Genomic DNA, 129,663 nt, shown 5'->3' on the forward strand with positions numbered 1-129,663 from the left:
GACAGTAAAGACATTTATAATGCTGTTCTTTTGGACTTACTTTTTAACCAAAATCCTAAAAGAAATTCAGCAGTGATAATAGGAAATGTTACCTGAGCACCAAATCAGCATATTAATTAGAATGATTTCTGAAGGTGACACTGAAGACTGGAGTAATGAATGGTTGTGCAAATGCACATAATTCTAAGGGGGAAAAAAGAACTATGAAGCATGAACAATCATAAATAGAATGCTCTCTTTTCAGTCCCCCCTACCTTTTCCCTTATCTCTTTCCCGCTTTTCTTATTCACTCTTTGGACTAGTGTGGAGTATGACTTCCGTCAACAGGAGAGAAGATTCAAGGAACTCCTCCAGAGTCTGTGCCCATCATCCCCAGAGAGGAGAGAAGGATATGAAAGATCTCTTTCTTTACTCACCTCACTCATTCAGAATCACAAATTACACCAGCTAAATGCAAACATTATGACCCAAAGCCAATCTGAGAGTCAAGCCCACAGTCAGCCTCAGATTATTTCTCAGATTCAGTGCATGATTCGGGCTCAGTCTCAAACTCAGCCACAGCCACAGATTCAGTCTCGGCCTCAGGCTCAGCCACAGATTGTGTCTCGGATTCAGCCTCAGATTCAATCTCAGTCACAGATTCCGTTTCAGCCACAGATTCAATCTCAAAATCAGATCATATCTCAGATTCAATCCCAGACTGAGATTCTGCCTCAGATTCTGCCTCCGATTCAGATTATGTCTCAGACTCACCCCCAGAATCAGTGCCTGTTCAAGGCTAAAATCAAAAGGCAGAAATTATGCAGGAAGCTGTTTAGCTGGCTGCCACACAAAGTCCAAAGGAAATGACTACATAATGCCAAGTATCTGATTTTCATGCATGACTCTCAACCCTCTGGTATGTGGAGTCACAACTCCTTTTTCTTCTAATGTAGTCGGAAGTCTGACATATTTTGTGGAATGGAGCAATATTACATGGCATTCTGTGACTGAACTACCCAGGAGGATTTAAATTATGAAACTAGTTTTCCTTGGAAAATGAAATTGTACAACATTTACTTTAAATATTAATTATACTATTTCTCTACGGTTACAATGAACATGATGCTTGCCTTTACTAGTTATGAAGGGTTTTGCACTTAAGATGCTTTTTTAGGACATGTCATTATGAGTATGTAGTTCATCACTTCCTTTTTGATCTTCCAAACAGACAGCTATCATCTGTTTAAGCCAGAGGACTGTGATGGGACTGACATATGGAGCTTCAGTGGCTAAATTTGAGCTAAATAAACCACCGATTCAAGGTTATGCAACAAAGATGGGTGTTTTGCCTCTTTTCTTTCAAATCCAGCCTATATTCCTTCGCACACATGCCCAGACATAAATAGGCAACTTTCACATGAAATAACACAGCATTGTTAATTGACAGTTTTTTATTTAGCCATAGTTTTGTAGGTAGCAATATATGTAATTTGTTGCACCTCTGTGATATGAGCTTCAATTTCAAAGTTTCTAGAAACATTTAAATATTACACTTTATTCACAATTATTAAATCTATGTCTATAAAGACATAACTTATGGCTCTGTTTGACTTTTGACAAAGATCTTATATAAAGTTAGTTTTAGTTTTCTACATATATATATATATATATATATATATATATATATATATATATATATATATATATATATATAAACTGTGATTTTTCTTTTCGTTTTTTTTTTAATTTTTAATTAATTTTTTTAATTCTCTTTCATCTTTATTTGACCCTCTAACTTTAGCACTCACTATTCTAATTCTATTCTTTATGTATATATATATATATATATATGTATGTATATATATATATATATATATATATATATATATATATATATATATATATATATATATATATATATATATATATATATATATATAGCTAACTGAGACTTGTTATAGTACTTGTATATCATTGGTCTTTTGTTGATTTCGATTGCTTCCATTGTCCTCATTTGCAAGTCGCTTTGCATAAAAGCGTCTGCTAAATGACTAAATGTAAATGTAATTGTCCACATAGCATACATTATTACAATCCAAATGTACAGTATATTCAATTGTCTGTCCTGGTACACAATAAGGACAGACAGGCAGTTGGTCTGAAAGCAATGAGCTACACTCCTGGCATTCCCAAAGGAAAGTGGACGCATACTTCAGGTCTCCAAAGCCCTAAATAATCTGTGGCCTTACAGGCTTTCTTAAAAGGCTTTGAGAGTTAAACAATGACATGTTGCAAGAGCGTGGCGAAGCATGAAGAACCTATGATGAATTAAAAGTTTGGCTGCCCGACACACTCATAGCTTTATATGTAGAAGCACCCTCTTAAACACAAATCCACTCCAGAGCTATTCATGCCCTGGTAGCTTCCTTTGATTAATAAGCTGTTGCCAGGGGCAATGCACTATTTTGGACTAGATTCAGCTTCAACTTGGTATTCCCGAAAAACTGAATCTCTGCAGTGTGTGTAATGTGACAGGAGTCCAAAATGTCAGCATCTCTCCACAGCTGCACTCAAGGGGTTGGGTTCTCTCTCCATGCCAAAGAGCAAGTGGACCTCACAGCCAGCCCTGATCCGAGAGAGCAGGCGAGTTCAGTACCTTTAGCTGCTGTAATACACTCCTACAGGCCAGTGGCTCTGGAACAAAACAAACCAGAAAGGGCATCATTACTAAGCAAGTCTGTGTGCGTTTGTCAGCAAGATGAGGTCACTTTTATAATGATGTATGCTAGTTTAATCTTCAGCTTGCATGTATAATATATGGTTTAGATTAAAAAATTAATAATTTATTGTTTACAGTCTACTTTCAGGCTATGTTGTGTTTAAAGGCCATGTACCTGAGTGCTAATGTTTGCTAATGTTCATTATACAAACCCTGAAATATCTGAGACTAAAAACAGTTAAAGTGACAGTAATCAGTATCAGAAACAGCACAAATATGACTTCCAGATAATTTTAAAGGAAGAATACTACAGAATTATGGGCTCTCTATCACCATCTGTGGTTGAAACATAAAATTGCAAGTTACTTGTGGAGGAGCAACCCTTGTTCTTGCAATATACTGCACATGTGATGATATCGAAACAGATCTGACCGGCTACACCAAGGTCACTGAAGAAAGTGGAATTAAGAAGAAACTCCTACAAGACCCATATCCAAAGTAGGTAGCACATCTGCTGTTATAATAGTTGGACCATCTTTTCTTAGTGAACTAGAAGCTGTATTTTTCTTTTTTTTTTCTGTTTGATGTCCAGTAAGTTTCCTGGCATCATAAAACTTAAAAGAAACCTACATTATAAACCCAGTTTGTCACTGGGCCAGTACCCTCAAAGGGACATCTTTGCAACTTCTTTACCTCTAAAAGGTTCATAATAGTACCATAAGAGTACATATCACTACTCGCAGGTTTTGATATGCAGCATTTAGGGTGTAGAGTGTGGGTGTGTTTTTCTCCTATAGGTGCAATTTTTGCACAGTGTTTTTTTCTTCTTTTTTTTTCTGACAGTGAATGCTTTTTTTTTTTTTTTAATAAATTGCAATCTAATAAATTGCAATCTAAAATTAAGCTCCATTGTCATAAAAATCCTACTACAAAAATTCCAACAGTATCCTGCACAAATTTCTTTGGAATTGCTTGAAAATGTAGGTCAAAATTACCCAAGGCTATAGTGGACTGGACTCTACATCTCCATATTTTCCAAATGGGTCAGATGATGTGTTCCTGTTTGTTGGTCTGTTAGTCAGAAGATGTGCAGTGAAGTGTATACACAGGTAAACATGGATCCTTTCTCTCTCATTCACTCACTCTATTTACTGTATCTCAGAAGTCAACAAAGCATTATTATTGGCATGACTGTCAGCATTTACCACAATTATACTGTACACGCTGCCTTACAAAGGTTTGGGGTTGTTTTTGAATGAAGCCTCTTATTCTAACAAAGGCTGCATTTACTTGATCAGAAATATGATACAATACTAATATTGTGAAATGTTATTACATTTTAAAAATTAACTGTTTTCTGTTTTAATATATTTTAGAATTTATTTGCTTAATATATATATATATATATATATATATATATATATATATATATATGAAGCAATATATATATATATATATATATATATATATATATATATATATATATATATATATATATATATATATATATATATATATATATATATATATATATATATATATTAAGCAATATTAAGCAAAATATATATATTTCTTTTTGGAAAATATATTTCATATTAAACTTTTGAAAGGTAGGTTATATATTTATATATTGGCAATATGCCGGGTGAGTAATTAAAGAAATATTGTACAGTATGTGCAGAGGAAATATGAAATCTCCCCTTCTCTCTGTTCAGCCCTATTGTCGTTTTCTGTTCTTTCTCTTCTCCTCTTCTTTGCTTTCATCTCTCTCTCTCTCTCTCTCTCTCTCTCTCTCTCTCTCTCTCTCTCTCTCTCTCTCTCTCTCTCTGTCTCTCTTTCTCTCTCTCTGCTGATCTGAAAAGTAGAACAGCCCCTTCCTATCACTTCTCCTAAAAAAGGAAGCAGACATGCTTCTGTAACTTAGATGGAGGAGGCTTGGAGACAATGTATGACAGGCCACGTTCTCTCTGACCCCTCCCAGGGGAGCTTGTGTTTTTGTGGGGGTGGGACACAAGGGTGCACTAACTCTCTCCTTTCTTCCCCCGGTGGGGTTCTCCAGAGGGGGGTGCAGATCAGTGCAGCATGTGTGTCTGGAGATATAAGGTCAGTATTCCGTAGGATGAGAATATGATATGACAGATTGCAGCGAAGGGCCACAGCTTACACACTTACATCTACATGCACAGATACTGACACGCTAAAAAAAAATGGACACACACACACAGCCAGAAATGGATAAACACAATCACAAACTAATAGCCATCTCAATGAAGGGGCTGATCTGAAATCAGTCAGCTCACTAATTTTGCTGCTCTAAATATCTTGAAATATTCAAGGAAAGGTCCTGACAGGCAGAGGGCATGATGATAGCTTTGTGCTCACGGCTCCAAGCTGTTTCCGGAGAGGTTGTACTTTTGGTGTCAATGTGGCAAAGATGTAAGGATGAACCAACCATCGAAGAGCCAATGAAATCACAGTCCTGTTGTATCACCGTTTTGCCCCTGGACCAGACATTTAACCTCATGCTGCTTCAGGGGAATGTGTCAGACCGGCTTAGGTCGCTTTGGATAAAACCATCTGTTTAAATTTTTAAGTGTGTTTTTGGTTACTAGGTATGGTTACAAAATGAACTTTCCTTGTTTCTGTTCTTAGTCTGGGTTTGAGTTTAATTTAGAGAGAATAAATTCAGTAATACCATGGATAATAATAGGGCATGCTGAACTGGCTTTTGAATGTCTGTTACAAAAGATTTCAAATAAATGCAGTTCTTTTGAACAAAAAATTCTGAATAAAAATTATTCTACAAAAATATCAAGCTTATGCTGTTTTCAACATTGATAATAATAATGAAAGAAGTTTCTTGAGCACCAAATCTGCTAATTATAATGATTTGTTAAGGATCATGTGACACTGAAGACTGGAATAATGATGCTAAAAATGGAGCTTTGTCATCACGGAAATGCATTACATTATTAAAGATATTCAAATAGAAAACCGTTGTAACAATATTTCACATTATTATTGCTTTACTGTATTTTTGATCAAATAAAAGCAGCCTTGGGGAGCCTAAGACTTGCAAAAACTTTTAATAATCTTACAAGCATCAAACTTAAACTTAAAGTAAACGTTAAGTGTGTGTGTGTGTGTGTCTGTGTGTAGCTATATATATATATATATATATATATATATATATATATATATATATATATATATTAGGGTTGTCAGTTTAACACGTTAGATAAGGTATTTTGAAGACTGTTTGTAAAAACCTGTTTTGGTTACCAATGACTTCCACTGCATGAACAAAAAGAAAAAAACAATTCTCAAATGACCTTCTTTAATGTTACATAGTTTATAATTAGGCTGTTGTAACCTAAATGTTTATGTGTAATACATTTTATGCTGAATCAAATAAAATATTTCTTTCTAAAGCTACTATTTGTAATGCTTAATACTTTCTCATTTAACACAAAAATAGCTTTAAATAATCTTTTGGGGGCATTTTCACAGCCAAATGTAATTTGCGATTAATTCATTACACATCATGTAATTAATTAGATTAAAAAAAAATAATAATAATCGACTGACAGCCCTAATATATATATTACCAGCCAAAAAATTTTGAACAGTAAGATTTATAATGTTTTTTTAAAGAAGTCATTTTTTTTTTTTTGAGCAGCAAATCAGAATATTAGAATGATTTCTGAATGATTTAAAAGATATATATTTTTCTACTATATTTTTACATGTATATTTACCAAATGTAATAATATTACTATTTCATTCTGCTTTCTAAAGGCTAAAGATGAATTGTTTTGGAAGCTCTAGTTTATATAAAAAAAGAAAGAAACACATACCCTTCATCCAAGGTGCCTTACAAAACAACAGTTTTCTTTTTTACCTTGTAAAATGGGTTATATAAAAGATAAAAGATGCATTATGTTTTGTTTCTTCTTCACCAAACTGAATTGACAAATGAGGTTCCACAATCACTTTCCCTGTCTTTCAAACATCATTTGGATGGCATTGGTTGAGCAAAGTTGCTGTGTCAGCCTGCACAAACAAATAAGCAATGCAGAAAGAGCCACAGAACCACAGTGTTTACACTTTTGGGGGAAATCAACTTACAAACGGCTTACGTAAATTTGTCTCTGCACATTAAGCCGGAATGGGAGAATGTATTTTAACTTCAAAAAAATTACACACATCACCTCCAAGGAAGAATTCATTTGACAGACACTTTGCTTGCACAGAGAAACTTTAGTTCTCTATAACAAGGAATCAGATACAGAAGAATGTGACTCAATAACAGCTTTAATCATGGCACAGGAGGAAACTCTCTCCTCTCTCACCTTCGTTAAAAGCCTTTCATTTATTTACTCATAATATTTCATCATGATGGAACAACAAACAGCTAGAGACTTGCTATTGAGTTGACAACCTCATTTTGCTGTTTGTTCTCCATCTTAATATCATCTCGATTCAGCTGTTCGTCTTTGCACTCCACTCTTTGAGCAGTACAAGAGGTCGTGGAGGTCTGGAGTTGCTAGGTGACTCTGGACAGGCAGATCAGAGAACAGCCGTGACTGGAGACCCTTGACATCGAGCTTAGTGCAGAGACGTCACTGCTTGTGTTTGGGCTGGTTAATGACAAGCAAAGAGTAGAGGCTCGTTCTGGCCTGTTCGCGCACACACGCATGCTCAGATGAGAATGATATACATAGACAGGATCTAAGCACCAGAAGATATTTTGAATCCCTGTTAATTGGCCCAGAAGAGGCACGGAGCGAAAATAATCCCGCTGACAGGAAACGTCCTTCAAACAAACACAAACCCCTGCAACGTAGATGCTGAAATGTGAATCATTAGATGCGAACACAGTCATTTGCAGAGTGCTATAGGTGTTCAGATGCTGTATGAAGCTGTTTTTTGCTCTTTCACAGTATTGCCAGGTATTTCTCTGCAAACTGATTGAACGTCTTCTTCAGTTTGATGAAAGCTTATATGTTTTCTGTAAATCTAGAAATACAAGCCTGACTGAAACAAGTAACAAAAAGACATTAAAAAGTCTTGCACTATCATTCACCTAAATACTACAGAAATTAACAATTAAGCTCTGCAGATTTGTAAATATTAAATTAAACTTAATACAGGTGCTGGTCATATAATTAGAATATCATTCAATTTGAATCAATTCCATTCAAAAAGTGAAACTTGTATATTATATTCATTCATTACACACAGACTGATATATTTCAAATGTTTATTTCTTTTCATTTTGATGATTATAACTGACAACTAAGGAAAATCCCAAATTCAGTATCTCAGAAAATTAGAATATTAAATAAATTAGAATATTAAATAAAGCGCTAGATAAATGCATAATTTAATTCATTCATTCATAATATCTGCATTGCTGTTGGTTGCAATTTGGTAATTAAACTAAACTTTAAGAACTAACCGTGAAGATTTTTTTTTCCTTTATATATAATATATATATATATATATATATATATATATATATATATATATATATATATATATATATATATATATATATATATATATACACTAATGCATTTTACTATTTCAAGTTGAATAAACTAATATTAGTTAATGTGTTATGAACTAACATGATTTATAGTTAAATATAATATAAATAATATTAATGTAGATTTCAAAGTCATTAAATGCTTTACTAGTTTAGATATCGGTAACGTTTTAAAATAAGGTTCATGCATTAACAATAACTAACATTTGTTACAATATTTATTAATCTTTTTTTATGTATTTCTTTTGCAATTAACATTTAACTAAGATTTATAAGTGGTTTAGAAGCATTTTTTATTGTTTGCTGCAACGTAACTAATATAGTTAACTAACAAATGGAACCCTGTTGTAAAGTGTTAGCATGATACCCAGTGCATTGTAAAATTGCCATTTTTATGATTATTTGGCAAATAATTATTATATTATAAATATCATAAAATATAATATTATTACAGAAGAATATCCTTTTTCTGTATATTGACTTCTTCATAGATTTATTCAAATTTTTCAAGACCATTGTTACTCCCATACTTCTAAATTAGTTGATCTGACTTAATAAAGTGGCAAAGTGGCATAGTCTCTTACTGTCGAGTGTCATCAACACCCGATACAGCTTTCCTTTAGGTTGCACAGTCATTTAAGGCTGGAAAATTATCAGTGTGTTCATGTCTTTAATAAAGGACCACAAATTGTATGTTCTTATCAGTCCACTGCATGCACACTAATTACACCGATAAAACAGGGCAACTAATAACCGTGAGCCTGTCAATCATTAAGGGTCATGTCAAACAACTTATTAACTAATAATTAATAAATTAGAATAATCATTCTTGGAATCCTTATCACTTTGATTAAAAACACACAAAGGGCGTAAGCAGTGCATAAGTGTAAACAGTGTAAATGCAACAGCAGGCCTAAATTGTGCTTTCAGACCGCCTGTGTTTCTGCTGCATAAAAGAGCTGTGGCTCTGTACAGAATTTCAGTATTTCCATTATAAACAGACACGTGTTATAAAATAGTTATTGGAAAGCAGCCATTGACAATTATTACAAACATGATCATCATAAAATCAAATATATACTGTATGAGTAATGGCTCCACATTTAAAATCAAACAGCACAAGAAACAGAAGTTGAACCCCAAACTTTAGCTGCAAACTGCTTTAATCATTCAGTCAGACGTACTGAATAGAAAGTGTTTAAATACCTGTCACATATGTGGAACTTGCATCAATCCTGATGGGGGACTTTTGTCATGCAATGGTTGAGTAGAAGTTCTCTCATTAACCTATTATTTCATAATATATTGCAATAAATAATGCAACTAAAATCTTGCTTACAGTGTTTCTTTCTTTTTTTCTTCTTTCTTTTCTTTTTTTTTTAAGTGGCAAAAATAGGCTTAACTGTACTTGCACCTAAATATGGAAGCAAATTCTCACCATGGGACAATAATAAATAAATAAATATACAAGGTAGTTGACTTTTCTTATTCTTACTTTTTTTTCCTTTGATATCTGAGAAACTCAGAATTGCAAGAATTTGAATCTTGCAAAACTGAGTTTATATCTTGCAATTTTACTTATTTTTTCCCATCAGAATTCTGAGTTTAGGTCTCGCATTTTTCCCTGCCGTGGCATGCATTATTTCCCCTTGTAATCTTTTCTTGTAATCTGAGTTCCGACTCTTTTATTTTCTAAGAATTGTGATTTTGTTCTGAAAATTTGAATTGTGAGATATAAACTTGCAAATTCACAAATATAAAACATTTGCTGAAACATTTCAGTATAAATGTTGCAACCTGTTAACATACTGCCATTTCATGGTGTTCTGGAGTAACAAATCAAGCATTCTATACATATCTCTATCAAGCTCTTATGGTCTCTTTTGTTGTTTCTGGATTAGGTACGACATGATTTCTATGAGAAGGTCAAGTATTATTTATTGTGTTTCACAGACTTCAGCTTCTCTGATGCACATAAAATGGGTACCAACTGCAGCAATGATCACTCCATTAACCATCCTGCTAAATGTTTCCTATAAATCAGTTTGAAGATCAGCAGCTCAATGATAACAGGTTCAAGAAAAGGAGATTATGTATATATCCATGTTTACCTCAGCTGCATATCTGTCTGAAACAGTAGCATGTTGTCCCATGAGAAAAAGAGAACTACTATAAGTGAGTGTGTATAGTGATAAGATAATGGTAATTTCATAAAAGATTGTAAAGTGACAGAGGGAGTGGGAGACACTGGGAGGGGAACTAGAGGGGTGAAAAAAGAAGACAAAAGTAAACAGAAGGCAGAAGCACTAAAAGACACACAAACGCAAAAAGACAAGCATTACCTCGCTGCTACAGTGCTGTGAACACCAGCTCATGCAGGAATCAGGAGTTTCTACTTTGTAACCATGATTCACCTGCAGAATGTGAGTTACATTCTTTCACTGCTCTTTTTGTAAGAATGTTAACTTTTGAGTAATAAATGTATATATAAAAGATGTACATTTGTCAACAGAGGACTGTATGAAATAATATAAGATGATGTGCAGGTCTGGGGCCGGGGCCAGTGTTTTAACTTTAGATCAATTTAATACATCCTAGGAGAGTAAAATTTACATAGTAATTAAGGCCACTTAATATAAAGTTGGACAAAAGTCCAATCTCCAAACTTTTGAGCAGTACTGTATACGAATTGTTTGAATTTATAAAAAAAAAAAAAAAAGAAAGAAAATAGTCCAAACTCCAAACTTTTGAGCATGAGCATGTTGCATAAGCAAACCCAAGCAGTTCTGTTTAATATAAGCAAGTGATAAAATATAGATGTTAGTGTTTGTCCTACATTTTGGAAAATCTGCAGACTGCCACCTGGTCATTTATTTGGGATTCCAAGCAAAGAAGCTAAACACTGACAAAGGTGGCCAGGTGGTACAGTGTGCAGAAAGAATTATTAGTTTTCATCATTGTTTAAAGATAGATTAGTTATCATTATCGTCTGTTCAGGCTTCACGTCAGCCAACTGAGACCGCACACCTATAGACAATGTCCAGCAGTATCATGGCTATAATTTTTGATCACACTTCAGGCAATGAATATCCTGTATGTTTATTTTTTAGTTAAGCTTTGTTTAATAGACGGATTGTTAGTTATTTTGGTGGCTGACAAGATTGACAGCCTAGGGAGTGCAGGCTCTCTGCTGCTAATTGCAGCTCCAAGTGTTTGATTCACTGTTAATTGAGGGGAGAATATTGTCATCAACCTCATACCTTTAGACTATTTATTTATTTGAGCATGATTCACCGAGTGAATATGCAGTGCATGAGCACACATTTCTGTGCATGTGATCATCTCTCAGTAGAGGTTGAAAGCAGGACTTGTACAATGTAATAGATCCAGCTGACCAGTCAATGTTCATGATGTTTAAGAAAGTAAAAGGTCTTTCAGCAGGTCTATTAGGACAAGAGACAAGCATATAACTTGCTTGGAATTTTGTCATGGAAACATATTTCAGCTCATGTTTCTACACTACAGAGAATGCTGAATCAAAGTGCCTTAATTGTGCCGTTGCTATCAGCCGTCTCTCACCTGCATTTATGTTTATGAGCATTCCTTGCAATCTGCCGTTTTTCAGACCTCTACCATAAACGTGTGAAATGAAAATGCTTGTTCTTGTGTAAATATGTTCCTGTGGTAACAAACGAGTGGTTAAAAGAGGGAGAGAGATTACAGTCTTAACTACACGGAGATGCCAAATCAAATATACACAGAAGAAATTACACAGTGCAAATTGATATTGCCTTATCTTTAGTCACACTTTTATTCAATTTGTCTACCTTTGACTAAAAGACATCCTTCCATTACAAATTTCTCCTTCTCCTACAACCATATTTTGTGTTTGCATGATCATGCAATGCTTGTTTGATACATTTCTCACATCCTGTTCAACTGCGTTGTGCTATTAACTTCCCGTTTAAATGAATGTGATGATATTTCTGACATTATTTGATGGATTTTTTGTCACACTCTCGAAAATAAATATACAAAATCTGGTTCAAACAGAAGTTTCTCTTACAGTTTTTTACAGAATTTATACTCACACTGGCCTTGTCAAGCTCCATATTGCAACTCAACTTCAGTTTTGCTATGATAAATAACTATTGCTACCTTGCAAGCTAAATTTGCAAATTTGTTAGTAAGTTTAAAGCTTCAATGTGTAATTTTGCCCTAGCAGCAACAATCAGAATTAAGATTAATTGTGTAATTTTGAATAATTTTTTTTGATCTAATATTTACATTTTTTCTAATCTCACCATTACTCATGAAGACATAAATTCGGTTTGATGGAAGTACTAAGGCACAAACATCCCAGAGCTTTTACATGAATATCAGAATAATATGAAATAGTATGGTCTGTTTATTGTTTCTTTCTTTCTTGTGCAAACATGTAACAAGAATGTTACATGTTACATGTAACAACATGTAACATGTAACATCTTTCTTGCTGTAAAATCTACATGAACACCAATAACACAGTGATAATGTGCTTTTCTCTCTTTGTAAGTATCTATGCGACCCACTGTCATCTCTTACTGTGATTTTATCTCAACTGTGTTCATCAGTGGCAACTAATGCAGCTTTGAATGCAAAATAAAATAAAAATTAATCAACATCCAAGCACCGCTGTGACTTGATTTAAAAAATAATATTAAAAACAAACAAGAAAGAAAAGAAAAAAGAAGCTACAAATGAAAGAGATGGCTTATTCTCTGAGATCTTGTATAACTCAGGCCTTTTTGTCCTTGCAGTAAACAGGGGCCGAAGTTTTGCATTAAATTTGCATTCAATTTAGATTCAGATTTGCATTAATTTTTTTTTGGTGACCTTCCAGAAGACATAATGCCACAGAATATCAGACAAGTGCATTCATTAACATTTCTTTGTGCTAACACATAAGTTTCACATTATGAATGGCAAAGAATAATGCAATCCAGACTCATTGGAAACACGTGCCTGTGGCGACATTTCTTCAAAATGATAACACATTGCTTGCAACACTTTCAAAGTAAAATGTCCAGTGAGTGGAGTTAAAAGTGCATATGAATCTGGCAATGTTTTATTATGTTTTATTGTTGTAAATAACACGGCAGTTTGGAAATTAAATGTCTGGTGTGTGGCACTATAAGGTAATGCTCTATCATGACTAAAAATAATGTAACAGTTACACTTAAGACTACCCTAAACTCATGTTAATTACAAGAGTAAACAAAAAATAGAAATACATTTTTTAGGCAACCATGTAATTTTTAATTTGTGTCTACAAGTTTTGAGCTATTTTATTCCGACTTATACCCAAGCACACCGCAATTGCAATGCTATACCAGGTGAGCTACTAAGCAAGTTTACTACACCAGAAAAGCCTAGATATATATATTTTTAAACCTAAATATATATATATATATTTTTTTTCAAATCATGCACTATGCTAAAAGTGTTCTGAGGTCATAACAGTTTTGTACAAGAACCTGCATGAAAATGAGTCTTTATTAATTGATAATTTGCCCTTTAATCATAATTTCTGTAAAAGGGAATAAAAGTTGTTGGTTTTTATTGTCTCTAGTGGTTATTTCAGACCCCCCCCCCCCCTTTTTTTTTTTCAAATCAGCCTAGGTTGCTAAAACCTCTGATTAATATGTCTAACATCTAATTAGTCAAAAAAGAATGATTGTTTACAAAAATGGTTTCCAAACAATGCTACGGTCTACTATTGATTAGTCAAAACATAGCTTCACCACAAACTTGTGCCATTGGTTGAGTCAATGTTACTATGCAGAAAGAGTGAGGAATTTGAGGATAATCTCAAGCAAATGAGTGCTCTTTCCAGTTTATATTCAGTTGTATTTGCATCTTAAACTAAGATAGTAAGTATTGTAACATTTTAAATATTATACAATTCATATTTCCTAAAGGTTCTAAATTATTTACCCACGTGACTGCTTATCAGATGTTCTTTTCTTGTAGGAATGAACTTGAGCTGATGGCCACAGATGTTAATATTATGGCAGTTTTATAGCACCCAATGTAATGTTTGAGAAAACAGATGACACGTGGAGTCCTGACTGAATTACTCTGGAAATTACTCTGACTACGAGAACAAAATTCTCCAAACTTTCCTGTTTCAGAAGCTAACAATGTTGTTCACTGCCCTGCGCTGGGTGGTACTGGTGGCCTTCATCGCACTGACCATTTGTGGAAATGTGCTGGTTTGTTTGGCTGTGGCCACCAGTCGGCGTCTGCACCAGATTAGTAGCTGTTTTATACTCTCACTGGCTGTGACAGATTTGCTTCTGGGTTTGCTGGTACTTCCGCTAACTGCCATGCTGGAATTACGCAATGGGAGATGGCCCCTTGGGGGTGTTTTTTGCAATATCTACATCTCTCTGGATGTGATGCTTTGCAGTGCTTCAATCCTCACCCTACTGGCCATTAGTGTTGATCGTTACCTTGCCATTTCTAACCCTCTCTGCTATCCCAGGAGGGTCACACCTCGTCGGGTGGGGATCACTCTGACTGTGATCTGGACGTGCTCTCTGGCTGTGTCCTTTGTGTCTATTAACCTAGGCTGGAACACACCTGACTTCAGAGTACAGAACCTGGACTGGGACATGTGGAATGAAGGAGAGGAAGGCAGGACCTGCCGCTATGAATGGAATAATAATTATGTCCTGCTGAAAGCCTTTCTAGTCTTCTACCTCCCTCTACTGGTCATGTGTGGAATGTACCATCGTATATACTGTGTTGCACGTGAACAGGTATGTTTCTCCATTAAGTCAATGACATGACAATGATTGCGAGGTAGGTAAATGAACGAATAAATAAATTAATTAATTAATTATATTTAGAATAAGGTTTATTATTATCTCATCTGTACAACCACTATCTTTTCCCTCAGAAAAAATAAAATAAAAAAGATGCAACGTTCCCTTTCTCACTCTCTCTTCATGTCTCAATTTTAGGTGCGGCGTATACGTGCATCCACTCCTTCCTTTGCGCGGGCTGCAAACACAGTTGCCACTGCACGGGAACACAAAGCCACAGTGACCCTGGCCGCATTGCTGGGTGCCTTTGTCATTTGTTGGTTTCCCTATTTCACCTACTCCACATGCATGGGTATGTGGGCAGAGAGCCATCCAAACAAACTAACCCACTCTGTTGTTCTTTGGTTGGGATACCTCAACTCTGCTCTGAATCCTATTCTTTATCCAGCCTTAAACCGGGATTTCCGTCGGGCATGTGGACAGCTGCTCTGCTGTAGACGCGTGCAATCAGGGGGAACTACTGTTTGTCCACCCCTTTTAAAGATTCATAACTTTTGCACCAATAATAAAAACTCACCTGGACTCAATAACAATATCAGACTCAACAATATACAAATGTAACTTAAAATGCCAAAATGTATCACGGGTCAAAAATACATAATACTTTTCTGATAATGTTCAGGACATGCCATTTCATTAACCTATTGAATCTATGGCTATGTCGTTTTATATGATGCCTGAAAAGTATGTAAGAAGATTCTAAGTAAGAATGTAAATCCATCAGCTTTCAGTTTGAGAATGTCCTTGTTATAATAATGTGATCTATAGAGTATGATCAAATGGTTGCTGCTCATTTAAAGGATCTCTGGTAATGTACATTTTTCATATAACAAGAAAACTGTAAGAATTTGTAAACCACTTTAGGGTTATTATTACATATTACATTTCTTGGAAAAAGAAAGAAGGTAAAGTGGAGAAGCCATGTTTGGACTATTTTAAAAAAGTACATTTTAAAATCAGATAAAAATATTTAATTTGGTGCAGCCCTATTAAAAAAAAAAAAAAAAAAAAAAAAAAAAAAATCCATATTAAACCAACCAACAATGCATAAATTCTGGTTGTTGAGGAGATAAAATAACAAAATCACATTAGGGTCAATATCACTGTAGGGTGCCTTTTGGTGTCCTGTACATAAATAACTGATTTGCCAAGATAGCTTAGCATAAAAATGAATGGGGTGTGTTATATTAGTCTACGTTTTTATATTCATAACAAAAGCATTACTTGGCTCTTTAGACACATATTCTAGATTTTTTTTAGTTTTGTGTCAGAGGATGCATGTTATTTTGCTATGTCCCATGCACTACTAGTAGAATACTGTCAAATCATAAAATGTAAAAAAAAATAGTTCTCCTATTAATATTTTGTTAAATTTGAGTGTTTTGATCATTTGGTAATAAAAACTATATGTTTGTTTAATAAAATAGAAGAGTTTGTCCATGTCCCTTGAATGATTGTCCACCCTGTCTTATTGGGGAATCCGGCCCTTTAAGAAAAGGCCATACCCTTTTAGTGACATCAGGACAGGTTTTTTTGTTTCTTCTGTGCTGGGAATTTCACCTCATGGCTGAGGTGAGTAAGTTGGTGACTTTTCAAATTGACAAATTTTCTTCGTCTGAGTTTGCTTACTTGCTTTGCGTAAGCTTAACATGTCCACAATGTCGGCATAAAATATGCTAGAAGTGATTAGAATACAGTATTTTCAAAATATGTACATTTAAATAAACCAAATTCTCTTCAACAACCAGACTAACTATTTTGCTAGTCACAGTTTGTTGTAAGCTAATATGTTAATTGAAGCGCAACATGGCCACTTAGACTCATGACACATACATGATACATGACAGGGTGGACATAGCATTCATTTTTAGTTAATATTGCTACAAAAATAAAATGAATGAGGGGTGGGGGTATGTCAGTGTGATTAAGATTGTAATTATATTATTTATTATTATTATATTGTTATTACTATTATTATTGTGGGGAAGTCATGGCCTAGTGGTTAGAGAGTTTGACTCCTAACCCTAAGGTTGTGGGTTCGAGTCTCGGGCCGGCAATACCACGACTGAGGAGCCCTTGAGCAAGGCACCAAACCCCCAACTGCTCACCAGGTGCCACAGCATAAATGGCTGCCCACTGCTCTGGGTGTGTGTTCACAGTATGTGTGCACTTTGGATGGGTTAAATGCAGAGCACAAATTCTGAGTATGGGTCACCATACTTGGCTGTATGTCACGTCACTTTTTGTTATTATTATTATTTTGAATAAATGCTTGATTGTTATATTTTGTCATGCTTTGTGTGTTCTGCTTTATGTGTCCACCCCGTCATGTACTGATCCACCCTGTTGTCTTGATATTTTAAAATAATATTTAAAATAATAATTCAATCATATCTCTATAATCCAGTGCGTTCAATAGCTACAGTATGTCTGGGGGCAAAACATGCAAACAAAAAACTGCATCCAAATATCTCAGTTTTCTCCAAATAAGAAATAATACATGTGTGAATTGTATGAGTTTCTTTAAAAACACAGGGTTTACATAAAATCTTTTATGTATTTATAACTTGAAAGCAAACAAGTAACCCTGTTTAGGAAAGGGACATCATACCTTTCAGAAAATATAATTTGCCTCTTAATTTTGCAATGAAAACGTATTAAACAGTAATATATATCTCCATGACAGGGTGGACATATCTTATGGTTTATGCTTCGAATAATGGCCCATAATTATCTAAAAATAAAAATAAAAATGTGTGGGAGCTCAGCTAATATGTTTCTATAGTACTTGAGTGTCTAGTATTTATGACATGACATAAATCGAATGGGAAATTAAAACCCAACTTTTTGAATATTGTGAGGGTTGAAAGGCACCCTGTGGTGATATTGACCTATTAACTCATTGCATACTGTCAAACCAAAACACCTTGAACACATGTGATTTTATTTCTCAACTTTTTGATTTTTTTTCCTCCTCTTGTGGCCTTTTTGTAAACTATGTCTGCATTATACACTTCACTGTTAATCTTGATTTGCACAGAAGTTGTTTGGAGGTTGAAGGCTTCTTCCAAATCGCAGTTGGTGAAAGGATCAAATGGCTTAAATTTGCGACCACTTCGATATTGCCACTCAACTGTACTGCTGGTCAATATCGCCACCCTTTTTCGGTTTTCAATCCTTTCCACTTTGCGGATAATGTCCCGAATACGACTTTCTGCAGTGTAAACAAATGCTGTCAGGCCCTTCAATGTAATGTAGGATTCTTGTTCTTTCTTCTCAATTATGACATTTACTTTGAGTTCCTTTTCCATTTTCCTTAGTATTTTCAATTCCTTTTTGGTGAAATGAGCAATGGCTGGATCACGGATTGTTTTATTAATTTGCTCCTTGTTAATCATGCCGTTGATGATGGGACTGGCCTTACTCAAACACTCTGTTGTCTCACTACATAGCTGAAACACAGCAGGCTCAATTTCTTTAAACAAAATGTTTTCACCTTTTGTTCAAAATAAATAAATAAATAAAAGGTTAAAAGTATAATATAGTCAGACACAAGTATAACATTTTTTCATATTCCTTTCTTTTTTTATTTACTAACCTTTAATCCTGCAAGTCAAGCTTTTCTTTGACTTGGTACTTTTTAGCATGCTTTGATGAAAGTCAGCCAACATACTTGATTGGAATATAATGAACTCCACATTTTTGACATGATCTGTTTTTTTGCTTGAAAATTCAACAACTGCACTGATCATTGCATCTGCAACATCAGCTGGATTAGCTCCACCTTGACCTTAAGGATCAATTAAAAAAATGTAGTGATTTAAATTTCTCACATTGAAACAGGGATTTAAATTATATTAAATATTAATTACAGCAAGATGTCAACAAGCACAACAGGTAACTACACACATGCACTGCTGGTTTAATCATAAAAAAGCATCACCTGTGCCTAGAGCCGGGAAGGCAACAGAGGAAAATTTCCGATTCTCACATAGCATCAGAACAGACAAAACTTTTTGCTGAATATCAGCTGGACTACTAGATCCAACAATGTGTATGATTTCTTTACATGGGAGATTGCCAGATGAGGTCACAATCTCTGTTTCCTGATCATTTGCTTTTCTAGCTGTGGAAAAATACACACACTAATGTTCAAAGGTTTAATAGACCTCTTTTAAAATATGTAACAAAACATTAAAAGTTTGTAAATTAGACAAATGGTTGACACACCCATTTTTAATAATTCCTGTTCTACTTGTAATCCAGCACCATCTAAAATTGCCTTGGATACCCCTAGATAGCAAAGAAACATTGGCAGTTGCAATAGTGTCTCAGTAAAAGCATGATTATAATTATAATTCTCAATTTAACTTAAATTAGTTGAAATGAATATATGAAGTTGGTTTAACCTGATTTTAAAGAAAACTGCTTATTTGAGGAGTTGACAATTGCATCGGTGTTTTCTTTGGTTATGTCCCCTGATGAAACTTTCAGAGTCAGGTGACCTGTTTGCATAGTGTAAACCTTGAAACAGGAACTGGAGACTCTACTCTTTGACTCTAAATATAAAGCAACAAAGATAGATCTCAGTTTTTTTTTTTTTTTTTTTTTTCAATACTGCCAAAACATCTTATAGTTTTAATTATTTGTATTTTTGTGTAGTCGGCATGTGTACCTTGAGATATATCATCCTTCTCCTCTTCCAGCATGTCATCTTCCTGGAGCACTGCCACAAATCCATTTTCCCTCGCAAACAATGAAAGCCTCATTTTACCCTGCTCCATGAAGTACTTCTTTGCTCCTGCCTTTTTAATGATCAATGTGTCTGTGTAGAGACCATCTTCCAAACTTTTAAAGAAAGTCACAGCTGGCTGGACAAATGTACGCTCTCCAGACAGTTTGATCCAGGGTTTCTTTGGGTCAAAACTCACTTTCACCTCATCAGACTTCGTAAAATGCTGCCAGTCTTGGGATTTTCTGTCTTTTATGAATTCAGCCACTGCATGTGATTTGACATGAACATTTTCTTCAATTGTGGTTTCTGATTTGTTTCTTTTTTTCAATCTGTTTAAAATTTTACAAAATATTAATTAGTCAAAACAAGACCAGACAGAAATTTTAGCCCCCCCCCAAAAAAGTTGCAATCTGGCTTTCTCACTGACAAGATGTTTAACCGTAACCATGGCCTCAACAGTGCACTTCAAGCTATCAGATTCATCTGCACAGTATAGCAGACCCAAACTCATGTAATTACCAAAGCAATGTTCCCATACAAGCTTCTAGGCTTCAATCACCAAAAGTGACAGTGTAGCTTTAAAAGATTTGTGCAAATCACCAAATAATTCTCAAACCTAATAGCTCTAGCTTGTGTTCATTGGCACTGAATGAGCAGACCTGGAATGTGTTTCCCAGACAATGACATAACTCACTCCTCAGTACAATGCATCATTTTTAAATTATGGTGTGTATATATATATATATATATATATATATATATATAGCTATATATATATATATATATATATATATATATATATATATACTGTATGTATGTGTGTTTGTGTGTGTGTGTGTATAAAATCCCTGCTGAACTCTTATTTTGAATTAGTTGGTGACATCACTTGTGGGCGGAGTCAGGAACATGCACATATAAGTTCAGTAAAAAGACTGTTCTGCCACTTTATACAATATATATATATATATATATATATATATATATATATATATATATATATATATACACACACTCACCGGCCACTTTATTAGGTACACCTGTTCAATTGCTTGGTAACACAAATTGCTAATCAGCCAATCACATGGCAGCAACTCAATGCATTTAGGCATCTAGATGTGGTGAAGATGACTTGCTGAAGTTCGAACCGAGCATCAGAATGGGGAAGAAAAGGGATTTTAAGTGACTTTGAATGTGGAATGGTTGTTTGTGCCAGACGGGCTGGTCTGAGTATTTCAAAAACTGCTGATCTACCGGGATTTTCACGCACAACCATCTCTAGAGTTTACAGAGAATGGTCCGAAAAAGAGAAAATATCCAGTGGTAGCGGCAGTTGTGTGGACGAAAATGCCTTGTTGTCTGAGGAGAATGGGCAGACTGGTTAGAGATGATAGAAAGGCAACAGTAACTCAAATAACCACTCGTTACAACCAAGGTATGCAGAATACCATCTTTGAATGCACAACACGTTGAACCCTGAAGCAGATGGGCTACAGCAGCAGAAGACCACACCGGGTGCCACTCCTGTCGGCTAAGAACAGGAAACGGAGGCTACAATTCGCACAGGCTCACCAAAAATGGACAACAGAAGATTGGAAAAACGTTGCCTGGCCTGATGAGTATTGATTTCTGCTGCAACATTCAGATGATAGGGTCAGAATTTGGCATAAAGAACATGAAAGCATGGATCCATCCTGCCTTGTCTCAACGGTTCAGGCTGGTGGTGATGGTGTAATGGTGTGGGGGGTATTTTCTTGGCACACTTTGGGCCCCTTAGTACCAATTCAGCATTGTTTAAACACCACAGCCTACCTGAGTATTGTTGCTGACCATGTCCATCCCTTTGTGACTACAGTGTACCCATCTTCTGATGGCTACTTCCAGCAGGATAATGCACCATGCCACAAAGCTCAAATCATCTCAGACTGGCTTCTTGAACATGACAGTGAGTTCACTTTACTCAAATGGCCTCCACAGTCACCAGATCTCAATCCAATAGAGCAGCTTTGGGATGTGGTGGAACGGGAGATTCGCATCATGGATGTGCAGCCGACAAATCTGCAGGAACTGCGTGATGCTATCAAGTCTATATGGACCAAAATCTCTGAGGAATGTTTCCAACACCTTGCTGAATCTATGCCACGAAGAATTAAGGCAGTTCTGAAGGCAAAAGGGGGTCTAACCCAGTACCAGCAAGGTGTACTTAATAAAGTGGCCAGGGAGTGTATATGGTATATATCGCTAATGTATATATTAAGGATGCAACAATATTATCAATATCGTGATATGGCGATAGCAAAACTGTCTCAGTATTATCGCTGTTGCATGACCATATGAAATTATAGGTCCTTTGGGCAAAAAGTGTAGTTTTTAAATATTTAAAAATAACTTTTTATTTTAACATTTTGGGCCACTGTGCTTTGGCACAATATCTGTCAAATTAACTAAAACCGAAAGCATAATATGGCTTAATCCCTTCTGCGAGTCATTAAGAAATTATGGTTCTATTCTATCTAAAGAAATCTGAGATAAATGTATGAATAAATAATGTGCACACTTTTGGAGTAAAAGTTTGTATGTTGTGTAGTGAAGCACTGATCAAAAATAAATGGAGCCAAGTATTATGACAGAGCCCAGCAAGCAAAAGCAATTATTTCACCATCTTTGTTAACTATAGACCTGATATAGTCTGGTTGTGTGTAACCACTGTCACGGGGTGAAGAAACACTCGACAAGAGGTGCATGAATTAAATGCCCCGGAGGGTGGGTTTATTGACAAGTGAAGGGTGCCTGGTGAAGTGTCCTGATCCGTTTTCCGCTGGTTGGTGCTTCCCGTGTGCTCTCCGTGCTCTTCGGTGCCACTCAGGGTGAAAGTGGGTGTCCTGACGTGCTCCCAAGGGTGTGGGCTGTCGGTCACTCGCTGCTTTCTGTGGAAGAAGGAGAGGGGGATTAGTCCAGTGGTGCATTCGGTTCGAGAACCCCTTCTGTGTGAAACATGTGCTCCTTTTAAACGTGCTGGCTGATGGGGAGCAGCTGTGACCGATCAGCCAGTGACGAGGACGTGCAGGTGTTTTACTTTGGTTTCCAGGGCGATGCTGATTCCTCTGGGAGTGCTCGTCACATCCCCCCCCCCCACAAGCGTCGTTCTGGTCCTGCGAAGACATGTAGACAGTAGGGGTGAAATTAGGGGAGGGTGGGGAATGACCCCTGACAGACCTGCATAAGCTGTCCAGATCCGGGAGAGGCCATCGGCGTTCGCGTTGGCAGCCCCAGCTCGATGGCGGACTTCAAAGTGGAAGTCCTGGAGCGCTAGGAACCAGCGAGTCACCCTGGCGTTGGTGTCCTTGGCGCGGGCCATCCACTGTAGGGGCGCGTGGTCGGTTACCAGGGTGAACTTGCGGCCTAGGAGGTAGTACCGGAGCTCCAGGACTGCCCACCTGATGGCCAGGGCTTCCTTCTCCACGGCGACGTACTTCCTCTCGGCGGGGGACAGCTTCCTGCTGATATAGATGATCGGATGCTCCTCACCTTCCTGGATTTGGGAGAGGACCGCTCCTAGTCCGGTGTCGGAAGCATCCGTCTGCAGCAGGAAGGGGCAGCTAAAGTCCGGGGCGCGGAGTACCGGCGAGGACGTGAGTGCTGCTTTCACCTGGGAGAAGGCTTCTTTCCGCCGACGGGGTCCAGCATACTTTCTCCGGCTGCCCCTTCCTGGTCAGGTCTGTCAGGGGGGCGGCTAAAGAGGAGAAGTTGGGGATAAAACAACGGTAGTACCCCGCCAACCCCAAGAAGGCTCGTACCTGGGTCTTTGTCTCGGGTCTTGGTGCGGCGTGGATGGCCTCAACTTTCTTGTCTTGCGGCCGGATGAGTCCTCGGCCGACTTGGTAGCCCAGGTACTTGGCCTCAGAGAGGGCTAGGTGGCATTTGCGGGGGTTGGCGGTAAGTCCAGCCCGCCGGAGCTTCGAAAGCACCCTCCGCAGACGATCCAGATGTTCGTCCCATGCCTCGGAGTGGACCACGACGTCATCCAGGTAGGCGGCCGCGTAAGCTTGGTGAGGCCGCAGGAGGATGTCCATCATCCGCTGGAACGTCGCGGGGGCCCCATGTAGGCCGAAGGGAAGGGTCCGGTACTGCCAGTGGCCACTGGGGGTGGAGAAGGCGGTTTTTCGGCTTGGCGGCCTCGGAGAGCGGTACCTGCCAATAACCTTTGGTGAGGTCTAGGGTGCTGATATACCGGGCCCTTCCCAGCCGGTCCAGCAGTTCGTCCACCCGAGGCATGGGGTACCCGTCGAATTCGGAGACTTCGTTCAGGCGGCGGAAGTCGTTACAAAAGCGGAGGGTGCCATCCGGCTTTGGGACCATCACAATGGGGCTGGACCACGGACTCCGGGATGGTTCTATTACCCCCAACTTCAGCATCTGTTGGACCTCTTCCTCAAGAGTCTGCCGACGAGCCTCCGGGACTCGGTAGGGCCGTTGCCTAACCACGACTCCTGGGGGCGTCCGGATATGATGTTGTATCACGTTGGTCTGCCCGGGCTGAGAGGAGAACACATCCTGGAACTGACTGACCAGGTGCTGCAGCTCCGTCTTCTGGGCAGCCGAAAGGTGGGGGTTGACATCCACAACCACGGGCTCGGTGAGACTCAGGGCTGCTACTTGGTCCCGGGTCCCCACCCATTTCTTTAGGAGGTTGATGTGGTAGAGTTGCTCCGCCTGCCGTCGTCCCGGCTGTCTCAGGCGGTAGGTGACCGGTCCAATACTCTCCACGACCGAGTAGGGTCCCTTCCAGGAGGCCAGAAATTTGCAGGCGGAGCTGGGGACCAGGACCATGACGCGGTCTCCCGGTTGGAACTCCCGTGGTTGGGCTGCCTGGTCGTAATGACGTTGCTGCGCCTGTTGGGCCCTGGTGAGGTGTTCCCGGACTAATGGCATCACTCAGTCGATCCGTTCCCTCATTTGCCGGACATGTTCGATGACGGTATGATGCGGGGCCGGCTGCTGCTCCCACGCTTCCCGGGCCACGTCCAAGAGGCCCCGGGGTTGTCGGCCGAACAGGAGCTCGAAGGGGGGGTGAAGCCAGTTGAGGCCTGGGGAACTTCGCGGATCCCAAAGAGTACGTAGGGGATCATGAGGTCCCAATCCCGCTTGTCCTCCGGCGCCACACGTCTGAGCATTTGCTTGAGGGTTTGGTTAAATCTCTCTACGAGGCCATCAGTTTGGGGGTGATAAACAGTGGTCCTCAACTGCTTCACCCGCAGCAGCCGGCAGAGGTCAGCCATTAGCCGGGACATGAAGGGGGTTCCCTGGTCAGTCAGGATCTCCGAGGGGAGGCCGACTCGTGGCCAGCAGAAACAGCTCCTGGGCGATGGACTTCGCGGTGGCCTTCCGCAGGGGGACTGCTTCTGGGTACCGGGTGGCATAGTCGACGATGACCAGGATGTGCTCGTGCCCTCGGGCAGACTTCGGCAACGGCCCCACTATGTCCATTCCTATCCGCTCGAAGGGCACCTCGATGATAGGCTGCGGGATGAGCGGGCTGGGGGGAGGAGTCCTGGGCGACGTGGCCTGACAGGTCGGGCAGGCTTGGCAAAACCGCTTTACCTCGGCGTCCAGGCCCGGCCAATGGAAGCGGTCGCGGATGCGTTGAGCGGTATTGGCTGCCGCGAGGTGTCCTGCCATGGGGTGGGAATGGGCCAGCTCTAGAATGGTCTCGGTCTTGGCCCGCGGCACAACTAGTAATCTTTTCTCCTCCCCCCTACGCTGGGCGACACAATACAGCAGGCCATTCTCTACAACAAAATGTGGGAGAGGGTGGGGCCGGGGGAGCACGTCCTCTCCATCCACGACTCGCACCTGGCTCCAACAGTGCTTGAGTCGGTCGTCCTCCCGCTGTTCCTTGGCGAAAGAGCCCCCTCCAGCGGCCTGTTGGTAGATATCATAAAAACAGATTAGTGGACCGGGAGGGGGGCCTCACCTTCTCTCCCACTGTCGGAGGCGAGCAGGGCCGGTCGGCGGCGGGGGTCCAGGCGGCCGCCTCGGCCTTCGACGGTTTCCCCTTGGGGCTGGCAGGCTGAGTGGCGGCGGAGGGGCCAGCAGCTTCTCGAAGCCGGGCCAATCCCTTCCGAGCAGTACGGCCACCGACAGGTCCTTCACCAGGCCTACCTCCACCGGCCAGGTGCCCTGGGGGGATGAAATAACCATCTCACGGGCCGGTACTTGGCGAGTGTCTCCGTGCACACAGGTTATCGGTAGGAGGTTTTTTCCGTCCGCTTCGAGGGGCGCATATTCGCGACTGGATGAGGGTGACCGCACTGCCTGAGTCCAATAGGGCCCGGAACCGTCTTCCATCAACCTTCACCTCTGCTTCGGGGGCTCCCGCTGGCACCCGTTGGTGCAGGATGCAGCCTGCCAGCCAGGCTCGCGGAAGCGACGGTGGTTCTGCACTGGGCATGGGCTCGTCTCGCGGTGGGGGAACCGTCGGCCTGCTGACTGGTCGCGCGGTGCCTTCGAGCGGGCGTCGCTCCTGGACCACCCTCCGGGGGAATGGCGGCAGCCGGTCCCCTGCCCCGCTGGGATGGACAGCATCTGCCAGCTCGATCGCCTCCACCAATTCCCGGACGTCACGTGGGTTTCTCATAACGACGGCCTGTCGGTGGGCGCGAGGCAGTGCGCGCAGGAGGCGATCGACCACCACTCGTTCCGCTACCTGCGTTGGGGTGGGATTTCCGTCCAACAGCCAGTGCTGGGCGATGCGGCTGAGTTCGGCCGCCTGGGCATGGGCTGGCACCCGGGGCTTGTATTCCCACTCGTGGAACTGCTGGGCGGCGCTCACTGGAGAGAGACCCAGCCTCGCCAGGATCTCTCGCTTAACTTCGAGGTAGCTGTCGGCACTTGTCAGGGGGAGCGAGAAGTAAGCCCTCTGCGCTTCACCGGTGAGAGGGGTGCCAGCACACGTGCCCACTCGTCCTCTGGCCATCCCTCTCGGTGGGCGGTGTTTTCGAAGACCTGAAGGAAGGCTTCAACATCGTCCTCGGCCGTCATCTTCGGTAGCAGACGGGTAGCTTGTGCCCGAGGCTCAGGTAGCGGAACGCGCTGGGCCGCGGCCCCCCGGACGGCGGCGAGTTCATCCTCCGTCCGGCCCAGGCGAGTGGCGAGGTGTGTTCCGCTATTTGCTGCTAGCGGATGCTTACTTCAGCGAGGCGTTGTAAGACGTCCTCCATCGCGGGGCCGCGCGTGCCGCCTTCCGTGGTGCTGGTGACAGAAACAAGGGGAAAAAAGAAAGGGAAAAAAAATTAAGCGTTGGGGCGGTGATCTTGTCGGTGATTCCTCACTGTAATGCCCGCATTCTCCACCACTGTCACGGGGGTGAAGAAACACTCGACAAGAGGTGCGTGAATTAAATGCCCCGGAGGGTGGGTTTATTGACAAGTGAAGGGTGCCTGGTGAAGTGTCCTGATCCGTTTTCCGCTGGTTGGTGCTTCCCGTGTGCTCTCCGTGCTCTTCGGTGCCACTCAGGGTGAAAGTGGGTGTCCTGACGTGCTCCCAAGGGTGTGGGCTGTCGGTCACTCGCTGCTTTCTGTGGAAGAAGGAGAGGGGGATTAGTCCAGTGGTGCATTCGGTTCGAGAAGCCCCTTCTGTGTGAAACATGTGCTCCTTTTAAACGTGCTGGCTGATGGGGAGCAGCTGTGACCGATCAGCCGGTGACGAGGACGTGCAGGTGTTTTACTTTGGTTTCCAGGGCGACGCTGATTCCTCTGGGAGTGCTCGTCACAACACTTGTTGTGAAAGTTAAGTAGGTGAAGTGTATGTTATTGTGTTTTGTTTTGGTTGTCATCACTAGGAATGTTTGCATGGACAATTTTGCTTCCATCGGAATTAATTCATTCTAATTGAGGAATCCAAACGTAGTGTTTACATGACCACTAAACAAAGTGATCGGGTTGATATGCAAGTTTATATGTTACAAGCTTCTGATCGGATTCACTTTTTTGAATATACAGAGTTTCCCGCTGTTGTCGCATACTGTTTTAAAAGACACACTTGATATGTATTTGCTTCAGGTTCTAATTAGGTATTACCAGCACAACTGTTCTGCTGTGCTGCTTACTTTGTAAAGCTGCTTACTGGTGGGATGCTGCTTACTTTGTAAAGCAGTAAAAGTGCCCCTTCCCGTGCCCAAAACCAGTCATCTGTGGATGATTGTCATAAACAAGGACTGGTGGGATGTTGTGCTGCTCCACTTCACAGACGCTGAGTGAAAGGGGAGTTTTAGAATGATGGGACACTCAGTTATGACACTTTATTCACCAGGAAGAACAGTTCGTTCTGTGGAGCATATGTCAGTTTCAAATAGACGTTATCTTTATTAACAAACTGAATATCTGAAGTCTAAAAAAAAACTCTTAAAGTCCATGTGAACCGGAAAATGCTGCCGGCTTTATTTCAGCGTAAAGATATATTTCTAAGTGAAATGGAATATTGAATAGACAGCAGGTCCTCCTCTCTGTCTCTCACTCATAGCAACCTAATGGTCAGTGGGACGTGATTAAGGATGTTCTGCCCAGAGTCATCAAACTGATGTCATCTGAAAAGGAATGCTATTCTAGAGTAGAAGCAAATGTTCAGATTTTGATTAAAGATTACCAATACAAACAATTTTTTTTTTCAGTGGATTAATTTTTCAACACGGTTTAATTGTTCACCTCAAGAACTACCAATGTACGCTAAGTAAATTTTGATGAGGACTTTAAAACTACATTCTGTGACACAAAAACATTATTATTTATAAAATTATAGTGGATTTGGCCGTCCGCCATGACACTCACTGTGAGAAATAGTTAGAGTGATACAAATGGTAAAACAGTTAGAGTTTCGATATCACTAGAATATCACACTCCTCTCAGCCAATCAGATTCGAGGACCAGAAAGAACGCCTCAGGTTACGTATTTAACCATGGCTCCCTCAGAAGGGAACAAGTAACTGCATCCTCTAGCAGTCACTATGGAGAACGCCTCTGGCGTGACCGGTGTCTGAAGCATAGCTGTACATCTAAACACAACAAAAACATTGGCTGGCGACGGCCTATGACGTCACTACCGGCACAACAACAGTATAAAAGTGCTCCGAGAGAACACGTCATCTGCTTCTTCGTCTTTAGTTTACATCTGAAGCATGGTGAAAAGAGAGTGTCTTGTTCCTTTCTCAGGGAACCATGTTTACATACATAACCTGAGATGTTCCTTCCAAGGGAACTTCAAAATGTGTCTTCCAGTGGTCACTATGGGGAATGGTATACCCACATTGCCATGCTGAGGGGAGTGCATGCCAAGCAGCAAGGCGAACACTATGTACCATCTCAACCAAAGCCAAGGGAGTTGCCCCTAGGATGCCTCAATGGCTGTCAGTGACATTATCCCCTACGGTCAAAAGGCTTCAGCTGTATGCCACAACAAACTTACCTGTTAGGTGCTGGCTCGAGGAAGCCTGAGCCCAAGGCATTAAAATCAAATTTAATTTAAATTAAAAAACTTTAAATTAAAACTTAAAGGCTTGGAATCAGAATCAAATACGGCCAAGTATCAAGGTAGTCACATAAACCCATATCTTAGCCTGTCAGCCAGAGGGCTACCTTCCGCTCTTAAACAAGCTGCTAGAGGATCTACAAGATACTCCAGGAGTTTGGTAGCAAACACCCTGCCTAGAGAGGTGTCATAAAGAATACATAAGCAGAGTTGGGCCCAAGGTGAGAACCGGGGATTGAGCCAACTCAGAGAAAGGGAACAAGGCTAGTATCACGTCACCCTTACCATAAATGTTTTAAGAAAAGTTCGTAAAGGACTAAGCATGCACACTTACCATGAACATGGAATTTAGAGAAGTGCACAGAGAGCTCAGTGTGTGCACTTACCATAAACATGGATTTTAGACTAAGCTTTAAAGTGCAGAGGACTCACAAACCGAGGAGAGCATAAACACTTGACTTGGGAGCAGCGTGCTCACAGTGACACTTTAGAGCAGTCGGGAGTAGTGTGCTCATAGATAACCCTCTGGAATGAGGACAGCACTACCAAGCTCAACCGTACCGGTATCACTAAGGATACTTAAGTAGAGTTGGGCCCCGGGTTCTTTACCTGGGCCAAGTCAAAGAAAAGGGAACAAGGCTAGCACTGTAACCATAAAGGATCCTTACCATAAAGGATTTTAGAAAAGTGTGCCAAATGCCTATTGTGCGCACCTACTAAAAACATGGATTTTAGAAAGGTGCACAGAGTGCTCAGTGTGTGCACTTACCATAAACATGGATTTTAGACTAAGCTTTAAAGGGCAGAGGACTCAGCTCACAAGCCGTGAGGAGAGCTCAAATGACAAAAGACAGTTAGAACCTACTCATAGGAGAAGAGTGGCACAAGACAGGTCAAGAAGCACTGCAGTAGAAAGGAAGACGCAAAAGGTCGTGGGTGCAATTCCAGGAAACACACACCGGTAAATACAAAAAACAAAGTCAGAGCGGGAAAATCTGTCGATTTATTGGAGTTTAATAAAATATGAATTGTGATGGCACACTGCCTCAGGACTTCGATCTTGGAGATGGTGTGCCTTGTGGGTTTTTCACATGCTGCTATAGTGAGTATGTATTAAAAGTGGTGCACGGATGTCCAAATGATGAACTGTCATCCAGCCGTGTGTCGTCTGCAGCTCACTGATGCCAGAGAGAAGCAGAGACTATACTGGGCCACTGTGCGACAAATAACTAATAGCTACAATTGTGGTAACCATGCCATGTGTCACACCAAACAGCTCATTCTAGCCTTCTACGTATGGGTCTGCATAGCTGATGCCCATGCTAACTGCCTGCCATTGCCAGTAATGTATGGAATGGGCAAAAGATCATTGAGATTGGACCATGGATGATTGGAAGAAAGTGGCCTGTTCTGACAAATAAAGATTCCTGGTGCATCACGTTGACACCCAAGCACGGATACACTGATTAACAACAGAGGCTATGGCATGTGATCTATAACATAGATCAGTGGTTGAGGCGAAACATGCTAAACTAACCTGAATCAAAATTCCCAGCTGCAGGCCACACGCACTCCCTTATGTCTGGGATACTTATGGATATTCATGTATGCCTCGCCCACAAAATCTAAAAATCTCAGAAACTGAAAGTCTCAAAACACCGGAATCCCTGGAACTTTACCACATTACTAAACTGATCTGAACATGAGAATATGATTAAAAATAACCTTCATTTTTACTTTAAGAGAAGACTATAACCTGCAAGATTCTGTTCAAATAAAAATAAGTACAGTAATAATCAAGTATAGAAAACAGCTGTCAGCATAGCATCTAAATGTTATATAAAAACTATATTTAATTTGATTTGAAAGTTTAGTGATTTGATAGTGGAAATATATTATATATATATATATATATATATATATATATATATATATATATATATATATATATATATTATCTACAACTTATCCTTAATGTGTGTAAATCAGTGTCAAGTACAAAGAGTGACGAGTTGTAACAGGTTTGGTGGGTTGTATGACATAAGTATGAAAGACAGAATATGAGAAAATAGATGACTTTAATTAAAATGTTACATTCATTTATCTTTTTATAATCAAATTACCTGTTTTTATGCAGTACCAACCAAAACTCCTTTATATTTGTACAGAGAAACTTGAAGTTAATCACCTAAAGGGGATGGTGATAGGGTAGAGTTTTTTTATTATTATTTATTTCTTTTTTTAATCAAAAACATTCTAAAGAAACATTCCAAATGACTTACTGAAATCCTGTCCAACAGGTCTTGGTGTTCAAAAGTAATCTGTGAGGGTGCACCAGTGACACTTCCTCATAAACCTTAGTAGCCTATTCAGAGAGACAAAGTCGAGAGTTGTTTTTAATATTTGTTGGATATTGTTATGGTGTTTGTAGTGAGTTGTTTTCATGATTTCTAGTCGTGTCTTCTTTTGGAAGGCAAAAACAAAGTAGTTTCGCTTTCTCAACGAAACAGCGTCACACACCGCGGCCTTGAGTGAGCAAAGGCCGGATGCCTAGAGTGAGCCATGGTCTAGAGTGAGCCGCGGCCAGCTTGAGTGAGCAGAGGCAAATTAAAAAATTTGCCACTGATGATTCAAACGCGAGTTTTGAGCAGTACAGTAGCGCTTGTTGTTTCTCCGATCACAAATGCAGACATGGTTTTATGTTTATACAGCGCAATTTGCAATGCAATGCAATGGTAAAAAGACAGTATAAGTCATTATAATCAGTAATTATGTCCCCACTGGATGCAACAAATACCTCATTTGTAATGGGTTTTATTGGTTTTGTCTCATCGTGCCGGGACACGGCATCACAGTATGGTAAGGGGCTTAACATTTCTGTCACACACTTGAGGCAATCGGCCAATCACAATACACTGGATAGCTGGCCAATCAGAGCACACCTCACATTTTAGAAGGATGAGCTTTGTAAAAATCGACACGTTTTAGAAAGGTGGGCATAGAGGAAGAACAATAATGTACAGTGTGTGGGAAATAAGGTTTTTTTTGTTTTGTTTTGTTTTGTTTTTTACCTTAAACCACATAAACACATTGCATGACACCAAATACACAAAATAATGTTCTTTTTAGCAACATCATATGACCCCTTTAAACCAGGAGTAGTCATACCTAAAAGTAAGATTACAAAATTTTAAAATGATATGAAGAAAAAATAAGAGTGAGGTATTACAAAGTAGTGATCTGGACAAAAAATGTGTAATTATGATGAGAACCACTGAAGAAATAATTCAGCCTATACACAACCATTAAAAGGTAGACAAAAGAGTGCATCTTTATTATGGCTGAATTCAGATGTCCTTCATTTTATGAAAATGAGAGATCTTGCTTTGAAAAAGTCTTTGTTCACAAAAACACTTTCTTTTCTTTGAGAAATAAGGTAGTTAATGAAATGTGAAAAGCAAAAATTTAATATTTTGAGCAAATGATTGCAGAATCAGGAGGAAATAGCTCATCTCTCTGGACATGTATTCATAAACTGTCCAAACGAGAAGGCAGGCAAATAAACCCACCATTTGAGTTGAATATAAACGGAAAACTTAGTACTGATAACACTGAGATTGCTAATGAATTTAATGAATATTTCATTCAGTCTATGAAAGAACTTGCTATATGTTTTGAGCCAGTACAACGTCCTCAACATGCAATAAAAGATATGCCCTCATCCTTTTACATTTCTGAAGTTGATGAGGACAAGGTACTTAAAATTATTAATCAGTTGAAAAATTCACGGGCTAAGGACATATATGGAATGGATACCACATTTATAATATATATATATATATATGACAGTGACAGTGACGTGACATTCAGCCAAATATGGTGACCCATACTTAGAATTCGTGCTCTGCATTTAACCCATCCGAAGTGCACACACACAGAGCAGTGAACACACACACACCCGGAGCAGTGGGCAACCATTTTATGCTGCGGCGCCCGGGGAGCAGTTGGGGGGTTCGATGCCTTGCTCAAGGGCACCTAAGTCATGGTATTGAAGGTGGAGAGAGAACTGTACATGCACTCCCCCCACCCACAATTCCTGCCGGCCCGAGACTCAAACTCACAACCCTTCGATTGGGAGTCCGACTCTCTAACCATTAGGCCACGACTTCCCGAACCGACTCTCTAACCATTAGGCCACGACTTCCCGAATTTTCTCCACAAATTTTAATTTTAAATTATAGACAAGCACTAATTGGGTGCTTAATGCAAATATATATATATATATATATAATATATATATATATATATATATATTTATATTTGTATATATATATATAGCTACATTTTTGAAGACATTGGTTAATTTGATAAATCTGTCTATTAGAGAGAGTAAATTCCCATCATATTGGAAAACCTCTATTATAAATCCAAACTTTAATGCAGGATCAATTAATGAGGTTCAGAATTATAGACCAATTGCTATACTCACTGTAATATCAAAAATTCTGGAAAAGTTGGTGGCAGAACAACTTATCCACTATCTAGAGAAAGATGATCTACGGAAAATACGGAAGATAGTTACTGGGGAAAAAAGTTCCTGGTACAATTGTTCCGGGTAATTTCGGTGGAAACGCGGCATACTTCACTCTAATCAGTTTGGTTTTAAACAGTGTTGGGCAAGCTACTTGGAAAATGTAGTAAGCTAAGCTAACAGTTACTCTTCATTACATGAAGCTTCACTACACTAAAGCTACAGCCCTGTGAAAGCAAGCTAAGCTATAGCAACACGGCAAAAGTAGTTTACTACATCTAAGCTATTTTTTTTAAAAATAACAATAATAATTTTAATATTGAACCAACATCATACCAAGTCAATGCTCTCTCAGTGATCAATAAAACTGTCAGTCAAGCAGATAGACAGGCATAATAGTTAAGTTTAGTTGTTTATTCAACAACTGTTCCAAACCAATTTGGCAACAAAAATCAGTCTTAACCATCTTCAAGAATCAAGAAATAAAAGGCTTGCACTCTAAAAAACTATTTATTTACTAACTGCTTGTTTTCTTAAAAAAACACTTGCTTCTCTAATCTTTTTGTATTCTATCTTTGTTTTCTTTTTATTTATTATACAATTAACAAAAGCAAAAAAGGCCTCTAAATTAAAAAAACAAAAAAAAACAAAAAAAACCCTTGCTACGTGTACTGCGTTAGGCTAACTGAGACTTTTTATGGTACTTGTATTTCATTGCTCCTTTGTTGATTTTGATTTCTTCCATTGTGCTCATTTGTAAGTTGCTTTGGATAAAAGTGTCTGCTAAATGACTAAATGTAAATGGTAACCCTTCACAATAAGGTTCATTAGTTAACATTAGTTAACTAGTGTAGGTAGTACGAACTAAGAAAGAACAATACTTTCAACATTTACTAATGCATTATTAAAATCAAGCTGTGTTTGTTGTCATTAATTAATGCACTGTGAACTAACATGAACTACAAATGAAAGACTGTATTTTCATTAACAAAGATGAATAAATGCTGTAATAAATGTATTGTTCATTGTACGTTCATGTTAGTTACATTAGCTAACATTAATGAAATCTTACTGTATAGAGATGTATAGGCCTACAAATAACTTAGGCTACATTTATTTGCATCGTTGCATGTGTCATTCATTATATTAATAACGTTTCACCAAAATCAAGTTCAAATACTAAGTTTTTGAATGTTTTCCCCCGTCATTAACGCCACATTCGAAGGCAGTACGGGCATCTACGGGCATCATGAACTTGCAGGTTGTACAGTTTTCTGTCGCTATGTGGGCGCTCAGTTTTTTTCTGTTATTTGGCCAAAGTATCATATTATAAAAGATTAAGCGCTTCTCACAAGCTATCTGACTGGGACTTAACAACAAATGCTAAGACACTCTTCTCCGCTCCTCAAATACAAAACACATTAGCCTTTATAAATATAGTGTTTCTTGAGTAAAGAGAACGCTGTACTTATTGAACGCTGTACTTATTCAATCAACAGTTATTTTATTTACCTTCATACTGCAAACAAACTAAGATCCTCCAAACTGCGCGCCGCACTTAGAATAATGAGGTTTGACTGACAGTTTGAGGAGCCAATGACGTTACGAGGTTTAGTGGCAGTGGCGTCACTTTTACTGGTCCAGGATCAGTGATCCTTAGCAGTTATATTTTTCCAATTTGAGCTTGAGTTTCAGAAATGCTTTGGATAATGTAACGTCAGCTTTTGTTGACGCTACCACGCTACTTGATCAGAAAAAGAGCTTAGCTACTGAAAAGCTATTTGATTAAGAAAGCAGCGACGCTACCACCACGCTACTAATAAATGTAGTTAAACTACTAGCGTCACTACTTGTAGCGACGCTACTGCCCATCACTGGTTTTAAACCCAAGTATTCAACAGAAATGGCAAACTGTTATTTCACATAATTTATTAAGGGAGCTTTAGATAGTGGTAGCTGCAGTATTTTTTGACCACAAAAAGGCATTTGACCCTGTAAATCATAAAATACTCATACATAAAATGAATATGGTCTATAAGGTCTTTAAAAAAAGATCTTGTAAAGTCTTAAATGACCTTTAAAATTTCCTGGCTGCAGATACCCCATTCTGGAAAAAAAAAAAAAAAAAAAAAAAAAATCAATTCATGGTGTTAGGTAGGCCTATATAATTGTCCGGACAACGAATAATGATGAGGGTTCATCACTGGACCTCAAGCAATTTTAGTTGAACACACCCACCGACTGCGTAACCGCCACTGACCAATGGAAGCTCAAAGGTGTTTAGGAGCCAAACGAACTCCCCCAGAAAGTTCGCTTTGGTCAGCTGTTTCGAACTGCCGAAATGAACTCAAAACGAACTTCGTTTCGGGCTGTTTTTGTTCGAAATGACGTCATATCAGTTTGTTCTTCGATTTCGTTTGAAGTATATCGGGGCCTGGAGACCCCTACTTTGGTTATCACACTGGGAGGGTCACACCTCGTCGAGTGGCAATCACTCTGACTGCGATCTGGACGTGCTCTCTGGCTGTGTCCTTTGTGTCTATTGACCTTGGCTGGAACACACCTGACTTCAGAGTACAGAACCTGGACTGGGACATGTGGAATGAAGGAGAGGAAGGCAGGACCTGCCGCTATGAATGGAATAATAATCATGTGCTGCTGAAAAACCTTTCTAATCTTCCACCTCCCTCTGCTGGTCATGTGTGGAATGTACCATCGTATATTCTGTGTTGCACGTGAACAGATACGTTTCTCCACTTAGGACAAAGACATGAAAATGATTGTGTAATGGGTGGCTGGGTGAATGAATTAATTAATTAAAAATTAGAAAAGTCAGGAATATATTTATAAATATTGATGATATATTATGATAACGATGACGACAAAAAATGCACACACACACACACACACACACACACATATATGTATATATATAAAATCCCTTTTTGAATTATTTTATTTTATTTTCATTTATTCATTGCATCCCTCAGCTGCTCTGCTATAGACCAAGCAATCAGGGGGAACTGCCCTGTGTTCACCCCTATTAAAAGGAGACATATTATGACCCTTTTTACAGTATGTAATATAAGTCTCTGGTGTCCCCAGAATGTGTCTGTGAAGTTTCAGCTCAAAATACCCCACATATAATGTATTATATCATTTTGAAAATGCCTATTTTGAGTGGCAGCAGAAACGCACTGTCTCTTTAAATGCAAATGAGCTGATGCTCTCTGCACCCTTTTCATTAACATTACATTTACATTTAGTCATTTAGCAGATCCAAAGCAACTTACTAATGAAGACGATGGAAGCAATCAAAAAAGAGCAATGATATATAAGTGCTATAACAAGTCTCAGTTAGCTTAAACGCAGTACACGTAGCAAGGGCTTTTAAATAATATAATAAATAAAAAGAAAACAGTTAGAATAGAAAAAGAATAGAGCAAGCTAGTGTTAGATGTCTTTTTTTTAATTGTATAATAAATGAAAAGAAAATAGAATACAAAAAGATTGGAAAGATAGTTAGTTTTTTTTTTTTTTTTTTTTTTTTTAGAATAGAATTAGAATAGCGAGTGCTACAGTTAGAAGGTCAAATAAAGATCGAAGATATGTGTTTTAAGCCGATTCTTGAAGATGGCTAAGGACTCAGCTGCTCGGATTGAGTTGGGCAGGTCATTCCACCAGGAGGGAACATTTAATTTAAAAGTCCGTAAAAGTGACTTTGTGCTTCTTTGGGATGGCACAATCAAGCGACGTTCACTTGCAGAACACAAGCTTTTAGAGGGCACATAAGTCTGAAGTAATTAATTTAGGTAAAGGGGTGCAGAGCCAATGGTGATTTTGTAGGCAAACATCAATGCCTTGAATTTTATGTGGAAAATTCTGTGGAGCAGCTATTGGTAGCCAGTGCAAATTGATAAACAGAGGTGTGACGTGTATTCTTTTTGGCTCATTAAAAATTAATCTTGCTGCCGCGTTCTGGATTGTAAAGGTTTGATAGAACTGGCTGGAAGACCTGCCAAGAGAGCATTGGAATAGTCCAGCCTGGAAGGAACAAGAGCTTGAACAAGGAGTTGTGCAGCATGTTCCGGAAGAAAGGGTCTGATCTTCTTAATGTTGAATAAAGCAAATCTGCAGGACCGGGCAGTTTTAGCAGTGTGTTTTAGCAGTGTGGTCTGAGAAAGTTAGCTGATCATCAATCATAACTCCAAGGTTTCTGGAGTTATGGTTGATGTGCCTAACTTGATTGTGAAATTGTGATGAAACGATGGGTTTGCTGGAACCACAAGCAGTTCTGTCTTGGCAAGGTTGAGTTGAAGGAGATGGTCCTTCATCCAGCAAGAAATGTCTGTTAGACAAGCTGAGATGCGAGCAGCTACCGTCGGATCATCAGGATGGAATGAGAGGTACAGTTGAGTGTCATCAGCATAGCAATGGTATGAAAAGCCATATTTCTGGATGACAGAACCTAATGATGTCATGTAGACAGAGAAGAAAAGTGGTCCATGAACTGAGGCCTGAGGCACCCCAGTAGTTAGATGTTGCGACTTGGACACCTCACCTCTCCAAGATACTTTAAAGAACCTATCTGATAGGCAAGACTCAAACCACTGGAGTGCGGTTCCTGAGATGCCCTTTGTCAGTAGGGTTGGACAGGAGGATCTGTTGGTTAACCGTGTCAAAAGCAGCAGATAGATCAAGCAAGATAAGTATTGAAGATTTGGATTCCGCTCTTGCCAGTCTTAGGGCTTCAACAACTGAGAGCAATGCTGTCTCAGTTGAATGTTGTCAGGGAGGTTGTTCTGTGTGAGAAAGGCAGAGACGTTGTTGAACACAGCTCGTTCAAGTGTTTTTGCAATGAAAGGAATAAGGGAAACTGGTCTGTAGTTCTCTAAAAGAGATGGGTTGAGGGTGGGTTTTTTAAGTAGTGGAGTCATACGAGCCTGTCTAAATGATGAGGGGAAAACACCAGTGTGGAGGGATATGTTAATGATGTGAGTGAGTGCAGGTACAACTGCAGGAGAAATGGCTTGAAGGAGATGAGATGGAATAGGATCAAGCAGATAAGTAGCAGGATGATTAGAAAGGATGAGTTTGAAGACTTTGGCCTCAGAGAGTGAAGAGAAGGATGTGAATGAGTGTATGTTTGCTGGTGAGATGTGCTTGATGGATTGTGGTGTGGAAAATTGTGCACTGATGTTTTTAATTTTATTAATGAAAAACGTGGCAAAGTCGTCAGCTATTATAATAGATGAAGCAGGAGGGGGAGGAGGAGGACAAAGGAGCAAGGATTCTTTTCAAGAACAGAGCTGCGTCATTAGCGCCATTACAGATCGTACCTGCTAAAAACATTTGTTTTGGTTATGATTATCATGTTTATCGGCTAAAATCTTGTGTTTTAAACCAAACGGTTTTCTGAGTGCACACATCCAAAGCATGCAGAAAGAAAGCAGCCACCACACAGCATGTGAGTACTAAACGAAGTTCTCATTCACACACAAGTTTACGTTAAAAGCACACATGAGTTACAGAAACAGTCGGTTATGTCTGTGAAGGTAAACAGCTGGGAAATAAATTGCTTGTGTTTTTTAGATTTGTGTGGCAGCAGCAATATACATTAAATAAATCAATAAATCCACTGCTCTCTTGTCTCGTCTGAGTCTGGTACTCTAAATAGTGTTCTGTTCTCATCTGTGCAGCCAAAGACAGAACAGTTAGCATGTTTTGCTCAAACTTTCTCCAGGGCATTAGAACTAGTACACCGTTGTCTGTGAAAACACAATCACGGCGCCTGGGTATAAACTTACAAATTAAGGGACGGTAATATTATAATGAGATCCCATTGCCACTTCACCAAGGGAGCGAAATCTGACACGCTCATTTGCGCTTGCAGAAAAAAGTTTACTAAAACAAAGTTACTTGTTTAATTTTTTTCACGTTTCCTTGATTGGTAGATGCTCCAGGGATCTGATTATAGCACTTAAAACCCAGAAAAGTCAGATTTTCATGATATGTCACCTTTAAATGAACAGATTTAAATCTTTAATAAAAACTCACCTGGACTTATTTGAACTCATCTTACACTGAATTTTATATCAAGTATTCTAATATAAAACAAAAACAAAAAAACAATAAGAATGACAATGAATAATGATATCAGACTCAACAATATACAAATGTAACTTAAAAGTCCAAATGTATTATGGGTCAAAAATACTGTTCACCTCTGGAGAGGGAAATACTTATATATAGAAGGTGCACACATTGTCATTAATATAAATACGAAACACCATACTGGTAACATACATGATACTGAAATAATGCAATGAACATTAATTTAACAACATTACATGTAAGATAAAACTCTAATGTACACAAATGTTTAGGGAAAAAAACTTAGAAGAAGCGGTTATTTTGATGAAAACAAACAAACAAAAAAAAAACCTTCATTCTGGGAATGTCATTTTACTTTTTTTTTTTTTTTTTTTAATCCAATGACGTGTTCTTTTTAACTTCCAAAAACCATAATTTCAAAAGTATTTTACTGTAAAGTCACATTAAATGTAATTACAGTTATTTACCATATATAGTAGGCCTACAGAAACTTACTGTTAACATATTTAGTTGGGCTAAAGAATATTAGTGTTAAACTGTTAGATTTTTTTTATTTTTTTTTGTTGTTTTTTATTGTTGGTATGATTGTAATTTTTTGAGTATCACAAACATGGATGGGTTGTTAGTTTTATCTGTCACACTGTCATAAAGATCAACACTTTGTGAACTTTTTTTGGGGGGAGTACAAATGCCTTTTTTTCCTTGAGTGAAGTCACCAACAAGTACCCTGGCAAGGTATATGCGTTTGTGTCCTTTGGCATCAGGTTTAGAGTAGCCTTTTGCTGAATAACTTGGATCCACAGCAAAATATGTGCCATTCCCATACAAAGCTCCTAAAAACATAATAAAATTATGTTAATCCTAAATGCAAATACAATACCTTTAAATCGTAAAAGATTATGGTACGTGTTAGGTAGTACCATGCATGCCAGCGAAACTGCGATTGAAGCCCTGATTGTTTATCTGATCTGTCTTATCAGAGCCAGTGCCATGAAAGAGAAGCTTTTCATTGTTTGTGTGCTTGTTTTTAACTTCCAGTTCCTCCTTTTTGATCAAGTAGTTTCTCCAAAGTGCACTATTCTGGACTCTTTCAATCTGTGCAGAAGACATCATGGTACAAAAATTAGAAACTTTCAAAACTAATAACTTTACACAGATTAGAACATTCGTAGCAGTTCAAATATAAATAGTTTTACTTTAATGATATTGCTGGATAGTCCAGTTTTTTTAAACTCCTTTTCCACATCTGCATATTCCTTGGAGTCTGCTCTGAGTTTGACTAGAACAACTGACTGTCCTTTCATGTCCTCCCAGTGTGAAGGCAAAGAACTTTGAGCTGCAGCTGCAGAAAAGATGAAAAAAACAAAAAACAAAACTAATTTTGTTGACTTTCTGGGCTATTCATAACTGCAATGTTTAACCTGCATTTGTGTTTCTCACCTTTCAGTTCTACTCTTTTTAGTTCAACACGTTTTCCTCCCTTTGTGGCAACTTTGCGAAATATGTCTGCATCATACACTGCACTGTCAATCTTGATTTGTACAGAGGTTGTTTGGTGGTTAAAGGCCTCTTCCAAGTCACAGTTGGTGAAAATATCAAATGCTTTAAAGTTGTGACCACTTAGATATTGCCATTCAACTATACTGCTGGTCAAATTTGCCAGGCTTTTTCGGTGTTCATTCCTTTCCACTTTGCGGATAATATCCCGAATACGACTCTCTGCAGTTTGGACGAATCCTGTCAGGCCCTTCAATGTAATGACAGAGTCTTGTCCCTTCTTCTCAGTTATGACACTTACTTTGAGTTCCTTTTCCATTTTGCTCAGCATTTCTAAATCCTCATTGGTGAAATGAGCAATGCCTGGTTCATGGATTGTGATGTTCATATGTTCCTGGTTAATCAAGCTGTTGATCAGGGCACTGGCCTTATTCAAATCCGCTGGCGTCTCCCCACACAAGTGAAACACAGCTGGCTTGATTTCATCAAACAATATCTTTTTACCTTTTGTCCAGTTACATGTTATAGAGAGAAACAAAGAGGTTGTTAAAAGTATAATATAGTCAGACACATTTTGGACATTAGTACTAAAGACACCTAATATAAATTAGGACCAGATGATTTTCTGCTACAATTCCGTGCATGTACCACCATTTTGCACTCACATGAACTGATCAAATGCTTATCTATCTAGAGGAAATGTGTGCAGACTTCATTTTTGCCTGTACAGTTTCACTTTTTCTCTTCCCTGGTGCCCAACATCTGTGCTTGCTGCTCTCTAAGCTCCAGTTGTTCACTTGTTTTTCACAAAGCAGCATTACAGTGTGCCATAATTCCAGGCAAACAAAGACAAGTCTAAATTATAACTGGCTGGCTTGACCACCAATCAAAATGTTTCAGGATGTTTCAGAATTCAAATTGGACTTTGTGTCTCCTTTAAGACTTAAATGTTGTGATTATCTAATCATCATTAAGTAAAGTGTGGCTTACAATATTGTATTTTACATCCAACCCTTGGGTTCTTTTTTACAACATGATTTTTGCAGCACTGGACATTGTAGCCAGAGTTTTGTTTAACTTATACAGAGTTTGTGTGTCTATGCGGGCAGTCTTATGTAATAAGGAGAAGAAGGTACAAAACGAATTATTTTGGCAGCTTGGTTTTTGGACTTGTCAAGTCAATTTACCTTTATTTCTATAATGCTGTATAAATTACAGATTGTTTCAAAGCAGCTTCACTCTAGTAAACAAAATCAAACTATGCTGTAAAGCAGCTCTAAAAAGATAATAGTGTCATTACACAGCTCAAGTAATTTTAGTGATGATGATTCAGTTGAGTTCATTATCCGTGTTAAAGGAACACTCCACCGTTTTTTGAAATAGGGCTTATTCACATTATTTCCTACATTTAGATAGGTGGGCAAATGCATTTTTGTGTCAGTGCATGCATTGTTTTAGTTTGACTGGGTCGGCGTTAGCTTAGCTTAGCACAATGAATGGAATCCTTTGTTGCCAGCTAGCATGGCCTGAGTAAAAGTGATCAAAAAAAAAAAAAAAAAAACCCCACCTAATTACTTCTTGTGGCCTGCGTATTCACAACGAGTACAAATAGCGATCCAGATTAACACTAGGCGATTTCCTAGGCAGATATTGACTTGGGACTATATTATGGGGAAGCACAGGTGAAGCACTGCTGCTTAGGTGAAGCACTGCTACTTCGGCGCAGAGATATCACGCAACACATGAAATCCCACGACTTCCGTCAACATACCGGCGTGAATAGTAGCTGCCTGGCTATTTTCCTTACAGTACACGAATGGCGATGAACATGGCTGATTTTGAGATAGACGAAGAGGGTGACTTCTCAGACAGTCAAGAACCAGAACCATACCTATTTGAACCAGAGTTTACAGAAGACGAGCTGCGTGCTTTGGAAATAGAACGACAGGAGGAGGAGGTTGCGATCGCTCAACAGCCTGAGGACGTGAGGATGAGAGCCAACATGAACTGGTGGTGTGAATGTGGGGGAATATGCCAACATATGCACATATAACATATTTTTTTTTGTAATGTAAATTTGAGTGTCAGTCACATTTTATTGGTTAAATGAACATTACTTACACTACTAGAATACAAATCTGTATTGTATTTTTAAATACACAAAGTAATTGGCAGAGATGTACCTTTAATTACAACAAGCTGAACACTCACTAAAAAAAACCCACATATCATCTTTTCTGGCACTTTTCAAGTGGTGAGTTATTTACTTACTTTTTTATTAGTCTTCGACTGAAGTTGGGCTCTGGTGGTTGTGCTGTGTTTCCCATACATTTATTTATTTGTGGCGCTCACAATATCAAAGGCGACTGATTTTCCAAAAGGCTTCGATTAAAAATCAAAACAAGGTGCGGGTGTTTTTATATCACTGTATTTTTGAAGGAAGACTATCTTTAATAAGTCTATTAAATGTTTGATGTCAATTTCATTTCATCTTGCATGTTATATACCTGATAAAGCAACGTTTGTGAGCTCAGCGCTGCTTTGTGTACAGCAGTTACTGGGGAAACCTCTGTTTCTCCCGCTTTAAAGCACCTCCTGAGTCTGATTTATGCAGCAAACATATTTTGCTTGCTATCAAAAATATTCTACTATACAGGGACTACTTAGCTGTTGTTATTGATTCTGTTTTATTGACCCCCCCCCCCTTTTTAATTGTTCTCTAGTCTCTGGTTAAACGCACTCAAACCACTGTAGCCTAGTGTAATCCATTAACTATGCACATCATAACGTTTTAGGCAAGTAGAAAAACCATATTAAGACAAAATATTTTAATAAGACTTAATTTGTATTTAACCTTGTAATCAAATTGATTTGATTTTGGCAAAATATTTAGACTGAAGCTCGCAGGAGGCTATGGTAAGGGCCATGACATTTCGCACCCAGGCGCCGAGTGGTGCCAATCACAACACACACTGGCCCAGCTAAATAAACACAGCATATTTAGTATTTCAGAAGGCAGGCCTTCATTTTGTACATGAACTATTCGAGCCATTCATGCCAGACTGGGGAGAGAGGTGTTGTAATAATGTAAAATATGTCAAAAATAATGTGTTTTTCAAACAACCTTGTATGAGAGTCTGTTCTAGTATACCCCCAAAACAAAATCAGGACCTTGTAAAAAAGCATAATAGGACCCCTTTAAGTAACGCTGCATGTCCACGATTATTCAAACAAACAAATTATGAGAGCAAAGAACATTCATTATCAAAGAATATCACTGTATTCAGTCTACCGAGTGTAAGCACACTAAAAATCAGCAATGTTGTCTGCAGTGTATGATGAATTAATCTCTTACATCGCATGTACATCCGCACTTTGTTGTTTCTGATGAGAGAATTTGCCAAAGTGCACTGACCAAATTTTTTTTTGCATATTAGCGATGTTAATATTTAGAAAAATCCCCTTAAAAAATATAAATATTAAATAAATAAAAGCAAAACTGTGACAAACGCCAGTCTCCCTTCTCTACAGAATGCAATATATCCGCTCAGCCAATCACAGCGCTCCATTCAATGCACTGTAGACATTAATGGTGGTTGCTGTGAATACACCCTGCATCCTAGTTTTTCTCATATGCTTTGTACTTTGTGATCAACAAACAATCACTCTCAGAAATAAAAGCACTGTACAAAACCTGTTATTATTATTATTAAATAACTGTATAGTAACATGACACTCTGAAACCCCCCAGGGAGATGAAAAGGAGCTGCTGTTTATTGCAGTACATATAGCTCTCTATAAGAATATTTAGACTATATTCGCTTAAATGTGTTTGCATAACTGTGTGTGTGTGTGTGTGTGTGTGTGTGTGTGTGTGTGTGTGTGTGTGTGTGTGTGTGTGTGTGTGTGTGTGTGAGTGTCTGTGTGTGCGTCTGCACATTTCGGTGACATGTACATAATAACATTACAAATATGAAAGGTAATACTTTTTTTTATTATAACTGTACCTTTAGTTCTGCTAATCGTGCCTTTCTTCGGCTTCATGGCTCTTTTGTGCATGTTTTGATGAAAGTCAGCCAACATACTTGTCTGGAATATAATGAACTCCACACTTTTAACATGTACTGGTTCATTTTTAAACGCAAATTCAATCACTGCACTGATCATCGCATCTGCAACATCAGCTGGATTAGCTCCACCTTGACCTAAAGTGTAAATTTGGGAAAAAGATGAGGGGATTTAAATTTTGTAAAATAGTAATTATTGCAAGAAGTCAACAAGAACAAAATTTTAGCTAGGTAATCAACAAATAAATGATAAAAAGAAATAAATAAATGAAGAAGAAGAAATGAAGGTAGAATTACCTGTGCCTAAAGCTGGGAATGCAACAGAGGTAAATCTGTGATTCTCACATAACTTTAGAACAGACAATACCTTAAGCTGAATATCAGATGGTTTATTACATCCAACAATGTGTATGATTTCTTTACATGGGAGATTGCCAGATGAGGTCACAATCTCTGTTAGCTGAAAATTTGTATCTTTAGCTGTGGAAAAATACACATACTAAAGATCAAGTTTTAATAGATCTCTCTTAAACAATAAATCAAAACATTTTCAACTGAAAGTTCACAAACTAGACAAATGGTTAACGCACCCATTTGTAATAATTCCTGTTCTACCCATAATCCAGCACCATCTAAAATCGCCTTGGACACCCCTAGATAGCAATGAGACATTGACAGTTGCATTAGTGTCTTAATAAAAGCATGATTATAATTGATTTAAATTCAAAGTAAATTCTCAATGGAACTTAGAACTGTAAATGCATTAAAATAAGTTTGCATTAAAATTGTTATATGAAGTTGAATATATAAACATTGAACCTGATTTGTAAGAAAATGTCTGATTTGAGGAGTTGACAATTGCATCAGTTTTTTCTTTGGTTATGTCCCCTGATGAAACCTCCAGGGTCACATGACCTATTTGCAAAATGTGCACATTAAAACAGGAACTGGAGACTCTGCCTAGAGCCCCTCAATATAAAGCAACAAAGACAAGAGATTTCAGTTTGTATCTTGCCCAATCTGATTTTAATGATTTGTATTTTTGTGTGGTCATCAACAGTACCTTGAGAAAAATCATTCTCCTCCTCCAGTATATCATCTTCCTGAAGTTCCACCATAAATCCATCTTCCCTCACAAACATTGAAAGCATCATTTTACCCTGCTCCATGAAGTACTTTTTTGCTCCTGCCTTTTTAATGATCAGTGTGTCTGTGTAGAGATTATCTGCCAAACTTTTAAAGAAAGTCAGAGCTGGCTGGACAAATGCACGCTCTCCAGACAGTTTAATACAGGGTCTCTTTGGATCAAAACTCACTTTCACTTTATCAGACTTAATAAAATGCTGCCATTCTTGTGGTTTTCTGTCTTTTATAAATTCAACCACAGCATGTGATTTAACACAAACAGTTTCTTCAATTCTAGTGTGTTTCTCAATGAAACATTCTATCCTCTTACTAACCTCCTTCACAGAATCTCTGAAACCACTCACTGTAAGCTTGTCTTTATGCACTGACCAGTCTATAAACCAAGTCCCCATTTTGGCTGTGTTGTACAAACATTCTAGGCTCCTGATAAGATCCAACCATTGCAGCAATTGAAGGACACATTGATCTTCTACAGTGATGCTTTTGGATGTAAGAACAATATTCACCCTTTTCTCTGCTTCAGCAAGTGCCTTTTCTGTGCTTCCAGTCACAACAACATCTCCATTTTCAATTGTGTAGACAGCAGTTATTCCATGAGATATGAAGAGATCTCCAGACATTTCATCACAATCCACTGATTTCAGATACTCGAGGACTGAACGATCAGTCTGTAAGGGCTTCTGTTTCATATTTATTTGCTTCTCAAGGACCCAATTCTTGAAGATAATAGTATCCATTTTAGAACCTGAAAATACTAATTTGTTCATGTAGTGATGGTCATGGAGTGTAGGAACAGCACTTTTCAGACCATCTTGTTCAAGCAAAGAGTATATGGCAGGAGAAATCTCCATGTACTCTGTCACACTGTTTGTCGGTCTCGCCATAGATTTGTTGATTTTTGTCTGTTAAAATTTTTACAGAATATGAAATATTCAAAACAAGAACACTGATAGAAATGTTCCCAAAATAATAAAAAAGTTGTAAGCTGTCTTTCTCACTGATAAGATGTTTACCTGTAACTAGGGGCACAGAAGTGCACCTCAAACTATTAGATTCATCTGCACAGAATATTATGATGCAATTACCAAAACAACTTTCCTTATCAAGTAATTTGCACTTTTATATTTCAACCACCAGAGGGCCAAAAGTAGCTTTGGGACTGTCTTTAATGAGGCTATGTGCAGGTGGTGGAGTAATTCAGCTAATGAATTGATTCAATAATTCATTTACAGACAAATCACATTAACATACATGTATATCATTTTACTCCCATAAGATTTGGGGCTCGTTCAAGAAGCAGTTTTAACCACAACATATTTTTTTCTAAAATGTTGATGTAATGAACATGGCATCTGAGGACTACTTCACTATTTTTGATCCATGTTGTTTTTCTTTATATGACAGTTGTTTAATCACAGCTCCCTCCTGCATCATACATTGGGGTTCCCTAACACATTTAAGCACATGTGCACAAAAATTGTTGACACAGTAAAATATATAGACTGATATATATATATATATATATATATATATATATATATATATATTAAAAAGAACTATATTGAACTGCACCTTAGCTTGCTTATTGTGTGCAATTCCACATGTCTTACTGGCAAGCTCTAAAAGTAAACAGTTATTATTCATTCAAAATCAGTTCAGTGTTGATTATATCAAAAAAGGGGTGAAATGAAACAGTAATTTATATTGAAAACCATTGTGAGGCTTTATAATAGTTTAATAATTTTGTGGAATAATTTTTCGGGATTTTTTCATAAAAAGCATTTATTTGAAATAGAAATATATAGTAACATTCTAAATGCCTTTATTCAATAAAAAAAAACTTCACTTTGTATAGGCTACTAAGGTATACTTTATGAGGAAGTGTTAATAGTGCAACCTCACAAACACCAAAACCTGTTTAACAGGATTTCAGAATCCTTCTTTAGATTGTTTTCGCTTAAAAAAAAATAAAAAAGTAAAAAAATAAACTTTCTTGCATTTATCTCACTATCCCCTGGAGATGTCACACTTAAAGTTTCAGTGCAAAAATTAAAGGTGTTTGTGTTGGGACTGTATAAAAAAGAAATTTGGTTAACTAAAGGAATTAAACAAAATTTTAATTAAATTCATCTATTATCTCATCTTCTGTCTTCCATACTCATGTTTTTTCAATAGTGTCACAACCCACCAAGCCTGTTACAATGCATTACTCTTTGTACTTGACATTAATTTGCACACTTTAAGGTGAATATATATATATATATATAAAAAATATATATTTCTCCACTATCAAATCACTAACTTTCAAAACAAAGAATACAGTATGATACAATCAAAACAATTAGATGCTACTGCTAAATAACTTAAACAGCTATTTTCCATACTTAATCATTACTTACTCTTATTTGAACAGAATCATGCAGGATATAGTCTTCTCTTTAAAAGTAAGCCTGAAGATTATTTTTAAACATATTCTTGTGTTCAGAGCAGTCTAATACGTTAAAGTTCCAGGGACTCTAGTGTTATAACACTTTCAGTTTCTGAGATTTTTAGAATTTGTTGGCGAGGCATACATGAATATTCATAAGTATCCCAGATATACAGGTTAGTTTAGCCTATATATACAGTATATACATATATATATATATATATATATATATATATATATACATATATATATATATATATATATATATACATATATATATATAGATATATACATATATACATATATATACATATATACATATATGTATATATATATATACATATATATATATATATATATATATACATATATGTATGTATATATATATATATATATATACATATATACATATATATATATATATACATATCTATATATATATATATATATATATATATATAGCAGACACTTTTATAATTTATATATATATATATATATATATATATATATATATATATATATATATATATATATATATATATATATATATATATATTTTTTTTTTTTTTTTTTTTTTTTTTAAGCGACTTACAAATGAGGACAATTGAAGCAATCAAAATCAACAAAAGAGCAATTATATGCAGATGTTATAACAAGTCTCAGTAAGCTTAATGCAGAACACATAGCAAGTTTTTCATATAATAATAATAAAAAAACATAGAATAGAAAAAAATAGGGCAAGCTAGTGTTAGAGGCCTTTGCTTTTGTTAATTGTATAATAAATAAAAAGAAAACAAAGATAGAATACAAAAAGATTAGAGAAGCAAGTGTTAGTTTTTTCTACTTCTTAAAAAGAAAACAAGCTGTTAGTAAATAAATAAAATAAAAATAAACAAAGAAATAGAATTAGATTAGAGAGTGCTAGAGTTAGAGGGTCAAATAAAGACGGAAGAGATGTGTTTTTAGCCGATTCTTGAAGATGACAGGTCATTCCACCAGGAGGGAACATTTCATTTAAAAGTCTGTAACACAGCAGTATGTGAGAGTTCTAGCGCAGAGCTCCAGAGACTCACAGACACTGTGGGGGTTTTCAGGTTACAGAATCCCAAAATGTTTTGTCATTTTTCACTTTTATATCCAGACCAGAACGAATAAATCTTACAATCTAAGTTGTAAAACCATAAAATACCATTTGGTTTGTTAGGCTCTTGTGACCCAAGGGCCACAGCTGGCTTTAGAAGGGAAAACATTCTCACCAGAGACCCTGAGGGGGACACACCCCCTCAGCAGAATTCTTCAAATCTTTCTCATAATACAAGTGACTGCTGTGAAATTGAGACTATTTTTAACAATTGCCCGGAGACCTTTAGAACGATACTAAATATGAAGGGGAAAACAACAAAATCACAAGATACATCATATCTTCTCCATTTTATTGTTATTGTTTTGTTCCATGGCATCTGTTTTCTGTGAGTTCCTGAGGTTTGGTTTCATGGGGAGATCATTTCAGGTCTTACACATTCAAAAAACTAAAGCAGATTATGCCAACAGCGGACCCCACAATAGAAAAGATGTACATTAAAAGTCATGGCTGTCTCTCCATAAAGTAACTGAAATTGCAAGACAAATTGAAGACGCATGATGTCTGCTTTATTTATTTCCTCGGGGAGACAGACTCCTTTAAAAGGATAAAGAAAGCAGAGACCAGTAGACTCAGATGTTTCAAATACCAACAATAAAGCACATCAAGACACTGTTAATAAAATAAATAAACAACTAAGCCTTCCAACATCTGAACTTCTCACGTGGATAAAGAAATGTGAAGGCCGAATGTTTCTGATGTGATTTTCTATTACCAGTGAAGTGTCTGGTCTACCAATGTAGTTGGGCTGGTTACTACTTCAAATTTGATCAGTCTGGATACACCAAGAAAGACAGCATGCATATAATCTGGTTTGAAACCTGAAAGTTATGATTGACCTTTATTTCGTCTGACTGGCCTAACTTCAACTACGCTAACTAAGCCTACCTGCACGTCTTTTATCGTACACTTTGAGTCTCTGTCATCATGTCCTGATTCTAACAAAGTGCACTTAACCTGTTTTTCAACTAAACATTTGGATGAAGACAGAAACCACACCCATATTTTTCACTGAATTCACACCCATACAAGTCCGTTTCATGTCATTCGTCTTTTCGACGCTATGTAGGTCAAATCCATAAACAGAGAAGAAGGTTTGACTATTCAAACAAATCACCTTCACAGTATAGAAGAGATCAGGGGCAGCGCAAAGGGTGGGCTAAGGGGTCTGAAGCCCCAAATGTTTTCAGTAAAGCCTTGAATGATTTTATTACTATGCCTTGTATGCATCATCACTGAATTTTCATGTGCATTAAATCATTTCTATTAGGATCGCAGATTTGCTCTCTAATAAATAATGGATTCGCAAGTGTTGTCTGCATCACTATTTACTTCATCTCCAGCTCCCTCTGCACACAAAAAAAGAAAAGCCCTGCATGAACATGCAACTTAATTAAGCGAGTGATGTTTCCTGATGGATATTTGTTACTGAGCCCTCACTATGAAGCAACAAATATAGATATTTAATCATACTATGCTCTTTCTTTGACACATGCATTTAGAGCAATTAAATGAACTGGTTGGATCAGTTCAATTAAATGATTTGGTTAGCACTGTCATGGCAGAATTTTCCTCATGTCTGGACAAAAATAAATGAATTCAATAAACAAAGTGTAACATTTATAAACCACTGTCACATTTTAATAATGTTTATAAATCGATCACCTATACAACTCAAATATCAAGCCATGCTGAAGAGTTGAGCTGACTGACATAATCACCAAAACAATACTTGTACAAAAACAATTTTGTGATTTTAAGAACAAAAAGTTTCATTAAATACTCTCCACATAAATCTAAAAAAATGTATATATATATCATTCTAAGCAGTTAAATGCAACATGTGATGTATTGTAATTAGTAACATAAAATGAAGTTTATTTGAAATGATTAAATTAGGTTTCAAAGAATGTTTTATTTGCTAAATGGTATTTCAGTCAAGACTTTTGTTAAATTTAATGTTACATAATTTTATTTTAATCAGATGTGGTCTTACAGTGGTCTTACACCCCACTGTAAAACAGAAATGCTCAGCTTGAACCCATTTTCTTCAGTAGGCTTTTACACAATATGTTAAATTAGCAGGATAAAAACGAACAGTTTCTGATTAACCCTATAAGGTTAGAAGAGAACCATAAGATTAAACCACTAAAGTAGGAAGTAGGTTGATTGTTCTCTCATATTTTTTTTTTTTATTTACACAGCAAAGATTATTCTAACAATTTCTGTAATTCCTCCAAGTAAATATTTTATATTGTTTTCAACTTCATCAAGATAGCAACAAAAACACTAGCTGACAGAAACTTAGATCTCATAATCATTACTGGAAGGTGATCAGGTATTCTGGGTAAGCCTGTACATCATTGAAGATCACAAACATGGTTGGGTTGGTCATGTTGTCAGTCACACTGTTATAGAGATCAGCACTACTGGAGCTCTTCGCAGGGGGAACAGGAAGGCCTTGTTTTCCTTGAGTGAAATCTCCAACAAGCACCCTGGCGAGGTACATGCGTTTGTGTCCGTTGATATCAGGTTTAGAGTAGCCTCGGGCTGAGTAACGTGGGTCCACAGCAAAATATGAACCATTCCCATACATGGCTCCTAAAAACAGAATAAGAGTAATACATTATTGATTTAAAAGACAAATGGATACAAGCACAAATAAAGTTTATACTGAATTTGACTGATACCATGCATGCCAGCGAAGCTGCGATTGAAGCCATGATTGTTGATCTGATCTGTCTTATCAGGGCCAGTGCCGTGAAAGAGACGCTTTTCATTTTTCGTGTGTTTGTTTTTATCTTCCAGTTCCTCCTTTTTGATCATGTAGTTTCTCCAAAGTGCACTGTTTTGGACTCTTTCAATCTACAGACAAATAAAAATGAACAAAACAGTATTACACCATTTTACTAAATTTAGACAACAGAACTTTTTAAAACTATTAAATACACATTGCTCCTCCCTCTCAGTATTGTCTTACTGTAATGATACTGGATAGTCCGGTGCTTGTGAACTCTTTCTCCACTTCTGCATATTCTTTTGAGCCTGCTGTGAGTTTTACAAGAACAACCGACTGTCCTTTCATATCCTCCCAGTGTGAAGGCAAAGATCTTTGAGCTGCAGCTGTGAACAAAAATAAGACCCCAAACTAATCTTTGATGGCCTTCTTTGTTGCTTGAACTACAGATTTGACCTTAATTTAGACCCCAAACTAATCTTTGATGGCCTTCTTACAGACAAATCTGTCTTCTTATCTGAAGGTTGTCCATCCTGAAAGGCCTGTTCCAAGTCATAATTGATCAATATATCAAAGTTTTTGATGCTCTGCCCATTTTCCTGATATTGCCATTGAATCACACTGCTTAGGAAAAAAGCCTCACGCCTTCGCTTTTCTTTCCTTTCCACCTTTCTGATCATGTCCCGAATACGACTTTCTGCAGTGTGAACATCTCTTGTCAGACCCTCCAGTGTGATGACAGAGTCTTGGCCTTTCTTCTCAAGCCGGACACTGACTGTGAGCTCTCTCTGCATGGCGTTCAGCATTTCTCCATCCTCTCTGGTGAAATGAGCAATGGCTGGATCATGGATTGGGATGGTCAAATGCTCCCGTAATATCATGCTGTTGATCATGTCCCTGGCTTCACTCAGGTCCTTTGGTGTCTCCCCACACAGCTGAAACACAGCTGGCTCAATAGCTTCACCAACAACTACAAACTCTTCATTTGCAGGAGAGTCTGAACTTCTGGACCAGAACAAGTCTACAGGTTTGATAGAAATAAAAGAGGGCTCAATTATTGTTTATTAAAGGGTTAGTTCACCCAAATATTAAAATTATGTCATTAATGACCCTCATGTCGTTCCAAACCCATGAGACCTCCGTTCATCTTCGGAACACAGTTTAAGATATTTTAGATTTAGTCCGAGCGCTTTCTGTCCCTCCATTGAAAATGTATGTACTGTATACTGTCCATGTCCAGAAAGGTAATAAAATAAACTTTATAAAATAAAATAAAAACATTATCAAAGTAGTCCATGTGACATCAGAGGGTCCGTTAGAATTTGCTGAAGCATTGAAAATACATTTTAGTCCAAAAATAACAAAACTTACAACTGAACTACTGTTGTGAACGCAACTGCTGTGACTGTTCACGTACGACGCTGCTGACGTGTTCTCTGGTGCGCCCAATAACATAGAAAACACGTCAGCAGCGTTGTACGTCAGCGGCGTCACTGCAGTGTTATGAACATGCTCACAACAGACCCAGAAGGGAAGAAAATGCTGAATAAAGTTGTAATTTTTGTTATTTTTGGACCAAAATGTATTTCTGATGTCACATGGACTACTTTGATAATGTTTTTATTACCTTTCTGGACATGGACAGTATACCGTACATACATTTTCAATGGAGGGACAGAAAGATGAACGGAGGTCTTACGGGTTTGGAACGACATGAGTCATTAATGACATAATTTTAATATTTGGGTGAACTAACCCTTTAAAATTATTCACATGAAAAGATGTAAAGAGCATTATATTTCTTTACTGACCTTTAAATTTGGTAAACAGACCTTTTTCCTCCTGTACTTTCTCACCAGATCTTCTGATCATGCTTTGGTGGAAGTCTGCCACCATGTTCGTCTGAAATATAAGAAACTTCACAAGCCCTACATGCACCGGTTTCTTTTTCTTTACAAAGTCAACAACTGCATCAACCATTGCATCTGCAACATCAGCTGGTTTTGCACCTCCCTGACCTAAAGGTATAGAGACATATTTACCCCCAAAAAAGTAAAAATTCATCTAAATGTAGAAAAGTAAGAATGCACAAAGTTTCTCACCAGTGCCAAGAGCCGGGAAGGCAACAGAAGTAATCTGCCGTGACTCACATATCTTCAGAACAGACAAAACAACTTCCTTAATGTCAGATGGACTGTTACGTCCAATAACATGAATGATGTTTCCACATGGAAGCTGCCCGGCTGAAGTCACAATCTCTGTTTGCTGTATATTTGATGATCCCACTATTGGAAAAACATGTATACCTATAGCATCTTAAGCTTAACATGATCTCTTTTTCAGTATAAATTAGAAGAATGGCTAATTTGAAAGTATACAAACCCGTCTGTAAACATTCTTGTTCAACTTGCACTCCAGCAGCATCTAAAATGGCCTTGGATACTCCTGGATTACAAATAAAAAGTGGCACTTATATTGTAATTTTCTTTGAATGTGAAATTAATTTTGAATGAAACCAAAATAAGTAACCGTTTATGTAAAGTTGTATTGACCTGCTTTCAGGGAAAATGTCTGATTTGAGGAGTTGACAATGGCATCAGTGTTTTCTTTAGTTATGTCTCCTGAAGAAACCTCCAGAGTCACTTGACCCAGCTGCATAGTGTGCACTCCAAGAGAGGGAGAGGAGACTTTGCCAACGACCCCTAATTATAAGAAAATAATATATTCATAATAATGTTCAATATGTTTTCTGTGACAACAGAAAAAAAAATGTGTAATGGACTTTAGATAAGAAAGTGTTACCAGAGGTCTGAGTTGATTTGGCAAAAAGATTCATTTTAGGCTTGATATGTTGATGTGATCCTTTTGTGACGGGACCCTGAATCCCATGTCTAAAGATGCTAGTAAAACACTAATAGATAAAGCACAGAAATATACAAGATAACATTAACATGAGCAACTATGGTAGACTATCTAAATTAAATCTATATTTATTTCACTCACCTCAACACTCTCCTTGTCAGAAGGGTGTACAATCACAGTCACCTCTTGAAGGTTTGTAAAATTAAATTCCTGAACTTCTGACAGCATGATTCTGGCCACCAGATCTTTAGGAAAGCCAAGATTCCCAGTCCCAATAGCTGGGAAGGAGATTGAAGCCATTCGTTGTGTTTCTGCTGTTCTCAGGCAATCTCTAATGATCTGAATGAGTACCTTTTGAAATGTAGATAAATATATCTATTATCTGTTATCTTTTGAGAAAGTACCATCTAAATATGTAGGTTACATATGGGACACATTTGCATTATCCAATTTAAATTCAACATAAAAATGATTAACAAGGATACATTTGATTGCGGTTTGATTAAATGTATGTCTCACCTTATCTGCTGAGTTTTGTCCACCGTGCCAAAATGGACAAACAACATGGAAGACCTTGGAACATTTCAGTTTGTAACCATCTGTGATGAGCATTTCACCATAATTCAAATTGTTTGAGCGAGCAGCTCTGGTGATTTCTGACTGGATCTGATGACCAGCAGTCTGAAGGAGTGCGTTGGAGACTGCACCTTTTCTGAGGTCCAAGTCCTGCGATATAGTGTTTACAATGACATCGGCCTGCAGAAGAAACAAATGATACACTTGTAAAAGGAGAGGAATTTTTCAAGTATGATTTCTTAAGAAGGGTTGCTTCTCGGGTAGATATTTATTGTATTAAGGTTTTGTAGGATTCTTTTTACTGGCATTCAGTAAAAAAAAAAAAAAAAAAAAAAACTCTTCTCTTTGTTTCTATAATGACAAGTAATCTTAGATTCACTTACAATCGCATCCTGGATGTTCCCTTTGCTCAGAGTGATTTTTAGTCCCTCTTGTGTAGTTTTGGTCTTAAGAACACTCAATCCTTCAGCTATATCTGGGGTGCCACCATAGCTTGGAGTTTCTCTCCTCCAGTGTTCTTTGTCTTCAAAGTTTCTATTACCACGACCTTTGAAAACTTCAAAATCTTGGTCTTTCTGACCATAGTTTCCACGACCATTTCCACGATAGCCTTGGTCATAGTCACTATGCCCATGGGGTTTGGCTTGAGGGAAAGTCATTTTGGGGTTATAAGCAGCAAACTCTTTTCTGACAGCTTGAGTCATGGCATTCACAGTGTTGTCATTATTGTCAACCAAGTGAATTTTAGTTAATGTGCTATTAGACCCTCTGCGTTTATGATATTCAATGTACTCACACACCTCCTTAGCGATTGATTCAGTGCAAAGATCAAGAGGACAACCAAATACCCCTGAGCTAATAACTGGAATTGCAATGGAGGAGCAGTTTTTGCTTGACGCCTGGTTCAGACTTTCCCTCACAGCACGTCTCAGGCGTTGCACAGTGGTAGGTCTGTCTGAATCTCTGAAGCGAGGTCCAACAGCGTGCACCACATATTTACAGGGAAGACGACCAGCGTCAGTGATGATAGCTTCTCCAGGCTTCAGAGGCCCATTTGATTTTGTGAGTTGGTCACAGATTTGCTGCAGACTTGGTCCAGCAGCTTGGAGAAGTGCTAAAGCTACACCACCAGTGTGCTTCAGATCTTCATTTGCAGCATTGACCACAGCATCAACATTGATCTTGCAAATGTCTGCCTTCCTGACAGTAACAGTTACTCCACCTGGCACTTGAACCTCACAAGAAACTTGGCCAATATCTTCAAAGCTACCTTCAGTAAATTCATCTTCCTCTGCATCCAGCATATCATCTTCCTGAAGAACCACCACAAAACTTTTTTCCTTCAACAGCATTGAGATCATCATTTTACCATGCTCCATGAAGTATTTCTTTGCTCCTGCCTTTTTAATTATCAGTGTGTCCGTGTAGAGAGCATCTGCCAGCCTTTTAAACAGAGTCATAGCTGGCTGGACAAATGTACGCTCTCCAGACAGTTTAATCCAGGGTCTCTTTGAATCAAAACGGACTTTCACCTCATCAGACTTAATAGAATGCTGCCAGTCTTGTGATTTTTGGACTTTTATGAATTCAACCGCTGCATGTGATTTGACACGAACAGTTTCTTCAATTCTAGTGTGTTTCTCAATGAAACTTCCTAAATTCTCACTGACCTCCATCACTGGTTCTCTGAATCCAGTCACTGTTACCTTGTCTCTCTGTTTAGATAAATGTATAATCACAGACGTCTTTTTGGAAGTGTTGAACAATTCTTGCAATTGTTTTTTGAGATCCTGCCATGCTGGCATTTGTAGGACACCCTGATCTTCTACAGTGAGGTCTTTGGTTGTAAGAACTGTATTTATCCTCTTCTCTGCCTCAGCAAGTGCTCTTTCTGTGCTCCCAATCACAACAACATCTACAGTTTCGATTGTGTAGACCGCAATTATTCCATGAGATATAAAGAGATCTCTGGACATTTCATCACAATCCACTGATCTCAGAAACTCTACGATTGAATGGTTAATCTGTAAGTGCTTCTGTTTTATATTTATATTCTTCTCAAGGACCCAATTCTTGAAAATGAGAATTTCGGTGTGAAGGCCTGATAAATCTAATCTGTTATTTTTTTTGTTGTAGTCAATGCGCAGGTGTGGAGAAACAGCCTTAGCACTTTTCAGGCCATCTTGTTCAAGCAGAAAGTACATGACAGGAGACATTTTCATGTTCTCTGTCACACTGTTCTTCTCTCTCTCTATTTGATTTGTTGCTCTCTCTAAAATTTTCTCCATTATGGATTTCAGTCCAATTATCTCATGGGTCATTCCTGCCAGTGTCAGCACCCCTTTAGAGGCATCCAAATCTATGAAAACCTGATCTTTCACTAATTCCTTAACATCACTCTCCACTGTAGACCACAAGGCGTGTGACACAGTCCACTCAGATGTTGTGTAGTTTGCGATGATTTTGTTGAAGGCATCAGTTGCATTCTTACTCCAGCCATCAATGTGTCTTCTGGTAACTCCTTTCTGTTTCAGTAATGCTGGATCAGGACTGAGCAAAACTTCAGGTTTGTCCATGATTATGTGGCAGAAGTGTGAGCTCATCTGGTCTTTAATAGAGGAAATCTGCCCTTTCTTGAGGATGAACTCCCTGATGGCAGGATGTACACTGACTGTAATGGGTTCAGGCAGCTTCAAATCGGGTCTTTTGCCACCATACAAGACAGTTTCAAGTGATTTGAAGTAGGGATATATCTTGACTAGAACATCACAGATGTTATTCTCTAGCTTCAAAACTCTCTCTTTGGCTGAAAAGAATGAAAGATGTAGGCATGGTGAATCAATGCATTGATGTTGACAAGTTTTACTTAGTTTAAGAAGTTTTACTTTTTCTTAACTGTAATAGCGAAGACTATCAGCAAATGCAAATGTATTTACCTTCTTCCTCCTTAAAAATAATAATGGCTGCTTGCTCTGATGGAATTGTGATAACTTCCTCTACTGGACCGCCCCATTTTTCAAAATACAGTTCCAGCAGCATCTTGTTGTTGTTGGCCTCAGCTGGAAGTTCCTCCACCCGCACACATGTGCTTCTCTCCAGTGCACGGGCCCTCAGATTATTCCTCTTAAATTTTTCATGTGTCCTGCTGTTCTCAAGGAACTGTTCTGCAGCTGTTAAGATATATATATATTTTTTTCAAAATGTAATTTTACTGAAAGTGCCAGACACATTTAATCAAGCCATAAAAACAACATACAACTATGTATCCAAGCAAAATATTAAAGGTATCGTTAAAAAAACAAATAATAATAATTAATGCCATACAAACTCAAATACAATACTTTCCCCAGTCCAAAAAAAAAGACCATCACATAAACCCCAAGTGTTATGTAATCAAGATTAAACTAAATGAATTTAAATAAAAAATGACTAAGTAAAATGTTTAAATTATGATTTAAAAAAATATATGTATATTTTATAGGATAACTTACCACTGGGATTTTTAAAGGTCACAACAGCTTTTCTTAATTCTGGTATTAATTCCATGCTAAAATCATTTTCAGAAAGACTGCTGATGTTCTCCACCAAAAGAGTCAAAACATCTTGATTAACATCATCTGAAAGGTTCTCCAGGACAACAGCACTTGACTCTTGAGGCTTCTTCACATCCACATCAGTCTGAGAGGCACTTTGGTCTACAGGCAAAATAAAAGTGACACATTTTTATTAAATCTCAATGCTAAATATTTTTCATATAAACTCAGCTACCAGTGTCAGCTACAGTTACCAAACAAAATAATATTTTGTATCAATTATTAACTACATAACTTATATATTTACTATCAAAAATGGATGTTAATTAGTACTTCCTCAATAACATTACAAAAACTTAACCAATAAACATTATATAGACGTAAGCAGCCAGAGACCAAAGTTCAGATGATTTACTTACTTTGTTCCTGATATCCACATGCCTGCTCTGTCTGAAATCACATAAACATAAAGCATTTACAATTATGTGTATGGAGAACTAAACAAGTAGGTTTAGTTAACTGGTATCTCTACTCCAGCCTTTTCAACAATATGGAGAAATAACAACCATCTTCTTAGAGAAACTCTAAAATACAAATATATTGCAACCATAAAACTGAATTAATCTTAATTTATCTTATGATAGACCATTCTGTTCATGTTTACTGACTTCATGCAATCTAATGGGTTTGATTTACAGAGCCACTCATCTGAGGTTTGAATGTAAAAGCATTGTGGTCCTAATTCTGCATTTTGTAACAAGTCTACTTACTTGTTGTCCAGTGCTGTCTGCCTGTTCCTCTGCATCACTGGGTTTGTACACTTTCAACTTGATTTTCTGATTGTCAATGGTAATAATGTGTTCTGCCTTTGAGAGCACGCTATCTTGGACTTAAACACAAACAGTCATACTAAATCAGACACATCACATCACTTAAAAAACACCACAGTAAGCTATACTGTATATCATGTTATGTGATATTAGTGAATGTGATTATAATTTGATGATTAACAATGATGTTACATCGGCCTATATTATAGTTTTGAAAAGGTTTTCCTCGTACATGGACGTTGACATGATCAAATTTTGTTCTGTTTATAGACTTTTGGCCCCATCTGCTTTCCAGAAAAGTGTGGCCTCTGCCTAATCGTTGACGTCGTTTTCAAGGCGCACAAACTAAAATTAAGTTGAACTGGCAGGCTATTGCTTGGTAAACAAATATTGATAATAACTGTTCTGTAATTTCAAGACAGAGATACAACAGAGAGAAGCTACAAGCGGTTTCTTAAAAGAAAAGTGCTGACAAATGGAAACAGACACATGAAGAAGCTCCTAAAAACTATGCATTTTCCCCACAGTATATTTCTGTATTACATATTACAAATATTTAACAAGGCTTTGACATCAAAATAAATTAAGGGCCACTGTATGAGCAGTATTAAATTAATAGGCTACATAAACATATCTTACTTTTTTTATATATATATATCTTGGTGTATATTTTTTATTATATTGTACTAGGTAAAAATAATAATAATAATAATATCTGTATCAAATATACATACTTTTTGTCACAATTTTTTTTTTTTATGTGTTCTTGTTCCATGTACATGTATATTAAGGTGTTCTTGTTACAGTGATTGCTGTAACATATAAAACAATACATGTATTATTGTAACTATAACAAGGATACATTAAAATACAGTTATCACTGTTTTTATTGTTTTCATATTATCTTTATTTATTTCATCTACGGACTTGTTTCTTAATGTAGCCTTAATAAAAACCTGCTATTGTTTTGTCACGTATATTTAATGTTTACATTTGTCCAACTTTGCTACTGGTCCGCTGGCCTTGTTAGCTGGTAATGATAGCCCAATTTGAACGTTAAAATTCACAGATTTTACAAGTGCTATCTTCGCGAGAGTTTGTCGCACTTTGTATTTGAGCCCGAAATTACCCTAGGCGTCTGGAAAGCTTGAAAACAAAAATTATGTTTGTCCACATATGCTTTTGTGTTCAGCACTTACTGTCAGACGATTTGAACAGGATCGTAGCGAAGTTACTTCCGTCATCATATTGCACGACGCAGTCTCCTCCTTGAGATTTCTTCTTACTCTGGAAGTAAATCTGAAGTTTATTTTTAACACTTTTAGCCTGTTCAGGCCCCCAGTCTCCCTCTACAATGATGGAATAATATTCGTTCATCGCGATCTTTCTGATCAACTAGGAAATGACATGCGAGTCAGAGTTTATATAGGGATCACGCCCTCACTTTCACTTTCGTTTCTGTGTAAGTTTACTGTGAAACTGAGTTTTTTTTTTTTTTTTTTTTTTTTTTCTCAGTGTTTCCCCCTGTAGGCCTGTTCAATTAAATTTTTTATACGTGGTATCACAACTATAGTAAATACTGGTGTTACATAAAGCAAAGGAAAATACATAATGTTGTTTCATTCAAGCCATTTTTGGGTTGTATTATCGTTGCATTTACGATGTCTTGACCAGTAGGTGTCTTCAGCATGGTTTTCAATTAAGGCTATTTGTCTCTTAAATCATGTGGAATGTTAAAAGCAAATTTGTTCAAACTTTTGACTGTGAAGGTCTACAAATCAATCTTGTTTGAGGGCCATAGGCCAAAAGTAAATGTGGTATTATATCAAAATGCGATATATGAAATATTTATATAAAAGTCGACTTTTTTTTTTTTTTCAAATCAAATTTTACTAATATTTTCTACATTTTAATGCAAGAATAAAACAAACAAAAAAGATTAACAGGAAGAAAATCGAGGTCAAAATGGCCCATTGTGATTAAATGCATTATTATCCTCAAAATTCTACAAACAGTACCCCATAATGACAACCAGGACCGGACCTGCCATCGGGAGCACCGGGCGAATTCCCAGTGGCCTGGCAGCTGATTTGGCCCACTGCCCCCTTTTTTTATTAGTTATTATTATTAATAATATTTTATATTTTTTATATTAAAACAAAGTGTGGAAAAAGGGAAGCGCTATGAATACATTCCGGATTCACTGTATAGTCTACAATGTAATAATTACTGCAATTCCTGCCACACATACATACACATACATTATACTTCATGTGTTCACCTTCACCAAATCAACATAAAACAGCAACAAAAAACACTAGCTGACAGAAAATGAGATCTCATAATCATTACTGGAAGGTGATTAGGTATTCTGGGTAAGCCTGTACATCATTAAAGATCACAAACATGGTTGTCGGTCACACTGTTATAGAAATCAGCACTATTGAAGATCTTCATAGGGAAAACAAGATTTCATTTCTGGATTTAAATCACAAAATATATACCATTTCCATACTGAATTTGACTGATACCATGCATGCCAATGAAGCTGTGACTGAACCAATGACTGTTGATCTGGAGTGGAAGAGATGCTTTTCATTGTTTTTTTTTGTTTGTTTATATATATATATATATATATATATATATATATATATATATATATATATATATATATATGTATATATTATATATATATATATATATGTATATATATATATACATACATACATACATATATATATATATATATTCCAGTTCCCCCTTTTTGATCATGAAGTTTTCCAAAAAGTGCTGTTCTGTTCGGACAACAAGATGAAAAATCTCAAACTTGAGTAAGTAATCTTTGTACATGATGCCATTCTAATCAAAGGTCTTAATTATAAAATAATCTCACTTTACAGTTCCACTTTTTTCAATTCAATCCTCACTTTTACCATGGCCACTTTGCGAACGAAATCATCCTCATATTCATCATTGTTAATCTTGATTCTCACCGAAGGCTGTCTCTACTGAAAGGCCTGTTCCAGCTCATAATTGGTCAAAATATCAAAGTTTTTAAAGCTGTCTATTTTCCTGATATTACCACTTAACCACACTGCTTAACCACACTTCTTCAATGTTGGTTCTTTTGTATCTTGCGGATCATGTCTTGAATACGACTGTCTGCAATTTGAACATCTTTTGTCAGACCCTCCAGTGTGATGACAGAGTCTTGTCCTTTCTTCTCAAGCCGGACACTGACTGTGAGCTCTCTCTGCATGGCGTTCAGTGTTTCTACATCCTCTCTGGTGAAATGAGCAATGGCTGGATCATGGATTGGGATGGTCACATGCTCCCGTAATATCATGCTGTTGATCATGTCCCTGGCTTCACTCAGGTCCTTTGGTGTCTCACCACAGAGTTGAAACACAGCTGGCTCAATTTCTTGGCCTACCATTACAAAATCTTCATTTCTGGGAGATTCTGAATTTTCACCCCCAAACAAGTATATATATATTTTTTAATCCAGGTATATGTTTAATGAAAAAAGGGGGGGGGGGGGGGCACACACACAGAATGATCAATTACTGTATTCAGCAAAAAATAAGAATGGATGGGATTATCATACTTTTTTAAAATTCTATATACTGACCTTTAATTTTGGTAAACAGACTTTTATCCTCTTCTATTTTCTCACCAGATCTTCTGATCATGCTTTGGTGAAAGTCTTCCACCATGTTCGTCTGGAATATAAGAAACTTCACAAATTTTACATGCACTGGTTTCTTTTTCTTCACAAATTCGGCAACTGCATCGACCATTGCATCTGCAATATTAGCTGGATTTGCACCTCCCTGACCTAAAGAATTAGAGAGACAAAAAAAGGAAAAGAGTAGTGAATAATTCACACAAAATATCAGTAATATTTTTTTTTATGCTGTCAATCATGAAAAAAAAAAACTAAACACATTATTATTTATTATTCCTGATTAATCACAAATTAATATAATGCATTTATATTGTCAGAATTTCACATTGAATCTTCAAATTAATGTAGAAACAACATAAAGATTTTAATTTTAGCTATTAATTACAGCCATTCAGCACTCAGCATTTAGCCATTCAACATTTTACATTTAATAGGCTTTGAACAATATGACAAGTGAACTTAAAACAATCTTCACATAAACTATACATTCTATAGGCCTACAGTATGTGTAAATAAATTGAACCTAGATTCATCTTTATTCAAGCTACAAAAGTTAATCAAGTGAGCAGAGCAGTGAGGATTTCTCTTTTTCTTTTGTTCCTTGATTTGCATCAATAACAGACTGCAGCAGGTGTTGTCTCTTTAAAAACTGATGCACATGACTGACACACATCCGATTTTCTCCCAGCTCTTTACAGTCATTTATGACTTTTTAATTTATGAGGTCACTCAGCAAAAATGGGCATTTTTACAGAATTTTGTGTTTTTTGGTTGGAATACTACTGGCACGCTGTCTAAAGTGGCTTTCTGTCGCATGTCAGATGCCTTTGTTCACAGAGAGCTGCAGAAACAGAGACAGAGCGCCAGTACCAAATTAAATTGATCTTATCATGCTTAATAGTGTGACCATAGTTTACTGTATAGCCAAAGGACAGGGGTGGCACCAGAGAATTTTTAATGCAGGTGCTGAGGGGGTGTTAGATCGTTAACAAGGAGCTGGGCAATTAATAGTAAATATGAACAAAACAGGTTGTTATTATTATTATTATTATTATTATGAATAAGACCAAAAAGGGAATAAGACCAATTTATATGAATAATAAAATAATTTGCCCACTTAATTTACATTTTAGTACTTGATTATTTTGACTATAATTATATATATATATATATATATATATATATATATATATATATATATATAACCAAAATCATGGAAAAAATAAAATGTTTAATAATAATAATAATTTTATGAAATTAAACAAGTAGCCTAGATCAGTAAGTTCCTGTATTGATGGCCAAATGTGCCAAGCTGCTGTTTCGGGCATCGCCACAGCTGCATCTCAGATATACGGCAGTTCACTCTGAAGTTATTTTACATGAATATGTGCTATACACATGCATATTAAGTGTTTATGAGAAGTATGGGAGTATTATCGTGTATACTTATACTGCATGACATGGAGGCACCCGCGGAAACACTTGTATTTTTTTCCTGTGGAAAGTACTTAAAATACTCTGTCTTTTTTGGTCATTTAGATAAGAGTAGCCTAATAGGCTGCATCATTCATAAAAATATATATTTTTGCTTTCATTTACGTACACTCACAAGAACACCAAAAGGTTGTGCTTTTGTAAAATAGAGAACATTAACAGGATGCACTTTCTGCCGTCTTAATATAAAGTGCGACTTGTTGACTAGAAAAATCTTTAGTCGGGGGCAGGCCTACTTGGCACAAGGAACAGATCCATTTTTAAAATAAAATGTTATGACATTACGAGAAGTGTGATGCAGATCATGTCACGTCATATTGCATTGCATGATTTATGCATACGTAATGAGTCAAATGTTTTAATTTATGTCATGCTTTGGTCTTTTTTGGGGGTGCTGAAGCACCTAATAACCCCTGCCTAGCGCACCCTATGCCAAAGGATGCTAGGAAAAAATGGTTGTTGTATTAACGGCATTAAATAATTTAAATGTATTAAACTCAAATAATACATAAAATAATCACAATATTAACACATCAGTTTTGACAGCCCTAGTTTTAATTAATTATACAATAAGTAACAAAACAATACTCATCACAATTATGTAAAAAATAAAATCACAAAAGTGTCTTACCAGTGCCAAGAGCTGGGAAGGCAACAGAAGTAATTTGGCGTGCCTCACATATGTTCAGAACAGACAAAACAACATCCTTAATGTCAGATGGACTACTGTGTCCAATAACATGGATGATGTTTCTACATGGAAGCCGGCCGCCTGAGGTCACAATCTCTGTTTTCTGCATGTTTGATGATCTCACTATTGAAACATTTACACTACATTTACCAAAGTATCTGAAATTCATTAGATCTCTCTTGAAGTATATGCAAAAAGCTAATATCTTCAAATAAATAAATAAATAAATAAATAAAGTCCATCAACAAAAAGAAAGAGTAAATTTAAAAGAACACAAACCAATCTGTGAACATTCTTGTTCCACTTGTACTCCAGCAGCATCTAATATGGCCTTGGATACTCCTGGATTACAAAGAGAAATTGTATCATACTCTTTGAATGTGATAGAAATGATAAATGATTCACTGAAACAGGTGAGACAGTATGTGTTGGATTAACCTGCTTTCAGAGAAAATGTCTGATTTGAGGAGTTGACAATGGCATGAGTTTTTTCTTTAGTTATGTCTCCTGATGAAACCTTCAGAGTCACCTGATCCAGCTGCATAGTGTGCACTCCACGAGCGGGAGAGGAGACTTTGTAACCAAACTCTAAAGAAAAACATCAAAATGTAAGGAAAATCTCCACAATTTCATCTTGTCGCTATCTTAAATATATCTTGTGACATATCTTTGTTATTAGAATAAATATTTTAACAAAATGTATTTAAAAAATATGTGTAATGGACATCAGAAAGTGTTACCAGATTTCGGAGCTGACTTGCCAGGTATGGTATTTTTAGGCAGGTCATATCGATGTACTTGACCCTGAATCCCATGTCTAAAGATGCTGGTAAAGCACTAATAGGTAAAGCACAGAAATATACAAGATAAGATAAGCAAGTTTAGAGTTTAAACTATAAAAGTGCATACATTGGTCATACTCTTTGTGTTTTTATAGTTCATGAATCTAGTTTTGAGACTCACCTCTACACTCTCCTTGTCAGAAGGGTGTACAATCACAGTTACCTCTCGTAGGTTTGTCGGCTTAAGTTCCTGGACTTCTGTCAGCATTATGCTGGCCACCAGATCTTTAGGAAAGCCAAGATTCCCAGTCCCAATAGCCGGGAAAACGACTGAAGCCATTCTCCAGCTTTCTGCTTTTTTCAGACAATCTTTAATGATCTGAATGAGTACCTTTTAAAATGTAAATAAATATATATATTTTAATATTTAAAGAAAACAAGTGAAGCCTACATATCAGGCACATTTGCAATATAATTTAATCCTAAAAACAGCCAGCAGTAACAGAGTTATTGATAACTTTGTTAGATTTTAACTGGATTTTTATATTTTATTGTTTTTCTCACCTTATGTCCTGAGCCTTGTTTCCAAAATGGGCAAACTACATGGAAGACTTTTTGACATTTCAGTTTATAACCATTTGTGATGAGCATTTTACCATAATTCGCATTCTTTGAGAGAGCAACTCTGGTGATTTCTGACTGGAGCTGATGACCAGCAGTCTGAAGGAGTGCATTGGAGACGGCACCTTTACTTAGGTCCAGATCTTCTGATATAGTATTTACAATGATATCGGCCTGCAAAAGAAACAAATCAGACACTTCTTTTGCAGGAACTGGTCATCCATTGATTATCATATTTCACTATACTTATACTGGTAAATAAGCCTTTTTTCAAAGACTGCGTCTTTAAATTGTTCATAGATCAGGATAGTTAAAAAAAAAAAAAAACTAAATTTCTGTTTTGGAATTACTTGAGAGTGAATAAATGACAGGCTTTTGATTTTGGATAAACTATACCTTTAAGTATATTTTATTTTATTGTATTTTTTGCCATTACTATTATTCACTTACATGAGCATCCTGGATGTTCCCTTTACACAGAATGATTTTTAGTCCCTTTTGTGTAGTTTTGGTCTCAAGAACACTTAACATTGAGTGTGGCTGTCCTTCAAAGTCTCCACGGCTTTCGGGACGTTCAAACTGTTGGTTAATTTGGTTGTAGTTTCCACGACCATGGTCATGATACCCTTGTCCACTGTTACTATACCCATGAGGTTTGAATTGATGAGGGAAAGTCATTTTGGGGTTATAAGCAGCAAACTCTTTTCTGACAGCTTGAGTCATGGCATTCACAGCACTGTCATTATTGTCAACCAAGTGAATTTCAGTTAGTGTGCTATTAGAGCCTCTGCGTTTATGATATTCAATGTATTCACGCACCTCCTTAGCGATTGATTCAGTGCAAAGATCAAGAGGACAACCAAATATCCCTGAGCTAATAACTGGAATTGCAATGGAGGAGCAGTTTTTGCTTGACGCCTGGTTCAGACTTTCCCTCACAGCATGTCTCAGGCGTTGCTCAGTGGTACGTCTGTCTGAATCACTGAAGCGAGGTCCAACAGCATGCACCACATATTTACAGGGAAGACGACCAGCGTCAGTGATGATAGCTTCTCCAGGCTTCAGAGCACCATTTACTTCTGTGTGTAGATCACAATATTGCTGCAGACTTGATCCAGCAGCTTGGAGAAGTGCTAAAGCTAATCCACCAATGTGCTTCAGATCTTCATTTGCAGCATTGACCACAGCATCAACACTGATCTTGCAAATGTCTGCCTTCCTGACAGTAACAGTTACTCCACCTGGCACTTGAACCTCACAAGAGACCTGGTCAATATCTTCAGAGCTACCTTCAGTGAATTCATCTTCCTCCGCATCCAGCATATCATCTTCCTGAAGAACAACCATAAATCTTTTTTCCTTTATCAGCATTGAGATCATCATTTTACCCTGCTCCATGAAGTACTTCTTTGCTCCTGCCTTTTTAATGATCATTGTGTCTGTGCAGAGACCATCTGCCAACTTTTTAAATAGAGTCACAGCTGGCTGGACAAATGTGTGCTTTCCAGACAGTTTAATCCAGGGTTTCTTTGGATCAAAACTCACTTTCACCTCATTGGAAAAATGCTGCCAGTCTTGTGATTTTCTGACTTTTATGAATTCTGATACCGCAGGTGATTTGACATGAACAGTTTCTTCAATTCTAGTGTGTTTTTCAATTAAATGTCCTAACTCCTTACTGACCTCCATCACTGGTTCTCTGAATCCAGTCACTGTTACTTTGTCTCTGTTTTTAGAGAGGTTTATAAACACAGATCTCTTTCTGACAGACTTTTCCAGCTGTTTTTTGAAATCCTGCCACTCTGTCATTTCAAAGACTCCCTGATCTTCTACAGTGAGGTCTTTTGTTGTAAGAACTGTATTTATCCTATTCTCTGCCTCATTAAGTGCTCTTTCTGTGCTTCCAATCACAACAACATCTCCATTTTCGATTGTGTAGACAGCAGTTATTCCATGAGATATAAAGAGATCCCTGGACATTTCATCACAATCCACTGATCTCAGGAACTCTAGGATTGAATAGTTAATCTGTAAGGACTTCTGTTTCATATTTGTTTTGTTCTCAAAGACCCAATTTTGGATGGCAAGAGTTTCTGTATGATGCCCTGATAAAACTAATCGTTCATTTTTTTTGTTGTAGTCAATGTGCAGATGTGGAGAAACAGTCTTCAGGCCATCGTGTTCAAGCAGAGAGTACATGGCAGGAGAAATCTCCACTCCCTCCATTTGCTTTGTTGCTTCCCCTAAAAATTTCTCCATGATGGGTTTCAGTCCAATTATCTCATGGGTCATTCCTGCCAGTGTCAGCACCCCTTTGGAGGTGTCCAAATCTATAAAAACCTGATCTTTCACTACTTTCCTAATATCACTTTCCACTGTAGACCACAAGGCGTGTGACACAGTCCACTCAGATGTTGTGTAGTTTGAGATGATTTTCTTGAAGGCATCAATGGCATTCTTACTCCAGCCATCAATGTGTCTTCTGGTAACTCCTTTCTGTTTCAGTAATGTTGGATCAGGACTGAGCAAAACTTCAGGTTTGTCCATGTTTATGTGGCAGAAGTATGAGCTCATCTGGTCTTTAATAGAGGAAATCTGCTTTTTCTTGAAGATGAACTCCCTGATGGCAGGATGTACACTGACTGTAATGGGTTCAGGCAGCTTCAAATGTGGCCTGTTGCCACCATATAAGACTGTATCCAGCGATTTAAAGTAGGGATATATCTTGACTGGAACATCACAGATGTTATTCTCTTGCTTCAAAACTCTGTCTTTGGCTGGAAAAGAATAAAAGTTACAGGTACAATGAATGAATACACTGGTGATGACAAAATGAGGCAAAGAAGTGTTAGCAACTCTGGAACTGTAACAGCAAATACTATCAGCAACTGCACACATATTTACCTTCTTCCTCCTTAAAGATGAGAATGGCTGCTTGCTCTGATGGAATTGTGATAACTTTCTCTACTGGACCGCCCCATTTCTCAAAATAGAGTTCCAGCAGCATCTTGTTGTTGTTGGCTTCAGCTGGAAGATTCTCCACCCGCACACATGTGCTTCTCTCCAGTCCACAGGCCCTCAGATTATACTGCTTAAACTTTTCATGTGTCCTGCTGTCCTGAAGAAATTTTTCTGCAGCTGTAAAAAAAAAAAATTAATCAAAAATAAAAATAAAATGCTCCAGACATGTTTAATAAAGTCACAATAACAACATGCAACTGTACGTTGTCATGTTATAAAAAAATCTAATTTTCACAAACTCTTTCCCCAGTCTAAAAAAGACCACCATGTCTCATGTAATCAACATTAAGCTAAATGAACTTTTGATTTAATAAACCTAAACATGTAAAACATATTTAAATTATGGTAAACAAATAAATGTATACTTTACAGTAGAACTTACCATTGGTATTTTTAAAGGTCACAACAGCTTTTCTTAATTCTGGTATTAATTCCATGCTAAAGTCATTCTCAGGAAGTCTGCTGATGTTCTCCACCAAAAGAGTCAAAACGTCTTGTTTAACATCTTCTGGAAGGTTCTCCAGGACCACAGCATTTGTCTCTTGAGGCTTCTTTGCATCCACATCAGTCTGAGAGGCACTTTGAACTTTAGGCAAAATAAAAGTGACACATATTTATTAAATCTCAATGCAAATTATTTTGTTGTAAAGTCACCTAGCAATGTTAGCTTAGCTACAGTTAACAGGCATGCATGTAAGCAGCTAAACACCAAAGTCCAGATGATTTGCTTACTTGGTTCCTGATATTCACACCCCCGGACAACCTAAAACCACACAAGCATAAATTATGTAAATGGAGAACTGAAGAAGTAGGGTTATTGGACTCTCCAGCCATTTTAAACAATTTGGAAAAAATGACAACCATCTTTTTAGAGAAACTAAAATGTATCTATGTCTTAACCAAAAAACTGAATTAATATTTGTCTGATAGACCATCCTGTTCATGTATAGTGCCTTAAATTGTTAGTTTACCCAAAAATGAAAATTAGCCTGTGTTTTACTCACCCTCGAGGCATCCTAGGTGTATATGACTTCTTCTTTCAGACGAATACAATCAGAGTTATATTATAAATTTTATTAAGGATGCGTGCACTTTATTTGACGTGTTGTGGACCTTTGAAAAAAAAAACACCCACCCACTGCAATAAAAACCCTTGGAAGAACCAGAACCATTTTTAATATAATTCCGATTGGATTCGTCTGAAAGAAGAAAGTCATATACACCTAGGATTCCTCGAGAGTGAGTAAAACACAGGCTAATTTTCATTTTTGGGTGAACTAACCCTTTAATGCAATATAATAAAGGGTTTTATTTACAGAGCATGATTTGACTGTAAAAGTAGTGTGTTCCTAATTCATTTTACTAACTCTAACAAGTCTACTCACTTGTTGTCCAGTGTTGTCTGCCTGTTCCTCTACATCGCTGGGTTTGTACACTTTCAGCTTGATTTGTTGATTGTCAATGGTAAAAATGTGCTCTGCCTTTGAGAGCACGCCATCTCGGACTTAAAAACAAACAATCAGATTTAGTCAGATACATCACAACACTTTAAAACAAGAACAACACAAAACAGTACAGTAAATTATATTAATGATAGAGGAGGCTATGATTTTTAGGCTAGTAGCCTTCTACTAACTTACACTGTGTCTAAACCACTGATCTATAATATAGAACAGTGGTCTAAACACAGGACTCGAGCGGCAAGTGCAACAAAATTCAATATAACCCATTATAATCAGTGATACTGTCTACACTTGACACAATGTATCCCTGACAGTATGTATGACGTACTGACACAAAGTTCAAATGATTTGCAACATATAATCCTTTACAGTTTTTGTGTGGAATGAGTATGATTGTTGATTTTTTTTGTGTATTAGAAGAGTAGGCAAGCTTTGGGACATACTACTACTATCATGTCACAGAACTGCGTCTTTAAAGGACTCCTCTATCGCACCTGGTACACGCACCCTGTCACTGTAAACTGGCCTGTCAATCATCTTCTAACAGTTAACATCATTCACATTTAATTTAATTTCATTATATTTAACTTACTACCGTACTGGAGAGAAAAAAAAAGTAGCCAGTTGATCTGTCAGTCGCGGGTCTTTTATGCTGAGAACTCTGCTGAGATTGTTTGCATAATGATGCATTTAAAAGTTAACGACCAAATGGATGTTTATAAAAGTTCACATTGCTGTTGCAGATGAAATATAACACGGATAACAATAAATAAATATTTTTACCAGGTTAAATGTAATAACTCAAACCACTGTAAACTTGTAACCTCTCTACCTGACCGTCGATCGCGAGCATCCGCCACGTTTGTAGTTTTTCTAACACGTTTTATTCGTGTTTGTAGTTCTGGACAGAATCTTTCGCCAAAGTGCAATGGATTGTGGGCCATTTTAGCCATTAGAGTGTGCATGGATCCACACAATAAATAAATAAATAAATAAATAAATATATAGATAAATAAATAAATATAATAAAATGGAAAATAAATAAATAAATAAATGATGTGATAAAAACAAAAATTGTTAATTTGTAATAAAATTGAATCCTGAATTTATATTTTAAATGACATTTTTCCTTTATGTATTTATTTTACATTTATTTTTATTCTTTTTAACTTTTATTTACTTATACTTTCATTCATTTTTATATGTATTTATTTTTAAATGTATTTATTTACGCATTTATTTATTTTTTACATGTATTTATTTATTCCCTTGTGGATTTATTTCCAGATATATTTATTTTATTCATTCATTTATTTCTTTTTACTTTTTCGTGTGCAACATGGACATGATGGAGGTGGTCCTTGTGGAGCGCCGGTGAATCATTGGTTGAGAGCTCACGCAGAAACCTCAGATTAAACTAATAACAGAGATCGGAGTTTGAGAGTGTGGTGTGCCAGATCAACTGGAGAGATCCAATATATTTTCACAGATTCCCATTTATTATGTTGAATTATTTAATAGCGACTGAATTCAGTTATTTATCCTCATAGTTACATCATTAAGCCCAGAACCATCAACGGCCCTGTCCCAAATGGCGCACTTCATGTGGAATTTCGGTCTCGTGGACTCTACTCGTGCTCGCCGAGTCTACGAGTCCGTAGGCCATCCCATTCAGCATTTTAATGCTCTGAAGTGTGCTCAGCAGCGCCCCCTTCCATGAAGCCTGCATAGATGCAGGCTCCGCACACTTTAAATAACAAAAATTACGACTTTATTCAGCATTTTCTTCTCTTCCGGGTCTGTTGTGAGCACGTTCACAACACTGCAGTGACTCCGCTAACGTACGACGCTGCTGACGTGTTATCTTTGTTATTGGGCGCACCAGAAAACACGTCAGCAGCATCGTACGTTAGCGGAGTCACAGCAGTTGCGTTCACAACAGACCTGGAAGAGAAGACAATCCTGAATAAAGTCGTAATTTTTGTTATTTTTGGACCAAAATGTATTTTCGATGCTTCAACAAATTCTAACGGAGCCACTGATGTCACATGGAATACTTTGATAATGTTTTTATTACCTTTCCGGACATGGACAGTATACCGTACATACATTTTCAATGGAGGGACAGAAAGCTCTCGGACTAAATCTAAGGGTGCTTTCACATCTCTAGTTCACTTCATTTGGTCCGAGCCAAGGGCAAACAATTATACATTGTAGCATTTTTCAGCTTTTTTGGTTCCTTTTCACACCGAACTAATTGCTTTGGTCCGAACCAGTTGAAACGAACCAAAATGCAGTCATATGACAACATCCACATCACTCATTGGCCATGACGTATTTCCTAAACTGCTTTTCGATTGGTCAGAATTTACGTGCGGGAAAATTCCAACATAAGAGGAAAAGCCAGCAAACAACACGGAGACAACACAACTATGGAGAGGCGTCTGCGCGGACTGGTTTTGTCCCTGGCCATAATCTATTACATTGTTTGTATACACCACAATATGCAAACAATACATTTCTATAATGAAGCGCGTATGCGGCTTGAAAACATGGTTCTAATGCACTGCAAACGGCGAGCGGGCATCGCTCGTAACGTCAAGCGGAAGCGTGCATTAATCCACGAGCTGCCATGCTAAAGCGCAAACTGTCAACAAACACCAAAAAAAACTGTCAACAAACTCTTCCTCATCCCATAATGCACAGCGCAGCTGACTACGGCAGATGGTTTAGTCCAAAAATGATCAGTACTTTTTGCAGTTGGGTCTGTTCGAGGTCGGATCACGTTCTCACCACAAACGTACGCTCCAGAGTTTGTTTGAAAGCGTACCGAGACCACCTCTTCAAGCAGGTCTCGGTACGCTTGTTTGGTCCGTATTTGGTGCGCAGCCGAGTGCGATTGCTGCTTTCACACCTGCCCAAACGAACCGCACCAAAGGGGGAAACGAACTCTGGTACGATTCAACTGAACTAAATGAGGCAGGTGTGAAAGCACCCTAAAATATCTTAAACTGTGTTCCGAAGATGAAGGGAGGTCTTACGGGTTTGGAACGACATGAGGGTGAGTCATTAATGACATAATTTTAATATTTGGGTGAACTAACCCTTTAACTACCCAGGAATCCTTGCGAAATGCCAATCAGACAACGGATGGGAGGAGATTTCTCTCAAGAGCAATTGATGACATGGCTGAGAAGAAAATATTTAAGTGTAGGTATCATTACCGTTTTTATGACCTAGGTGTACATTTACCAGTTGTTACCTACAGTTTATACAAACATTATAGTCATCGACCAGTGGTAATACGATCGCATTATGATTCATTAAACAAATAGAACCGAATGTCAGGGCTTTACTGAGTCATATGTAGGCTAAACCTAGTATTTATATTTAAACCTGTAAATTCATCTGAAACTCACACACGTTTATTATGTGTTAAAATTGTAATCTTAGTTCAAATGGAACATAGGCAGCATATTCCCCGAACATGCAGCTCCTGTCAAAAAACAACCAGACCGTTATTTCCGGCGTGACGATCGAGTCTGTCCCAAAAATACCTCTCAATGCGCCCTCGTGGACTCGCGCCAAGGGCCCTATGGGTCTGCACTACATGGCGTCACCAAAGTGTGGACTCTGAGCAAGTCCACAAGTCCGGAGTGTGTAATTTGGGACAGGGCTGTTATCGTCAATGGTCTAAGTTGATGACGTCTGTAGACACACTCGGTGCAGGTTTCTACGGCGTGTGTTCATTTTGTGATCACAGAGAAAAGACTCCCAAAAGCATTGTGAGCATAAGTTTATCATAAAACCAGTTGCACTAAATGTCTATACAGTCTAGTCAGGCTCACAATGCTTTTTGGAAACGCGACCCACTGGCATAAAGTGGGATTTCTCCAGTTGATCTGGCACACCACACTCTCAAACTCCGATCTCTGTTATTAGTTTAATCAGATTCTTCTGCGTGAGCTGTCAACCAATGATTCACCGGCGCTCCACAAGGACCGCCTCCATCATTTCCATGTTAAAGTGTCTCTCCACAGCTTCATTGCATTAATAGATAAATAAAAATAAATAGCCTACAATAAAAACGTGTTATTTGTTAACATAAAATGATTTTGTGTTCAGCACTTACTGTGAGATGATTTGAACAGAACAGTAGCAGAGTTGCTCTTGTCATTATATTTCACGACGCAGTCTCCTCCCTGAGATTTTTTCTTACTCTGAAAATGAATCTGAAGTTTATTTTTCACGCTCTTGACGTGTTCAGACTCCCAGTTTCCCTCTACAATGATGGGATAATGATATTCGTCCATCGTGATCGTTCTGGTCAATGAGGAAATGAATTGGGAGTCAGTGTATATGGTTGATCACGCCTTCCTGCTTATTTTCACTTTCGTTTCTTTCTCAGACATCTGAAACGCATAATACTGGCCAGTCTCCTCCCACATTTATACGTGGTATCAAAACGACGTGTTAGGCTACATAAAAAAAACTAATGTACACTTGCTGGTGAATGAAGGGTATCATGCCATTATTGTGGATGCATTTACAGGGTGGTGTCTCCGGCGTGCGGTGTCTTAAGCGCTTCTGAACAATTCATTTTTTTTTTTTTTTCAAAGCAATTTTTCACCAGCTGCTTAGATGTACAACCATACACTCATAGTGCATCCGAGTATACTATATAATATACCGTACTTTCCTTCAACCAGCCATGTGAAATAACCTTGCTCTTACTTTAAATTACTAGTATTATTAGGCTAGTTCATTCATTCATTCATTCATTCATTCATTTAAACTTCCAAAAAAAAAGAGAAAAAAAATAAATGTTCTCTCACTTTTAACTGCTTTTATTGTTTTATTGTAATTTCTTGACAATTATAAATATTTGTGTAAATATTCTGTATAAAATATATCATTAATTCAAAAAAAAAAAATGAAACATCTGAGACACACTGAACAAGTTCAGACGTTTGACAAACAAAAATGTAAAAATGAATCCCAGAATGAAGAGCACCTCATCCTCATGGACTGCACTAGATTTGCCGGTTCTTGCTGTAAGATGATTCACCACTCTTATATAATATAATTGAAACTAATCGCTCTTAACCTAAGGTTTTGTTTTCAAGTATTCAATCTGTTGCAAATCCTTCTGTTAACACCTTGCCTGATGCTTTCTGTGAAAGCTTCTTGAGATATTTCAGTTACAAAATTACTAACATAAGACGTAGTGTCTGCCCATTTTAACTGTGTCTCCAACCCTGTCATCTGCCTCTGCCTTTTGGGATGCTTTCGAACCTATCAATTTCTAGGCATTGAAGAAGGTGATTGACAAGCTCAAACCCTCATTTTGTTCTAACGATATAATTCACCCGAAATTCTTAAAAGTAATCATCGATTTACTAGGTCCTGGTTTGGTGTCTCTTATAAATAAGTGTCTCCAAACTGGCTCTGTCCTGCCAGTCTTAAAGTGGCTACAGTCACTCCCCTGCCCAAGAAGCCTTCACTGGATTCTTCTGTTCTAAAAATTTTTAGTGCAAATCTCTGTCATTCATTTCTGAGGTGTTGGAGACAATTGTGCTGGATCAACTTCAAAAAAGTTTGACAAATAATTGTATTTATGAGGTTTTTCTATCTGGTTTTAAGTCTACTCGCAGCACTGAGTCTGCCCTCTTGAGAGTGTTAAATGATATTTATCTCTCAACTGATTCTGGAGACTCTGTAGTTCTTATTCTTTATCGGCTGCTTTTGATACAGTAGACCACTCCACACTATTATCCAGACTAGAGTCCTGGGTGGGCCTAAAAGCTACAGTTCTTAAAGTCATACCTGTCTGACGGAACGTTTTTAGTGAAGCTGGGTAATTTTACCTCTTCCCCTGTACCTCTAACCTGTGGTCTTCCACAAGGCTCTATCTTAGCCCATTCTCTATTTTCTCTCTATATGCCTATACCCTGCTTTTAAAAATTAGAATGGCCCCTCCTCTGTGTGTTTTTAAGTCCCTGCTCTGTTTTCATTAGTGTACTGATTACTGTTATTCTGTATTTTTTTTAAAACTGATTGTTCATATTTTTATCTGTTTTGCTTTCTGTGTATGTTTTTATAATTTTCTCTTCTGTAAAGTACTTTGGTCAGCCTAGTGGCTGTTGTAAATGTACTATACAAATAAAATGAACTTGAACTTTATAGAGGTTGTTTTCTTACTGTGGTTTCTACATGTGTTTAGTTTTTTTTTTTTTTTTTTTTTTTTTAAATAATTGTATTGAAAATGTTAATTCTTTAGGAGCCTGATGAAACATCAGTCTTAGTGTCTTACATAAATAAGGTGACCTTTTACAAATTTTTATAGATTTTAAAGGATAATTGACCCAAAAATAAAAATTCACCATGAGAAATTATGGGCTGAATGGAACAGATTTTGCCTGGGATGAATATAAGCCCCAGCCCTGCCCTGCTGGAAGGTGATTAGGTATTCTGGGTAAGCTTGTACATCATTGAAGATCACAAACATGGTTGGGTTGGTCATGTTGTCAGTCACACTGTTATAGAGATCAACACTACTGGAGCTCTTCGCAGGGGGAACAGGAAGGCCTTGTTTTCCTTGAGTGAAATCACCAACAAGCACCCTGGCGAGGTACATGCGTTTGTGTCTGTTGATATCAGGTTTAGAGTAGCGCTGGGCTGAGTAACATGGGTCCACAGCAAAATATGAACCATTCCCATACATGGCTCCTAAAAACAGAACAAGAGCAAAAGTCTATTGATATAAAATACAAATGAAAACAAGAACAAATAAAGTTAATACTGAATTTGACTGATACCATGCATGCCAGCAAAACTGCGATTGAAGCCATGATGGTTGATCTGATCTGTCTTATCAGGGCCAGTTCCATGGAAGAGAAGCTTTTCGTTGTTTTTATGCTTGTTTTTAACTTCCAGTTCCTCCTTTTTGATCATGTAGTTTCTCCAAAGTGCACTATTCTGGACTCTTTCAATCTAAAAGCAAAAATAAATATTTAGTTTATGTAAACATAAGATTTAGAACAGAACCTTTCAAAACTAATAAATAGATTTCTCTTTGGTCTAGTCTTACTTCAATGATGTTAAAGGTTAGATTGGTTCTCCTGAACTCTTTCTCCACATCTGCATATTCCTTTGAGCCTGCTGTGAGTTTTACAAGAACAACTGGCTGTCCTGTCATGTCCTCCCAGTGTGAAGGCAAAAGGCTTTGAGCTCCAACTGTTAAAAAATTAATCTTAGATTGCTTTCTAATCAGTCTACAGACAAACAGACATCCTTCTACAGCTAACACCTAACTTATTTATTACTAAAATGATCTCACCTTTCAGATCTACTTTATTTAGTTCAATCCCCAGTCTCTGTCTTGTGGCCTCTTTGCGAACTAAATCAGCCTCATATTCATCATTGATAATCTTCGTTCTCACTGTAGGCTGTCTCTTCTGAAAGACCTGTTCCAGCTGATAATTGGTCAATATATCAAAGTTTCTGGCACTGTGTCTATTCTCCTGATATTGGCACTGAAGCACACTCCTATTGAAAAGTGCCTTGCTTCTTTGTTTTTCCTTTCTTTCCATCTTTCTGATCATGTCTTGAATACGACTGTCTGCAGTGTGGACGTCTCTTGTCAGACCCTCCAGTGTGATGACAGAGTCTTGGCCTTTCTTCTCAAGCTGGACACTGACTGTGAGCTCTCTCTGCATGGCGTTCAGTGTTTCTACATCCTCTCTGTTGAAATGAGCAATGGCTGGATCATGGATTGGGAGGGTTACATGCTCCCGTAATATCATGCTGTTGATCATGTCCCTGGCTTCACTCAGGTCCTCTGATGTCTCCCCACACAGCTGAAACACAGTTGGCTCAATTTCTTCACCAACCAAAAATGTATGGAATTAACATACTTTTATTATTCCTTAAATGACCTTTTATTCGGTAAGCACATCTTTATCCTTCTCTACTTTCTTACCAAATGTTCTGATCATGCTTTGATTCCATCCTTGTACTTGCATAGCCCGCACACTAAGAGAAGAAGAGAAGACTCTACCAAGAGGCTCTAAAGATAAAAAAACAAAAAGGTATAAGTGATCTCAGTTTTTTTTTTCTTGCCACATTTTTTTGTGAAACCATTATCTGTACCTTGAAAAAAATCACCCTCCTCTTCCAGCATGTCATCTTCCTGAAGAACCGCCACAAATCGTTTTTCCTTTAACAGCATTGAGAGCATCATTTTTCCCTGATCTTTGAAGTACTTTATCGCACCTGACTGTTGTAAGATCACTGTGTCTGTGTGGAGACTATCTGCCAACCTTTCAAAGAAAATCATAGCTGGCTGAACAAATACACGCTTTCCAGACAGTTTAATCCAGAGTCTCTTTGAATCAAAACTCACTTTCACCTCATTATATTTAGTAAAATGCTGCCAGTCTTGTGATTTTCTGTCTTTTAAGAATTTAACCACTGCATGTGATTTAACATGAACAGTTTCTTCAATTCTAGTGTGTTTTACAGTAAAATACCCTAAGTTTTCAATGACTTCCATCACTGGTTCTCTGAATCCAGTCACTATTATTTTGTCTCTCTGTTTAGATAGATTTATAAACACAGATGTCTTTTTGGGAGTATTGAACAACTCTATCAATGATTTTTTGAGATCCTGCCACTCTGGCATTTGAAGGACACCCTGATCTTCTACAGTGAGGTCTTTGGTTGTGAGAACTGTTTTCACTCTATTCTCTGCCTCATTAAGTGCTCTTTCTGTGCTTCCAATCACAACAACATCTCCAGTTTCGATTGTGTAGACAGCAGTTATTCCATGAGATATAAAGAGATCTTTGGACATTTCGTCACAATCCACTGATCTCAAGAACTCCAGGATTGAACGGTTAATGTTTAAGGGCTTCTGCTTCATATTTATTTTCTTCTCAAGGACCCAATTCTTGAAGACAAGAGTTTCTGTATGAAGCCCTGATAAAACTAATCTGTTCATTTTTTTGTTGTAGTCAATGCGCAGATGTGGAGAAACAGCACTTTTTAGGCCATCTTTTTCAAGCAGAGAGTACATGGCAGGAGAAATCTCCATGTTCTCTGTCACACTGTTCTTCTCTCTCTCCAGTTGAAATTTTGCTCTCTCTAAAATGTCCTCCATGATAGGTTTCAGTCCAGTTATCTCATGGGTCATTCCTGCCAGTGTCAGCGCCCCTTTAAAGGCATCCAAATCTGTAAAAACCTGATTTTTTACAACTTTCCTAATATCACTTTCCACTGTAGACCACAAGGCGTGTGACACAGGCCACTCAGATGTTGTGTAGTTTGAGATGATTTTCTTGAAGGCATCAATGGCATTCTTACTCCAGCCATCAATGTGTCTTCTGGTAACTCCTTTCTGTTTCAGTAATGCTGGATCAGGACTGAGCAAAACTTCAGGTTTGTCCATGTTTATGTGGCAGAAGTGTGAGCTCATCTGGTCTTTAATAGAGGAAATCTGCCCTTTCTTGAGGATGAACTCCCTGATGGCAGGATGTACACTGACTGTAATGGGTTCAGGCAGCTTCAAATGTTGCCTGTTGCCACCATATAAGACTGTACCCAGTGATTTAAAGTAGGGATATATCTTGACTGGGACATCACAGATGTTATTCTTTTGCTTCAAAACTCTCTCTTTTGCTGAAAAATAATAAAAATTACAGGTACAATTTTAGGCAAGGGTTAGCTAATCTGAAACTGTTACAGCAAATACTGTCAGCAACTGCACATGCATTTACCTTCTTCCTCCTTAAAGATAATCATGGCTGCTTGCTCTGATGGAATTGTGATAACTTTCTCTACTGGACCGCCCCATTTCTCAAAATAGAGTTCCAGCAGCATCTTATCATTGTTGGCCTCAGCTGGAAGATTCTCCACCCGCACACATGTGCTTCTCTCCAGTCCACAGGCCCTCAGATTATACTGCTTAAACTTTTCATGTGTCCTGCTGTCCTCAAGAAACTTTTCTGCAGCTGGAAGAAATTATGTTTTAAAGAATTTATCAGACTCATTTAACCAAGTCATAAAACAACAACATACAACTATATCAGCAAAGTATTAAAATCACATTTTTAAAACTCTTCCCCGGTGCAATTGTTTAAATCTTAAGCATTATGCAATTAAGATTAAGATTTATAATCTAAATTATGATTTTTGGAGTGAAAAAAAAAAACATGACTAAAAAAGCTGTAAATTATAACAATGTCCATATAAATTTATATTTTATAGTAGCAGAACAACTTACCACTGGGATTTATAAAAGTCACAACAGATTTTCTTAATTCTGGTAGTAATTCCATGCTAAAGTCGTTTTCAGGAAGACTGCTGATGTTCTCCACCAAAAGAGTCAAAACATCTTGTTTAACATCATCTGGAAGGTTCTCCAGGACCACAGCACTTGATTTACTTTGATCTTTGGGGCAAAATAAAAGTGACATATATGTGTGCAAATTATTTGTTGTAAGGTCAGCTTAGCAGTCTCGGTTACAGTTAATAAACAAAATAATGTTTTCTATCAATCTGTACCTAACTGATATTTTTGCTACTTAAAATCAGTGTGCTAACAAGCACAGCAGTGGTAATGGGACCATAACCTAACCAATAAAGATTACACGCACGTAAGAGACCAAAGTTCAGATGATTTACTTACTTGGTTCCTGATATCCACATGCCTGCTTTGTCTGAAACCACATAAATGTAAATAATTTACAATAACGTAAATGGACAATTAAACAAGTAGTTTTTGTTCTCTCTACAGCCTTTCAAACAATATAGAGAAATGACAACCATCTTCTTAGAGAAACTCATTTAAAATGAATCACTCATTCAAAATTTTCCTGTAATGCATCAACTGTAAAACTGAATTATAATTTTTAATGAATATGGAGTTACTTCATGCAATCTAAATGGTTTGATTTAAAGCATTGTCCTAATTCTGCATTTAGTAATAATTCTACTCACTTTTGGTCCAGTGCTGTCTGCCTGTTCCTCTACATCACTGGGTTTGTACACTTTCAGCTTGATTTGTTGATTGTCAATGGTAATAATGTGTTCTGTCTTTGAGAGCACGCCGTCTCGGACTTGAACACAAACAATCAGATTTAGTCAGATACATCACAACACGTCAAAAAAAAGAACAACACAAAACAAAACAGTTCTGCATCATTTTATGTGATATCAGTGAATGTGTCCATTAAAATTAAATTAATATACATTTTTCAATATACTGCAATATATGCACTGACAGTATATAGCTATATATTGATAAATATAATTTTTTTTAGAAATGAAGACAAAAATAGTATTAAATTTAATATTCATTGTTTTATGGATATTAGTTTTATACTTTATTGTGCACATATATAACACGTTACATGAAATAAAATGTTTATTTCTTTTAATTTTGATGATTATAACTGACAACTAAGGAAAATCCCAAATTCAGTATCTCAGAAAATTAGAATATTGTGAAAAGGTTCAATATTGAAGACACCTGGTGCCACACTCTAATCAGCTAATTAACTCAAAACCTCCAAAGACTTTAAATGGTCTCTCAGTCTAGTTCTGTAGGCTACACAATCATGGGGAAGACTGCTGACTTGACAGTTGTCCAAAAGATGACCATTGACACCTTGCACAAGGAGGGCAAGACACAAAAGGTCATTGCAAAAGAGGCTGGCTGTTCACAGAGCTCTGTGTCCAAGCACATTAATAGAGAGGCGAAGGGAAGGAAAAGATGTGGTAGAAAAAAAGTGTACAAGCAGTAGGGATAACCGCACCCTGGAGAGGATTGTGAAACAAAACCCATTGGAAAATGTGGGGGAGATTCACAAAGAGTGGACTGCAGCTGGAGTCAGTGCTTCAAGAACTACTACACACAGACATATGCAAGACATGGGTTTCAGCTGTTGCGTTCCTTGTGTCAAGCCACTCTTGAACAACAGACAGCGTCAGAAGCGTCTCACCTGGGCTAAAGACAAAAAGGACTGGACTGCTGCTGAGTGGTCCAAATTTATGTTCTCTGATGAAAGAAAATTTTGGATTTCCTTTGGAAATCAGGGTCCCAGAGTCTGGAGGAAGAGAGGAGAGGCACACAATCCACGTTGCTTGAGTTCCAGTGTAAAGTTTCCACAGTCAGTGATGGTTTGGGGTGCCATGTCATCTGCTGGTGTTGGTCCACTGTGTTTTCTGAGGTCCAAGGTCAACGCAGCCGTATACCAGGATGTTTTAGAGCACTTAATGCTTCCTGCTGTTGACCAACTTTATAGAGATGCAGATTTCATTTTCCAACAGGACTTGGCACCTGCACACAATGCCAAAGCTACCAGTACCTGGTTGAAGGACCATGGTATCCCTGTTCTTAATTGGCAAGCAAACTCGCCTGACCTTAACCCCATAGAAAATCTATGGGGTAATGTGAAGAGGAAGATGCGATATGCCAGACCCAAGAATGCAGAAGAGCTGAAGGCCACTATCAGAGCAACCTGGGCTCTCATAACACCTGAGCAGTGCAACAGACTGATCGACTCCATGCCACGCTGCATTGCTGCAGTGATTCAGGGAAAAGGAGCCCCAACTAAGTATTGAGTGCTGTACATGCTCATACTTTTCATGTTCATACTTTTCAGTTTGCCAAGATTTCTAAAAATCCTTTCTTTGTATTGGTCTTAAGTAATATTCTAATTTTCTGAGATACTAAATTTGGGATTTTCCTTAGTTGTCAGTTATAATCATCAAAATTAAAAGAAATAAACATTTGAAATATATCAGTCTGTGTGTAATGAATGAATATAATATACAAGTTTCACTTTTTGAATGGAATTAGTGAAATAAATCAACTTTTTGATGATATTCTAATTATATGACCAGCACCTGTATATACAAACATTCACAGAATGAGTAAACAGCTGATTTATAGTTCCCAGTATGTTTTGCTTCTGAGAGTTAAAGGTGAGTAAATCTTAAAATTAACTGTCTTTTAATGTGTTTTGCTGTTAATACAGACATAGATCTGTTCTAAGTGTTTTATGTTCTATTGTTTTGGAATTTAAAAGGGTTTCTTGTATGTTTCTGAGTTTTTGGGGTTACCATTGTGCTGAGGAGTAGAGACTATATAGAGACTGTTACTTTATTTAAAATGTAATGCTGTGCACTCTTCAGCATGCAGTTCTCTGCTAAATACTTTATGCAGATCATTAATATATGCGGTCAAATATTGCGCTTCAAAGAGCAATGCAAGTTTTCTATAATTGTCTATAACTTGCAACTTGTCTATAATTTGGCAAAAGACCATGGAACAAGCGGGATAATCAACGGCTAATTGACATGCGTTAAAGGATATTAAATGCACGAAGCGGAGGGAGGCCGTGTCCCATACTTTTAAAGCACAGATTAAAGATTACAGATGGAAGACTATCAGTGTTCAGTTTTACAGTCACAGTCAAAGTTATTAAATGTGAAAGAGAGAAGTGAGATTCCTACCTCTTGAAACTGTTACATATTTTCAGATTGGAGAATCATAGCCTAGCCTGGGCCGGCGCTCCGCACACGCACATCACGCACTGCGCGTAGGGCACCAAGTGCTTGGGGGGGGCACCAAAAAATCTGGGTCGTGAAAAAATCATCACAATAGGCTACTAGTATAAATAACAAATAAATATATTTCTAAAAGCATGTTAATATACAAAAGCAATACAAAAGTAATATAGGCCTAGACCAAATTAGTCGAGAAAAAGGTGAATCTCTGTGCCAGTCTCCCTCTGGTGCCCCCCCCTTCCCCACCTCCCAGTGGTCTGTTCGATTATGCCTCAATCAATGTCAAATTTGGCAGACACCGACCTCAGACATGGCCTCGAAAAGGCACCAAGAGTCGGGGGCGGAAAAAAAAAAGAGACAGCAGGATGATGCTCGCGCGCGTCGCTTGCAGGTAAGACAATGTTTTAAATAAAAATGTTAGTTTTGTAGCCCTTGCGTGTAGTATGCATGTCCAGGGGCGTCGGCGCGTCCGCGTCGCTAGTAGTGCAAAAGATCCGGGGCTTTTAGCCCTGCATGTTGAGTCTTTTATTTTAACGGGGTCCGGGGGGAAATTTTGAAACTTGGGCTGTTAAAGATGCAGTTTGTTTGAGAAGGAAAGGAAGGCCAATCGTTGGGGTCCTCATCGTCATATTTGAATGACAAATAAAGCTAATTTTCCCCGTACGTTACAGATGTGTCACGTGTGCATATAGCTATTAGTGCAGAACGTTCCCTATTGTAATTTCTTCGCTTCAATACAATGTCTATCTGCCTCAGTCTGAACTTAAGAAAACCCTGCAACTGAACGTGATGTGATTTTTGCCAAATTAGACCGCTTAGATAAAGATTTTTCGTTGTTGTACTATGGCATGCGGTCATTTTCAAGAGGTTCGCGCCAAGGGCGACATCTGTTGGTGAAACTGCAATTAGAAAAAAAAAAAAACCACAATCTCAGTGTTTGTATATTTTCATATTCACAGAGTTGTCAAATTATTAGGGCTTGGGGATGATTAATCTCGATTAATCGCATCCAAAATAAAAGTTTGTGTCTACATGATATATGTGTGTGTACTGTGTATAATTGCATGGTTATTTGCAGTTTTAAAATGTGCACTTTAAAATTCATACTTCATAAAATTCATACACTTATACTGTTATTTGCACTAAACTTTTTTTTGCACTTTTAACTTTCTGTGTTTACATTGTTCAGTTCCAATTATTCATTTGCAGCAGTTATTTTGGAAGTAAAGAGAACCTAACTAAGAAATTCTGAATGGTAGTTATTTCTTTGGTTGGGGAGGGGGGGGGGGCACCGTCAAGCATTTGTGCTTAGGGCACCCAAATGGCTAGCGCCGGCCCTGATACTTTCAGATTGGAGAATCACTAGAGCATTCCAAAACACCAGCATGGAGCAGTGTGAAGTGTTTTGTGTTTAGCACTTACTGTGAGATGATTTGAACAGAATCGTAGCAGAGTTACTCCCGTCATTATATTGTACGACGCAGTCTCCTCCCTGAGATTTTTTCTTACTCTGAAAATGAATCTGAAGTTTATTTTTCAGATTTTTCGCAGGCCCCCAGTCTCCCTCTACAATGATGGGATAATGATATTCCTCCATCGCGTTCTTTCTGGTCAATGTGCAAAGTACTTGTGAGTCAGTGTATATAGGCAGCGTTGATCACTGCAGTCACGCCATCAACGCTTCAGAGTAGCGCGGTCACGCTATGTGCGCTTCAAGTTCATTGCGCGTCTACTCGGCGGTGTGCGGCAGATTAAGGTGCGAGCGTGTTCCTTTTTTTATGTGGAATGCTGCTGAATTAATGCATAATTTGGATTGCGTTTTGTACAACAAAAGGTACATCATTTTACTTTATCATTCTTTAATAATTGGATGCCAAAATCATAACAAAATGCTATAATTTTCACTATAAAGTAATATTTACATATAAATATTTGTAAACATTCACCTGTAAGTTATGACATGTTCATGTTGTGGGTCAAGACAGAGAAACCGCACACACAAGGCAGGATTAGAAATACCAAAACCTTTATTAAGCCGAACATAATGTCAAATACACAGTCAATATCCAAACCTCATGGTTATCCCAAAGCCAGCCAAAAGTAAATAGACGTCTACAGGTTTCTTTGTGTGTGGATATAGCGAGGTCAATAGCATCGGTCAGGACTTTGGTAAGCAATTATTAAACAATTATACAGTAAAGTAAGATGACAATCCCCACACTGGTACCTAGGGAGATGTAGAAAAATAATCTGGTGGAGTTTGCAGAAAACAATTAGATTTGACCTTTTTATGGATTTTTAAAATGTATTTACAGTGTGGAAGGAGATAGCATTGGTCATGATTTGGTAAGCAATTATTAAACAATTATACTGTAAAGTAAGATGACAATCACCACAGGTTTACCAGGAAAGATGTAGAACAAGAATCTGATCGAGTTTGCAGAAAACAGTTTGATTTAAATTTTAAATGAATTTTCAAATAAGAGTGAATAGTGAAAAAATAGCATGTTGCATGATTTCGGAAGGCAATTATTAAAGAATGATGCAGTAAAATGATATGAAAATGACCACAGTGGTACTTGGGGACATGTAGAATAAGAGTCTGGTGGAGTTTGCAGAAAACAACTTGATTTTAATTCTTAATTAATTTTCAAATATGTGTGTAGCCTATAGTGAGAAAGATGGCATTTTTCATGAATTTGTCATGCAATTATTAAAGAATGATACAGTAAAATTATATGAAAATGACCACAGTGGTACTTGGGGACATGTAGAACAAGAGTCTGGTGGATGTCTGGTGGAGTTTGTTTGATTTTAATTTTTTTTTAATTTTTTATGTTTTTTTGTTGTTTGAATATTGTGCAATTTTTCATGAATTTGGCATGCAATTATTAAAGAATGATACAGGAAAATTATATGAAAATGACCATAATGGTATTGGGTATACAGCTTTGAACCCAAAAATACATAAATAGATAAAAACACAGAATTATAGTCAAATAAATGCAGAAAACTTAAGTAGAACGCCGTAAATATGTATATGAATACGAATATGAATAAATATGACAACCGAAGGAGGATTTACTAAAGAAGAAGACGGTAGCGCCTTTAACACGCTAGCACCTTAATCTGCCGCACACCGCCGAGTAGACGCGCAACGAACTTGAAGCGCAGATGGCGTGACTGGAGATGTTGACTACACCCTTCTGCTTATTTTCACTTTCGTTTCTTCGCTTTGGTTCACTTTCAGAAATAGTATAACAAAATCTAGGATATTTATTTTAGGGGGGCTCAGCCCCTAGTGTGGGTATAATTGAATAAACCCTTCTGCTTATTTTCACTATATATATATATATATATATATATATATATATATATATATATATATATATATATATATATATATATATATATATATATATATATATATAATGTTTGATTAATAGAGGTCGTATAGTAAACTTATTGCAGTATTCCACTGTATTTCATAGATAGGTATAACATTTGAGTACTGAATAAGCCAAATTCAAGTCTTCATGATTTCACACACACACAACCTGTTTACTGTACAAACACGACATTTTACTGTTTGCATTTCTAGTACAACCCTCTTTCCTTAGCTCAAGTATGAAAACCTCTTTGCAACATGCACTGGAATGTATTATGTTGAAAATTACATTTTCATTTGAATAAAAATAAATAATCAGCAAAACTATGCCATTCGTTTGTGCTACGTTTGTGCTGATTTGTGTCACAAAAACGAACGTTTGTGCTGGTTTGATGTTTGAGATATTAAACATTCTTTTTTTTGACCATGTGACGTCACTCTCCACCCTACGTTGCCCAAACCGCTCCAAACCAGCGCAGTTAGTTTGTGCTCGATTTGTGCTCGTTTGTGCCGTATCTGTACACTGTATCTATTTTCCTTCCGGAGATATAACCTAAATATTTTCGGGAGGGAGCTGTGACGTCACTCTCCACCCCAGTTCGTCTAAATCGCAAAAAAACTGGTGACATTCGTTTGTGCTCGATTTATGATGGTTTGTGCTGCTGAAATGAACGTCAAATATATTTCTCCTTAGAAATAATAAAAACAATTCTGGGCAGTGATGTCACTCTCCACCCCATGGCGTCAAAATCTCTCCGAATCCGTACCATTCGTTTGTGCTTGATTTGTGCTGGTTTGTGCTGTTAAAAGAAACAGTGTACCATGACCTCTTCTTAAATGTTTTTTCTTAAACTTTACTGTCCACCATGTTTAGCGGCTGCGTTTTTTTTTTAAGTGTTCGTGCTGCCTTAAAATTAAGTTTAGTCAGCTCCAAGTTTTCACTAATTTCATATTTCAAGTTGACTAAGCTTAAATTTCAAGGCAGCATTAAGGTGAAATGGTGAGACCGTTTTTTTTTTTTTTAAGTGAGTCTAAATCGTTATAATTCATTTGTGTTTGATTTGTGCCGTTAGAATATTAAATATCTAGGCCTATTCCCCACATATATTCGTTAATATTAATAATATTAATTAGGTCATATATATATATATATATATATATATATATATATATATATATATATATATATATATATATATATATATGTATATGTATATATATATATATATGTATGTATATATGTATATGTATATGTGTATGTTATATGTATATGTATATGTATATGTATATATATATATATATATTTATGTATATGTATATATATATATATATATATATATATATATATATATATATATATATATATATATATATATATATATATATATATGTCTATATATATATATATATATATATATATATGTATATATATATATATATATATATATATATATATATATATATATATATATATATAGGCCTATATATATAGTAGTATATACGATAACAGTAGGAAATACGACATCTGAACGAAAGATTATGAGTTTGCATACATTTTTTCCACATAACCTAAAATTATATTAAGTGTCTCAACAACTTGATTAGGCTACATTACATGCTATATAGTGTGAGAAAAAGTGTTGTTTTGTGTTTAGCACTTAATGTGAGTTTAATTTAACAGAATCATATCAGATTTGCTCCTGTCATCATATTGGATGGCACAGTCCCCTCCCTGAATCATTGAGTGCTTTCAGTTTCACAACAGTCAATCACTGTTTGCAAATACTACAATAAAATAGAAATAAATCCATCTCTGTCTCGCTCAAGTCCAAAGCTGTTCTGTTCATTTACTTATAAAACTCTTTTTCTTCAGACAGTGTCTCATTTGACTTGTTTTCTTTCAAAACATGTATCACACGTTACATTCAGAGCATCCTTAGACACATTCATTAAGTTGTACAGTATATAACTTCATTATAATAAACTGTTCAGTATATCATGTCATACAGAAAATTCCATTTCAATCGAAACTCAAAGACATATATAGTGGTAATATTTTTGTTGCAATGCCAGTCACCTTTTGCTTTACGTTACCCTTCATTAGTGAAAATCAAGATTACTGTAAATTGTGCAATTCAACATTTCAGGACACATTACAAATGTATATATAATTACAATTATTACAACTAGGTCAACCATTTTGCATTTAATGACTTATGCAATGAATTAATGCCTGTTCAACAGAGAACCAGTATAATATATTTTGATCAACATTACAAGCAATTGATAATGCAGCAAACTGCAGACAACTGTACATAGTCAATTGTATGAATGTCAATTTGTTCAAAATAATGAGAAATTGCTATGATATTCACAAGTGAGGAGGTTAAACAGTTTTCACAATTTCTGGTGTACCAAAGTGAGTGAGAAAAACTGTAATGGAAAACTATTAAACTTTTCTCCAAGACAAGAACTCAATACTTTCTTATTGCACTTAGAACTAATTCAGATTTTTGTTACCTTAATTTTTTGTATTATTTCATTATTTTATATTTAAATATTAAAGTGATTATTGTATAGTATAAATGTCAAGTGCAAAATTGCACAGAAATATTGAAACAGCCACAGAAAATATTAATTTAGGATGTTTACAAAATGTAGAAAAGAATTAGAATTTACAATTATGATTCAGTGAAGTTCTTTTACTGTTGCATAATGGTGTCTAATTTTAATCATTGTGCTTCTTTAATCCCCATATACATAATCCTAAATATGTTCAGCACAAACTATTTTCCTTGTTTGACAATACTTCAATATATGTAAACAAACAACTGCTGATTAGGTATAAGGGGATTAAACATCTTATTGTGTGTGCCAGGAAACCAGCTAAATGGTACAATCTAATAGTTCTGAGGATTGGATGAAGCTTTAGAGATTTCTCTCTCTCTTTCTCTCTTTTTGGTAATGTATGAGCATTGTAATAATTACTGTAATTCCTGCCATTAAATATTTAGGTTATATTTTTATAGATTATGCTTAGCTTCACCAAATCAATGTAAAACAGCAACAAAAACACTAACAGAAACTGAGATCTCATAATCATTATTGGAAATTGATTAGATAGTCTGGGTAAACATGTACCTTACTGAAGATCACAAACATTGTTGGGTTGGTCTTGTCAGTCTTACTGTTATAGAGATCAGCACTATTGGAGCTCTTCGCAGGGTTAGCAAAATTTCACTCCTTGAGTGAAATCGCAGACAAATATCTTGGCAAAGGACATCTGTTTATGTGTGTTGGCATTAGGTTTAGCCTTGGGCTGAGTAACAAAAATATGTACCATACATGGCTCCTACAAATAGTTTATACTGAATTTGACTGATACCATTCATGCCAACGAAGCTGCGATTGAAGTCGTGATGTTTGATCTGATCTGTCATCAGGGCCACATCAATGTAACAGATGTTTTTCATTGTTTTTGTTGTTTTTATCTTCCAGTCACACCTTTTTGATCATGTAGTATCTCCAAAGTGCACAGTTCTGGACTTTTTCAATCTAAAGAGAAGAATAAACATTCAGAAAAAAAAAAAAAAAAAAAAAAAAAAAAAGAAAAACTTTAGTATCTCATCTTTTTACATGATGCATCTATTCCCCCCTTCCTCAGATCAATGCGCTGCAGAGTTTAGCTCCAACCCTGATCAAAGTCACCTGCCTGTGATTTTCTAATGATCCCAAAAACATTGATTGGCATTCATTAGCATGCTCACGTGTGTTTGATAAGGGTTAGAGCTAAACTCTGCAGGCAAGTGGATCTCGAGGTCCAGATTTGAGGAGCCAGTCAATATCTTAATTATTAAATGATCTCACCTTCAAGTTCTACTCTATTTAACTGAATCCTCAATCTCCCTCTTGTGGCCTCTTTGCGAACTAAATCAGCCTCATATTCTTCATTATTAATCTTGATTTTCACTGAAGGCTGTCTCTTCTGAAAGGCCTGTTCCAGGTCATAATTGGTCAATATATCAAAGTGTTTGATGGTGCGTCCATTTTCCTGATATTGCCACTTAACCACATTTCTGATTATAAAAGCCTCACTTTTTCGGGTTTCATTCCTTTCCACCTTTCTGATTATGTCCCGAATACGACTCCTTGCAGTGTGAATGTCTCTTGTCAGACCCTCCAGTGTGATGACAGAGCCTTGGCCTTTCTTCTCAAGCTGGACACTGACTGTGAGCTCTCTCTGCATGGCATTCAGTGTTTCTACATCCTCCCTGGTGAAATGAGCAATGGCTGGATCATGGATTGGGATGGTCACATGCTCCCGTAATATCATGCTGTTGATCATGTCCCTGGCTTCACTCAGGTCCTCTGGTGTCTCACCACACAGCTGAAACACAGCTGGCTCAATTTCTTCTTCCACCATCACAAACTCTTCATTTGTGGGAAATTCTGAAATTTCCCCTCCAGACAAGTCTTTATATCCAGGTACATGTTTAATGGGAGAAAACATTTCAACAAAAACAGTGAGGGATGAATTACTACATTTAACAAAAGAATGGATGTTTTTTTTTTTAACTGACCTTTATATTTGGTAAGCAGACCTTTATCCTTCTCCACTTTCTCACCAGATCTTCTGATCATGCTTTGGTGGAAGTCTGCCACCATGTTCGTCTGGAATATAAGAAACTTCACAAGCCCTACATGCACCGGTTTCTTTTTCTTTACAAAGCCAACAACTGCATCAACCATTGCATCTGCAACATCAGCTGGTTTTGCACCAGCCTGACCTAAAGGGTTAGAGAAAAATAAATAAATACATAAAAGAACTGAATAGTGAATAAATCCCCCCAAAAAGTTAATAAAAATGTATTAACTAATTGTACAGTAAGTAAATAAGCAAAACTCTTATGTATAAATACATACATATATATATATATATATATATATATATATATATACACACAAGTTTCTCACCAGTGCCAAGAGCCGGGAAGGCAACAGAAGTAATATGACGTGATTCACATAACTTCAGAACAGACAAAACAACTTCCTTAATTTCAGATGAACTGTTACGTCCAATAATATGGATGATGTTTCCACATGGAAGCCGCCCGGCTGAAGTCATAATCTCTGTTTGCTGTGTATTTGATGATCCCACTATTGGATAAACATATTTACAAAAAGCATCTAAAGTTCTTTAGATCTTATTTGAAGCATATGCCATATGTATTCAAAAAGGTAAAGTACATCAACAAGAATGAACAGTAAATTTAAGGAACACAAACCAATCTGTGAACATTCTTGTTCCACCTTTACTCCAGCAGCATCTAAAATTGCCTTAGATACTCCTGGATTACAAAGAGAAATTTACTGTTACATTACAAGTCTTTTTGAATTTGAAATAAATTGTAAATGAAACTGAGATTCACTGAAATAGGTCAGACAATATGTGTGAAGATGAATGAACCTGCTTTCAGAGAAAATGTCTTATTTGAGGAGTTGACAATGGCATCAGTTTTTTCTTTAGTTATGTCTCCTGAAGAAACCTCCAGAGTCACTTGACCCAGCTGCATAGTGTGCACTCCACGAGAGGAAGAGGAGACTTTGCTAACAAGCTCTAAAGAAAAAAATAAAGATTTATGGAAAATCTCAAAAAAAAAATTGTCACTCCTAAATATATCCTGTGACATTTGGATATATTTGTTATTAGGACAAATACATATATATTTTAAATGTACTGTATTTAAAAAATAAGTGTAATCAACACCAGGTAAGAAAGTGTTACCAGAGGCCTGAGCTGATATGCCAGAAATATTCATTTTCGGCATGACATGTCGATGTACTTCTTTTGTGACGGGACCCTGAATCCCATGTCTAAAGATGCTGGTAAAGCACTAATAATTAAAGCACAGAATTTTATAAGACAACATTAACATGCACGACTATTGCCCATATTACAGTATTTGTGTTTTTATGGTTCTTGATTCTAGTTTTGACACTCACCTCTACACTCTCCTTGTCAGAAGGGTGCACAATCACAGTTACCTCTCGAAGGTTTGTAGGCTTAAATTCCTGGACTTCTTTCAGAATGATTCTGGCCACCAGATCTTTAGGAAAGCCAAGATTCCCAGTCCCAATAGCTGGGAGGACGACTGAAGCCATTCTCCAGCTTTCTGCTTTTTTCAGGCAATTTCTAATGATCTGAGTGAGTACCTTTTAAAATGTAAATAAATATATCTATTATCTATTAAAGTCCTTAAAAAAGAAAGTACCATCTAAATAATTAAGTAGTGCTTACATATGATATGAGGCAATTTTTGTAATATAATTTAAAGGTGCAGTGTGTATATTTTAGCGGCATCTAGCGGTGAGGTTGCGAATTGCAACCAACGGCTCAGTCCCCCGCTCACCCCTCCCTTTAGAGAATCTAGGTCGTCGGTAAAGACAGCAGAGAGCAATGTGATTTCTTTACAAAGGTAAATCAAGGAATTATATTTACTTAATTATTCAATTAATCGATGTTATTGCGAATATTAATGTACACGTGTTTATAACTGTGTCAGTGTTTTATTCGCAAGAACAACAAATTGACAAAACGCGCTCTGTAGAGCAGTTTGTCTGTTTAGGGCTACTGTACAAACATGGTGGCGACTTCCATGTAAGGGGACCCCCGGTGTATGTAGATAGAAATTGCTCAATCTAAGGTAATAAAAATAAAACGGTTCATTAAGTAAGGTCTTTATACACCTCTGAAAACATAGTTATGCATATTATATTGCATTTCTGTCAAAAGATCTTTGTAAATATTACACATTGCACCTTTAATCTTAAAATGAGCCAGCATTAACAGTCAATGACAACTGTAAATTTCAATTTCAATTTTGGGCCAGATGTACTAAACAGGACAAATTAGTATTAGAGCACCAGAAAAGCGGCGATGGGAAGGGAAAATTCTGCGTGTGTGATTTACTGACAATACGCATATTAAAGAACACAGATGCAGCCAGATAATTTCCATAATGACCTGCACAATCTACCAAGAGCAGCACAAATTACCTCCTGCTTTAAGACATGCTTTTTTGGGGCATTAAATAATGCACAAATACCAGTAATTTGATGAGCACAAATATAATTGTAAGTTTTTGACTCTTCTTAAGCAAAAAAAATTATATATATATATATATATATATATATATATATATATATATATATATATATATATATATATATATATATATATATATATATATATATATCATAATATGTTTGTAGATATTTAGGAAAAATGTTATGTTTGCATAGCTGTTTCTCTGAAAAATAATGCTATAGCCAGTAATTCTACTCTGAAATCTGTGTTTTGGGTAGATTCCAACTCAGAATTGCAGTACCCATTTCAACCGCTAGATGGCAATATTACATACTGCACAATGCTCTATGTGCAGAGAAACATTAAAACCATAGACTGAATAAAAACATGGACATAGTGTCCATGACGTCACCCTTAGGTTATTGAAGAGTTATTTTGAAGCTTAAAGTGGGCGGAGCCGGCTGTTGCCATCTTGGCAGCGCGTCACTCCTGGATAACTGAAAATGGGCAAAGAGGCGGGAGCTGGTTGCTGAAACCACGCCCACCTAGCGCAACAGTGAACAACTCAATCTAGCAAACCCACGTGAGCGTCGAGTCTGAGTAGGAGGAAGTGGGAGAAACGTTTCTCTCCAGTACCCATTTCAACTTCTAGCTGTCAATCATACATACTGCACCTTTAATACTCTCCTCCCATAAATTTTGCGTCTGAAAGGGAAACTCCTTCAAATGCATATTCAATAAGGTCAGGCACGACAATAACTGTGCCCATGCCTTTTAAGCGCTAATTCTTCACTGCGCGTTTAGGAAATCCTGACAGTACTATTTTAACACCAAAAGGCGGTTTGCGCTGGTGCAAGCTGTTAGTAAATCTGGCCCTATGTATTGTATTTTTTTCTCACCTCATCTTTTGAGCCTTGCTTCCAAAATGGGCAAACCACATGGAAGACTTTTTGACATTTCAGTTTATAACCATCTGTAATGAGCATTTCACCATAATTTACATTCTTTGAACGAGCAGCTCTGGTGATTTCTGACTGGAGCTGATGACCAGCAGTCTGGAGGAGTGCGTTAGAGACGGCACCTTTTCTGAGGTCCAAGTCTTCCGATATAGTGTTTACAATGACATCAGCCTGCAGGAGAAACAGAGGAGACACTTCTTTTGAATAAATTGGTCATACTTTGATTACCAAAAACAATATGAATGTATGCTGGTACAGAAAAAGCCCAATAGCAGTTAAAACGTTATTCTTATATATTGTTTTTCTTCTTCTCATTTTATGGATTTTTTAAAATGTAAAACAAGTGTTCAGTTTTTTTAAAAGTAACTACGATACTTACATGTGCATCCTGGATGTTCCCTTTGCTCAGAATGATTTTTAGTCCATCTTGTGCAGTTTTGGTGTCCAGAACACTCAGCCCCTCAGATATATCTGGTCTGCCACCAGAGTTTGAGGTATCTCTTTTCCAGTGTGCTTTTCCTTCAGAGACTCTATTACCACGGCCTTTGGAACCTTTAAACTCTTGGTTTCTTTGGCCATAGTTTCCACGACCACGGCCATGCCCATGGCCACGGCCACGACCACGACCATGACCACGGCCATGACCACGATAGCCTGGTCCATACCCATGAGGTTTGGTTTGATGAGGGAAAGTTATTTTGGGGTTGTAAGCAGCAAACTCCTTTCTGACAGCTTGAGTCATGGCATTCACAGTGTTGTCATTATTATCAACGAAGTGAATCTTAGTTAATGTGCTTCTGGACCCTCTGTGGTTATGATCATCAATGTAGTCACGCACCTCCTTGGCAATTGTTTCAGTGCAAAGATCAAGAGGACAACCAAATATCCCTGAACTAATAACTGGGATTGCAATGGAGGAGCAGTTTTTGCTTGACGCCTGGTTCAGACTTTCCCTCACAGCATGTCTCAGGCGTTGCACTGTGGTAGGTCTGTCTGAATCACTAAAACGAGGTCCAACAGCATGCACCACATATTTACAGGGAAGACGACCAGCGTCAGTGATGAAGGCATCTCCAGGCTTCAGAGCCCCATTTGTTTTTGTGTGTTGGTCACAGATTTGCTGCAGACTTGGTCCAGCAGCTTGGAGGAGTGCTAAAGCTACACCACCAGTGTGCTTCAGATCTTCATTTGCAGCATTGACCACAGCATCAACATTGATCTTGCAAATGTCTTCCTTCCTGACAGTAACAGTTACTCCACCTGGCACTTGAACCTCACAAGAGACCTGGCCAATATCTTCAAAGCTACCTTCAGTAAATTCATCTTCCTCTGCATCCAGCATATCATCTTCCTGAGGAACCACCACAAAACTTTTTTCCTTCAAGAGCATCGAGATCATCATTTTACCATGCTCCATGAAGTATTTCTTTGCTCCTGCCTTTTTAATGATCAGTGTGTCTGTGTAAAGAGCATCTGCTAAAGATTTAAAGAAAGTCACAGCTGGTTGGACAAATGTACGCTCTCCAGACAGTTTGATCAAGGGTCTCATTGAATCAAAACTCACTTTCACTTCATTAGACTTAATGAAATGCTGGCAGTCTTGTGATTTTCTGTCTTTAATGAAATCAACCACAGCATGTGATTTGACATGAACCTCTTCTACGATTTTAGTGTGTTTCTCAATGAAACGTCCTAAGTTCTCACTGACCTCCATTACAGGTTTTCTGAATCCAGTCACTATTACTTTGTCTCTCTTTTTGGAAAGGTTTATTAACACAGATATCTTTTTGAGAGTACTGAACAAATTCTCCAGTTGTTTTTTGAGATCCAGCCACTCCGGCATTTGAAGGACACCTTGATCTTCTACAACGAGGAGTTTTGTTGTAAGAACTGTATTTATCCTCTTCTCTGCCTCTTTAAGTGCTCTTTCTGTGCTTCCAATCACAACAACATCTCTATTTTCGATTGTGTAGACAGCAGTTATTCCATGAGATATAAAGAGATCTCTGGACATTTCATCACAATCCACTGATCTCAGAAATTCTAGGATTGAATAGTTAATCTGTAAGTGCTTCTTTTTCATATTTATTTTCTTCTCAAGGACCCAATTTTTAAAGGCAAGAGTTTCTGTATGAAGACCTGAAAAAAATAGTCTGTTCATTTTTTTGTTGTAGTCAATGTGCAGGTGTGGAGAAACAGCACTTGTCAGGCCATCTTGTTCAAGCAGAGAGTACATGGCAGGAGAAATCTCCATGTCCTCTGTCACACTGTTCTTCTCTCTCTTCAGCTGATCTGTTCCTCTCTCCAAAAACTTCTCTATGATGGGTTTCAGTCCAGTTATCTCATGGGTCATCCCTGCCAGTGTCAGGACCCCTTTAGGGGCATCCAAGTCTATTAAAACCTGATCTTTCACTACTTTCTTAATATTAATTTCCACATTGAATAAAAGGGTGTGTGACACAGGCCACTCAGATGTTGTGTAGTTTGAGATCATTTTCTTGAAGGCATCAAAGGCATTCTTACTCCAGCCATCAATGGCATCTTGTTTCTGTTTCAGTAATGCTGGATCAGGACTGAGCAAAACTTCTGGTTTGTCCATGTTTATGTGGCAGAAGTGTGAGCTCATCTGGTCTTTAATAGAGGAAATCTGCCCTTTCTTGATGATGAACTCCCTGATGGCAGGATGTACACTGACTGTAATGGGTTCAGGCAGCTTCAAATTTGGCCTGTTGCCACCATATAAGACTGTACCCAGTGATTTAAAGTAGGGATATATCTTGACTGGAACATCACAGATGTTATTCTCTTGCTTCAAAACTCTCTGTTTGGCTGGAAAGTTGGAGGTACAGTGAATCAATGCATCAACGCTGACAAACCGCAGTAAAAAGTTTTACTAAATCTAAGTCTTTAACGGTAAATACTACCAGCTAGGGCTGGACAATATATCGAACGATATGACCATGCGCATCTCGTCAGTAAAGCCGGTTCCATGATTAGAGGTAAATCCCCATCACCTGCTTTCAAATGGAGCTGCAGTTAATACACAGAGCCGTAGTTTACTGACAAGCTACGTTATATCGAGTTCATTATCAAAGGCGATTCATCTTCAATAATGAACTCGATATAGCGTAGCTTCTCAGTGAACTGCGGCTCTGTGTATTAACTGCAGCTCCATTTGAAAGCAGGTGATGGGGATTTACCGCTAATCATGGAACCGGCTTTACTGACGAGATGCGCATGGTCATATCGTTCGATATATTGTCCAGCCATACTACCAGCTATTGCACATGTATTTACCTTCTTCCTCCTTAAAGATAATCATGGCTGCTTGCTCTGATGGAATTGTGATAACTTCCTCTACTGGACCGCCCCATTTCTCAAAATACAGTTCCAGCAGCATCTTGGTAGCCTCAGCTGGAAGTTCCTCCACCCGCACACATGTGCTTCTCTCCAGTGCACGGGCCCTCAGATTATTCCTCTTGAATTTTTCATGTGTCCTGCTGTCCTCAAGGAACTTTTCTGCAGCTATAAGAAATTATATTTTACAGAATGTGCGAGGCACATTTAATCAAGTCATAATACGAAAAGTGCGGATTTATATAATGTTTACCAGCAAAATAATAAAGCTCATATTAAAATAGTCATATTATCAAAAATCTAATTTTAAGATATACAGACTTTTTCTCCAGGCCAAAAATATCTCCATGTAAAACGGATGTGTTATATAATCAATATTAAGCTAAATTAATTGTTGACCAAAACAAAACTTGACCAAATAAAATGTCTTAATAATAATAAAAAGTACAAGTAAATGTATATTTTACAGGAAAACTTACCACTGGGATTTTTAAAGTTCACAACTGCTTTTCTTAATCCTGGTATTAATTCCATGCTAAAGTCATTTTCAGAAAGACAGCTGATGTTCTCCACCAAAAGAGTCAAAATGTCTTGTTTAACATCTTCTGGAAGGTTCTCCAGGACCACAGCACTTGTCTCTTGAGGCTTCTTCACATCAGTCTGAGAGGCACTTTGATCTTAAGGCAAAATAAAAGTTACACATATTTAAAGAGCAGGTCATAAGGGTTTTCGAAAAATATATCTTTTGTATTTTGTAAGGTAGCTATCCTTCAATGTAAACAGTCTGCAAAGTTGTTAATCAAAAAAGTACATGATAAATAAAGATACTGTCTCTCAAAAGAAAGAGTCGACTCGGAATCGCCTTAACGAGTCGTTATATTTTCAAATCTTCTGCCTGTTACCGGTATACGTCACTGGGTAACACATTAGCATAATCCCCGCCTGCCCAAGAAGTACGAGCACTCTCTGTGTCGAGAAGATGCTGTGTTCCACGATACCACAGCAATACAATTCGAACCTTTTGTTGTACTCGTCATTTTACCGAGGACTGCTTCTCTAATCTTTAGAGAACGTTATGTGTACATTTTCAATTGAGTCCTCAAAATATCTAGTTGTTTTTTTTGTTTTGTTTTTTGTGCTAACATGTAATGTATTCCTAGTGCAGCTTTAGGTTTCCAGTTAAAAAAGCACAATATTACTGTTTTACTGAAATAGTTCTGATAATTCGCTGTGAACCCACTATTTCCTAAGAATGTGTCGATTAATGTAGACTGTCGTTGTTCTAATTACTTTGTTTAATAATAAAGAATGTATGTGTCGATTAATGTTTAATGTTATTTTTTAATTTGTTTTTTTTGTAGTTATGGGTTTAGTCATCCTGCATTAACCCTATAACTAAAAAAAGAGCTGGTAGAGAGAGACGAGTTAGTTAGGCTGGTGCGCATGTGATACAGCTGTTCTGCATTATAATTAAAGGTTATGACACGGAGCATCTTTTGTCTGTCATTCTTCAGACATTACAGTAGACATATTTTGGTTTTCAAACTGTATTGTTTCATCAGTTAGTCACGTTAGCACTTGGCTAATGTATCCACCATTATTGTTTTGTTAAGAGTTTACAGTTCAGCAGCTAAACTTTAGCTGTGCGCACGATTCGCTTGCATACATGTTAAGCAAAATGTTATGTCATTATTTTAAGAACTGATTAGAGCACTATATTATTGTTTTATGAAAAGGTGCATGCTAGGGTTGCCAGGTTGTCACAACAAAACCCGCCCAATTGCAACTCAAAACTAACCCAATTGTGTTTCGAGGGGGGTCTCCCTTTAAAAACCATGTTCTGGGATGTTAAATACACGCTTTCAGTTGGGGTTCCCCAGGTAAATTCGCATACCAGTGCCTAAATATGACGTTATTGGGGTTGCTACAACCCGCGACATCAAAAACAACCGCGGATTTGGCAAAACAGATGGTAGCGCTCGCTAACTTGCTCAAGCGCTCCTCTTTGTGCCAATCACAACAGGCTTGGCCAGTTGACCAATCAGAGCAGAGTAGGCTGATGGAAGGGAGGGGTTTACAGACATTTCGTTCAGAACTACATTGAACGAACCATTTCGAAATCATGGACAAATGACTCTATGTATAAATGTATATTCTGGGAAAATTACAGTGTTTTCTGACCGTAGATGCATTTAAACCTGTTGTAGGGGACTCCAACACAATATTAGGACACTCTAAAAAAAAATATGACCTGCTCTTTAATAAATGTCACCTTTGTATCATATTTACCCTTAAAGAGTGCATATAAATACCTTCTTCTGAAAAGGTACCGCGCAAGTAATAGCTTTTGTACCTTTTTTTTCTGAGAGTGTACCTAACTGATATTTTTATTATTGAAAATTAATGTGTTGACAAGTACATCCGTAATATTAGTACAATAATATGCAATACACAAAAGCCAAAGACCAAAATTCAGATGATTTACTTACTTGGTTCCTGATATCCACATGCCTGCTCTGTCTGAAATCACACAAACGTAAAGCATTTACAGTTATGTGTATGGAGAACTAAACAAGCAGATGTACTTTGTTCTCTCTACACCAGTCATTTTTAACAATACAGACAAATGACAACCATTTTCTTTGAGAAACTCTTAAATGCATCAACCATAAAACTGAATTTAATATTTTTATGACAGACCATTCTGTTCATAGTGACCATATCTTTTATAGTATAGTTTATAGCAATACAAAGGGTTTGATTTATAGAGCCACTCTTCTGAGTGCTCCTTATTCTGGATTTTGTAAAATATCTACTCACTCTTTGTCCAGTGCTGTCTGCCTGTTCCTCTACATCGCTGGGTTTGTACACTTTCAGCTTGATTTGTTGATTGTCAATGATAATAATGTGTTCTGCCTTTGAGAGCACGCCATCTCGGACTTGAACACAAATGACCAGGTTTTGTCAGAAACATTACAATGCTTCAAAACAAAGAACGTAACACAAAACTACACAGTAAATTATATATCATTTTATGTGATATTAGGAAGTGTGACCATTTAAATGAATAACAATGATATGACATATGCCTGTAAGCTCAAAGTTCTTCAAGAAGAGTAAACTGTGTTCAGTTCTGACACTTTTTGCTTTTTACGCTACCACACAAAAACTACCTATTTTTTTTTTTCATGTGATATTTCTTTCAACAGTTTACAAAGATAACTATGACCAATAATAATTTACAAAAAGCTTATAGTTTCCACAATTAGTTCATAAATACAAGAACTGCATTTGTTTCAATTGAACCCATGTCAGGTGAAACACTCATTCATAATGTATTAAAGTAGCCTAAACAATAGCAACCACCTACAGAAAATGTTAAAATAGGCTACCCTGTTATGAAATATCAAACTTTATAGAACACGGATTAAAGATGACAAATATAGTGTTCAGTTTTACAGTCATTAAAGTTATTCAATGCGAGATGTTAAAGTGAACTTATCCCTCAAAATATACGCCTAAATATAGGCTATAGTATAGTGTATAAGTCCAAAGTAGCAAACTTTTTAGGAAATGCTTGGCCATGAGTGGCAGATGTTGTTTTATAAATTATTTAACGAGTCTGTAATTATTTTCTTTAGTTTGATATGTTATTCACTTGTTTACATCTCTTTAAATGGATGACAATGGAGGCTAACGTTAAGTAGCTATAGGCTACGCTTTGTATTTGAATCTGAAATTACCTTAAATCTTTCTAACAGCATGACTGCATTATTATATATATACATATTGTTATGTATATTGTTATTTTGATAACGTAAATGATTGCGTTTAGCACTTACTGTCAGGTGATTTGAACAGAATCGTAGCAGAGTTGCTCCCGTCATTAGGCTTATATTTCACGACGCAGTCTCCTCCTTGAGATTTTTTCTTACTCTGAAAGTAAATCTGAAGTTTATTTTTAACACTTTTGGCGTGTTCAGGTCCCCAATCTCCTTCTACAATGATGGAATAAGGATATTCATCCATCGTGGTTTTTCTGGTCAACGAGGAATGAGTCAGTAGCCTACTCTGTATACTGGTTGATCACGCCCCCTCCTGCTTACTTTCAGTTTCGTTTCTTCGTTTGAGTCCACTTTCAGAAAAAATAAAAACCGGCTTGTCCATGAAATTATAATTATAATGTACGTTCCTCCAAGATAAGAACTCGACAAGTTGTCATTTGTGACCCTGGACACAAAACAAATCATAAGTAGCGCAGGTATTTTGTAGCAAAAGCCAAAAATACATTGTATGGGTCAAAATTATCGATTTTTCTCATATGCCAAAAATCATTAGGATTAAGTAAAGATCATGTGTCATTAAGATATTTTGTAAATTTCCTACCGTAAATATAGCAAAACTTATTTATTTTATTGTTTTATTAGTAATATGAATTGCTAAGAACTTAATTTGGAAAACTTTAAAGGCAACTTTCTCCATTTTTATTTTTTTTTTTTGCACCATCAGATTCCAGATTTTAAAATAGTTGTATCTCAGCCAAATATTGTCCTAACAAACCATACATCAATGGGAAACTTTATTCAGTTTTCATGTGATGTATAAATCTCAATTAAAAAAAATAAAATAAAAAAACAAATACCCTTATGACTGGTTTGTGGTCCAAGGTCACATTTGTGGTTATGAATCAGTCATGTGACAAGCATTTTTTTATTGTTATTTTATCTTTAAACCTTATTTTAAAATGATTGTTTATTTTACATTAAACTTGAAGTGCATTTCACAGAAATATATATAAAAAAACAGCCATAGAAAATCAGATTTGTTCTACAATGTTTAAAGGATGTAGTAAATAATAATAGTGAAGTCCTTGTCATATTTATTTTATGTAATGGTACAGTATATCTAATTTCAATGCCCTCATTTAATCCCCACATGCTGAACACAAACTTTTCCCAGTTAGGCAATACTTCAATATATGAAAACAAACAACTGCTGATAAGAGTAGTTAGAGATTAAAAGGGAACTGTGAGATTAAACAACTACATCAAATGTCAGGAAACCAACTAAAGCTGAAATTGGACAGTCTAAGGATTCCCAGGATTACATTACTGTTTTGTCAGTTTTCTGTTATTAATGGGCATATTTGGGCAATTTTAATTGATGAAATACATTATATTTCTCAGCATTCAAAGGATTATCACTGTTTTTGAAGTATTAAACTCTCTCTACTAACAGAGAAGCTGCGTAGACACAGGTAATTCACACATGCACATTCTCTCTCTGTCTCTCCCTCAGTCTTTCTCTCAAATTAATTCAGATATATGCCACAATTCATTAAAATAAATGAAATTTTACCACACTACTTCATCCCTGTGTCTGACTAAAATAACCTAAACCTAACTAAAATTATGTTCAGTTTCACCAAATTAATGTAAATCTGAGAAAAAAAAAAAAAAACACTAGCTGACGGAAACTGATATTACTGGAAGGTGATTAGGTATTCTGGGTAAGCCTGTACATCATTGAAGATCACAAACATGGTTGGATTGGTCATGTTGTCAGTCACACTGTTATAGAGATCAGCATTATTTGAGCTCTTCGCAGGGGGAGCAGGAAGGCCTTGTTTTCCTTGAGTGAAATCACCAACAAGCACCCTGACAAGGTACATGCGTTTGTGTCCGTTGATATCAGGTTTAGAGTAGCCTTGGGCTGAGTAACTTGGGTCCACAGCAAAATATGAACCATTCCCATACATGGCTCCTAAAAACAGAACAAGAGCAATAGTCAGCTGATTTAAAATACAAATGGATGCAAGTGAAAAAGTTTATGCTGAATTTGACTGATACCATTCATGCCAGCGAAGCTGCGATTGAAGCCATGATTGTTGATCTGATCTGTCTTATCAGGGCCAGTTCCATGAAAGAGAAGCTTTTCATTGTTTTTGTGCTTGTTTTTATCTTCCAGTTCCTCCTTTTTGATCATGTAGCTTTTCCAAAGTGCACCATTTTGAACTCTTTCAATCTAAAAGCAAAAAAAAATAATAATAAATAAATAAATAAATTGTTTAGCCATTACATTTACACCAGCACTAAGATGCAACACCAGAATCTAATAAATAGGAGGTTTCTCATTAGTCTAGTCTTACTTCAATTATGTTATTGGTTAGATTGGTTCTCCGGAACTCTTTCTCTACTTTTGCAAATTCCTTTGAGCCCACTGTGAGTTTCACAAGAACAATTGGCTGTCCTGTCATGTCCTCCCAGTGTGAAGGCAAAGGGCTTTGAGCTGCAGCTGCAGCTATTGATAAAAAGAAAAACGTGAACAACTAATCCTTGTACAATGTTATTTAAATGATAAAATAATCTCACCTTGCAGATCTACTCTATTCAGTTCAATACTTTTTCCTCTTCTTGTGGCCTCTTTGCGAACTAAATCAGCCTCATATTCATCATTGTTAATTTTGATTTTCACTGAAGGCTGTCTCTTCCGATAGGCCTGTTCCAAGTCATAATTGGTCAATATATCAAAGTTTTTGACACTCCGTCCATTTTCCTGATATTGCCATTGAATCACACTGCTAATGAAATATGCCTCACTTCTTCGGTTTTCATTCCTTTCCACCTTTCTGATCATGTTTCGAATACGATTTTCTGCAGTGTGAACATCTCTTGTCAGACCCTCCAGTGTGATGACAGAGTCTTGGCCTTTCTTCTCAAGCCGGACACTGACTGTGAGCTCTCTCTGCATGGCGTTCAGCATTTCTCCATCCTCTCTGGTGAAATGAGCAATGGCTGGATCATGGATTGGGATGGTCACATGCTCCCGTAATATCAAACTGCTGATCATGTCCTTGGCTTCACTCAGGTCCTTTGGTGTCTCCCCACAGAGTTGAAACACAGCTGGCTCAATTTTTTCAACCACAATCACAAACTCTTCATTTGCGGGAGATTCTGAACTTCCCCTCCAAAAAAAGTCTTGATAAAAAAAATAAATTTTTAATTTTCATTCTAAAAATATTCATTATAATAATATTAATAATTAAAAAAAAGGGAATTACGGTTTTTTTTTTTTTATTATTATTTTTTTTTTTTTTCAAAGAATGGATTGGATTTTTAGAATTTATTACTGACCTTTAATTTTGGTAAGCAGACCTTTATCCTCCTCTACCTTCTCAGCAGATCTTCTGATTATGCTTTGGTGGAAGTCTGCCACCATGTTCGTCTGGAATATAAGAAACTTCACAAGCCCTACATGCACCGGTTTCTTTTTCTTTACAAAGTCAACAACTGCATCAACCATTGCATCTGCAACATCAGCTGGATTTGCACCACCCTGACCTAACGGGTTAAAGACCAAAAAGGAAAAGGATAAGGAAGTGAATAACTCACACAATGTCAGTTTAAAATAAATAAATAAATAAATAAATATACAATAAGTAAATAAACAAAACTCACTGCAATTATGTAAAAAATAAGATCACACATAGTGTCTCACCAGTGCCAAGAGCTGGGAAGGCAACAGAAGTAATCTGCCGTGACTCACATAACTCCAAAACAGACAAAACAACATCCTTAATTTCAGATGGACTATTGCGTCCAATAACATGGATGATGTTTCCACATGGAAGCTGCCCGGCTGAGGTCACAATCTCGGTTTGCTGTGTATTTGATGATCGCACTATTGGGGTGGAGGGGGTGCATATTTACCAATAGCACCTAAAGTTCATTAGATCTCTTCAGAAAGGTAATGTACATCAACAAGAAGAAAATTGCACATTTGAAAGAATACAAACCAATCTGTGAACATTCTTTTTCCACTTGTACTCCAGCAGCATCTAAAATGGCCTTGGATACTCCTGGATTACAAAGTAAAAATCAACTGTCATATTATAATTCTCTTTAAATGTGAAATAAATTATAAATGATTCATTGAAACAGGTAAGACATATAGTTTGTGTATAGTTGGATTAACCTGCTTTCAGTGAAAATGTCTGATTTGAGCAGTTGACAATGGCATCAGTTTTTTCTTTAGTTATGTCTCCTGAAGAAACCTCCAGAGTCACTTGACCCAGCTGCATAGTGTGCACCCCAAAAGAGGGAGAGGAGACTTTGCCAACGACCCCTAAAGAAAAACATAAAGATGTAAGGGGAAAAATATTATTGTCAGTATCCTAAATATATCTGTGACATTTGGATATATTTGTTATTAGAATAAATATTTTAGCAAAATATATTCAAAAAATAAGCGTGATGGACATCAGATAAGAAAGTGTTACCAGAGGTCTTAGCTGACTTTCCAGAAATGTTTTTTTTAATCTTGACATGTTGATGTGCTTCTTTTGTGGTGGGACCCTGAATCCCATGTCTAAAGACACTGGTGAAGCACTAATAGATAAAGCACCGAAATAGACAAGAAAACATGTGCAACTATGTTACATTATTAAAATAGTTTATAGTTCAAACAATAAAAGTACATATCTTGACTTGGTCATTGTATGAGATGGGAAAACTTGACTGTGATTTTATGGTTCTTGAATCTAATTTTGACACGCACCTCTACACTCTCCTTGTCAGAAGGGTGCACAATCACGGTTACCTCTCGAAGGTTTGTAGAGTTAAATTCCTGAACTTCTGTCAGCATGATTCTGGCCACCAGATCTTTAGGAAAGCCAAGATTCCCAGTCCCAATAGCTGGGAAGACGACTGAAGCCATTCTCCAGTTTTCTGCATTTTTCAGGCAATTTCTAATGATCTGAGCAAGTACCTTAAAATGTAAATAAATATATCTATTTTAATCTTTAAAGTACGGAGCCCCACACATAACATGCAAGAAAATATAAATAAATCATGCGTACAATTTACTAATTCGTTCCCTCGATGTACTAAAACGTGCACATGATTACTATTTCGTTCCCTTGATTTGCTAATTCATTCCTTCGATTTACCAAATTGTTCCCTTGATTTGCTAATTTGTGCGCACAATTTACTAATTCGTTCTCTCGATTTATAAACCATGTGCACAATTTATAAATTCAGAGAACAAAATAGTAAATCGTGCAAGCGATTTAGCCTATTTTTTTTTTCTACATGCCATGTGTGGGACTCCGTATTTTAGCATGATCGCTATCCCTGCTCATGGAGGGCCACCATCCTGCAGACTTCAGTTCCAACCCTTCTTCAACACACCTGTCTGTAATTATCAAATAACCCTGAACCCCTTGATTAGCTGGTTTAGTTGTGTTTAACTGGTGTTGGAGCTGAAATTCGCAGGACAGCAGCTTTCCAGGAGCAGGGTTGGAAATCCCTGCTTTAAAGACAGTACCATCTAAATCAAGGGTTTTCAAATCTGCCCTGGAGAACCCTCAGCACTGCACATTTTGTATGTCCTCCTTACCAGACACACCCAATTTAGGTCTTGCAGACTCTACAAATGAGCTGATAAATGGAACCAGGTGTGTTAGATGAGGGAGACATACAAAATGTGCAGTGATGAGGGTCCTCTAGGACAGGTTTAAAAACCCCTGATCTATTGTGAAGCCTACATATCACACACGTGCAATATCATTTAAGCCTTAAAACAAAAAGCAGGTCACAAAATTGTTATTCTCACCTTATGTTCTGAGCCTTGCTTCCAAAATGGGCAAACTACATGGAAGACTTTTTGACATTTCAGTTTATAACCATCTGTAATGAGCATTTCACCATAATTTACATTCTTTGAGCGAGCAGCTCTGGTGATTTCTGCCTGGAGCTGATGACCAGCAGTCTGGAGGAGTGCGTTGGAGACGGCACCTTTACTGAGGTCCAAGTCCTCCGACATAGTGTTTACAATGACATCAGCCTGTAGGAGAAACAAAGGAGACAAAAGAAAATAGTAAAATTTACTTGAGAAGCACAATGTATTAAGCAGAGGTGTAGCTTGCAGGGTGGGGTTTCTGTAGAAAAGTCTGTGGTACACAGAGTGTGACTGACCAAAGTGACTGTTTTGGTTTTAACTTTTTTATTATTAATTTTTTTAATATAACTTAAACTTTTTTCCTTTTAAGAATTTTATGGATTGTCACATGGAAACAAGTGGGGGAAAAGCCTAATTAAAAATATGAATATTAAATAGAAGTCGTTAAGAAGTAAATGGTTGCTATGGTTGATCTTTCTGTCAGATTTTTTAATTAACAATTCACTTACACTTGCATCCTGGATGTTCCCTTTGCTCAGAATGATTTTTAATCCCTCTTGTGTAGTTTTTCTCTCAAGAACAGTTAACCCTTCAGAGTTACCTGATCTGCCACCATAGCTTGAGGTTTCTCTTCTCCAGTGTGCTTGTCCTTCAAAGTCTCGATTACCACGATTTTTGGGGTCTTCAAACTCTTGGTTTCTTTGGCCATAGTTTCCACGACCACGACCATTTCCACGATACCCTTGTCCACTGTTACTATACCCATGAGGTTTGGTTTGATGAGGGAAAGTCATTTTGGGGTTATAAGCAGCAAACTCTTTTCTGACAGCTTGAGTCATGGCATTCACAGTGTTGTCATTATTGTCAACCAAGTGAATTTCAGTTAATGTGCTATTGGAGCCTCTGTGGTTATGATCATCAATGTAATCACGCACCTCCTTGGCGATTGTTTCAGTGCAAAGATCAAGAGGACAACCAAATATCCCTGAACTAATAACTGGGATTGCAATGGAGGAGCAGTTTCTGCTTGACGCCTGGTTTAGACTTTCCCTCACAGCACGTCTCAGGCGTTGCTCAGTGGTACGTCTGTCTGAATCACTAAAACGAGGTCCAACAGCATGCACCACATATTTACAGGGAAGATGACCAGCATCAGTGATGAAGGCATCTCCAGGCTTCAGCGGCCCATTTGATTTTGTGAGTTGGTCACAGATTTGCTGCAGACTTGGTCCAGCAGCTTGGAGAAGTGCTAAAGCTACACCACCAGTGTGCTTCAGATCTTCATTAGCAGCATTGACCACAGCATCAACATTGATCTTGCAAATGTCTGCCTTCCTGACAGTAACAGTTACTCCACCTGGCACTTGAACCTCACAAGAGACCTGGCCAATATCTTTTAAACTACCTTCAGTAAATTCATCTTCCTCTGCATCCAGCATATCATCTTCCTGAAGAACCACCACAAAACTTTTTTCCTTCAACAGCATTGAGATAATCATTTTACCCTGCTCCATGAAGTACTTCTTTGCTCCTGCCTTTTTAATGATCATTGTGTCTGTGTAGAGAGCATCTGACAGCCTTTTAAACAGAGTCATAGCTGGCTGGACAAATGTACGCTCTCCAGACAGTTTAATCCAGGGTCTCTTTGAATCAAAATTCACTTTAATCTTATCAGACTTAATTAAATGCTGCCAGTCTTGTGATTTTCTGTCTTTTATTAATTCAAATGCTGCGTGTGATTTGACACGAATGGTTTCTTCAATTCTAGCGTGTTCCTCCATAAAACGTCCTAAGTTCTCACTGACTTCCAACACAGGGTCTCTAAATCCAGTCACTATTACTTTGTCTCTCTGTGAAATGTGTATTGACACAGATGTTTTTTTGGAAGTATTAAATGATTCGTGCAATTGTTTTTTGAGATCCAGCCATGCTGGCATTTGAAGGACACCCTGATCTTCTACAGTGAGGTCTTTGGTTGTGAGAACTGTTTTCACTCTGTTCTCTGCCTCATTAAGTGCTCTTTCTGTGCTTCCAATCACAACAACATCTCCATTTTCGATTGTGTAGACAGCAGTTATTCCATGAGATATGAAGAGATCCCTGGACATTTCATCACAATCCACTGATCTCAAGAACTCCAGGATTGAACGGTTAATCTGTAAGGGCTTCTGCTTCATATTTATTTTCTTCTCAAGGACCCAATTCTTGAAGACAAGAGTTTCTGTATGAAGCCCTGATAAAATAAGTCTGTTCATCTTTTTGTTGTAGTCAATGCGCAGGTGTGGAGAAACAGCACTTGTCAGGCCATCTTGTTCAAGAAGAGAGTATAAGGCAGGAGAAATTTCCATGGACTCTGTCACACTGTTCTTCTCTCTCTCCAGTTGATTTGTTGCTCTCTCTAAAAATTTCTCTATTATGGGTTTCAGTCCAATTATCTCATGGGTCATTCCTGCCAGTGTCAGCACCCCTTTAGAGGCATCCGTATCTACGAAAACCTGATCTTGCACTATTTTCTTAATATCACTCTCCACTTTTGACCACAAGGCGTGTGACACGGGCCACTCAGATGTTGTGTAGTTTGAGATGATTTTCTTGAAGGCATCAATGGCATTCTTACTCCAGCCATCAATGTGTCTTCTGGTAACTCCTTTCTGTTTCAGTAATGCTGGATCAGGTCTGAGCAAAACTTCTGGTTTGTCCATGTTTATGTGGCAGAAGTGTGAGCTCATCTGGTCTTTAATAGAGGAAATCTGCCTTTTCTTGACGATGAACTCCCTGATGGCAGGATGTACACTGACTGTAATGGGTTCAGGCAGCTTCAAATTTGGCCTGTTTCCACCATACAAGATTGTATCCAGTGATTTAAAGTAGGGATATATCTTGACTGGAACATCACATATATTATTCTCTAGCTTTAAAACTCTCTCTTTGGCTGAAAAAGAATAAATAAATGCACTGATGTTGACAATATGAGGTAAATAAGTGTTATCACTAAATATGTAACTGTAAAGCAAAGACTACCAGCAATTGTATGTGTATTTACCTTCTTCCTCTTTAAAGATAATCATAGCTGCTTGCTCTGATGGAATTGTGATAACTTCCTCTACTGGACCGCCCCATTTCTCAAAATAGAGTTCCAGCAGCATCTTGGTAGCCTCAGCTGGAAGTTCCTCCACCCGCACACATGTGCTTCTCTCCAGTGCACAGGCCCTCAGATTATTCTTCTTGAACTTTTCATGTGTCCTGCTGTCCTCAAGGAACTTTCCTGCAGCTGTAAGAAGCAATATTTTACAGAATGTGCCACACACATTTAATCAAGTGATAAAAGCAAATGTGAGCAACTGTATGTACCAGTACAGTATTAAAACTGTCATATAATAACAGTGATGGGCAGCTTGATTCTTATTCTCAAAACCGTGCTTTTGTGCAGTTGGTTTCAATGAATCAATTAAAAAAAATTAATCAGGTCTTTTATGCCACCACATAATGACATCAATACTTCATGCTATCATCCCTGTAGGTGAAAATACAGACTCAGACTGTATATACCAAGATGGTTCACTCATATTATTATGAATGGGAGAAACTGCAACATGTGGAATAATGAGTTAAGTGGAATAAGTCCCGCCTCCTAAACAAAAGAGCCAATTAGTAAAGTCATTGCATTGCTGCTGTTAGAAGCTCCAGTTTCCAATTGAAACAATCTGTGTCCTGAAGGCAAGGCAAGGACTCAGGTGCAGAGTAGTATATGGACTTTATTTAAAGCTCAAAACAAAACACAAACAAACTATCACTTGGGAGAAAACAGTCAAGGCCTTATGGCAAAAAAACTGAGGTATGATACACAAAGGGAAAGGTAGCCTGAGTATGACACAATACCTACACAAGGCAAAACGACATAACAAGTTGGCATAAGACAAAGCACACAGGGAGAATAGATAGGGAAAGAACTTAGGAAAGTAACAAGTGAAAGCAGATGGGGCATATTAACTAACAATAAGAAAAGTGGGGGGAAGGGTTAAGCAGGGCCTGATTGGGACTCATTTTCACCAAAAGTCTACACTCTGTAAGTTTTCTCCAATTGAAAAACATGCACTTTCATTCAATCATAGTCTATATGGTTGCAATAAAATTTTTGTTAAGAAAAATTAAGTGCCATTGTTTAAAAAAAAAAATGCTTTATTGGCTGATGTTTCATAGACGTTCAATTGTTATCCTTTGAAATTTCAAGCCATTTGTATTTAATTTCACAGCATCTCACCTCCTAAATTCCACATGACCACTTGACAATAGCACCAGAATCCAGACACCAAACCAAGAACTAGACCAACCAAAGTGATTTAGTGGGCAAACAAACATCCATTGCCTATTGCCGATAGTTTAGCAATGCACAGCTCACACATAAGTCACTTTCAAACCAAACAACTTTCTGTTGGAATTAGTGATTCCATGTGACCAACTTAAACCCAGTGGGAAATCTGTTTAGAGAAATCTATCGACCTCATGTGGAATTCCCGATCACATGGATTCCTATTGAAATAACTGGATTTGCTGTAAAAATCCAAATTTACTTAAGAACTAATGGCCCTTGACTGTCACAGTAGGCCTATCCCTATATTGCCTCACGTGGGTGTAACCCCTCTGGTTCTATTCCGTCCAGTCTGAGCAGGATTCGAAATGGCATTTCCAGCATGGGAGGCAGGCGCACCAATGAGGACACTAAAGATTGCAGCCTCTAGTGTCAGTAGCTACTGCTCCTCTTGAGGTTAGGGGAGTGAGGTTTAGCTCATTCCAACTGGCCACCATTTTTCAAATGAAACGGCGAAGAGCTCTCAAGTGAGTCTTGTAGAGGCTATAGAAATTAACTTCATGTGTTCATGTCCTCATTTAGTGAGATGCAGACGCTGAAATCACCAAGCTTCACGTGTTTTTGAGTTTGCGTAGTAGCCTAGATGGAACTACGCTACTCATTTGAACAGAGACGCACAAAACATGTAGACTTACGAGCGACATGCTTGTGTTTGTGCTGTGTGAAAGCCTTAACATCTCCTGTGGGTGAAATACACCTAATTTGTGATTTTACATCCATCTCTGCATAATACACATTAGTAAAAGGATCTATTTTCATTTTGATTTGTCTATAGATAAACTTTAGGGGGCCGGGGTACCTTATAAAAATAGCCCGAAAAAGAAAATGCTACCTGCAGCTCTGTAATTTTCACGCGACTGCATTTTTAAAATAGCCCAATTGTGCAGGAAACCACAAACCTGGCAACACTGACCACTGATATTCTACCAAAAAACATCTGTTTGGTTTTGATTATCATGTATATCGTGATGATATCGTGCGTTTTAAAGCCATATCAGTTCAAACTTTAGATATACGGTTCTCTGAGCGCACACATCCGAAGCACGTACACAGAAAGCGTCTGTCACATGGCATGTGAGTACTAAACTAAGTTCTCTTTCATGTCTTTTTGTGTTTAAACTGTCAAATACACATAATTTTATGTTAAAAACACTCATGAGTTACAAAAAATAGCCAGTTATGTCTGTGAAGGTGACAGGTGGGAAATAAATTGCATGTTTATATTAGATCTGTGTGGCAGTAGCATAATATACAGTAAATAAATCAATAAATCCAATGCTCTCGTCTCCTCTGAAGCTGGGACTCTAAACAGTGTACTGTGCTCATCAGTGCAGCCAAAGACAGATCAGTTAGCATGCTTTGCTCAAACTTTAGCCATGGCATGAGAACTGGTACACCGTTGTCGATTGCAAAAATACAATGGCGGCGTTGTGGGTGGAAACTTGCAGATTAAGTGGCGGTAATATTATAATAAGATCCCCTTCTACATTACAGCGCAATCTGAGCAGCTCATTTTTTCACAAGCTTGCAGAGAAACGCTTTCCAAAACAAAGTTACTGGGTTGTTCTTTTTCACGTTTTCTGAGTTGGTAAATTAACCGGTGACCCAATTATACCACTTAAACACGAAAAAGTCAGATTTTCATGATATGTCACGTTTAACCCTCTGGGGCCTGAGGGTGTTTTGGGGGCCTAGAGAAGTTTTGACATGCCCTGATATTTGTGTTTTTTTCAGTTGCTTATATACATATAAATGGCTAAAGTCTAACAACACTGTAATCAGCACAAACTGGGCTACAATAATATGTGAGCAGCATGTATGTACATGATTGTGTTTTTGAGAAAGCAACGTTTATGCGTGGTTAGTGAAAAACTAAAATTTTGAAGTCACTGAAATAAGACAATAAAACACCTAGAGAACATTTGTTCACAAGACTTTTGAGAACAGATTTTGAAGCCTAGAGTTTTTTCTTCAAAATAATGTGAAAATCATCTTTATTACTCGCTAACAGAAAACAATATATTGATTTACATTTTTTAAGACACTTTTTGTGTAGGAAAGGTATATGCGAGAAGGCGTCAACTATCATGCATAATGCTGTAATTCAAACATGAGAAGACAAAGGCCTGCATAATGAGCTGCATAATGAGCCTTTCAGCCAGGTGTGTGACTGAGAGAGAAGAGTTACTAGAAAGACTCTGAGGACAAAATATTTTTTTTTTAAACTACATTATTAACATTATTGTGATGGTCACTGATACTAGTACTAATTTATAGAGAAAAAGAGCACAATTGTGGATCAGTGCTGACAAGAGGACACAAATTGTTTGAAATGATGCAGTCCAATTTGATAATGAGGTGCACTAATAAGAACCGGTTTAAAAGAAAAATTACTTTTGAAACATGTTCTAACTTCCAGAGTTCCAGATCTAAGAACTGCATCTCTAGTCCAAAAAGTGGCAAATATAAAGCTAAATCAAGATTAGGTTTTTAGTGAAAACTAAAATCATGAATAAGGTGTTTTATTTTTATTTTTTTCTGGGGAAAATATATAATAAATGATGACACCTTTTATGCATATACACACATTTAAAGGGGTCATGAAATGGAAAATCAAAATGTTCTTAATATTTACACACACACACACACACACACACACACACAAACACAAACACACACATATATATATATATATTTTATGAAATATACTTTAGTGCCAGGAATTTTGTCCATAAACGTGAAGAAAGTAGGTATAATTATTTGTAATCTTACAGTGTGTTTGTAATAAACATCAGACCAGTGTTTAATGTTATCAAGACCATTATTGTTTGAGTGGTGCTAATAAAATCAATGGGTATTGTGCAATGAAGTTAGCCAATCACAGCAGTGGGTGTTTACTTATGTTTCTGCATTCTGCAAGTAATCTATCCTCAAGAAACATTTAAAATGTAAAAATCTGAAATTGCAATTAATGATTTTTTTAAAGTAAAAGGATAACAATAATGGTTTTATAATAATAATAATAGCAACAACAACAACAACTATTATTATTATTATTATTATTATTATTATTATTATGTGAAAATGTAAATGCTATTATGTAAATAACAAATGTAAATATATTTTTATAGGAGTAGAACAACTTACCACTGGGATTTTTAAAGGTCACAACAGCTTTTCTTAATTCTGGTATTAATTCCATACTAAAGTCATTTCCAGAAAGACTGCCGATGTTCTCCACCAAAAGAGTCAAAACATCTTGGTTAAAATCATCTGGAAGGTTCTCAAGGACCACAGCACTTGACTCTTGAGGTTTTTTCACATCCAACTCAGTCTGCAGGACATCTTCAAGAAAATTAAAAGTGACATGTTTAAATCCACCTACAGTTAACTTACCCAGTACATGGTAAATGATATTTGATTTTGATTTTTTTTTATGTTTATGTTGCTTTTTGATGTGTTTAGTAAATTGTATCAGAATTAGTAAGATAAGATAATTATAAATAATAAGATAAGACAATAGAAAGATAACCTAACCAATAAAAAAGATTATGTGCATATACTTCCAGATGATTTACTTACTTGGTTCCTGATATCCACATGCCTGCTCCGTCTGAAACCACACAAATGCAAAGCATTGGTAATTACTTAAATTGAAAACACTGCTAGCCATCTTCCTACAGAAATTCTAAAATGCATCTACATCTCAACCATAAAAACATAATGTTTGAATAATTAATGTTCTTATAGGCCATACTATTCATATATAGCAGTGACTTGATGCAATTTGTTGGTCCTAAATTTGTATTTACTCCACTCACTCTTTGTCCAGTGCTGTCTGCCTGTTTCTCCGCATCACTGGGTTTGCACATTTTGGACTCGATTTGGTGACTGGTAGTGTTAATATCATTTTTAGCCCGGGAGAGCATGCCATCTCGGCCTTGAACACAAATATCAGATGCATCACAACAAATAATTTTCTTATGTAAACTTAAACAGTTAAGTCTCTCTACAAGCAATAAAATAATACAGGATTATTTAGTAACTATCGAAGTGATATCTTCACCACTGAAAAGGAATGTGTAAGTCAGAACATCAGCAATAACAGTAAAATAACGCAACCAATAAAAGATCACATGCATGTTAGCAGCCATAGACCAAAGTTCACAGGATTTACTTACTTGGTTCCTGATTTCCAAATGCCTGCTCTGTCTAAAAAAAAACATAAATGTAAAGCATTTATGAGCACATAAATGGGGAATGCTACCATACATGTAGAGTTAGTTCTTTGTTCTCTCCTTTTCAACAAAATAACCATCTTTCTAGAGAAACAAGTTTAAGGCTGCACACTCTTAAGAAAAAACAAAACAAAACAAACAAAGACAGTAGAAAAGCTGTCACTGGGGTGGTACCTTTAGATACACTTTGGTATGTTTTAGGTATGTACACCTGAGGTACTAATATGAACCATTTAGGTACAAAGGTCTATCTTTTGAATATGTACCACCCCAGTGACACATTTTTTTATTATTATTTTTTTTATTTATTTATTTAATGAGAATGTACCATAAAATAAAATCCAGATTTTTATGATAGACCATACTGACTTGACGCAATCTACAGAGATTATAGAGCTATAATTGTGCATTTCATAACAAGTCTTACTATACTCACCTTTTGTCCAGTGCTGGGTTTGTACACTTTCAACTTGATTTGCTGATTGCCAATAGTAATAATGTGTTCTGCCTGGGAGAGCACGCCATCTCGGACTGAAATAAAAACAATCAGATTTAGTCAGATACACCACACAACTTTTCACTCCCAACACACACACACACACACACACACACACACACACACACACACACACACACACACTTTTATTTTTATTTTTATTATTTTAATTTTCTTTTTTGCATGTTTCATGATTTTTCAAAGTGAGGTTTCTGTTTCTCTCTCTCTCGTTTTTAACCATTTTCAAAAATCGTGTTTCTTCATTGTGGATTCCAATTAATCTCAATCAAACTGCAGTTATTAATATTTTATTTATTTATAATTTGATTAAGTAAAAATAACTAAACAATACAGCTTACAAACACAATAAAAACATTATAACGTAATAAAAAAATATGATTTGTGAACATTTGAAAAAGAGTTATCTGTTTTTGCAAATAAATTCTTCATATAGTGATATTTTAGTAGTTTTGACAAAACCGCATGGCAATATCTCAACATGTATATTAGATTTTAATAAACCAAAATAATGTTATTTTGTTAACATGTTAATAACTTACTGTCCGATGATTTGAACAGAATCGTAGCAGAGTTGCTCCCGTCATTATATTGCACGAAGCAGTCTCCTCCTTGAGATTTCTTACTCTGAAAGTAAATCTGAAGTTTATTTTTCACACTTTTAACATTTTTAGCCTGCCAGTTTCCTTCTACAATGATGGGATAATATTCGTCCATCGTGATTTTTCTGGTTAATGAGGAAATGACTTGCGAGTCACTGTATATAGATGAATTACGCCCTCTTGTTTATTTTCGCTTTTGCTTCTGCATAAACTTACAGTGTTTCACCTGTGTGTTTTTTTAATTGCTTAACTAACTATAGGCTACGGCAACTAATTAGTTTACTCTTAATCATTTTGTGTTGGATTGCGTGTAAATAAACCTTTCTGTTGTTGTTGTCGCAAGGTTTTTTGTTTGTTTGATTGTTTGTTTTTTGTTCCCCCACAGCAATCCAGCTTTTGTCAAAGTCCCCTAATTCGTTTCGTTTGGTGACGTACACTAAATTGTCTCTGACTAAAACTACTTTGGGCGGTAATAGTACTCTACAACCAACAGATGGCAGTATAGCCTCATCCTGGCTTTCTGATAACACTGAAGTCACTGATTCATGGACTTACCAAACTGAGACGTGAGTCAAAATGCATCCCAATCAGTTTGTAAAATAGTATTTTAATGTGAACGATGCCAACTAAAATTTGTAACACAAATTTACCACTGACAGATATTAAGAAACATTTTCAAAAACAGGCAATAGGATATATGTTATTTTTGTTATTAACATTTCTCTTTCCTAAGACTTTTTTTTTTTTAGTTAAATAAATAAATAGGCCTACGTACAATCATAAACAAATACATAAATAGAAGCTTCTAAAATACACTTTCTGGCCTCTTATTTGTCTCTAGCTCAAGGCTTTCTTCTCACAGACTAATGAAATAGGTTTAAAAGTTAAAATCTCTACTCTCTCTTCTGTAATTAGACCTGAATGCATAAATCTAATAATTACCATTGATCCAATTACATTAAAGTACAAGCAAACTTTTATAACAAGGTGTACCTTGTGAGATTTGGACTGTTATTAGTTTTTTGATCTTCTGTCACCTTTTGCAGTTTAAGTTCAATAACAGCTCCTCAACATCATTAGCCTTTATTCACCCAACAATGAGGGTCAGAGAAGGAGTGTCTGTCCGAGGACTAGTATAGTACTGCTTCATGTGCAAGCACACAGCCCTAAATAAATTATTTTTACTGACAGCACTGAGTCCTGGCTCAACACATAACTCCATCAGTTACCTCCCTCCACACACAGAAAGAAACACAGAGCATTTAAATTCACAAACAGTGCAGGTGCGACTAAAACATGAAATTTTGTACCTAAATTAGAATATAAGCACAACACTAGGCATGCAAACCATGCCCCCATTCTGACTTTCCTTCATTAAATATTAAATTAAGCTCCTCCTCTACAATCTTTCCATCTGTATGTACTACAACACATCCCTGGAAAATTAAGCAAATACACACACAGAGAAGAGAGAGAGAGAGAGAGAGAGAGAGAGATCGACTATGCTTCATTGATTTTGTATGCTGTTGTTACAGAAATCGAAGGAGAAGTCAGCATGAAGTTTTCTTGAGGATGGTACAATATTTCTGCTCTTGGTTTTAGGGAGTAATGGCGTTAGTGGAGAACTGTGAGTGGTTTGTGAAGCTCAGCTTCCAGGATCAATTAAAAAATGGAGCTCTGGTAAAAATGACATGATCAAAAATGACTTCCACAAGGATGGCATCCACATAATGAAAGCAAAGAACCTTTCTCACATACTGTGATGTCACGTTTCCACAATTATTAACATGGATCACCAACATGGCACATGTTGGCAGTGTTACCATCATGTACTGCTTGGCTTCAAAGAAACAGTTCACCAAAAATGAAAATGTACTCACCCTCAGGCCATCCAAGATGAAGATGAATCTGTTTCTTCATCAGAACAGATTTGGTGAAATTTAGTGTTACATCACTTGCTCATTAATGGATTGCAGTGAATGGGTGCCGTCAGAATGAGAGTTCAAACAGCTAATAGAAACATCACAGTAATCCACAAGTAATGTAAGTAATCCACAAGTTGAGTGTTGTAATAAACAAATCTATCATTAAGAGGTTTATAGCCTAACAAATTGTTGCTTTCAGCTAAATAATGTGTCCTCTACATTATATTGCATTCTCTGGTGAAAAAGTTGTCTCATCTGAATCAGGAGAGAAATATGCACAAATCAAGCACTGTTTATAATGAATGTGGACTGGAGCTTTTAAGCTTCAAAACAGACTCAAAAGAACTATAAGTACCATAAAAGTAATCCATATAAATCATACCATTATTTGAGAGAAATTCAGAGTAGTCAGAAATCATTCAGATAAGTTTTGCAAACTGGATCCACAAATTCATTGCTAATATTTGAGGCAAAAGTATGCTTTGTTTGCTACCTATGACTAAAAAAGAAAGTTCACCAAACAATGTGATTTCTTTCATTATTTACTCATTTCATTCCAAAACTGTATGACTTTCATTCTTCTGTGGAAATTAAGCCTCATTCATTTCATTACACTGAAAAGAGAAGCCAGGATACAACAAAGTCATACAGTTTTGGAATTTTCATTTTTGGACAAATAAGTATATGATATGACTCTCTATTTATGTTTCTAGTAAATGGCTGTTTTTCATCTTGCACTTTAGACTCAAGTCAGGGAGAGCCCTCGACATGGTTTTGTTGGTGTGTGTGTGTATGTGTGTGCGTTGTTCATGGACACTAACAGTACTGTGTGGATCACTTTTCTTTTTCAGAAGATGGGTTATGACAGTCACAACCAAACATTACATCAAGAAGCACTATGTGACACAGAGAAAAAGAGAGTGAGTAGCTGAAAATGTCCTCAGCCCAGTGAGGTATGAAACACTGTGGCCTAAAAGCTGTCTGTCTCCTTCAGTTACATAACTTATGTTGTGCGTTCGAGTGTTAGTGTTTGTGCACTACGTAACTTTAACCCAAACACTTACAAATCTCGCTCTCTTGAATCCCTCTGCCCATGAACATCACAGCATTGATTTTATATGTAGATTTCCTTATGCAGCATCTTCATTGCTTACTTTTAGTCTTTCATAATTAATGATCGTAAAACTGTGCTCTATTTTGCTCACAAGGGCTAAATTTTGATGGATTCACCGTTTCTGTTAAGGGCAGCCAAAATGTGCTGATGTAAGGGGTCACATGACGCAAAGGACCAATCATTGGAGAGTTTCAAGGAGCACTTCTTCTGCAATATTCAAGTAACACAAACCATTAATTCCATAAAGACTCTCAGTATTTCTCTCATTTTAAAATACTGATCTTGGTACATTAAAATTAAGCTTTATAAAAAGTATAATGTAAATATTCTTATTTAGCACAGTCTGATTTTAGAGACTGAAGGTCTCATATAATCATTCAGGAATACCAAACAGACCTTTATACAGAATCTCTCCAAAGAACCCCAAAATAATAAACACCAGAATAACGCAAATCACATGAGACCAGCAGCCAGGAAAAAATCCACCACAGCGAGAGAGAAAGCAAGATTATGACAGAAAGAGCCCAGAGGAATTTCTCCTGGACATGGATGGTCAGATCTGTGAAGAAAAGCAGTGTGATTAAAGCACACACTGTCTCCTTTCCCAAAGGGGAACATGAAGAAAACAATTACCAACGTGTGAATATGAGTGAAACAAACAAAATGTTATGCCTGTTACTCTTAAGGCAAAATGAGCTCCAAAACCCTGGGATATTTCTGAGCTGGGTGGTGGAGAAAGCCTGCACAGTGGATTGTGTGTTTCTTAGAACTGTTTATAAAGTGTAGAGAGAAAATAAAGAGGAGGAGAGAGGGGAAAAGAGAGAGTGAGGGGGGAAAGAGAGCAGCATCACATGGTTTCATTCAGGGGCATGCATGCGAGTCAGGATCTAGAAGATAGTGTCTATTTTTACTTCAGGTGACATCAAGTTTTACACTCTGTTTTGTCCATCACACAAGGATTCTGCATTGCCATTATCTTTCCCAATCCCAGTATTTTGTGAGCCATGGAGACCATGTGATCCTGGAAGTTTCTTCAGGTATTGTCGTCCATGCATCCTGAATCACAATCTTAAGCTGTTTCCGATGGGGTAACCATTGCTCAAGCAAACCGTCATCTAAATATGCTTGATCCTAAATAAAATAAGATAGGTTTATGAACTTGCCTGGGCCATCATGGAACAACACTTGGGTTTAAAGGAATAGTTCACCAAAATGAAAATGTACTCACCCTCAGGCCATCCAAGACCTAGATAAGTTTGTTTCTTCATCAGTACAGATTTGAAGAAATTTAGCATTACATCACTTGCTCACCAATGGATCATCTGCAGTGAATGGGTGCCGTCAGAATGAAAGTCCAAACAGCTGAAAAAACATCACAATAATTCACAAGTAATGTAAGTAATCCACAAGCTGCATGTTTGTAATAAACAAATCCATCATTAAAAGATTTTTAACTTAAACCATTGCTTTTGGCTAAAATATGTGTCATCTCCATTCTTTCTCCTGCAAAAATCCTGGCCAGAAGCAATAGTTTAAAATTAAAATAATTTTACAAAAAAATGTTACAAAGACACAGCTTTTCACCTCATTAGACATTAACTGATGGCCTACAGTCATGTGGATTATTGTAATGTTTTTATCACCCGTTTGGACTCTTATTCTGACGGCACCCATTCACTGATCCATTGGTTTGCAAGTGATGTAATGCTGAATTTCTCCAAATCTGTTAAAAAGAAGATTTGCTTCCTTTCTTTTACGCATGCTTGTAAGCCTCGTAACAGTATTCAGGCATCTCGACAAAATCTGAACACAAGTGGTGACATGAAATAATTTGAAAGGCATGTTAATAGTCTAAACTGTTTAAAAAGAGCATGGTTCAAAAATAAGCAATTTGAACGCTTCTAACCTTCACTATAGCATTCTTAGCTGACAGTATATGGATTCACTGCTCTGTTGAGATTTCGCTAGGTGTGTATCTTACTGTCAGTTTGAAACCTTCTTCTAGTTTGCTTCTGAGATGTAGTGCCACAACAGTCTGGCACCTGCTAAGTGTCACCTATTAAACGCACTTAAATCACACATGCTCTGTCCATTATCGCATATAACACTGGGCTAAATAGAGGCTGTGGTATCTTACTTTACAGTGACTGCATTTTCAGGTGTAGCAGGATAGTGGAGGGGTGGTGGGCTGCAATCCATTAGGTGTCATAGAGCTTTATAATTCAGGCTTGTGAGTGCAAATTAGTCTTGCTTTATATCATTATATCCATTATATATATAATGTATTATAATCTCTCTTCATAAATTACTCTACATTTACGTCATACCACTCCCTCATTTTATCATATTAACTCTCTCTAGATCATTAACTTTCTCTCGTTCGCTCTCCCATAAACTAACTGAAGTAAACAGCCATTGGTATTCAGATGTTAACACTGCAAAAAGTACTTTTGTAGTCAGATTTTTTATTATTTTTTCCAGTAAAAATATCTAACATTTCATTTAGAACATTTTTTAAAACAAGATAGAACAACTCTGTCTTGCACAATATATTGATGCTTAAAACTAAAAGTCAATTTGACGTTTTTTGTTGACTTGACAAAGCCTTGTCAAAACTTGAGGTTTGAAGGATTTACAGTCACCCAGACAAATAGACAGAAAGACAAACTGCCAGTTACCAAAAGTAGCATTTCTAATGACCATTAAAAATGTGTTAACTCTTGAACTAGAATGATGCTTTATTATCTGTTTTTGTTTTTGAAAATAAACTTATTAAAATAGATTACTATAAAATAGATGAGTTGACTTTTGTATCTGTAATCTCTTGGGTTTTGCTTTATCTACTACTTGTATCTAAATTGGAGCACAGTGAATTCACTGCAGTTCTCACAAACAGTTGAAACATGATTGGCAGGTAACCTGTGTCAATCAAAATCATGACTCTTGTAGTTTTTTGCATGATCTATGCTAAGTATTTTAAAGAGTTTTATTTAGATAGATTCAGTTTTTTAATTAGAAGGCTGTGCTCTTCAGAGCAGTGGGATTGAACAGGTGCAGGGGAGCTGAAGAGGAGTCTGAAGGTTAATTCACCAGTGACAAGTGCAGTTCCTTGCCCTAAGCGTGTGTGCGTGTATCACTTTGTGTTTGTGTGTAAGTGTGAGCCGTGGCAGCTTCATTAAATGCTAAGCAGTAAAAATTGGCTGGGATGTGTGCGCTTAGACAGTGTGATGTAATGGCAACTAAATCTCTGGTGTGAGTCGGTGTGTGGGAAAGAATATTTTGTGGGAGGTGCTCAGACTTTGTGGGATAGATTGGGATGGGATGGCATTTTTAATGGGCACACTGGAGGATCGTTAGCTGTATGCAAACCATCAGTCCTTGAAGGAACTCTGTGTTCGGAACAGAACGTGAACTGAAGCAGATGTTTTGTTCCTTTTCTGAGCCAGTTTCTACTGTATGTATATATATATATATACATATATATATATATATGCATAATCTTTTATTTATACAGTCTGAGCATTATGTATAATTTTATTTAAAATATGTTTATTAATATTGTATGATTATTATAATTTTTTATTTATTATTTCATGCAAACATATGAGATTGAGCAGTTAAAAACTAAATATAAAATTAAGTATTTCTCTCTTTCTTTCTTTCTTTCTTTCTCTCTCTACATATATAATTTTACTACTATTATTTAATGCAAACAGCATGACACTAAACAGTTTATACCAAACAATAAATATAAATAAATATTATTTTTTTAAACTGATGGATGTTTTTATTTTACATTGTTTCCCTCTACAATATTCTACTATGCAACTTTATTAAATTATGATTAATTGTCCTGGTCGAGATATCAGTATGGCTATTTAATATGTGTTCAAATAAAGAGGAACGAACACAATATGCATAAAATAAGCATGCATTAAACACTTATGCAAGAACACATACTCATACATTTATACGCAATATGCTTTTTTCTGCATATATCATTTGTGACTCTTCAAATGCAGTTCTACTAAATGCACCCCCAAACAAATGCATCCAGCAGCTTGCAAAGTGATTGGCAAACAGAATGGGGGATGTCAGACCTGCAGAACTGAAGCAGAGCTTTGTATGACTGAACCTCACTGCAGCTGTTCTGAGCTGATTCTCCTGCTTCGGGTGAATCCTCCTGCTCTCTTATAACATAAGCTGCACAAACACAAGCAACCTCAAGTGCTTTACAGATGTCTGTCACATATTGTGAGCGTTGAATTTTACTGCACAGCATATGTGCATATTTCTGCATAATTATTTGAGAAACCTTTTTTTTTTTTTTAGGCACAAGAATAAATGGTTTTATTTTCATCTATGACTATAAAAGATTCAGAATCTTGCAGAAGCAGAACTGAAATATAAAAGGAAATCTAGACACTGAACACTGTTGAGATTCTATTACTTCGGTTATGTAAATCTCCTAATCAATAAAAACAAAACTCTCACTCTGTCTTGCTTGCTTTCTATCCACTTTGCACTTCTACCCACACAGTCCAAAAATATTTCAATATGCAACGCAGGACATAAAAGGGCTTTTCTGAGCATGTCTAATAGAATAAGAAGCATCTGCTCTGGGGACATGCTAAACCTAACCTTTACAAACCTCCCACTGGCAGAAATAATTCGAACAAAGAAACAAATATTCAATTATCACGTTACCGCTATATTTAAAATGACATTAAAAAAATGTGCTTTGTACCTAAAGGTAAATTTTATCTCTCTTAGGATGTTCTTTCCAAGAAGCTCTCAGCTTTTTTATTGTGGTTTAACCAGATGTGCCTTTTAAAATTCATAGGAAAAAAAATTATATAGTTGTTGAAAAAGTATAAAGAGACAACATTATGGTGAATCATTTTAGAGGACTAAAATATAAATTATGTGGATGTCAATGCAGTTTGTTTGGACTTAAGAAAAGTTGAACTCTTACTTTGACTGCAGACTTTGGTATCTTGGCACATCTGACCACAGTGTGAGACATTATTGAAATCTCTTCTGATAACCTATTCTATTGGAGACACGTGAGATTATGGGGGTATTTTTCTCAGGAGAAGAGAGAGACAGTGGCTCATCCAAATCTTTGCATATCTCTTTGTGTTGCATCTTTCCTTTATATTTCCTTTTAACTTTATCTGTCTCATTCCTCCAGCATCATCCTGCCATCTATCACAGCTGTCACTTCTCATTACCTCTTCCCTCTTTCTCTCTCACTTTCCCCTTCTTATGTCTGCCTATTTTGGGTTCCCCTCAGCCTGGGCTAAGAATGATAAATGAGGGCGAGAAGTTGGAACGGCTTGTGCGTGGGAATTTATGGGTGGGAACAATGATATTAATAAAAAAAAAAAAAAAAAAAAAACAATACAGCATCGATATTCTAACATGTTTAGTTACATTTGCGCATTAATATTTTTGGGAGGGAGTCTTTGACCACTATTACAAGTTTTTAATTTTTTTATTAAAATAGGCCTATTTAGGTCAAAAATATTATACAGATAGAAACTGTCTGTTATGCTGCTTGATACTCCAAACTGTTTTTTTTTTTCATACAATTTAATTTATTACAATAATCATAAACACAGTGGTATGTAGCACAAACAGTGGTATGTAGCACATTCTTCTGGTTGAGAAAGTGCTGAGTAATCGTAAGTTTTGCACATTTACAGAAAATAGCTTAGAATAGAATAGAATAGAATAGAATAGAATAGAATAGAATAGAATAGAATCTAGAAAATATAGAAGAATCACATTTTTAATGGAATGCAATCTTTAACAGAATAGAGTAGAATATAGAATAGAATAGAATAGAATAGAATAGAATAGAATAGAAACTTTAGTAGGACAGAACAGAAGAACAGAATATAATGGAGTTTTAATGTAATATAATCTAACAAAGTAGAGTAGAATATAATGGAAAGTAACATAAGATAAGAATAGAATAAAATAAAATACAATAGAATAGAAACCTTAATAAAATAGCATGTAGCAAAATAGAGCAGAACATTTTAATGGAATATAACCTTTAACAATAGTATGATATTTAAAAGGAACTAAAGAATATAATAGAATTATATAGAGCAGAAGTATATAATTAATAGAGAGTTAATAGAACATAATCTTTACATTTACTAGAATGGAACCTAGCAGAATGTAAAACAAGAATAGAATAGAATGGAATGGAATAGAATATAATAGAAATCTTAATAAAATAGCATCTAGCA

At 37.1% G+C, this 129,663-nt stretch overlaps 9 protein-coding genes across 10 annotated transcripts in view; 2 read left to right on the forward strand and 7 right to left on the reverse strand.

The window, feature by feature from the left end:
- LOC109063131 overlaps nt 1-1,384 on the forward strand; it is an 8,322-nt gene extending 6,938 nt beyond the window's left edge. Inside the window, exon 4 of the mRNA XM_042732458.1 lies at nt 303-1,384. Coding sequence (XP_042588392.1) covers nt 303-849 — 547 coding nt within the window. The 3' untranslated portion in view covers nt 850-1,384. The remainder of the gene's footprint in view (nt 1-302) is intronic.
- Nucleotides 1,385-14,223: 12,839 nt separating this feature from the next.
- LOC109063106 (histamine H2 receptor-like) lies at nt 14,224-16,129 on the forward strand. The gene is made up of 2 exons (XM_019080183.2): nt 14,224-15,055; nt 15,260-16,129. Exons 1-2 carry the CDS (start codon nt 14,435-14,437, stop codon nt 15,680-15,682), a joined length of 1,044 nt encoding a protein of 347 aa, XP_018935728.2. The 5' UTR covers nt 14,224-14,434; the 3' UTR covers nt 15,683-16,129.
- A 1,904-nt stretch (nt 16,130-18,033) lies between these two features.
- LOC109063134 (protein mono-ADP-ribosyltransferase PARP14-like) lies at nt 18,034-20,277 on the reverse strand. The gene is made up of 6 exons (XM_042731991.1): nt 19,797-20,277; nt 19,531-19,680; nt 19,352-19,414; nt 19,065-19,247; nt 18,720-18,911; nt 18,034-18,617 (listed from the first exon to the last, which is right to left on the reverse strand). Exons 1-6 carry the CDS (start codon nt 19,903-19,905, stop codon nt 18,034-18,036), a joined length of 1,281 nt encoding a protein of 426 aa, XP_042587925.1. The 5' UTR covers nt 19,906-20,277.
- Nucleotides 20,278-40,590: 20,313 nt separating this feature from the next.
- On the reverse strand, nt 40,591-49,234 carry LOC122138598 (protein mono-ADP-ribosyltransferase PARP14-like). The gene is made up of 10 exons (XM_042731992.1): nt 49,130-49,234; nt 46,648-47,632; nt 46,404-46,553; nt 46,175-46,237; nt 45,882-46,064; nt 45,525-45,722; nt 41,461-42,021; nt 41,217-41,362; nt 40,941-41,115; nt 40,591-40,853 (listed from the first exon to the last, which is right to left on the reverse strand). The coding sequence occupies exons 2-10, from the start codon at nt 47,612-47,614 to the stop codon at nt 40,591-40,593; spliced, it is 2,706 nt and encodes a 901-aa protein (XP_042587926.1). The 5' UTR covers nt 47,615-47,632; nt 49,130-49,234.
- A 3,385-nt stretch (nt 49,235-52,619) lies between these two features.
- LOC109088648 (protein mono-ADP-ribosyltransferase PARP14-like) lies at nt 52,620-62,275 on the reverse strand. The gene is made up of 17 exons (XM_042731993.1): nt 62,037-62,275; nt 60,778-60,896; nt 60,427-60,457; nt 59,966-60,169; nt 59,411-59,644; nt 56,858-59,280; nt 56,418-56,654; nt 56,040-56,249; nt 55,839-55,947; nt 55,589-55,738; nt 55,419-55,481; nt 55,139-55,321; nt 54,848-55,054; nt 53,512-54,057; nt 53,280-53,422; nt 52,990-53,164; nt 52,620-52,900 (listed from the first exon to the last, which is right to left on the reverse strand). Exons 1-17 carry the CDS (start codon nt 62,212-62,214, stop codon nt 52,620-52,622), a joined length of 5,493 nt encoding a protein of 1,830 aa, XP_042587927.1. The 5' UTR covers nt 62,215-62,275.
- A 1,293-nt stretch (nt 62,276-63,568) lies between these two features.
- Nucleotides 63,569-77,133, reverse strand: LOC109088644 (protein mono-ADP-ribosyltransferase PARP14-like). The gene is given in 16 exon segments (XM_042732462.1): nt 63,569-63,912; nt 63,914-63,952; nt 63,954-64,299; nt 64,469-64,675; nt 66,651-66,833; nt 66,990-67,052; nt 67,149-67,298; nt 67,451-67,547; nt 67,674-67,883; nt 68,057-68,287; nt 68,564-70,890; nt 71,018-71,251; nt 71,517-71,720; nt 71,867-71,897; nt 72,520-72,638; nt 76,730-77,133. Coding segments are annotated over 16 exon segments (4,803 nt in total). The 5' UTR covers nt 76,911-77,133; the 3' UTR covers nt 63,569-63,731.
- A 306-nt stretch (nt 77,134-77,439) lies between these two features.
- LOC109088649 (protein mono-ADP-ribosyltransferase PARP14-like) lies at nt 77,440-87,884 on the reverse strand. The gene is made up of 11 exons (XM_042732463.1): nt 87,592-87,884; nt 83,596-83,714; nt 83,285-83,315; nt 82,880-83,047; nt 82,374-82,607; nt 80,749-82,275; nt 80,579-80,665; nt 79,937-80,479; nt 79,688-79,833; nt 79,416-79,590; nt 77,440-79,326 (listed from the first exon to the last, which is right to left on the reverse strand). The coding sequence occupies exons 1-11, from the start codon at nt 87,764-87,766 to the stop codon at nt 78,977-78,979; spliced, it is 3,555 nt and encodes a 1,184-aa protein (XP_042588397.1). The 5' UTR covers nt 87,767-87,884; the 3' UTR covers nt 77,440-78,976.
- A 3,495-nt stretch (nt 87,885-91,379) lies between these two features.
- On the reverse strand, nt 91,380-105,227 carry LOC109047176 (protein mono-ADP-ribosyltransferase PARP14-like). The gene is made up of 15 exons (XM_042732461.1): nt 104,803-105,227; nt 103,781-103,899; nt 103,450-103,480; nt 101,440-101,637; nt 100,901-101,128; nt 97,983-100,432; nt 97,544-97,774; nt 95,561-95,770; nt 95,343-95,451; nt 95,025-95,174; nt 94,843-94,905; nt 94,532-94,714; nt 94,138-94,344; nt 93,425-94,030; nt 91,380-93,112 (listed from the first exon to the last, which is right to left on the reverse strand). Exons 1-15 carry the CDS (start codon nt 104,987-104,989, stop codon nt 93,108-93,110), a joined length of 4,977 nt encoding a protein of 1,658 aa, XP_042588395.1. The 5' UTR covers nt 104,990-105,227; the 3' UTR covers nt 91,380-93,107.
- A 593-nt stretch (nt 105,228-105,820) lies between these two features.
- On the reverse strand, nt 105,821-120,524 carry LOC109047175 (protein mono-ADP-ribosyltransferase PARP14-like). Of its 2 annotated transcripts, none has more exons than XM_042732460.1 (19): nt 120,302-120,524; nt 119,682-119,776; nt 119,189-119,219; nt 118,829-118,947; nt 118,590-118,620; nt 118,155-118,352; nt 113,682-113,909; nt 111,148-113,570; nt 110,573-110,803; nt 109,517-109,726; nt 109,260-109,347; nt 108,935-109,084; nt 108,756-108,818; nt 108,458-108,640; nt 108,094-108,300; nt 107,332-107,937; nt 107,109-107,260; nt 106,810-106,984; nt 105,821-106,723 (listed from the first exon to the last, which is right to left on the reverse strand). In XM_042732460.1, exons 1-19 carry the CDS (start codon nt 120,474-120,476, stop codon nt 106,443-106,445), a joined length of 5,646 nt encoding a protein of 1,881 aa, XP_042588394.1. In that variant the 5' UTR covers nt 120,477-120,524; the 3' UTR covers nt 105,821-106,442. The 2 variants fall into 2 exon arrangements, with proteins under 2 accessions (XP_042588394.1, XP_042588393.1); XM_042732459.1 differs by having other exon boundaries at nt 109,239-109,347; nt 120,302-120,523.
- Nucleotides 120,525-129,663: the final 9,139 nt, after the last annotated feature.

The sequence above is a fragment of the Cyprinus carpio genome, chromosome B10 (assembly GCF_018340385.1).
Source record: "Cyprinus carpio isolate SPL01 chromosome B10, ASM1834038v1, whole genome shotgun sequence".
In the NCBI taxonomy this organism is placed as follows: Eukaryota; Metazoa; Chordata; class Actinopteri; order Cypriniformes; family Cyprinidae; genus Cyprinus; species Cyprinus carpio.

What these genes read in the sequence shown, in the direction of transcription:
- LOC109063106 (XM_019080183.2), top strand. Translation starts at nt 14,435, where the DNA reads ATGTTGTTCACTGCCCTGCGCTGGGTGGTACTGGTGGCCTTCATCGCA. An exon ending in ACTGTGTTGCACGTGAACAG is followed by an intron (nt 15,056 to 15,259) that starts GTATGTTTCTCC and finishes TCTCAATTTTAG; the next exon opens with GTGCGGCGTATACGTGCATC.
- LOC109063134 (XM_042731991.1), bottom strand. Translation starts at nt 19,905, where the DNA reads ATGGAGCAGGGTAAAATGAGGCTTTCATTGTTTGCGAGGGAAAATGGA. An exon ending in GAAGGATGATATATCTCAAG is followed by an intron (nt 19,681 to 19,796) that starts GTACACATGCCG and finishes CTTTATATTTAG; the next exon opens with AGTCAAAGAGTAGAGTCTCC. An exon ending in ACAGGAATTATTAAAAATGG is followed by an intron (nt 19,248 to 19,351) that starts GTGTGTCAACCA and finishes ATTTTTCCACAG; the next exon opens with CTAGAAAAGCAAATGATCAG.
- LOC122138598 (XM_042731992.1), bottom strand. Translation starts at nt 47,614, where the DNA reads ATGGCGAGACCGACAAACAGTGTGACAGAGTACATGGAGATTTCTCCT. An exon ending in GGAGAATGATTTTTCTCAAG is followed by an intron (nt 46,554 to 46,647) that starts GTACTGTTGATG and finishes CTTTATATTGAG; the next exon opens with GGGCTCTAGGCAGAGTCTCC. An exon ending in CACGATTAGCAGAACTAAAG is followed by an intron (nt 42,022 to 45,524) that starts GTACAGTTATAA and finishes ACTGGACAAAAG; the next exon opens with GTAAAAAGATATTGTTTGAT.
- LOC109088648 (XM_042731993.1), bottom strand. Translation starts at nt 62,214, where the DNA reads ATGAACGAATATTATTCCATCATTGTAGAGGGAGACTGGGGGCCTGAA. An exon ending in ACAAGAATGTTTACAGACGG is followed by an intron (nt 55,322 to 55,418) that starts GTTTGTATACTT and finishes TTTTTCCAATAG; the next exon opens with TGGGATCATCAAATATACAG. An exon ending in GACTATCCAGTATCATTACA is followed by an intron (nt 53,165 to 53,279) that starts GTAAGACAATAC and finishes ATTTGTCTGTAG; the next exon opens with ATTGAAAGAGTCCAAAACAG.
- LOC109088649 (XM_042732463.1), bottom strand. Translation starts at nt 87,766, where the DNA reads ATGGAGGAATATCATTATCCCATCATTGTAGAGGGAGACTGGGGGCCT. An exon ending in ATGTGGATATCAGGAACCAA is followed by an intron (nt 83,048 to 83,284) that starts GTAAGTAAATCA and finishes TTTGCCCCAAAG; the next exon opens with ATCAAAGTAAATCAAGTGCT. An exon ending in GGAGGGTGATTTTTTTCAAG is followed by an intron (nt 80,666 to 80,748) that starts GTACAGATAATG and finishes TTTTATCTTTAG; the next exon opens with AGCCTCTTGGTAGAGTCTTC.
- LOC109047176 (XM_042732461.1), bottom strand. Translation starts at nt 104,989, where the DNA reads ATGGATGAATATCCTTATTCCATCATTGTAGAAGGAGATTGGGGACCT. An exon ending in TCTGTTCAAATCACCTGACA is followed by an intron (nt 103,900 to 104,802) that starts GTAAGTGCTAAA and finishes TTTGTGTTCAAG; the next exon opens with TCCGAGATGGCGTGCTCTCA. An exon ending in CATATCAGCTCAGGCCTCTG is followed by an intron (nt 95,175 to 95,342) that starts GTAACACTTTCT and finishes TTTTTTCTTTAG; the next exon opens with AGCTTGTTAGCAAAGTCTCC.
- LOC109047175 (XM_042732459.1), bottom strand. Translation starts at nt 120,476, where the DNA reads ATGGACGAATATTATCCCATCATTGTAGAAGGAAACTGGCAGGCTAAA. An exon ending in GGAACATCCAGGATGCAAGT is followed by an intron (nt 110,804 to 111,147) that starts GTAAGTGAATTG and finishes TTTCTCCTACAG; the next exon opens with GCTGATGTCATTGTAAACAC. An exon ending in AGCAAGGCTCAGAACATAAG is followed by an intron (nt 109,727 to 110,572) that starts GTGAGAATAACA and finishes TTACATTTTAAG; the next exon opens with GTACTTGCTCAGATCATTAG.